Source organism: Nothoprocta perdicaria, unplaced genomic scaffold (assembly GCF_003342845.1).
Source record: "Nothoprocta perdicaria isolate Ctin4 unplaced genomic scaffold, notPer1 scaffold_253, whole genome shotgun sequence".
In the NCBI taxonomy this organism is placed as follows: Eukaryota; Metazoa; Chordata; class Aves; order Tinamiformes; family Tinamidae; genus Nothoprocta; species Nothoprocta perdicaria.
In genome coordinates, this window is record NW_020455481.1 from 320,017 (window position 1) to 428,293 (window position 108,277).

A 108,277-nucleotide genomic window follows, 5' to 3' on the forward strand; every position below is an offset into this window, starting at 1 on the left:
GCCTTCCACCGTGCACACGGCACAGCGCGCGCGGGAAACGGCTCGGGGCCGCTCCGCGTTGCGCCGTTTCCCTCCTTCCCCGCTTCCTGAACGCGCCGGCGCCGCCGGGCAGCGACACGAAACCCGGAGCCGTCCCTCCGAGCGTGACGTTCTGCAAAACACGCCTGCGTTCCGCCCTCCCCGGCACCGCGGAGGGGGAAACGCGGCGCGTTCCGCGATCGCCTCCTCTGCGCGCACGAGCAGGGAGCGTTTTCCTTTTTTTTTTTTTTTTTTTTTTTTTTTAAATTTTCCTTTTCTCCCTCTTTTCCCCACGCAGCGCAGTTTTAGCGCGCTGCGCAAACGCCCCGCGTGGCTGCCGCTGCTTCCCAGGGCCGCGTGTCGGCTTCGCCGTTCCCATCGTCGCAGCCGTTTTCCCGACGGGAAGCGCTGCGGGGCAGGGACGGGAGGAACGGGCGGCGCCCGGGACCTGCGGCGCCRGTCACCGTCCCGTGCGCTAAAGGACAAAATAGTGGGGATGAGTAATTCCAAAAAACAAAATCCAGATTCCGGCCTGGCGGTGACCGCTCGGATCTGATTGAGATGGAGACTGAGGGAATCTCCAGGGTCCTTGCCCAAAGTGACCCGTTGTTTGCGCGGCCGCACGGGAAGCTGCGTGATTCCCCCCGCTGCATTTAATTTTAATTCAGCGTTTTTCCCCAACCTGGGGAACTCTGCCAGCAGCTCCTGCGATCCCTGGCAGCACCGAGGTGCAAAGGTGCTCGCTGCTGAACAAGAAGGATTTGCTCTCATCCACAGCACCGCTTAAAAACACGTACCTTTAGGGACGCCTATGGTCCCCGAAAGCCGACGGTCTGATGCTCTTTTCCAGTTAAACTCGTGCCTTTTCTGGATGGGGTCTTAATTGCTTTAGTTGGAAAGCAATTCCATATAACCATGTTATAATAATAAAGCTAACCATAGATTTTTTTTTTTAATAAAAAATACATACGTCATGAGTACTGGGAGAAAGGAGATAACAGACAAAAGGACATTTGTTAGCAGAGACCTCGGATGCTGTTGTGCTATTTTTCAGTATTAATGAATAAACAAACACAAATAGGCTGCATGTTGTTAGGTGCAAAGCAGCTGTCAGAAGCAAGCCGGGGCAGCTGTTGCTGCCTCAGGATTTCACTGCAAATTGCTTCTCTCAGCTCCAGTCATTTCAAAATTGGCTTTATTGGCTAAACACATATTTAAAGGATTTTGAAAATTTACTAGGAGTTTGTTCAGGGGRAAAAAAAAAAAAAAAAGTGTTGATTAACTTTCAATTCTAAGTAAGATTTGCCAGGGACTAAAATTCAGGGGCAAGATATCAATGGATCAGTTTTGCAGTGCTCACCTGCAGCAGTTGTCTGTATGCACAACAGCAGGTTAGTTTTTCAAAGGTACAAAAGCTCGCGGGGTTGGATTGTTTAGAGCAAACAGCACAATAAAGAAATGTGATCTTTCTCGACCTTATGTTTTGGGCCAAACGTCAGGTGGCTGCAAATATACAGCAACAGCAAAGCCTGAAGATAACAAAAACAGGTCCTCATGCTGCTGCCAGAGAAAAGTACTCAGTGGAGCATCCAGGTTCTGTGGATCAGCAAGGCAGGTTCCCTGAACTCATTCACTCCTATGAACAAGGCAGCCCATTTATCATTCGTTGTAAATTAGAAAGCCCTGATGGTTTAATAGACACTGGTAACCTTGAATATTTCTTAATCAATATTTAGAATTCTTTAATGCAAACATAATTCCCTTAAATTCTTAAGGGCTGCTCAAATTCTTTAGTGAAACAGATTAATTTCTATTATTGTTCAAAAATCTTTAGTGCAGCTTCCCACAAGTGCYCCTCATTTCTTCACAACTCTATAACTTTCATGCCTATTAAAGCCAATAAGGCTCTTCTATGAGGATTTATATTAAGGCGATTTGAAGATGCCATTAAGAAGATCAGCCTCTCTGCCTGCCAGGCTCTTTCCTGTCAAGGGAGTTATCCCCTCTTATCCTGTAATTTGAGGAAATTCTGAAAACAGAGACCAAATAATCGCAAACCTAAAGGATACAGCCCTCCTGGACCGGGTGCCCAGTCTTTCCCAGCCACACAGGAATAAATCTGAGATTTTCCAGTGGCAGTTTCAGAGTAAGCTCTGGGTAAGAGGAAGTCGTGATCAGCTTTGGATGGTGTTGGGTAGACCTCGGCTCAGGAATGGCTCACGTGGGAGGCAGCAGGACCCCATCCCTTGGGACACCTGGCAGGAGGGCCTTCCTGCAGGGCTAAATGCCCCACACCTGCACCAGAAGCAGCTCCACGCGCCAGGCACGGGCAACCTGCCGCACTGCGTGTCCAGGCTGAAGTTGTCACCCACCAGAGGCCCCTCGCTGGGGATCCTGGACGTCAGCGTCACCTCTTTCCAACTTCAGGACTGGGAGACGGGACAAAGGTCAATAAGGCCCAATTTAAGTGGGGCACGAGCTGCAGAATAAGATGATCCTAACACAGCGATGGCCCTAGGAAAGGCTGAAGGCTCAAATCTCAGTGGTAAGCTGCCAATGATGCATGTGGTACTKACAAGTCAGCTGGTGTGGAAGAGGAGCTGCACGCAGCCTTAGCTGAGCGGGGATGGAGGCAGGTGGGAGCAGATGGACTCTGGAGGAAATTGGCAGTACCAGGAATCTCCACATCTCCAGCTTTGATCAGGCAGCCAAGGGAAAGAAAAGTGGGAATCTGCCACTGAGATCTGGAGGGAGGAGCTGGAGACAGTAATCCTCACAGGGCAAGAGGGAATGGAGTTGGCTAACAAAGCCACCACATTACATAGATAACTTGGGGTAGCTTAATTGGATTGAGTCTGCTAATTGGGCTTTGCCTAATTTGCCTGATTTGCAATAAATCAGGCAAATTTGACATTCAGCTTCCTCAAAAAAAAAAAAAGAAAAAAAAAAAAGCAGCAGCAAATTGGGGGCAGACAAAGGAAAAGGGCACATAGGGAAAAATCAGCACCTGAGGAGCAGTTACTGAGGAGGTTGTGGGATCCATCTTCCCTGTTGTGAGAGCTAAATGAGGGTAAGGAAAGGTGAAAGATTTTCTGGAGGAGAATYGCTCACAAAACCACGCAGAGAGCAAAGAGAAGCAGCCAGGGGAGCCTCGGGTCGATTTAGAGCAGATGCTGATCACAGAGAACGCCGAAGGCGACCTGGGTGCCGTGGAGGATGTTCATAGTCAGGAATGAGCTCTGCAGGAGGGAACGACAGAGCCTTGTACASACCCAACGGGCACACATCCGACCTTAGTGACTCCCTGCCTGCTCCTATTGCAGGTTGTGGCACACCAAGGAGCCAAGGGAGGCCAGCGGTGCCTCCAGCGCCCAGGCAGGGCCGGTGGGCAGCACGAGGCCTGCAACCTCCAGCCACAGGCTGGTCTGAGAGCTGCCGGGCTCCGCAGGCAAGTTCCTCTGCCTTTACCGACCTCACAGCGTAGGGATGACCTGGGAAGCTACCACCAGCACAGGAGTGATGCAACAGAATAAGGTCCTGCAAAGCCGGAGGGCATAGTCTGTAACTTCATGAAGATGCACAAAGGCTCCCAAAAGGAAGAAGGCTTATAGTTCATGAAGTAGGAGCGTGTAGAACATCCAGACCCGAATAAATGTCTTTAGAGAGTGGATGGGGCCTCTCTCTTCCACCACTGGCCTGGATTGGAGTGATTGGCTCACCTGGGAGGTGTTAACGCTGATGTGGTACTAAATATACTCCAGCTGGGAGTAAGCCAGCCCAAACGTGTAGAGCCAGCTTAGCAGGAGGACCCCAGAATTTGTAGGGTTTGGGGCATGCCTGGCCTAGACTTGTGGGGGRTGATTGGGAAATGTAGAAGGCCGCTGACTGTGTAGGGTTTTCCCTTGCACAGCGGGGCTCCCCAAGGGAGCTCYTACCCCTTTCCAGGGGCTCCAGGGAGAACGGAACGAGAGCAGGGCCTCTGCAGGGCCCTGGGCAGGCATTGCCCTTCGGTCATGGCGCTAAACAAAATCGTTGCTATTTACAGAGGRGTGAGCTGGCTGCTCAGGAGCACTTCAAAACCTGCCCTTTCTAAAASCAGCTAGCGGTGTGGTTTCCGAGATGCTATTCTGGACACGCTGCCAAAACAAATCTCTATCCATAGCTGAGCTGAACTGACTGACTGTTCTTGTCAGGACAGCTACTCCTAGTAGTGGCTAAACTAGTTCTAACTTMAGGCTTCAAAAGCCAAAGCCATATTTACTGGGTGGTTTTCATTATATGAAGGATGGAGGTTGGACTGTGGGATAGCCACGGAGGTTGCACTACTGGGTACCTACAGAAGTGACCTCTTGAGTTGGTCCCTCTTTGCCCTGGAAGCCACAATTGAGTWTGTACATGAAGATCTGAATTGCTCCAAAACAGAGGTCCAACGCTTCCATTGGGACACACAAAACAGGTGGGAACAGAGACTCGATCCCAACCCTTACACACATGGATGCTTTGGTGTCCAGCTAGCAGAGAGCCTGCGCGCTGCAAAGGCCAGAGGGACAACTTCACAGGGACTGGCTCCAAAGCGGTTCCCTGACATAGTTCACTTTCCTTGATAAGMAGATTGGAGCAAAGACTGTCACCTGTCTGTGTGAAATACGTACAAGCTCTTCTTCCTTGAATACATACAATCTTCTTCCTTGCCATAACATTGACTGCAGCCGGCCTCGGCATCTTAGTTACGCTCCTCAGAGGAAATTAGGCCAAGGCACTGAAGTGCTATTAGCAGTGTTGAAGCTCAGCTCASGTGGATGGGGCAGGATGACAGTTCCTTTAGAGCTCAAAACCATCCATCYATCTCGAGGAGCATGGACGTTCCCTTTCCTCCTGGTTCTCTGTGTTGGTGCTGGACACCTCTGTTACCTGTATTCCGGGGTCAGTCATTAACCTACTGCAGGAAAACTGTTCCTCTGCAGGAGAGGAGTGAACCCACCCCACAGTAACATTGCTGCTGGATAATCAGAAAAAAATCAGGAATCTAGCCAAGAACATAGTATGTATTCCACAAAATGATCTTACAACAAAATACCTTACGAAGCATTCCTCAAGTGAATTACACATCTCATCCATGTAACTGTCAGGAGGGCTACAGAAATGTGCACAGCTTCTAAAGCAAAAACCTCTGCTCCRCATCCAGCAAGAAAACCTGATCCCTTATCAGGAAGCCGCCCCTGGTGCAGAGGCTTCCCCTTGCTTTAAGGTTGGGAGGTGTCTCCAACCAGCGTTGCCACATGGCCAAAGCCGGTAGGGACTAGCCTTGGAAGAAGGAATAGAGCAGTACTCGTGCACCCTGGTGCAGAGCTCTGCTGCACAGCAAGCTAAGCACATTCCAGCTATTCTCCGCTCGGGACCTGGAGACTGCTTTGACTTGCTGAAAAACACCTGATCTAGATTGTATCAGATATTCAACTATAGCTTAGTAAGAACAGCGTAAAGCTCGCCAGCTCTTACATCCCACATAATTTACTGGGGCAGAATGCTTAGGATGTGACGGAAGGTGAATGTGATAGAGCAAAACTAACTGATAACTATTACCTGGCATTGCTTCTGGGTTGCATAACGTCCCTGCGAGTGGCCTGCTCAGCACAGACTCCTGTAGCTGGCTGTAGTGCCAGGGCCCAGTGCTGGACAGGGCAGGACTCAGGCCAAAAAGCAGCGTTTGGATCAGCTTCCAACAGTAAAACAAGACAGAAAGTGAAATTCTTTGTTTTGCTATGGGGTTTGATAATATTTTTGGCTCTGGTCTGCTTGTAAGATGGTAAACCATTTTACTCAGTAGGATGTTTGTGGCTGTGGATTACTTTAGGGCAAGTAACTTAACCTGAGGTCATGCAATGTGATGAATTCTTAGACCGTTCAGAGCAGATCATCCTAAACATACCTATTCTCACCTTTAACTTTTCCAAACTCCTTATGAGTGATCTGTATGCAACTATACGGAGTATATAGGTTCATATTTACCTACTGCACAAATCCTGCAGACCATCCAAAAGAGCAGAAATGGCCTCTTAAATAAGTATTTTATCAGTACTGCAGAGGCTGATGCTGCTGGGCTGGAGACTCCAGTGCTGTGCGTGGGTAAATGTTCGAAGTCAATGACATGAAGCTGAATCAAGCTGGGAGGCCCATAGCAGAAGCCCAAAACAAAGAGCTCGCAACTTAGGAGCTGCCATTCTCTCATCTCCCACGTGGTAGCTGGTACCTCAAAGCAGCACCTTCCTCCCCAGCAATGTACGTGACCACCATTTAAAGGAAAGAAACTGTACTTTTAATACTAAGTATTTGGGCACGGGCCTTTCGGCTAAGAACAATTCTGGACTGTGCTACTGATTGTCCTTGTGACAGATAGCGTCATGCTGTGGAGAGCAGGAGGAAAACAACAGGATAAGAGGAAAACGGGAGTTCCTGGCTCGAGAACCCCTTCTTCCTACGCCCCCAAGGCAGTCRGCTCCGTTGTGAAACGATGCCAGCTCTGCTGCAGGCTCTGATGTCAAGAGAGGGGTGTGGAGCGCTCTGACTTTGGGGGCAGACTAATCTTCAGAGCCAAGACCTCACATCTGCTCACTGGGGGCTGAGCTGGTTGCTTTCTCGGCTGCAGTGGCACCCCCAGATTCCCACAAACTCCTTCTCCGCCTTCGGCTTCCTCCCTGGCCCCGCTGAGGTCTGGGCTCCGGCGCCTCTCCCGCCCGCGGGCCTCCCTCGCTCCTTGAGGCCTTTGCCGGCGGGGCCTTCGGCAGCTCCAGCGCTTGCTGGTTCCCTGTGCCATGGCCAGCRACGCGCCTGGTCCAAGAGCTCCTTCCCCGGCTCTTCTGAGCTGCCGGGCCTCCGGGAACCTGCCGGATCAAGTCATCTTGTCTCTGGTACTGAAACTGATCCCGCGGGGGAGGATTCCCTGTTGGGAAGCTGCAGCTGGCATGCTCTCCTGTCAGCGGTGCRCTGCTGCTGTCACCATCTTCTGACCTTCCTTTCCGGAGCCCAGAGCGGGCAGGAGTCCTCTCCCTAGATTTCCTACAGCTCTTGTGCTGCCTCTGCAYGGCTTTAAACCCACAAGCCCAGCATTTTGCTTCTGAGCCTCTGGTCTGGAGGGATCTCTCCGGGATTTATTGAGCATCTGGCATTCTATCAGAGCTGGGAAGATGTTCTACTGTAGCCACCGGGTGGGGACCTGTTTCTCCAGGACCTGGTGCCGGGCAGCTGCCATGATACTCGTGAAGAAAAGCTGGGGCCTTCCAGTACCACTGGATCTCCTACACCCATTGGCAACACTGGGTTGTCCCTCAAGGCTCCCACATCTCCGGTGTTCCCTTCTGGGGGTGCTGAAGACAACCCCCCCCACCCGAATACGAGGTGGCAGGGCCATTTACTGGGTGGGAACGGTTTTGTTTCAGCTGGACGGAACAGCTCAGCGGCAGCGCTAGCCGGCAGCTCCTCCGCAGAGCCGCGTGCTGGGGCAGCCTGGAGGCCCCAGCCCCACGGCCATGGGGCAGGTGGGGCCCGCGCTCGGTGGCTGCCTTGACCGGACTCTGCTCTCTCTCCCACAGCCCTCACCCGCTGCCCCTCGCCGGAGACACGYGCCAGCTCCTGCTGACGGGAGCTGAAACGGGCCGCACTGCGTCAGGCAGCGCTGGAGGAGCAACAGGAGCAGCAGGAGGACGTGAATTCCTTGTGCTTTGGTGATTCCTTCCGTTTTAACAGACTCCTTCACCTGCTGCTTCTTTGCAGACCAGAGGAGCCTTTCTGCTCCCATCTCTTACTTTCCATTTTGACCCTGCACTATCTTTCTATGGGTTTCATTTTGCATCCTCAAGGATTATTTGGTCACCCCRCTTCTTTCACTGCCCTTCCTTGGTGCAGCAGCTCTGCTTGGATCCCTTCGTCCTGAGGGATAGCTGTGGGGATCAGGCAAGGTGGCACCATGCGCAAAAGCAAGATAGTTTAACGCAAGCAGGCTCTTTGGGAGGTGTGCAAGGGCCAGCACTTATTTCTGCTCAGAGTTGAGTTCTGGTAAAGAGCAGAAAGGTTGATTTATTTAGGTTAGTTAYAGATATTTAAAGATAACTTTGAGCATAAGTCAGATCTGAGTTTGGCGCTATTCATGCTGAGCAGATGCTGAAAACTGCAAATGTAAGAACCCAAGAAGAGTAAGGCAACATAGTTAATGTGCAGCTTTGTTTTCGTGAGCCATGCTTACCTGCACAGATTTACATAAGAGCAAAACAACCTCTATCCATTTCCCCATGATTTCCACTTCAGGAATGGGGGACTGTTCAATTCAGCAAGGCTAAAGTATACATTTGGCTTTAAATAGTCATGTAATTCCACAGAAATCTTCATTTAGTTATCTTAGGCTCACTTTTAAAGGYTTTCCTGACTCCAGTTAGGGTACTCGGAAGCTGGAGTGAGTCCTTTCATGCCAGACTTACATTGCCACAACTTGAGAAGAATTAAATCAGGCCTATTSTGTAACCTCCTTATCAGGTGTATGGAGCAACCGAGAAGCCTCACTTGCTTGTTTTGCCCCAAGGGTTCATTTTGTGCTTATACAAACCGTGCTTGGTTTCTGATATAAAAGTGAAGACACAGAAGCTGCGTGTCCTTATTTTGGGCTCAGCCTTGCTATCAGCTTCACATTTTGTCCCTTCGTTTTACGTTACGGCCAGTCTCCTCTCAGACACACATGGCGTGTTTAGCCAGAGGTTTGAGAACAAAYACCGCCTCTGTCTCATCACAACTTTAATCTCTTGCTTTCGTGTGTTTTGCCTTTCTATTTCCTTGCTGTTTGTGCTAAGAACAGGATGGTCTTGGAAAGCCCCCTGAGATTGGCGCTCAGCGCAGAGGTAAGCAGAGCACACGAGGAAGGTGCTCACACAGCGCCGGTCCCTGCCAGCTGGTCGTCCTTGTGCACTTCATGCACTTTGGTTGGGACACACTTCTGTTAGTCCCCAGTTCAGTGCTTTCGTAAGGAAAGCRTGGCATTCGCTTGGTTTGCAGCCATCTGCTTCTGCACAAGCCAAACACTGTTTCATAACAGTCTTTCTGTAACTCGGGGACTGGTTATTCCACTAAATAATGTTTTAATAAGCGCTATTTACATTTTTCGGGGTAGCCAGAGGCGTTTTGGTTTTAATTAGCTGAGTAAGAGAGCCATGAGTGGTTATAGAGACACAAACAGAACTGCCACCACCATCTCCCAGCTCCTTACCCRTGGCTCCTGTGCCAGCAGAGCTAAAACAAGGAGAAAAACAGGACAAGCCCTTGAAGGCAAATATTTTTGAAAGGAGGGAGAATAGCTGAAGACGCTACAGCCTGTGTGCTGCACGGAGCCCTCGGCGTTTTCTGCCTTTCCCTTCCCTTGCTTACGCCAGYGGCGGGAAGTCTCCTCAGGCCTGGGAGGCGGGAGGGGAGCAGGAGCTCTCCTGCCATGGCCCTCGAGCAGCATCCGGGAAGGTCAGCGTCGCTCCTCGGATGGAAACGGCCCTGCCCAGAACGGCTTCCAAGAGCTGCAGCCTCCGTCCTTCCCCTCTCAGCACTGCAGCTTCCTTCTCCTTCCCTTCCTAACCCCTAATCTCACCACAGAGTCGCTCAGCCCCCTCCGGCCSAGGAAGGGGGTGCGGGCCCGGCGGGATTCATCGCCTTCCTCCTGCAGCGAGCGATAAAGCAGAACACGTTCACCCCCCTACCCGGAGCCCCTACTCCAGCAGCCCCTACCCTCCACGTGCCCCTCGCCAGACGTTGCATCTTGCCACCGCTCTTAGAGGCYGCCAGTCTGCAGCTGAAGAGATGAACCGAGCGCTCTCCGCTATCTCCGTTGGGACAAGCCCTTCACGGAGATAAGCACAGCACATAAGAGGGAGAGATGACAAACCGTGCTAGAGATGCTGAAGTCACCCAGAAGCAAACTCCTGTGCATAAGGGTAGGGCTGGCTTGAAAAACCCCGGGAGCTGCAAGCAGCAGGAATCACTGCGCTATTTTCCCACTCCTGAGCTGCTCCTTTTCAGTGCACAGACTAATGGATTAGTAGACTACAGGGCTTACGAATGTCTTTCTAAACTCTCCAATTTTAGGAGATTCCACTGACCTCAGCCAGGATATGAGCACCATGGTAGACCAAGCTGCATTTGCACCTCCTTGGACACGTGAAATGAAGGTAGGACAGTTCGTGGCTCTGCTAACCTTGCTTATTCCTCGCTTCTCCACATTATGCCAGTTAAATAGACATGACTAAGCCTGGAACAGATATCCTCTTTCTTATTCATCAGAGCTACCCACACGACTCATGTCTAGCACAAAATTCATGCTGACATCTGAATTCTGCCGTAATAAAGTCCATTCAGAGGATGAATTAAATAGCGCCTCTGGTCTGAAAGTTTTTCCTCAGTTCTTCTGTGTTCCCATTACCACGAATGGAAACCTTTTCCACAGCTTTCAGAACATGAAAGCTGCGTAGAGCCACAGGGTGGTGTTTCCACAAGCTCCCTGACAGCAGCTTTTCTAAAAGTTGTTCTTATATAGGGAGGAAAAAATGTCCTGTGCACCACACCCACTCTCTGCCATCATCGACTATTTATACAGTCAGGAGCCACAAACCGTCTGCAAGAGGGTTAAACCTCGGGCAAGGCAAGGCTGATTCCCAGCTGCTCCTGTTACACAGGGAGACACAGAGAACATCACCTGCATCTCATCAGGGAATGACAGCTCAAAAGCCACACACATGCAGAGCAGGTRAGGTTAATTCGGGTGAGCAGATGAAATAGCTGCATCACTGTGGGAGTTCACAGGCATCTCAAGCACAGCCTGTGCTTGTKTCATGTATGAAGTTGCAGCTTGCGTCTGCAGTGGCCAAGCATGGGTTTCTATGCATTTTTGTAAAGCTTAATCTCACTGCAGATAGGAACCGTGATCACCGTGTTGTAGCCTTGGGTGAAGCCTGTTCTCCTGCGCGAGCAATCGGAAAGCTCTCCAACCACGTACAGCTAGGCCCACTTGCACATGCCCACACACCACAAATCAACAGGTCTGGGAGGCGCCTTCCAGCTGGCASTAGCCACAGGCGAGACCTCAGGGTACTTACGTCACGGCAGCACTGGAAGCTGCTCTCGGCCACACATCGSTGGATGAGCCCTGGATGAGCCCTTGCTGATCTGAGAGCTGAGCTGCCTAGAGTGGTGAGCACACAGCAGCCAAAATGAAGCGCTCTCCCGCCGACACYCACGCTCTAGCTCGGCCTGTCCAGCTGCAAAAGGGGGCATCGTGTGAGCAAGTTGCTTAAAAGGCCCCACAGAAGTCAGAGAGACCTAGGAACTGAATCCACGTTTTCTATCTGGTGCCTCTGTAAGAGGAGTAGAGCACTTATCTTCATATTTAAATTGTTAATATATTGCAGAAAAAAATACCACTAASTCAGCCTTACATTTCACTGCCTGTAAGCTCTTTATTTTTCTGATGTGCAAAGAGGAGGCTGATGCATCGCTCAGCTCCGTGGCTTTGAAGAAATCTATCTGGTACGGGCGCAGGATGCTGAGGGGGGCGTTCATAAAGACGAATGCGGCTTCGCCTCCTCGAGCTGCCTCTGCTGGACGTCCCCACCATAATTAAAAGCAGCCAAGTTGGGTTTCTCTTCTCAAGAGCTGCTGAGGCAGCCCATCTTCTCCCTCTGCACTGCMGCGGCCACGTAGGAAAGATGACTTTCCTAGGCCGACACCAGCCTTTAAGGTGACCTCTCTTTGGGAGCAGGAGAAGGGGAGGCCTGCAGGGCACCAGCCCCCACATCTGGCTGCTGCTGAAGGAGAAGTTGGGGTTATTTTTGCCTAGGCCGGTGTCACGGGGCCGTGGGAGCGGGCGGGAGGCTGGCGCTGGATGCGGCGCCARCGTTGGGTTGTCTCTGGCATTGGCCATGCCTGCCCTTCAGCACGGGGGACAACTGGTGCTCTGCGATCAGCCTCGGCCCTCCAGCTCCCTGCAAASCAAGTCTGCTGCACGGGCCTGCCCAATGCGCTTGGCAATGGAGCTTCGCTGTTCACTCACCTTGTTTGGTTGTTTACTATTTCCCCTCGAGCTGGACTTGAACCCTTGAGGCGTGGGGTATGGGCCATGATTCACTCATTTTAACTCACTGTTCTTGTCAGATCTAAGAGTAATGGATCACACAGGGACTCATGTAGGACTAAGGGGTCTGTGTGAAGGAGAGGGCAATTACTTCTACACAGAGACAGAACTAGAAGCTGCAGGGAAGCTCCCCGGCTGCACGACAGGAGCCGCGCTGYTGGAGCTGCTGGGGTGACAGAGGGTGAAAGAGGGGCTCACCAGCGCACAGTTTATTCCAGCAAGTTCACCTGAAGCGTGGCAAGCAGCCAGCCCCACAGCCAGCCCTTGCGCCCCTTCCCTGTGCATGTTTTCTTAAACTGCTGCTCCGTGTGCGGCGCTGAAGGCACTGGTGTGTTCCCAGGCTGCACGTGGATTGAAGGGGAAGTCGCTCGTACTTCCTCACCTGGACAAGTTTAGTCCTGCTCTGCTTTCTTACTGTCTTCAGGAAGCCAGTCGGACTCCACTAGGTCTAGYTGAGATACTTAAGCCTAGTACAGTTAGTAAGAAAATGAAGCAGAGTCACTCTTGCCTTGGAAATGGGTCAGCCGTGAGCTCCACAGCTTTTATTCACCTTTCCGGGAGCAGCAGCGTGCTGCTGCCCTGCTGGCACACGTGTGCCAGCCCCACGGACGTGAGGTTTCCCACAAAGGCCCAGGCTCTCAGACTCTCGGTCCTCCTGGGAGACTCTTCTCCTTTTCAAAGCCAAGAATCCAAAGGAATGACTCCCTCCCACAGGCTGCAGACACACAATGCKCGACTTTCAGAAATTCTCATGTTTTTGTCAATTTGAGCAAAGCCAGAGCCGGGGCAGGCAGGGCGGGGGGGATTTCTGAAGACGCCGTCCAGCTCATAAAACCCCAGTTCCCAAGCGTGACTGTTTCACCACCAASCTCTTGCATTTCTGGGGCTGCTGGCACCCATCCACCCCTCCGCACCAACCTCCCTTACCACATTACAGCACACGTCCCAGCACGTCCCTTTTGCTGCCACTGACCTGGCCATGGCCACGGCACTCGCTGTGCCCCACTGCAGCCCAGCTCTCCCCCTAACCTTGCAGGGGAGCTGTGGGGCAAGCGCGGGCTCCCGCTGGGCTCTGGGGCTGGCGACTCGGCCCCCGCGGCCGCCGTTCTGCAAGAGAGGGCGACACAAACCCCTATTCTCACAGGTTTTATTTGTAAAGGACAGAGCATGAAAAGCTGGTATTTCAATGTACTCCCAAACCTGGAAAACGAAAAACAAAACAAAACAAAAAAGTCAGTTTGTGACAGTTTGTGATATGTACGTTAAAGTGCTTGATTTACCAATGCTTTTACTGATGTCGTCGCCTTGAAAATAATCCAGTTCTCATTCAGTTAGTAACAATGTAAAGACAAAATATACTCAATGGAGACACTGAGGGTCATTTGGAGCTCTGCAGGGCATGGCCATACATTTCAAGTACGGTGTTCCCCCTTCAGATGCACGCCGTCGTCCGATGGAAAGAAGGGATTTCCTCAAACATGCCTTTGCACAACTAGTTTAAAAAAGATACCTTTGGCCAAGGATATCTACTTACACATGCCAGCTCAAAACAAACATGAGAAGAGTCTTCACTAAACGATACAATTTCATTATTTGCAGAGAATTATAAATACAGGTTTTGTACACAGTGAGGCAGCTGCTTCTCTGACACTTCCACGTTGTGTTGAACAACAGGACGAGGCAAACTCAGACACCTGCAAACAGACACTGGGTCGGAAACTTGGTGAGAGCAGAGAGCTTTGGTCTTCTCCAAGATTCCCTTTCTTAACCAAAGGAGGYCCTTCTAACTCTGAAGCAAAAACCTTTGTCAGCTCAGATGAATCCTGATGGCTTTCTCACCACTCTAGCAGATAGAATGACTTCTGTAAACCTCATAGAAAAAAAAAATGCATGAAAGAATAAAAATTCACTACAAAAACCATACTCCCAAGGTTGTCAAATAACGAGTCTTCTAMAAATGAGAGGCACTCAACAGTGCCCCTTTCAACACTCCTTTAGGGTGCTTTATTGCCTACAAGGAAATATCAGGCATACGTCGTCTTTATTGAATCCCTAACATGACGTGAGACGTGGCAAAAACAAACAAGTCAGCCCCTGCTAGAGAAGCTGATGTGAGGTTGTGTTCAAGTTAAGTGCTAAAGGTTCCATATAATCCTGTTTGGAATGAACAAAGTCCCTTTTTTGACGTTTCAAATTTTTGACTCGGGTTTTGACTTACTCCTTTGAGATACTCTGCGAGATGATTGCCTTCTGTGGGTATGGTTTCTTCATCTGCACCTGACCTTCCGAGATGCCCGCGTTTTGACGCCATCCTGCTTGCCCTTGCTCCGTGTCCTGTCTGCTGAACGCTATGGATGTCTAAGTCACACATTTATTCTGAGGGGAAGGGAAGCGTGGGGCGGCGCGGGCACTTGTCCCTTCCAGCAACATCCCCCTCTGCCCTTCCAGGGACATYGGGCCACGCTATCTCCTGCTAGCCAGCAACAGGCTCCGAAACTGTGAGGCCAAAACGAGTGTCTTGTTCGAGTGTCTCGAACTCTACAGCCAAAGGGCTGCAGGACCACGGGCACATGAGAGCACTAACCCTAATTCCAGCCCTCTCGCCCTTGCCCTGGCTCTTGTCCCTCTTTCCAGTGTGTGCACAGCATGCAGTGAACCAGTGCCAAGCACTCCAAAGCTTTTTGCTCCCTGCTGCCGTCGGGAGCAAGCGCGAGGCTGTGAGCCTAGGGGTAAGCACCAGGCCAGGGCTTTGCCAGCCACAGCTGGAGGTTACAGCACTGAGGTGTCCCCTTCGGCTGAAGAACTGGCCAAGATCAAGGGGAATGAACATGTGAAAAGCAAAAAAAAAAAAAAAAAACCAACCACCTATCCAAACCAACCTCTGGTGGCTGCATGGCAGCCACAAGCTGATTATAAAGGAATCTGCTCGTTGTTTTTAGTGCACAGGATTTCACCACTTCCCAGTTTTGCCTTAAGACCCGAATCTATACAGATGTACTTATTTCTGACACATTAACAGGAAAGACTGCAGAAAAGGAACTTCAGACTACCAAAAGCGGAATTTTTTCCCCCCTGCTTTTACCTCGTTCTTGTTTTGTAGCTGGAAGAAGAAGAGAAAAAAAAAAAAAAAAAAAAAGAGTAGTAGTGAAAGCCCCTACACTTGCTAGGAACACTTATGCTGCAGGATAGAGGAAGACTCGTAACCTGCCAGCATTTCGAAACGGGCTGGGACAGTTCAGTAGCACAGCAACATCGGCGTGTGTGGCTCCACAGCAGTGATTCTGCTCAAGTACAGCAAGAATTTGGTGCATCTCACCAAATTCCTCAACATACATATATATACACACTAAGGAAAAGAAAAAAGTCACCCACGACACCCACTGGCGGTGGGGCGGTTGTGAGGAGGGGTCTTCAGGATGTGCAGGGGGACGAGGGACAAAGCCCGGAGCCCCCCGTTGTTCCCCATCTCCGCAGCTTCAGCAGGAGCTTCCCAGGCAGTTCCAGTGTTGGAGCCTTTCCGCACTTGCCTCCCCTCTGGAGACTGACAGGGGTGACTCGAAGGAGCCCCGGAAGGACAAGGCGACAGGTCTCAGCTTCCGTGCGTGGGACAGACAAACGAACAACAACAAAATGAACCCGGAGGGAGAGCACGAACAGCAGGGAACCGGGCAGGCGCCTGCAACGCTCCCAAGAGCGAGACGAGCACGACACCTGGGAAAAGCCCTGCGGAGGCTGCGCCGGGCTTGGGCATCAGTTGGCTTCCTCCTTGCAGGCAAGCAGCGGCATCGCTTCCGGCCTCGCTCCTTCCTCCCCGGGCTGTGAGCTACTCATATCCAGGACGAGAACATTCAGCTTAAGAAAACGTTCTTGGAGCAATATAATTTCTTAGAGAAGATAGCGTATTTACACACATCTAACACATGAAAATACTCTATTTTTATACTAAATTTCTGTTCCAAATAAACTACAATACTGCCCTGTCGCTCGTGGCGGCCCCGGAGGACAGTCCCGCTGCGGCGCCCCGGGGCCGAGCGCCGGCGCCGCCGCGTCCCAGTCCCGGCTGTCGGCGAGGCCAAGTCCTGGGCAGAGCCCGGCTAAACATCCACCCCCTTGATGAGCGAGCCCTCGAGGACGACGTTGAAGTCCTGCAAGGTGTGCAGGACGCGGAGCAGGGAGTTGACGGCCAGGCGGTCCCGGAGCAGGGCGCTCTCCTCGTACATGCGCGTGATGGGCGGGCACTCGGCCAGCAGCGGGATCCACTGGGGCAGCAAGTGGTCCCTGCAAGAGCCACGCGCTGCATTAAGCCCAGCCCCAGGCCTCCTCCAGCCACGGCTCCTGCCTAAACACATAAGGGACTCCTCTCTGCAAGCGTTGGTGCCAAAAATCAACAAGTAAACACGTAAAAGAACCTKCTTGGGTAATCCTGGCTCTTAATTTTGTTAGGGAATATGATAGAAATAGCTGRCTGTGCGGCAGGATTGAAGATGGAAACGTATCAACAGCAACAACAACAAAAGGACAGATATCTCAGAGAATTCAGTAAAAGGGAAAACAAAAGCCAGGAGAGAAAAAAAAAATAAAAAAGCAGGAAAAAGTGTTTTCCAGCTGGGTTTCAGCAGACAAGTTAAAATCAGTGCCTGTTTCAAGGTATACCACCTTCTCCCAAATACAAGCACCCCTCTCTCACCCAGCATTTGTTTCAAGACAGAAAGTACTAAGAAAGGAAGAGTCACCTAATATAGTTTGGTCAAAATGGTTAATGTTTTTCAGCGCTCCATTTTCCTATGCAAAATGAGGATTTAGAAACGCACCAGCTCTTTTGGAGRAGCTCTGCATTCCCAAAGCCCGCACTTCCAAGGGACAATTTCAAGACAGATTTCATACCTACAACTCCCAGGCTATAAGTTATAAAAAGTCAGGAGCATTTTTAGCCACTGAGCATGTATTATCACTGCTTCTTTGCTGCAATTTTCTGGCTGCTACTCAAACTAAATAGGAGCTGGATAACTGACAGGTATAAAATATCTTAAAAGAGAAAAATAAAGGTTTATAATAAAGGTGTCAAGTGTTCTTCTAGTCTAATGCAAGAGGACACAGATAATGAAGAAGAGTTAGTTACCTAGTTCCCAGGCAAACCAGGATTTGGAATTTGCCGTCCTTCCCAATGTTCCTCGGAGCTGTATTGATGGCAGTCACGTAATGACAGAAGGATTTGCACGAAGATCTCTGAAGCAAAAGGCCCTCCTCGTGGTCTCCAATCTGGTCACTGGTTTCAAAATAAGCAACAGCTTTTTCTGGGGTACGAAACAAAACAAGAATCCAGTGAGTAAAATGTGCCTTTGAGAAGCAGCTTTATTGCAGCTCAGAACTGCACAAGGGAGCCCTTAGAAAGCTGGCCTGCCAAGAGCTGCTGCACAGTTTTCACACAGTTTCCTCATTCTAAAAATAACAGGTAGCTGGAAAACTCCACCTCTGTTGCCCAGCAGTGGTCAGCAGACGGGCTGACGTGCAGCAGGGCTGTGGAACATCCACCAGCCACACAAGAGCATCTGTCACTGGTTTCATTGTAAGTGATACCATCAGCTGTGACTTTTTTCTTTTTTTCTCAATGAGAACTTACCCTCGGGCTAAGAATCTCAACTTGTGAGCATGTTTTAAGAGAATATGTAGGTTTTACATTACCACAACACAGGCCTATAGATAATTATCACCAGAAGGCCAGTGCAGTGATGAGAACAGTTCTCCCAAACAACTCCAAATCTAAGCCAGCCACTCCCGGCCCTTTCCCAACTCCCCTTCACATCAGTAGCTATCCTGCCCCAGCCTCCTGCCCTTCTTTCTGGACTGAAGAGCAGCTGTTTGAGCACTCGTGTTTCAGTGAAATGTCTAGAATTTGCAGAAGTTTAAGAACACAGATCCACATTCATCCTTTACGGAGAGTTTATCATTTCTCATCTTCCTTGATGGTCCTTGAAGCACCACAAGTTCTGCAGGAACTTAAGGAAACACTTCTTGACAGTGAGGGTGACAGAGCCCTGGAACAGGCTCCCCAGAGAGGTTGTGGAGTCTCCTTCTCTGGAGATCTTCAAAATCTGCTTGGATGCAGCCCTGTGCCACATGTTCCAGGTGACCCTGTGTGTGCARGGGGGTTGGACTAGATGACCTCTGGAGGTCCCTTCCAACCTTAAGCATTCTGTGCTTCTATGATTCTATRATTCCTTCTTGTTTCTCRTTTTAAGCAACCTGGAGCAACTGCTGGGCAGAAGCAGACGTGTAGCCTTGCTGATATAGACCTGAGGTCTGCACACGAGTAGTCATTTTGCCCTCATCTTTCTTCTCCTTTTGCCCTCCAACCATGCAAGCGCTCACCTATGAAATCCCAGAGGAAGACGTTCTTATGAAAAATGCGTGATGATTTGAAGCCGTGGTGGAAGACCTGCTCCAGCGCCGCAACGAGGCCGTTCTCTCCGCACAGCAGGATGGTGAGGCTCCCYCTCTGCGGGAAAGGGAGAGGCTGTGAGCACCACCCGTCCCGCTCCCGTGCCAGAAGCTTCAGCTATAGAGGTTAACGTGCTCTACAGGTGCTTCAATCCCAGTTCTGTCTCTAATAACATTTACATCCACAGTAGATATGGAGCAGGTAGTGGCAAGCAGGAAGTACCTCTTTCTCTGGCTTGTGAAAATGTTTCACGATGTTGTTCACAGCTTCTCCGATTCCCTCCTGGATCTGCCCCGCGTTAGGCTCTGTAAAACAACGGACAGCACCATAGTGGGAGACACCAACTTCATTGAAAAAATATCCATCGAATTGTCACGATGACGTAGCTTGAACTGCAGGGAATGTTCAGTGTCTTCAGCACAGGGAAGACTTCCAGGATTCATTTTTCACGAGTAAACCCGAGCCTTAACTATGAGCAAATGATGASCAATCTGGGCAGAGTCAAGTAAATTACCCCACTTAAAAATGCACGCCCCAAGGACCTGCCTTTATTAATATTTTATGCCAGTTGCTCGTATCCCGCCCTCCCCAGGGCTCACGGCAGCCCCCTTGCTGAGAGACGTGGGCTGCAAGGTTTCAGCCCCGTCACGCGACTCACTTCCATGGGACACGGGCCAGAGAGCCGCACATCTGGGAATGTGGCTGGAGCCCACACGGTTCTACGGAGCCACAAGAGCCATAAGCCTCGTGCTCCACGAGGGAGGGGTTATTCCCTGCCAGCTGGTGGGACTCAGAGGGGCAAGGCGCACGATCCCGGAGCAGGACAGGCGCAGGAGCAAGCGCATCCCTCCCGTGGAGCCCGCTCCCGCCCAGGCCTCGGGAGCTCTCCCGCGGGCGGCGGGGGCTCCGTCTCCGTCCCCAGGGCCCGTCCCGGGAGGCGAGGCCGGCACTCACTGCTGCTGCGGGCGGCCAGCGAGGTGATGCTGAGCCTGCGCGCCGCCGTGGGTGACCTCTGCTGCGGCGGCGTGCGGCACGGCCGGCCCAGCTCCTCGTCGCACGCCGACGGCACCAGCTCCCCGATGAGCAGGCGCTCCAGGCTGCCGTCGTCCACCCCTTTCCCCAGCCAGCGGCCGCACGGAAACCTGCCGGGACGGCCAGCACAGGCCTCAGCTCAGGGACAAGGCGCGCTGGGCAGCCCCCAGCCCTGCCGAGGCGCAGGGAAACGGCCCCACGCTCCTCAATAGCGCCGAGAAGCTCAACTGAGCTGGCAGCGCTCGCCTCAACGGAGCTAGCAAGGCAAAGCCACAAAATACTACGTTCACCTGCATCCTGAGGGAAAAAGAGCTATGTGTAAGGTTAAAAAAGCTCTTCACGGTGAGGGTGCCAGAGCCCTGGAACAGGTTGCCCAGAGAGGCTGTGGAGTCTCCCTCTTTGGAGAGCTTTAAAACCCGCTTGGATGCCGCCCTGTGCCCTGTGCTCTGGGTGACCCTGCGTGAACAGCGGGGTTGGACTGGMTGAGCTCTGAAGTCCCTTCCAACTTTAAGCTTTCTGTGATTCTATGATTCTAAAGCTTGCTTCAAAGCACTGGACACAAAAACATGTTACACATGAGCGTAATTTAGGTTTCTGTTAGTGCTTCTTTGCCTTTTTTTTTTTTTTTTTTTNTTTTTTTTTTTTTTTTTTTTAATCTAAATTCCTGTACAGTTGTTAGTTAGGCATGCAAGAGCTTGCATTTACTGGTTCCATTAAAACAGAAAACCCCAAAGATTTTCCCCCAAACTATCATTCCAGCTATTGGGGTTTAAAGAGTTCCTTTACGCACGATTGCAGCACATTGTTTTAAAATCTAGGGATTTATCACTGGACAGAGCCACAGGAATCACTTCAGCAGTAGCCACGCAGCCTCTCTTATCTCAGTGAGAGCGATATGAAGAAAATCTGATGTTCAAGTCACATCTAATATTTAYGAGACCCTTCAGCTTCAACCAGGGCTTCTGAAATGAGAGATGTGGGGTGCAATAACCCAAGCCCCCCTTTTGAGCACTGCGACCAGCTCCCCTTTTCCATGGGAGCTCTGCCCATCGAGGAGCAAGACAAAGGATTTCTCAGGAACCGCTAGCGACGCCAGAGCCGGCAAGGCGGAAGGGGAAGGAAACTTGCTGCCTACCTGTACGTGTGGCCCGTTATTTCGTTTCTGACCATGACACAGTCGACCAGCCACTTGGCTAAGAGCCCTGAGTTGTCGTGGCCGATCTGAACCGTCGTCAGCTTTCCTAAATTCTGGCACTGGAATGAAGAAGGGCTTTTACTCCATTGTGGAAGCGACAGACCGCTCCTCCCTCCACAACRTGCACCCAGTTGGCCTCTACTGCGTGCTCCTGTTCAGGTTCTTTTGATTTACACAGTGGGCATTTTCAATCAAATAAACAGAGCTTAAAAATCAAATAAACAAAGCTTAAAAAAGGGTGGGGGGGGAGAGGGGAGGAGAAAACAGCATAATTTCTGTTTTGAGGTCAGACAGGAGAAAAGTACCTTGTGATAAGGTTAAAACCTCGYGAAGAGAAGATATTCTTTGTTGTGAGAACTCACCCTGAATAATTCTGTGCTAAYTGCAAGTTTCTGAGCTAAGGTAATTAAAAAAAAAGTGTGCTTCTCTAGAAGAAATCAGTCTTCAGCACAAGCAGCTCCCCAGAACAGCATCCCTGATASCGACCTTCGCTAGGGGGAATCACTCCCCACTGTAAAGTGGTCTCTAGATCCCTTATTATGTGCTCTGGGTGTCCCTGCTGGAGCAGGGGGATTGGACTAGATGGTCTCTAGAGGTCCCTTCCAACCTCAACCATTCTGTGATTCCTGGTCACTTTGCCTGTTGGTGGGCAAGACCAAAATCACCAATATGACAAGCTGAAGATCTCCATGAGATGGATGCAAGGAAAACACAGGACTCTGGATTCCAGTGCACTAGGTAATTGTAGGTGGGGCTGGCAGTTACATCTATTAACATCACCTAAATGCTTCCCTTACAAGACCTTGGTTTTCGTTGCTTCTAACACTGGCAATCAAGCAGTTCAAGCTGACTTTTTCCACAGTGGATGGCTACACAGGTCTGTATTCTGGGAAAAAATCATCCAAAAAAGTATTCCAGAATAGCATTGCCACAGTCCTTAGAAATGCTTGTTATTTTGCCTTTTAGAAGTCTTGAGACCTTCTTCCAAAATAYTGATATCTGAAGAGTGGGCAGCTTTTGAGCAGGAAAATACCCTGCCTGCCCAAATCCAGCAATATTTGGTTGATGCTTCGGATCACTTCTGCTCAGTAGATACAACCTTAATTTCAGTAGCAAATATGGCTAAGTAACCTCTCCTTACCAGGGCTTGAGCCAAGCTGCAACGCAGGGGTGGGAGTGCAGGAGGGAGTCCAAGGCAAAGGGAAAAACACTTCAGCAAACAGGGAAGAAAGGGTGCTGGGGATGGGAGCTCTATGGTTTGTCCCTGGGGCTGGAAAGCTGCTGGGTTCGGGAGTTGGGAGGACATGAGCAACCCCTCAGGAGAGCTGCAGGAGACCTGCTCTGTGCTCCCAGGAGTTGTTKTCTGCCACGGGAGGAGCAGGCAGCCCGATTTATTTCAGATGTTCTGCAACCTGGAAAACCTGGACAGAATGTGCTTTGTGTTTTTAACATGCTAAGCCTTCACCAAATACATATTTAGTTGGAAGCATGTCCAATATTGGAAGTAAAAGGGAACGAAAGCGCACTCACCTCAAATGTCATTTCCAGGTGGTTTTTAGGAATCTGCATTATGCCTGTGTCTCCCAGCTCTCCCGAGACACAAATCCAGGGGTTCGACGTGGTTATCGCATTGCTGAGCTTTTTGATGGGGATTATCACGGACCGATAGGGGATCACTAGGAGGAGACAGAGGACAGACAGGAAAGTCTCGCCCGCTTCCTTGCGGCGAGCACGGCTCGCGGGGCYGACGCGCTCGTCGGACAGCGCGAGGGAGCCGCAGGAGCAGCCTCCAAGCAGCTGCCCCTTAAATCTGGCTCATCAGGAGACGGCGGCTCCTGTGGCTCTTCCCAGAGCCCCTCATGGACCCAAGGGGGTTTGGAGGCGGCCGAGGCCGTGCTGGGGCAGCGGGCACGGCGCGCCGGCCCCGGTGCCGCAAGGTGGTGCTGCGCGGCCGCCAGCGCTCGCCCTGCTGCTTCCTTCCCCCTGCCGAGGGAATTAAAAACGTGCCTGCATTAAASGGGGATAAATCCCATGTGCGTCAAGCCCCCGCGGTGCGCTGAGCGCGGCACACGCAGAGAGGGGAACTGGGAATATYGGGAATACGAGCAAGGCTGGGAAAGGCACAGGCAGGCGCCAAATCTGAGGTGTCTCTGCTAGCAACCCCCCCTCTCCCCTTCTTTTTCGGTGGATTTTTTAAACCTCTATCATTTACATCTGCTTGAGTCARCAGTTTGGATTTGACTGCATGGTACTGTAGCATCAGACTGGTTTTCCTTATGTTTAAAAAAGCTGAAAAGCTGCTTTTGGAGAAAATAAGCTTTTTTTTTTCTTTTCTTTTTTTTTCTTTTTTAACTGCACTATATGATGACACTGCACTCAGGAAAAAAAAAATCCCAAAGCTCCAAGCACTTGTCCTGCAGGGGAAAGCTGCCAAGCCAAGCACGATGCCCCAGAGAAACAAGGTAATCAAGGATGAATAAATCTCCTTGCACTGCGCTAATTCTGAGGGTATTTTTTATTTTTTGAGTGGAGAAAAATATAGAATGAGTGAYGTAGAATAAAGTAGAATGATTCTGAACTTAATTTCACTCTAAATGGATTAGAAAAATAAAAACTAAAGTCAACCCCCAAAATAGGTCATCTCATGGGTCCTGCCTTCTCAGTGGTGTCCAGTGTTGGAGGGACAACAGATTTGTGTCCAGGATTTGATGCCACCCCTCCTCTCGTTCCTACAGGAAAGGGGGACAGAGGGAAACCTCGTGGCCATTTAATGAGAGCAAAGAAGTGAAAAACATCCAGGGCAGCACCTTGTATTTCATTCCCCAAGACTTCCCTCTCCCCTCAGCTTGCCGAGAGCTTGGGAAGTGCATTTGCATTTAACCAGAGAGCCACTTCAGGATGCACGGACTTCTCTCAGAGGAAGAGAGCAAAGAGGAGCACCTCAGCAAGAAAGACTCGGAGTGCCACAGTGCACTCTGAGACCGCTGCCTGGTGCCCAACGCTCCGAGACAGCCTCGGCTTCCGGCTGCTCTCCCGGAGCAACAGCAAGTGCCGGCGATCCCGGTGGCTCTGACAGAGGCTTCCAGGCAGCTTCCAGCCCAGCCGGCCAGAGGGCTATCCACAGTATCCACACACCCGCCCCACACCTCAGCAGGACCTAGGTTTTTGTTCCAGGGGAGCGAAACGGGCTCTGCCACTCACTGATGGTGGTGAAGACGCTCGTGAAGCAGAAGTAGTCGACGGCGTTGAGCGAGAGCAGGTGATACAGGAACTGCTCCCGCTCCTCCTCGCAGCGCAGGAACGCGTAGCGCTTGTAAAGTTTCCTGGTGGAGGCAAACACATCGTGGTCTCACTGAAAAGCCCCCCGCCTCTGGGGCACGTCTGGGATGGCTCCGGAGGATGGGGATCCCTCCGTCAGCGCCGCGCTCGGCCAAGGGCCGGGCTGAGCCCTGAGCCCGGGTCACACCACAGGGACCAGAGTTCACCCCTTTAAAACACTGGGTTTGTTTATGTTGAATCAAAGCAGAGTGGCCTCAAAGCACACACTCGTGCTGCCCACAGTGGCAGATCAGAGCCAAGGCACAGCATCCCCAYTTAAGCCCATTCCCGCTTTCCCCTTATCAGGGGGGAACCCACCATGGAAGCAGCCTGCCTAACACCCTAAACCTTCCTGCTGCTCCACCCTCCAGCGCGGAGCACTAAACAGAAGGCATCAGAGCCCTGGAAGCACCAAACCGTGCCAGGCCCCATCCTGCTGCTCCTTCGGCTCCGGGACACCACCAGGGTGCCCGGGACGTCCTCCAGCAGCCCGCCGAGTCCTGGCCAGCCTCTGGAGTGATCCTCCACACAGCTCCTCACAGAGCCGGCTCCGCCACAAGCTGCATGCCTTAGCTCAGGCATTTTCTTCAAAGGGAACTTGTTTCTCCTACAGGGATTGAGGGGATGATCATCTCTGCTAGGGAACACCCTCACCAGCACTTGCATGGGCAGAGCCCAGTGAGCCTGAAGTGCCTGGGTCRCTTGCACTTACAAAAGGAGGAAAAAGCAGGAAAGCTGCTGGGAGGCCTCTGAGCCTGCAGTGCTCCTGGGGCAGCCTAAGGCAGGGCTGCTGGGGCCATGGGGCATTTCAGCACGTTGCTGGCACAAGGCACAAGGATGGAAGGGCTGTGAAGTGACCTGGAGGTGAGAGCGAAGCTCTGAGCACCAGGGCAGACTTACTTGGCGAGCCCCTGGTTGGAAAGCAGCTGCTTCAGGTGCTGGGACAAAAGCTTCTTCTCCAGGGAAAGCCGGATCCAGGCTCGGGCTCGCCCCACGTCTGTCTTGATCTCACTCATGTTCTGAACGTGCCTGAAATGAGGGGAAATAACAAGCTAATAACAAGCTTCTGGAGAAGCTCATCCCAAAGGGAAAACTCTTATGGAAACCGTGCTGTGCAGGAGGAAGCCTCGAGTGCAACCTGATAGCGGGGAGGTCCCCGAGCAGCCGCAGGGCCCTGCCTGGATGAGGTGGCCTGGGGACACGGTGCCCGGGGGGATGGCCCCACAGACACTCTCTGTACTGCTAAAACAGCCCCTGCCAGATGAGGTCCTGTGACACCCCTCGAGGTGCCCAGATAGTCAGGCACGTCCCACACGGACGAGCACCTTAAGAGTTGCTCCAAACCCCACTGTATCCCCCGAAGATGAGCCTAGATGTAAGAGGGATTAGAAACCCACTGGCTCTAACAGACCCCTCAACGGCAGCAACAATGGGATATCGCAGGGAAAGAGGATCATTAGATAAAACAAGTGACARGCAGGCTCCAGAAACTGTATTACCTTGGTCCCAACCGTCCTACATCAGACACATCTGGGAGTCTAAACAAAGTCCTTCCAGCAGAACAACTTCAGACTGCCTTAAGGTACCAGCTTATTTATTTATTAAATAAATAGCCAGAAAAGCGAGCAATAGTTTCCAGCAGGGGAAAGAAAGGGCAGCAAATGTCTTAATTTTCCCTCAGTTTGCATGTTAAGCACACAGGCACTTAGGCAGATGAGCACTAAACCTTTGCACAGGCCTACAGCCTCATCAGCTGAGCCTGAACCCATCCTTGTTGCCATCAACTTCCACCTCCTCCACCTTCCTTCAGGCCCTCGGTGCACTGCAGAGCCTTAGGAAATCCGGCCATGTTTACTCCGCAGAGAATCCAACCAAGCCATGCTGTGACTGATGCTTTTCACGTTGACTAGCACACTCTCACTGTCTCGTGCCTTCCCCCATCTGCCTGTGGCAGCCAAGCTCGTGCTTTGTGCTATATTTAGATCCTGCATTATTTGGGAWAAAGACTCTCGTGTGTTTACAGGAGCTTCTAACGTAGCAGGACCACGGCCTCACAGGCTACSACTTGGTGCTCTCCTGAGACACGGGTTAGCTCTGACCAAGCGAGGTGGGGACCAGGGCCTCTCAGCAGCCCCCAGCTCTGTTCCCTGCCCTGGGGCACCTACCCCAATCCTCCAAAGGGTGCTTTGAGCCTCGGCAAGGCCGCCGAGACGCCCGTGCCGCGCTGCTCTGCCCTGTTGGCAGACCCCTGCGGCGCCACCGGAGCTGGTGCAAACTGGGTGCAAATCCCTGGGTGCAAACAAACAACCCACAGGAGCAGCGGTAGCGGCTGCCATGACCAAACCCCAGGCTCCTGGGGAAAAAGCTTCTGAAAAGAAACGAAACTTCCTTCCTCTTTCGAGGGCACGCGGGCGGTGGAACGGTTGCGGGGCTGTTCCTCAGCGAGCTGCAAGGCGGGCAGCACGATCATGGGCACGCAGGGCACATCCACATCCTTGGACACGCAGGGCACGTCCTCAGGCACACAGAACACGTCCCTGGGCACAGAGGGAGCATCCTTGGGCACGTGGGACGCGTCCATCWGTGGGCACACGGGACACGTCCATCCGTGGGCACACAGGCTGCCTCCCTGCCCTTCCCGAGTGCGTTCGGCTGCGGCCCGGCACCCATCCCTGGCTGCCCAGAGAGGCTGTGGAGTCTCCTTCTCTAAAACCTGCTTGGATGCAGCCCTGTGCCMCGTGCTCTGGGTGACCCTGCGTGAGCAGGGGCGTTGGACTAGATGACCTCTGAGGTCCCTTCCAACCTTAAGCATTCTRTGATTCTATGATCCCTGCTCCTGGCTCGGGAAAGCACTTTGCAGAGCAGCTCCCCTTGCATCCAGAGCACCACCCCCAGCGAGCGGGGAGCCTCGGCGGGCTCCAGATCGGAGCTCCTGGAGAAGCAGGACGTGCCCCTYGCTCAGCATCCTGCCCCTCACTCAGCTGCGTCTCGCTGAGGCTCCTTCAAGGCTTTGAGACGGGGAGATCAAAGCACAGGATCCCCGCCCCCCAGTGCTCAGCTTAAATTACATCCAGCATAAAAGGCAAGCGCCTGTGCTATTTTCCTGTGAGCAGACTCAAACACAGAGGGACTCCAGCCTCCTTTCATGCACGCTCTGTACGTCTGCTGTACTTGTTTCTGCTTCAAGCCATATTTACATAAAGTGGGCACTGGGGGAAAATAAGGCTCTGCAACTATGCAGCTTAACAAAAATGCTTTAAAAAACCCAGTAATCAGTCTTGCTGTCAGCACAGGCAGCTTAGCAGAACATTCAGGACCTCAAATTTATTTCCCTCTCAGTCGCGAGAGACAGAGCAGCTCTATTTTTAAGCMGGGACCCAAGTGCAAGTCCTGCACGGTCCCCACCGTGCAGCAAACTCCTCTCGTCCGAGCACCAAACAGCAATTTCCACGCAAGCCCCTGTGTTGGGACCAGCTTTTAATGCCACTARTAACAGAGCAAAACCTGCTCCCCCTGTGAGGCTCAAGCCTGGCCTGTGGGGAGGCTGCCCTTTGCCAAGAGCAGCTGCAGAGCAGGCTGCCCCGCTCAGCGCCGCCGCATCCCAGGCGCTGCTCCCGGTTTGGCGTGGGAAGCAGAGGCCACGCAGCATCACACGCGGCACAGGCCCACGGCACAGCCAGGGCACCGCTGGGATGCAGCCGGCCTTTTAAGCTGTCTGGAGAAGCTCGTGTGAGCCGCCGAAGGCAGGCAGTGCCCGCGGCAGCGCCGGGCCCCTCGGCTGCTGGTGCTGCAATCCCAGCAATTCACCCTCTGCCCAGCCCTCCAGCGCCAGCAGCATCCCTGGGTGCAAGCAAACGCCCAGCAGCAACGTCCCTGTGTGTGCAAACAAACATCCAGCAGCGCTCCTTCCAAGCAGGGTACTGTGAGATTGAGTAGGTCCAGCTCAACTCACCGCCTGCCCGGGGTTTGATGTGACCCCACACGCTCGCATGGAGCCGCAAGCACACGAGATGCTGCAGAGTGGSCGCTCTGCCTCTGTGCAGACACGTGCTCCGACTGGCCTCTGGACACTGTATTTATTCCTCACCACGCTGAATATATTGTCCTTCCTACGCTGTCCTCCCTTGTGCCTCATTTTAGCCCGGCAGGACAGGACACATCATGTTCCTCAAAAACAGAGTGCGAGATGCTTAAACCACATTACAGGAAGCAAATCAGCTAGGCACAACAGATGGGAAGAAGAGCCATTTTCTCTCAGGAAAGCCTGACCAATCTGTGTGCTCTTGCACCTGAAGGGAAATTGCTCATTGCACACRCGGTGAAATGGCAGCACCAGGGTTATGGATGCCTGGGAATGTCTYGGGACCGTCTCGGCTGTGCCCTGCTCTGGGTTGCAAGAGCGAAGCGCCCTTACGAGGCCGTGCCCTCACACGCTGCAGCAGCAGCAGCGTTTCACAGGGAGGCTGCGCCGCGTCGCTCCTTCCCGCGGCGCCGGCAAGCCGAGTGCCGAGAGGGACGGGAATGCCCGCGAGGACATGGTGCGGAGCCATCACCAGCCCTCTGCCCCTCCTGCCAGGCACGTTTCCAAACTCCGCCACGGGAAACGCTCTCCCAAGCCAGGCTGAGGCTCCTGCACGGCGGCTCCCACACTTCACAATTCAACTTTCAATTCCCTGAGCTGCTAGACCTGTGAGAGCAGAGAGGCCAGTGAGCACTGGCTTTGGAAAGTATCCAAAGTCTCTATCCAACTGAAGGAAAATCAGTGTCCTACTGCCCCAAAGGCCAGGCATCTCCAGAGCCCGGAGATGACCACTGAATCTCACTCCTTGGCCACGGAGGTTTTCCCTGTCAGCTCATCAGCCGCGAAGCCCGCTGAGGGCAGAGGTTGCCAGCTGCCCACCCACAGCCCACAGCCACTGCTGTACACGGTAAGTATAAAATACAGGAAAAACAACTCACTCCAACCCACAAATGGCTTTCTTGCTCTATTTTCCAAGGGTTTATTTACAGCTATAAATTTGCACAGCTGTTACTATTTCGCACAGAATACTAACTGAAAAGAATATTGCTCAGACGTTGCTGGCAGATTTTTACGCCCTCTGCTTTGCCCATTATCTATTCTTGTTTGCTCAAACCAAAGCAAACAAAAAGCAAGAAACTCAGAGGGTACCAAGTAATTCGACACATCTGCAAAAGCATTATCTGTAGAAGTTAGCAGCATCACCAGAAGAAACTCTCTGGGATAAACAAAAACAGAACCAAGTGCATTTTTCCTCATCTTTTAGCTAAARCAAATCAAGTAATTACATGAGCAATTTTGTAAAACAAAAAGGTAACACTCTGTAGATTTGATTGCAACACTGAGGATGTCTTAATTTTGCTTTGTAAATCCAAAGCCCATGAGGATCTTTAACTTACAAATTAAAACAAAAAAATAATGGAATCAAATTATGTACCTCATATCTTGTATCAGGGAAACCCTCAAGGTAGGCAGAGTAATTCCTGTATCAGACTTTCTTCTTTCTGTTCCAACAGCAACTGTATTGGAGAAAATATATGAAGTTAATATGGAATTACACTTAWGGTCTGCAAGGCATTTTTTACATAATGGCTAAAATCTTAAGCCACTGAGAACCTCAATGTTTCTGTGCCTTCCCATTAACAATGTCCTAACAGAAACAGAGACATGGACAGTGATTATTTCCTCCTTAATCCAACACTGAAACTGGAGATTCAAAAGCTTCCTTTTTATATGTGCAATACATTAAACATATATATATACACACACATACTTAGATATATATAGACATCTAGACATACAGTGAAGCATTTTATCAAATCTCACATTCTTACCAAAAATACTGCTGAGAAGGGCATGATAAACTTAAAGAAGCTATAGCAGCATACATTAGATGCTAAGAATGTCGAGCATTTCTGTCCTTTGGTACTGGGATCAAAGTACTTTGTGGTGACACATTTCGCTCTCAGGAATTTGTGCCTGCCAGTCAGGTTGCTTAGTGCATTACCCACTGAAGCTTATTAAAGGGCTTTTAATAAGTGCGACTAGTTTATTCATAGACGTGCTTTTTTAGGACTGATCATACATGTTCCCCTAAGTCGGATTGGAAGGATTTTGAAGAAAGATGAACGTTGACATTCGGCCCTCTTCCAAATGGCTGTTTTCCTATAGCCAGACAGTGAAGATCACGATGGGCCCACTGGTGCACTGAACATATATTTCATATTTAAACTTTCTTATTCCTTTTTTTTTTTTTTTTTTTTTTTTGTGAATGCCTAATCCAAAAGGCGCTCTGTAAGTAAATAACTAGTGCTATTGGGATTCAGTATCATTAAGGAGCAGCACCTGTCTGGATGTGCTGCTGCTTGGAGGAGACACCGTCCTTGGAAGATAACCTGCTAAGTTCAGAGACTTCGCCTGCCCTGTTCAGCAGGCAGGGAGATCTCAAGGTCATCAGAAAACTGACCTCTCTCAACACCAGGGAGGTAATTTAGTGACTGTAAAAGCCCAAACAAAAGCAAAACTGAGAGCTAGGACCTGTGGATAGAGATTAGCCACAGAACTTCTGTACTGTCCACCAGGAGAGTTATTGAAGATGGATTTATTCACACAGGTTTTCTCAGACAAAGTGCCAGACTTAAACCACCCTAGATAATATATACAGAGTCACTGCTTCTCACACCTCGCTTAATGCTTAGTATAAGTTAAAAGGGAATAAAGGGAGTGAACTGACAGCAAGTGATTTTCCAGACAGGGAGAAGCACATTTACCTGTCTCCAACAATGTCCACACAACTTCACAGGGATTATGAAAGGTCTCAAATGTTAAATGGGACATTAGTAAACAAACACATGGGAAGTCCTGCATGGATTTTATGTGGCTGCACTGCTCCTACCAGACCCAAGTTCATGTACTGCAATGGGATCCCACACAGAGGGAATTGCCAAGTACGCACCTGGGGACTCTGCACTATGCTCCTGCTTCTCTTCTCTCTCCTGGTATTGAAGTAAATGGGACCACAAAGCCGATTTCCCCTGAAAATCAAACATGTACGTAGTAAGTAGGTTTAAATAAATCAGGAAAAGGAAACCCCAAAGAACAAAGCAAGACAACAGGAAGGACTGGCATTTCTGTGGGCCATAAGTTGGATGATGAGAGTTACTCCTTTCCTTTTGGGCCAGGAGACCTACAGAAGAAGGGAGACAACCCCACTGCGCTTGCAGTCATGCTGCTTGCCTTGTTTCATTTACTTCTCTCTCCATGTCTCCTCTCTGCAGGTTGAAAGAAAAGAAACCAAGAACCTATTTGACTACACTTTGCGGTGCCTCTCCAAAAAACTCACATGATATGAACCAGGTTCTCTGAGCCAAGAGATACCTCTCATTTTATATGGTAATTACTCCACTAAGTAGCAGCTTAAGGGGTATAAATGGCATTCAGTATTTGCTGAAGAGTATGTATATACCCCTTTCCAGTTACCAACCTGCTTGACCTGCAGACCGTGGCTCCAGATTCTTTCTAGCAGATCACACAGACTTGCAATTAATGTATTTTCCTCCAGACCTGTGATGTTGGCTTCTCCGTGTCCGAGCTCCACTGCTTCGTGGCCCATCTTCTCTACCAACATGCGTTTAGTCTAAAAAAATCCCAAAAGGTTTCTAAGGGTGTCATACCCCTAAGAGYAGAACTTATATAATAAATTTATTTGTACAGGCCTAGGGAAGGTGATCTCTAATGGTTATTATGATTRTCTCTATGGTGAAAAAAATCTGGAGAAAAAAATCTTCATACAGAGACTGTATATTAAAAATAATAATAATTTTAAAGTTTGTATTAATACTCCATAATATCCTATTCCCACACCTTTATCTGTTACTAATTTATATCAAAGACAGAATACTGAGCTAAATGCACTTTTAGTCTCTCTCATGCTTAGGTTACAGCTATTAAAGAATTTCACCAGCTGCAACTGTTCCAAAGACCAGAAACACAAAAATTATGTTTYGTGACTACCAAACTGCTTGAACAGTAAGAACATCGATATTTTACTTGCTCTGCATTAACCACTGCACAACTGTTGCAAATGCTGAATGCTTCCTTTTGGACAGAGAGCTCTGAGCCCAAAATGTTTACATTACACTTAAATATGGACAATTAAAGGAAATCCTCTCCAAGATGTCTGATCATGCTGATTCTCCTTCCTGTCCTTTTTATTCTTTCCATCAACCTTGACTGCATAAACAGAAGAGTAACAGCATATATTCTTATATTCTKTAATTTTCTAGCAGCTGGAAGTCAGATCACAAAGCAGGATCTACACTAGTGCTGGATACCAAAAGACCAAGGGTGCTCCAGCTGTGAAGGAATTTTGGGATGCAGTCTGCAGCAGCTATTAAATCAAGTTCAAATCAGTTCAAATCAAGCAAAGAGAGAGCACTCAGAGGGGTGGGGAGGAAGGTACCTTCATGCGACATTCCTTCAGTAGCCCTTCCACAAATTTGCAGTTGGTCTGTGCAATAACAGCTGGAGAGAGGTCCGAGAGCTTGGGCTGCCTTAGATTTTTTCCTAAACTTCTCGCCTCCTGCATGTATTTCTAAAAATAAAGAGAATTATTTTAGATACTGCAAGTCACAGAGATTCTCCTCATCCTAATCCTAGGCAAGCAAATGMTAGCAAAAAAAAAAAGAGCTACTGTTAATCCTGGAACAACATCGTGATTTGCCTGACTATTAAGTGTCAGGGAAGTGGTGTATTCTTTTGTGACAGCAGAAAAGTAAGATATTTTCCTGTGTGGTACCAAAATTGCTCACGTTAGCTAGTGAACTGAGCTATTAACCACTAGCACAAAGTTAGCCAAAAGAAGGGCATAAAAGTGGCACACCTCCATTCAGCATAAAAGTTAAAACACCAATTAAAGTGTCTTTCCATTATAATTTGATTTTCACTAGCAAATAAATAAATAAAGCAATTTGCCTAATTGTTGGCCAGACTATACATGAGCGGAAATATCCTTTTTAAAGAAATTAGAAAAAGCAGAACTACACCTAGTGGAAGAGGAAGATTTCATGTGTTACCTTTCAATGGAACTTCACCTGGATGGTTTAGGCAGGAAAAAAAGGACTTGTCTTTATCTCAACTCGTAATTCAAGAGAAGCTTGTTTCAAACAAAACTGATACGTGATATGTTCATGTTTTTACTGTGAGATGGTGATTGAGAAGTGTGGATAAAAATGAGTAGGATGAAAAGTTAGAAATCAAGAATAAAATGCAAACACACTGAAGCTAACTGCAATTATTCACTTTTTTTTTTTGGGTAATGGGGGTGTAGAGATGTTCAGACTCATCTGGCTTTTTTGGTCTCAAAATCTGGACAAGAGCAACTTAATATCAGTTCAACAAGTCGGACAGGAACGTAAGATCATGACACGGAAAAGTGTGTTGAGCTAGTTAGTAAGTGCTCAGTGAAGTAATTACCATGTCGTTGATACTGTAAGGATTAAAAATAGTCCAAGTGCTACTGTATACAGAAATAAAATTCAAAGCTGATGAAAGCGTGGGGTTCAATAAGTAACCTTGCAAGTGACTTTCATCTAACTTAGTGCACAGGGTAGCATTAAAAGCAGTGAGAAAGTTATACTAAGGACAACTAATTAGGAAATCTAGAGTTTCTTCTTAAAAGGAAGCTATGAAGAAAATGCAAAGTGCGGTTATAGTCTGAAGAGTGCAAAAAACAACTGATAAATTGACTTTATTCATTGTATGCCTTGCTATTATATGAAAAAGAATTTAGTTTAGAAGTTCAAMAGAAGAATGATTGCGGTGTGGGAAAACCAGCTGGATACTATCTGTCCGTTCATCGGTGTCTGGAGACAGAAAGCTGGGCTTTCGGGATTCAGTGTTCCCGGCAGCATGGGCAGCCACCAAGATGGGGAAAAAGGAGACAAAACCAAATTGTTGTCTGCCAGAACGCCCCATTCTGCTGGGGACACCCGAGAGCCCCTCTCCCAGTACTTTTCCGATTATAACCACACTTGGATCTCTTCAGGGACGTACTCGCACAYTCCAAGAGGGGACACGAGAGGCTGGGGACGAGCCCAAGGCAGCGCCTCCTCCCGCTAGCAACACACCAAAGCAGCTCTCGACGAGAAAAACCAGGACATACCAGGCAGCACTCAGAGAAGGATTTTTTGGGAGGCCGCGCAGGAGCGGGTGGCCCCTGGTCCCACTCCCAGAAGGCCATTGAGTTCTGGCGAAGCAAAAGCTCCTCCGATGGCTAAGAGGGCGCCCGAATAGTCGGGAAGAAAAGAGGAGACAAAGCAAGAGAAGCATGCAGATGATCCACAGCCCGAAGGGAGAACGTCAAAACACCCGGCAAGGCACCGGAATGGCTCTGCTGCAGCAGGCACGGGGCAAAGCTCATGACGCGCTTGCGATGCCACGTTAGCCAAAGCAACGATGGACACTGGCAAAGGCTGTCCGGGTGCCAAACGCTGCCTGAGGCTGGGATTCAGACAGGCCGTCGGGTTCTCTCGAGATGAAAAGGGTGACACTGGGCAGAATTACTCAAATCACAGAATTCTGTGATTCTGGGAACAAGAGTCAGCACGAATATTGTGCTTCTGCTAGGGACGTACCAAAGAAGCACATGGATATGAATGGAAAAACATGGTGGAAAACGTTTAATGAAGGACAAAGGACTGAAAAAATAGGAAAGAAATTCATGTATGTGACTGACACTTATGGGATGTGTGAGAGTCTGGAGCTTTAGCCATAAAATGGCCATAAACTCTCAGCCTTTCAAATAGGCTTAGCTAAGCCAGGAAGGTCCCAAAGAAAAACCCTCAAGTAAAGGAGGGCGTCCTGCCTCACTTGCCCTCGCTCAGACACGTGAGCGACTTTCCGGCGCCCTTCACCCCGGCCAGCAGTGCCTCACGTTTATGGCGGTTTGTCCGCCCGTGTGAGGGCGCCTGCCGCTGCCACCTACCTCGCGCAGGTCGTTGTCCAGCGCGATGTGCTCCGAGTGCTGCCGCAGGCGGTCCTTCCTGCGCTGCGCCGTGGYGCTGCGGCTGGCCCAGCGGCTGCGGAGACAGCGGGAGAGGAGGATGCGTGAGGGGAGCAGCAGGCGACGGGCAGCGYGGCGGGCGGCGGCAGCAGAGGATGCCGCAGAGCACGCGCCATGGCCGCCACGGGCCGGCGGCACCCGTGCAGGCCGGCGGCCCCGCTCCCTCGGGATGGCCAGCTCCCTCGGGATGGCCAGCTCCCTTGGAAGGCCAGCTCCCTCGGAAGGCCGGCTCCCTCTGAAGGCTGGCTCCCTCGGAATGGCCGGCTCCCTTGGAACGGCCGGCTCCCTTGGAAGGCCGGCTCCCTCAGAAGGGCAGGCTTGCTCAGAAGGCCGCTCCCTCTGAAGGCCAGCTCCCTTGGGATGGCCAACTCCCTCAGAAGGCCGGCTCCCTCGGGAAGGCCGGCTCCCTCAGAAGGCAGCTCCCTCGGAAGGCCGGCTCCTTTGGGAAGGCCAGCTCCCTCGGGAAGGCCGGCTCCCTCGGGAAGGCCGGCTCCCTCGAGATGGCCGGCTCCCTCGGGATGGCTGGCTCCCTCGGGATGGCCGGCTCCCTCACAAGGCCGCTCCCTCGGGAAGGCCGGCTCCCTCAGGAAGGCCGTGTAGAAGGGACCACAGGCTGCCCAGGGCCCCAGGGGGGAGCCCTGCGGTCACCTCCATCAGGCTGCATGCACTGCAGATCCCGCTGGAAGGCCTTCCCTTCCTACCATCCTGCTCCTGGATGGGCGACCTCAGCTGCGCTGCTGGGGACATCGTTGTGTTTGCTTGGGCAGCCATTGCTTTACTTGCCGCGTTTGCCAAAACCAGTATCCGTATCAATGGACAAACGGTGACGATGCATCTCGAGTATCAACTCGAAACATTTCTCCTCTTTTCCGTGAGGTTTTCTTGGCACTTCTCTAGTTGGAAATTACCCCTGAGAACCCCGCCACTGGGATAGTAAGCACTACAGTATAGGTAACCCTATGCTTAACASACATAAACAAATACTAAGATTCCTGGGATTAATCATCTTGCTGATCTTCAGCTCACCTCTTTTTTTTCCTCCTCATTAGGTTTCTAAATAGCACAGGGAAAAAAAATGCCTTTTTGCTACATCTTCATTTATGTCCACTTCAATTTTAYTCATCTTAAGCTGCTACCTAAAAATAACCACACTGGAAACATGAAACAGAGCAACCTAATGCTCCCAAGTGTCCAAGCTCCTTAATGTCACAGAAGCACAAAACACAGCACAATGCAGCTGCCTCCAAAAACATATAGTCACAAGTTATTGTTCTTTGACAATATCATAAAATTCTGTCAAATTCTTGAAACCAAAAAGTCCAAATAGTGCAGAGAACAATTTTTTTTTAATAGAAGCTGAAAAAAAAATGTGTGAAGCAACCCATAAAGCCTTAAAATCAAGCATCCGAATGCCCTATATCTTCAAAGTGATGATATTCTGGCTGTGTTTATAAGCAAGTTTTTAAATAACATGATAAATAAATAAAACTAAGTGTATGACCTTTAGCTGCTTCTTTAAATCACTCTTGCCTCTTTCCTGCACTCCCAAGTTAAAAGACAATCACGGTTCACCTCTTTGCCATCCCCTATGAAACTAAATTTTCCTTCCTTTTATAAGCAATGCAAATCTCAAGTCTCTTGGCAGCTAAATGAAAGACAAATAGGTGCAAAAATGTGTACCTTTTTTGAGGAACACATTGCCAACACAAGCATCTTTTGCAGTTTGCAGCTCATCAGAAGTACTTAAAATACACAGCCTGTGACTTCAGCCCCTCAGCACATTTTCTCGAAAACAACAGCTAATGCCCAAAGAGGTGGTGAAAAAGTTATATTTTAATAATCTCGACTAGTAGAAATATAGCAGAGAAAATTACCCCCTCAGAGAGCRCTAACAGAGGGTAGCAGAAGTAAAAATAACTTGAGCTACCTGTCTCCAAGTTTATTGCAAGTGATAATGCCTGTACAACACATTAGCAGAATACTAACACTACACTGGAAATTATTTTTTTTATTTTAAAATTAATGGTTTTATATGATTTTATTGTTTTCCTTACAAAAACAATAATTTTAATTTCCATTTTTTTTCCTCCTCCATACTGTTATTATAGGGTCTGAATTCTAGGCCAAGGTTGACACTTTTCCACCTGCCTTTCTGCAGTTATTAGAAGATTTAAGGAATTGCTGCTGGCTTGCTTTGAGGGGATGCATCTCCCTGAGGGCAGAATACAGCCCTCCAAATGAACACCCGTGACGCACCATCGCTAGAATGTCCCAGTTATTAATCAAGACTATCTGAACACTTTGGGCATACAAAAGTGAATTATAGGCTGTTTATGGAAGGGAATATATATATATGTATATATATATATATATATAAAGAGGAAAAGCTAGCTGTTGGTTATTTGGAGCAGTTCCCCACGAAGCGAAGCTGGCTGAAGTGCTAGCAGCACAGGCGGGATTAAGCAGCTAAACATTTTTTAAACTTTTTATTTTCTAGTCCACATTAAACTTTCCTTTAGGAAAGTCAGGATAACGTCAGGATAAAGGTCACAATAACCACTCCCTCTCCCCTCATCAGCAGAGAAAAGATTTTAAATTTCTCATTCATCTCCTTTTGATCACCCTGAATGACTCGGAGAGCGTTTATTGCCAGTCTTAAATGCAGGAGCTAAAGCTCCATGGTCCARGAAGAAATGAGGTCTGACTGGAGCAGACACAGGGGTAAAGGGCAGGATACCAACTGCAGCACCCAGCACAGGGTGCTAGAGAACCTGAGACAYACGTTTAGAAGACAACTTCATCAGTGTGTTAAAGAATTCAGAGCCCAAGTTACCTGGGCTCAACCGTTCCTACTTCAGAAACCATTTTTAAGTACATATTATCAAATTCAAGAATAAAATTTGACTGAAAGGGAGTGTATTTGGACAGAAACAGTTAATTTCCTCATTGCACCTGCCAGTGGTTTACCATATTACATTTATGTTCAGTAAACCCTAGCTTCAGATTTCATATTCAAAAAATAGGTGAGCTTCTACTGTTTGCAAACTTTAAATAATATCAGTGTTTTGTGAGGATGGCTCATCACTGACTCATTTATGACTCATTCATATGCAAAACAGAGTTGTTCTTATATAGGATGTGAAAGCACAGTTGCTTGGCTTGACTGCCAAAAAGAAATGTTYTATTAAAGACAAGTAGCCTTAAAACAGTACCCAATGATGGGGGAATTTTTGGAAAAAAAAAAAAAAAAAACCAAACACATATGTTATAGAATCACAGAATGCTTAAGGTTGGAAGGGACCTCTAGAGCTCATCCAGTCCAACCCCCCTGCACACTCAGGGTCACCCACAGCACGGGGCACAGGGCTGCATCCAAGCGGGTTTGGAAGATCTCCAGAGAAGGAGACTGCACAACCTCTCTTGGCAATATAATACGAAAGGCAATATAATAAGAATTTGCAATATAATATGAAGACAATATGCCTTTCTTGGCATATAACATGAATTACATGAATAAMATGAGACATACAGATCATTTCCCAAAGGAACAGATATTTAAGTTTTGCTGAAGCCAGATTTAGTTCTATCATGGTATTTAGCAAAAGGTTCCTCTTTACATTATATACACCATAGCTGATATTTTCTTTAAAAAACAAACAGAGAAGAAGATTAGCCATGCTCCCGTTACTGACTAAGCAAACAGCAGCTCCACCTAAAAGAGAGAGCCCCAGAACAGCRGGTGTATAAACCGTGGGCACTTCTGGTTTGGCAGGCACCGAGCACCCACACAAGTCAGTGAGGCCCAGACCACGAGCAGGGCACAAAAATGAACCCATTATGGGCTTCCTAACAGCACCTCTTTGCAAATACTTCTACTGACCCAGTGCTGGGGCCACCAGAACATAGCACAGGATCAAACACCTGTGCAAGAGGCAGATGATACTTCTGCAGGGGGAAGAAATCCTTTAGGGTAGGAATCCCGCGCAGGAAGGCTGCTCGAGAGGGCTCTGTGCCACCACTGCGGCCACCACGGGGCACGCGGCCAGCTGCACCCTGCACCTGGGAGCCAGAGCGCAAGCGAAAGGACTCGGAAAAGAGAAGTGGCCAGGGCGGGAGGAGGAAGCGCTTGGGTCAGGAAAGGAAGCCTGGAGGAGAGCACAGCCTAGATAGAGAAGGTGGAGGGAGAAGGGAGGGAAAACAGAGCTAAATACAGAGAAGGGGAAAGAGAGAGAGAAAAAGGTAATTTAAGCTACCTAGTAAATGTGGAATAAAGCAAAGCCTTCCCCGAAAAGAAAAAAAACTGAAGCAATCAATGAAAGAAATGTCAATTCAGTTGTTCTCTGTAGGCATTCACGACAAACTGCCAAAATGCTAATATATTCCCAGGCTTGATGTGCAATCAGTGCTTTCCTCTACAGCATTTAATCTCATTTATCAAGCTTCTTAGTACAAATTGAGTTACAAGGTAATCAATTAGATTCAAAACGCAGCTTGTTTAGCTGTTCTAATTTTGCCCTGCAAGCATCTTCACCCCACTGCACAACTAGCCCATSAACCCCACGCACGGTGCTCATGGCGCGCTGCTTTCGGCCACTYGGGTGCCTCCCCTCAATCACCCCAAGCGGAGCCCGTTTGCAAATCCCAGGTCTGCAAATCCCACGTTGGGCTTTCAAGAGCCTGGCAGGAAAGGCCTGTGGGGAAGGGAGGGAGGAACACTGGGAGGTCACACCGTGGGGATGTTGTTTGGAAAAGGTGGCGGGACTTGGGAAACTGCTGCGCTATCCCAGACGGATGGAAAAAATGCCTGAGTGAATGGCAGCAGGGCTCCTGTGGAAGCGGCTGTTTTATGAGGTTGGAATAAGCCRGATGGGCCATTTCTGGAGCTGGAGGAGCCTGCACATTCACAAGGTTTTCCTTGGCAGGTAGAAGAGCCATCATCCTCGAGCCTCTGACTTACCACTGGAGGTGAGTGCAGGGCACCACTGCCCGGCACGGAAGAATTTGGGAGGGTTTTGGTTGCTCTTTTCTMTTTTCAGACTGAAAAGCCCAACTGAAACTTTATCCAGAAGAGCAAAAGTACCAGCAATTGCAGGATTGAGGATGCTGGAGGCCACAGCCAGCCTGTGGGCTCCTCCAGTGCCCGCTAATGGGTCACTCCAGCAGCCCTTCTCCCTTCGACCGCAGCGAGGCACCGCACGGACATGCAGGGGCCAAGCTCCACGCAAGCTCCCTGCCCAAGAGCTTCCCTCCCGCCCCCTGCAAYGCCTCTGCATCCCTTTTTGGATCTTGTCCTAAACTCTGGAGACCCTTTCTGGGCTGGGAATTGGCCATCTGCTATTTAGTATTAATGTAGCTATAGCTAAATGAGCACATGTCCATATGCACATCACTTATGCATTCCCGTATTCCAAGTTTGCTGYGTAACCAGGAGCTCCTAAAATAATTACAGAAATATCTGTATAGTTGCCATCTTCTCCCTAAGTTTAGGTCTATCTATGTATGCTGCACATCGGGTCCTTCCATGGCCTGGCATGATCAAAAAGATGATTCAGGAAACTGCATATCTGGGAGCCTACTCTCCAGTTCCAGGGGTCTTTTCGGGGTTTGGGTTGGTTTGTTTTAATTTGCCTTTGTTCCCATTCCCCTTCCTTCTTCCTCCAATAAAGCTAAGTCTAAAGTTAGCTTCAGAAATGTTTTCGCAAGCTGAACACGTCAACGTTTTCCGACCACCATGGGATGCGGTAGAGAAAAGCCCAAAGGACACCAGGCRTGCACTTGCTGCCCCAATGAGCAGGCTGAAACAGGAGCAGGTTTTTAGGAAGCTCCTGACCCACACGTGACCAAGCAGATGAGCATTCAGTCAGCAACTGCACTGCTCACTAAGACAGGAGAGGTCCAGGCCCTGCTTTGGCCAGGCTCCAAAAGGAGGTCTTGGGCCTATCACCTGCACAACACACTGCAGTGTTCTTCCTAGAAACGAGACCAACATTTGCTGCTAGACATGGGCAGATGGAGGTGATCCAGCCCATCAACCCTTCCCCTGCCCCCCAAACTGAATTTCTGCCTGTTACAGTCCTGTAAGTCACACAGTTCCCCCAAATCACAGCCTGGGCTTGGAACTAAGCACAACTAACAAGTTGGTGTGCTCTTYGCAGCTCATTCCTGACCTAGATATTCAAGGTATACATATTACACCCTAGGAGCTCCAGTGTTCTGCCTAGATACAGGAAGGCAACAGCAGATTAGAGCTGTGAGCTCTGCATACAGATTTGCTTGGTTTATTCCTCCTGAAAAGTAAGCCGTAAAAATCTGGTTGCTGTCCTGCAAAGACAGGTTATCATTAAAACAGCTTTGAACTGCATCACAGCCAAAATTCACAGGAGCAAGAGCATGATTTTATTTTTTCTCCTGAAAAATTTAGGATGAAATTTGCTCTAGATAAGTTGAAGTTTGCAAAAAAAAAAAAAAAAAAAGAAGAAAGAAAGAAAATCAGAGTAATCTATTAAACTATCTTAATACCCTTTCTGTTAACCTCACAAATTCATGTGAGGCTGCTGTGAACGCAGCTGCTCTCTTCCCTCTGCTCTCTTCTCCTGACTTCATATGCAAAGGCTCAGTCCTGTCTGCTAGTACAATGTTTAGCTGAGAAGCATATCCTGAGAAATTCAAATTAATGGAAGGCTGTAGGTCAATTGATTTTGTGGTCAAAAAAATTATGCTGTTATTTGCAGAGAGCATGAAAAGGCTATCTATTTTATACCGTGGGTGTAAATTCAGCAGAATTACATGCCTTAAATGAAAAAGAGTCTTCTGAGCTGCTCATATAAAATGCTGGGACGCAAAAGGATGTAAACAGATGGTCTTGAGATTTCCCAATTGCAAACCTTTCTGGCAATATAAAACTGGAGGAATTCCAGACATTTGTCACATTGACATCACTTTGCGGTAAGTAATGGGATTTTGGCTTTCACAAATTGAAACATGCTGCAATCTGAAGACCACAACTATCTAAATCAAAATTAGTACTCGAGGAGTTAAAGCCACATTTCAGAATAGTTCCCCATCTAAAAGCAGCAGCTCAAAGGCACAGAGACATCTRTATTGAATATAATGTCTATTCCCACATCCACCAAGATTTTGTAATGTAGCCAAAACATGCAAGTAGGCAGGCATGCTCATACTGCCAATGACACTGTGAAACTCCAACTCACCATGAGAAAAAGGGGTAGACTGCTAAACACAGCCCCCCAAAGCCAAAAAAAAAAAAAAAAAMCMMAAWTCTCAATTTCCCCAAAATTCTCAAGAAATCAACCTCCCAATTCTCTTACCTGGGCTTGAAGGTGACATTCAGTACTTACATTCTAATGTACATTAGTTGCTACAGATTCCCATTTTGGATTAGGTAAGCACTAATGCAACAATATGCTTGATTTCACAGCTATAGGTATGCCTACAATCATAGCAAGGCACACTAAGGGCCTTATTAGGTTCCAAAAAGCAGCCCAAATACAAAACCACATATTTCAACCAAGCTTATTGAGTTATTCTTCTAGGTTATTCTACTTTGGAAATTGAAAGCACATTACAAAAATCTTTTGGGCCATGTAATAACAGCTAAAAAAACCCCACAAAGGAACAGAGCAAACATTAACTTCATTCTACAGAATAATTGCATCAACATGAGGATTTTCTTCAAAATCTGGATTTTCGCTTGAGTTTCCAAATTATTCTATTCAGTGGCTAATAAGAAATTCACTGTACATTTGTTATGGCAATGGCAAAACTTAAAATATGCATGAGAAGACACAGTACTCGCCACTTAAAATGAACAGAAATTATTACTGAACAATCCTCTCAAAACCAAAGCTAACAATTTCTAGCATCAGCCAAACTACGCCCAAAACTTCAAAGTCACAGCTRTAACAAGGAAGAAATGGAAAGAGTTGTGGCCTAATTAGACTGTTCAGAAAACATTAAAAAACAGGATTGTTGTCCATTGATGTGACTTTTGCATAAGAAAAGCTTACTTTCAAGTCTAGAAAACAAAAAGCTGCGCTTACTTGTTGTTCGTGGGTCCAGTCGCCAAGACATCTGATTGCAACTTGGGGAAAAAGCCTTGCTCGTATTTCCCCTGGCCAATCTTCATATCAAGGAGGTGGGGGTGGATGGCCGTGTGATCAATCTTCATCAGCCGCTGCTCGATGGACTGGGCTGCARGGCACATCCACGGGCAGAGAACAGCATTAGGGAGCTACCTGCAGGCGTGCTACAACAACCAACACACTCRCCCTCTGATCCCTGGACACTAACGAGTTAAATATTTGCTGTTGTGCCTGAAATGTGTCACTCACAAATGTGAGGAAACATCTGCAGCGTTATTTCGGTTTTAGTTTCTTTACTGAACGCAGTTAGTACTGGAACAAACAAGTTAGCAGTTCAACAGGCAGGTATTCAGGGGAGCTTAATGGTGACAAGATGCACTGCCAAAGGACAACCTTTTTTTCTTCTTTTTTGACAAGACAGATACTTTTAAAGAGCTGTGCAGCCCTGTCCTGCAATTATGTGGGAGGCTTAAAGGCACTTCCTGCAGAACTGAGACTTCTTGCAACAGGAGCAACTCTCTGTGAGGGCTGAACATCTCATTTTGCCYGAGATGCTTTTCTGTGGACAGATGGGCAGGCAGCCAAACCTTAATTCTCCAAACGTCACAACTATCAGATCCTCCCCCTGCAAGCAGGTACATTATCACTGGCCATCACGTGCTGAAGAGAAATCCTTCTTGGAAAGGCCTTCAAAACTGACAGGCAACCATGGGTACCTTGCCTAAAAGGCAAGAGGGGTGCTGGACACCAACAGAAGCTGGGACATCTTAAGGACAGGGACAGAGAGGGGCCTCCTGGAAACCTCCACTCCAACGAGATTAATAGAGTTTAGTGATTTACTTCAGTGATGTGAAGATTTCACCTGAAATCTCTAGCAGACTGAAACCAGATCTGCCAGCCTCCTAACACCAAGGCAGATACACTGCGAACAAGAGTGGAAAGGAGGTGTATGATGGAATCAGCATTTAATTAACATGTTGATTATTCCTTTTTTGATAGACCATCCATTAACAGACAGGCTCATTCTTTCAGCCTATCACGGGCAGCCAATTAATATGCAAAATGTAGAAGCAAAATTCATTTTCCATTTGTTAAGAACTACAGAGAGCCCGTGACCTATTTTATAAATCTGTGATGAGAAAGAAACTGTCAAAATCTCCATATATTATCATCAGAAACTCCGAAGCTTTGTAGTGCTTCCTTTTGGAGGAAGCTAAAAAGGCCTGGGCAGCATGGGGAGACGTGAGGGGCTTGAAGGGCTCCCAAAATAGCAGGTTCAACAAACAAGTGCTGGATTGGTGCTCGGTTCAGGCCCGTGTGACTGGGAAACATGAAGGGAAACAGGCATTACTGTCAGCTTGCTGCTTCTCACAATACAGCATGTGAGGTTCTGGTGCCACAATGTCTACTGAAACTAGGCGGTGCATAGACAGGCGACCTGCAAATCAGAMTTGTTTTAATAGACAAAAATTAACCTGCTGCAAGATTTTTTCCACGTTGCTGCTGCATTTGTAACAATAAAACGTTCTGAAGGGATGAAAAAAAAAAAAAAMMCCAAAACCCAAAGGAAACGTGTTTGCCTCAATTCATTAATATGTGCCCAAATGTGACCAAGAGTATAATTCCACTGTACTGTTTGGAAACAAAATAAACAATTTCATGATAAGAAACGCAGCCATCATTTGAAAATGTTCCCTGTGGCTATACTGAAAATTCCAAATCTTGATATAGTACCACATCAGCACATRCCAGACAGTACATTAAGTTTCTATTGCTGAAGTTACTAAAGATGTCGTACAGGATTATGCCCCTGGCAGCCCCCTCTGCTCTGGTCAAATAGAGTGGGTCAAAAGAAGTTCACAGGAAGGGAAAAACAAGGTCTGTGAAGGAGACCCAGGGACTCAGCTCCTCGGTGTGGTGCTGGAGCAACAGCTAGAGCGCAGGAATTGCATTCCTTCCCATCGCACTGACAGCAGGAGTTGTGTGAAATGGGAAAGTGCAAGGCTCAGTGTGCGGCTCCATGGTTTGGTTTCACAGAACCACAGAACGGCTGAGGTTGGAAGGGACCTCTAGGGATCATCTAGTCCAGCCCCCTGCTCCAGCAGGGACACCCAGAGCACGGGGCACCGGGCAGCATCCTGGCAGGTTTGGAAGACCTCCAAGGAAGGAGACTCCAATTCATAAATTCATATGGTGTGGGCTACAATTAAAATTCATAAACCACATGGTGTGGGCTACAAAACTTCTTTTTTCTTTTTTCTTTCCTCTGCTGAACATCCAGTTTGTGTAATTGCAAAAGTTAAATGTGAATTGAGACCAGATTACAASTGGACAAAACTAAAAGTCAAGAAGTATTTTTACTATTGAGTCACCTCAATATTAAAAGAAGTTTAAGGGAAGGTGATAATTCTTCTTTGAGACTTCTTTGAAGTCTTTTAAACTCTATTTGGGGAATCAGTAGTTATTCATGATAACAAGCAACATAATCTGACCTTAAAACAAGAGTGTAATTTTTTTCCAGACATGAATTATTGATCTCACTGAAGAAACTGTGACCTGGGTTGTGCAAGATGTCAAGCTACACAACCATTTTGTTCTTCGAACACTTTGCCTTCATTTGGTTTGTTTTTATTAAAGGCATCAACCCAGGAGAGTTGATAAAAAAGGTAAAGGTTTCCCTCTATTTTTAGCACTGAAAAGAATAGTGACATTTTACTTAGGGAAAATAAGGACACTGCTAAGTACTTATGAGGCAACTCTATGATCTTGCTCGCTGCAACTCTCAAATGACCGAAAAACTATATTTCTKTGTAGCTGACATTGTACTTTTGAATATTTTATTAGTCCAGCTGAACATACCTGCTTCTTTCAAAGTGGTGCATTTCTGGTAGTTGGATGTCCGCAGTGCAGGGGCCCTCACATTATATAGCCTTATTTTCTCGATTCGAGAGTCAAACACTCGCAGAAAAGGGTCCTTCTCTTCCCACTGAGAGATTATTTTATTATCTATGAAGGTTGCAAACATCTGTGTTTCAATGAAGTGAGAGAGGAATGGGAGGTAAGGCTCAGGTTGGTCCGAAAGGAAGGAAGCCTGAAACACAGAAGAATTCATTAGTGGCAGACATCCTCTTCACTTCAGTCTAAAAGCCTTCCTATGGGAGAAAACAGATGCAACAGCCACTGGCAAAGTTTGGAGAAGGCTTCCCCACAACAACAGAAGTCCTTGTGGGGAGAGCAGGACCTCATGGATCATCCCTTCAGTCATGGTGGTGGAAGTAAGTGGTTAGAGAAGGACTCYGTGATCACTACGGCAAAGAGAACATGGATATATGGAAGCAGGATATACCCATCCAYCACCACCACCACTACCACCCCATGTGTATCTTGTTGGAACCTCTGGTCTCCTGGACCTTGGTTGGGACTGGATCATCTATAAAGATAACAGAGGGTACAACGCTCTTGTGCTACTGCTCATTTTTAAGAAGGGCAGTTAATCATGAAATTCTAATTAAAAAAAAAATGGTGCCCGAATCTATCTGAACTTTGAAAACACTACCCTTAGGAATCCACGGTCTTGTAGAAGTGCTAGGAGAGACTGTATAGGCAATCTCTTTTTCTCAAATGCAACAGTGTTCAACGCCTGACTATAATCAAATAAAAAAGCCGCGGCAGCATTATTTGATCAAAAACCATCAGAAATCAATATTTAGCCTGCTCCTTAATGCTTTTTCCTTGCATATTCTCCTTTGAGCAGGTTTTGCATCTAAAAAATGTGCGGGTCAGGAGCACTATTACTCTGAGAAGCCACTGAGAAAAAATAATTGTCCAGGCTTCAGAACATTTCTGTTTCCTTTTGTGGGTCTACAGACTATTCATTCCCCCACTTCTAATCTCAGTTTGCATATTACTCTTCTGTGCACACTATAATACAGCCATAGAAGTCAGCTTCTCATGTAACAAAGTGGCTGCCCTCTAAGAAGCAATGCTGCACATTAATGAAATGCTAAGCTCTATTGTGAGATTAGGAAATGAGAAATGTAAAAAATTGGTTTTATTTTTTGTCTTATGTCTGAATCTCTCCCATCAGGGAAGAGAGAAAAGAAAACCCTTTCTCTTTCTACCTCTTCCCCAAAGCTACAGGTAAAGCCCCGTGTCAGTGGCTCAGCAGTGTGTGTCTACCCAGTTCATGCTGGTCGGGATGGCTCTGACCATTTCATTCAGTGGGTGTATTCCAGTTTACTTTGGCAGAAGGATCTGCTCCTGCACAGTGAGAATGGACAAACCTGTCTGAGAGGTAGATGAGGAATGGAGAATTAAAGTCTACCTACACAACAGCTACACGATACAATTATTCTCTCCCCATCGGCCTCGAAAACCCCTTCAGATGGAGGAAAAAAATAAGCAACTGAAATAAAACAGACATAGCTATTTTTACTTTGTCAAAGTTTTGCATTTGTTCCCTGTTTGTCAGCCAGGACTCCATGTCGGGTGCAGCTTGGATGACAAAAGCCTCGTAGTCTGCAAACATTTGCGTGAAGCGGTTGGCGAAGACCTCCCGGAGCTGCACGTTGAGTTTGTAGTCCCTCAGCTCCAGCTCCTCACACTGCAGCTTCACGTCCCGGTCCTTGTCCACCAGGGCAGGGGTGATGGTCATTTTTTCCACCGCRACGCCCGTTCTCTTGGCCAGAGCTTGGAGGCGGGCGATGGTTTCGTTGCCTTTCAGCAACTCGTACATGTTGAGCGCGTTGCTGGGGATGTTCCCGTTCTTCTTGTCGTTCACCAAGTCATTGAGAACCAAGTTCTTGAGCCTGGTGGCACTTTCGCTGCAGTGCAGGTTACCTTCCGGGGGGATCCCAAACTGCAGGAGAACCTCGGAGATCTCCTGGATGAATTCCAGTTTGTTGGGGAACTGGGGAAATTCTTCCGGCAGTTCTATGAAATGGTTATCAATATCCACAAAGCACAAGTTTGCCTGAAATATATAKAAAAAAAAAAACCACTTTCACATACTACTTCATGCTGCAGAGACTGGATATTCCCTGCTGGAACAGCTACAGGTGCACCTGCAAGCGGGATGGCGCAGCACTGCTTGGCAGCCCATGCAAACACTCTCTGTGTGTTTCACTGCATCCAAAGGCTGTTTATTTTACCAGGAACCAGCTTGGCTGCAGGGAGCCTCTGTAGCAGAGCTACCATGGAATGCAATGATCAGGGAGGAAGATGATGCTACTGGGAGCAAAGCCAAAGGAAAAAAAAAAAAAAAAAAAAGGAAAAAAAAGTCCCATGCACATCCTCTAGGACCATGTCTGAGTATAGTTTGGCCACTGGAGGCCAAATCTTATTTTCCTCTCTCCACCCTCCTTCCAAGAAGGCTGCTACACTTTGAGATTCCTTGGCCTGACATTTAAACAGAGTGCTCCTAGACAGCTTTTCTACACGTGGAAATAGATTGCAGTCATAACACTAAACCCAAACRGAGGCATGAATCTGGCAGAGAAGATATTTTTACTTCAAACGTGTCCACGGGGGCAGGCGAGGAGCTTGTACATATATATTAATTACATTGCAAATGCACCCTCAGGATCTTCTGAACTGCAGCTTGTATCTGAAGCTCACAGGCTGGGAGCTCTGTGCTGAACAAACCCCCCAATGAGGCCCCATCCCTAAACAAGGGGCTGGGCTCTGAAGGGTTTAAGCTGGCCTAAAGCCGCGGGGCAGCGGGGCTTTGCTGGGCTGCCCTTGCTGCTGCTCCCACCCCTCGAAGGGCTGCACTGCCCTTCGCTCCAGGCAGCAGCCATGGAAAGGCCCGACCTCCTTCTTTGAAGAGGCCGACTTTCCATAAGGGAATTCATTCCCGTGTGGTTGCAAGATTTTGGACATTTCAGGACATGGCTGACCTTAATTACATTTCAGAGATCCTTTAGAGGTTATTAGGATTCATCTGACAAAGCAGAAGTGTCCCTTGAGCTCCTTTTTTAATAATAAATTTGAAGCATACAAACAAAACCATYCATTTGTACAAAACAATTTGCTTAACATATTAAAGAGTCATGGTACGCCCTGGTGCTGCTGTTTAGCTCAGGGACCATCGTCTTATCTATCAATATTTAATTCCAAAGGCTTCTTAATTTCAGTTCTGCATATCATTTACAAAATTTGAARAAGGAGATTTCGATGCAGAAAACCCTCAGGGAATTGCTCTCACTTCTCTCTCCAAAAACATCCGATGATTAAAGTTAATGCAAAATGATTAGTACCCTTAAGACAGCACTATGGGCAGTTGTCAGAGTTTTTATCTCTGACATACAAACGGTTTATGTCTAGATCAAGGGCTTGAAAGGCCCCCCTGGCCTGAACCACAAAGCAAAGCTGCGCAGAGCCGTGCTTCATCGCTGCTTGTGTGCTAAAGGATTTTCTATTTTTTATTGTCTGTAGGAATGTGCTAATCTAGATCTTCCCTGCTCAACTCCCCTTCTTGCCCTCTCACACAGCACTGCGATCTGCAGTTTTCGTAAASGCTGGGTTGGTATTTTTCTACCCATTTTTTAAACATTGTAACAGCTTCTTCTTCCACTATTGCTCCTCTCCCACTGGGGATATTTAATTTGTTATTCCAGCAAAAAACCATCACATTAGAATTTTAATTTAAGGAAAATGACAGCTTAATCTACTAAGTAAAAGCATATGACTAATAACTTTAAAAAAAYACTCGGTAATTATGTAAGATTAGCATAGTTACTGAAAAGCATAGCTAGATAGCAATTCCATTTCAAAGCCATTACGAATTTTGCATGATCGGGGCACTGCACCCGAGCGCCAAGACTCGACTGGCTCTGCAACATCCCACCTGGGCTAAGGATCTAAGGGATGTAAACCAGATCTCCACTGGAAAAGAAGATATCCTTGCCCTCTGTGTGGATTCCTGCACTGCCTCGTAGGAACTGACGCAGGAACTGCCTTCCCTGCCTGGCTCCGGGTGGATCGCCCGCTCCCAAGGTTGGGAAGCGGCCTTGGCAYGGAGCCTGGCGTGGCAGCGCTGCAGTCGCTCGATGTTACGGTGCTACCAACAGTCACTCCTGGGGTTTCCATGGATTTGAAGATGCAAGCCACCTTAAAGTGTCCAACGTGCTCAAGAAAGGGCAGTTTTGGTAGGAATGCAACTCGAGCTTTCCTAAAGCCAGGCTTACTGGCCTCRTGATACACTCAGGGGCAGTGAGGAGAACATGGGGTCATCCATGGGTTTGTAGGGATGAACCCGCCGGCGAGGCAGGGACAGGCTCCAAATCAAACCCTCTTGCGAAAATACCTGAACTCCGGCTTTCCCAAAGACCGTTCCCAAATGAAATATCCTTTAGTCCTCTCCTAGGGTTGTGACGCCAAGGAAGAATAACAAAACGCACTGAAGTGTGTGATGGAAAGAAAGCAGAGCAGCATTTAATGACCCAGGAGGAAGCATTTAGCAGTCAATCAAATTAGCAGCACTCACTAAATCCAGGAACACACCCAGGAATGCTGCAGGGACTCGCTCCCTCCCTCCGTCCCGCTGGGAAACACCATAGTCCAGAGCTTCAAGCAGATTTACCCGTGGCAGGGAAGCTTGGTAACAGGGGACATGGCACTTTCCAGCAGGGATTCAGGTAAATACTAGCAACCCTGGTGCTTTGGAGCAGAAGGAGCACGGGCTGAGCCCCACGGGCAGSACCTACCTCCTGGGGGAGCTCCAGCTTGGAGCGGTCCGTCCCCTCCTTGGACTGCAGGCCCATCAGGTAGGGAACGGGGGCGTCCAAGAAGTGCAGCAGAGACGCGGGCAGGATGGGCACGTACACGTGCTGCCACTGGAAGGGGAACAGGAGCGTGGTGATGCCTTCCGCCACCGTCATGAGCCGCTGGTAATCTGCAGAGAGAGGAGAGGCRCTGAGAGGAGCGGCTCCCTGGGCTGCAGGCCGCAGAGCCGCCTCGGAAGGGCACGTGTGCCAAAGCAGGCAGGGTTCCCAACACAGGGTGAGACCTACAGAGGCCTACAGAGGGGAACAGGGGCCTGCGGCGTTGTGCAGCGCACCGGAACGCACTACCCGCCCAATGAAGCTGCCCAACTTGAACATTCCCATCTTGGCTACTCGCATCCTGTCACTAAATTCATTTATTGAAAGGACACCAAAACCCCCCTCCATAYTACAGATAACACTAACAATAATCTGATTCTATACAAAGCATGTATTTCTTTACAAGGGAAAAAGGAGGAGAAAGGAAGAAACTTTCCTCCTTGCTCCTACGTGTCTACCTCTACCTTCCACTCACTACTRCTTCTAAGGCTGAGTGCTGTTTCTTCAAGAGAGACATCTTGCCTGCATGTTAGCAGAAGCTTCTAGTCACTAAGTGCACARAAGCACCTTTATTTAAACAAAAACATAAGAAAAAAAATCAGTTTTCATAAAAATATCGTGGACAGCATGCCTATATCACAGTATTTTCTCAAGTTTGTATTTGGTCCATTTACTGCTTTATAAAGCTTCTCACTCAAGTAAATGCATTGTCCATTTTCCTTTAAATTAAAATTTACTTAGGTAAAAGTACATTTTTTTTTCTGCTTTGTCTCCAGCAGAGGCGAAGGAGGAGTTTGGAGCTGAACAAGAGCAAAGTTCAGACACAAAGCTCAGACACCGAGCTGTCACGATGTAAACCTCCAGCAGGCACCACCCGACCCCACTGCCTGATTTTTAATATAAACAAAGCAATCCATACTTAAGAGCAAAGTAAAAACCACACGTTGCCATTAAAGACATGGTCATCCCGATGGCAAATCTCAGCTTGCAGGCCATGCATCACCAGCAGTTGCTGGGTCCTGCAAGCTGTTAACRAACCTGAAACCAGGCATTTGCTTCTGCTCCATATGATAAACAGCCTGTGTATCACAACAAGCGATGTGCCTAAGGTTCCTAAGGACACCAAAGGACTTTCTAGCTGCTGATTCTACACCCAAGACTGGTAATTTCTGGGTCTCTCCCCACGAAATGACACACAATTATACACATCCCTCGGTCCGGCTTGGTGAGGATAATGTATACAAAGTCGGCGTTCAATACCCRCTCGTGACACGCGGCAGTCCTGGGATTTAGCATGTTGGGTGATCGTTCCACAATTATGTGAGTTCCAGAAACAAAATAAATGTATAAAATACAGCAAGGATGTGTTAGTAAGTGCAAGGCAAGGTTTACAAAGTCTATTTGGATCTCATGGTCATGTGAAATGCCACATCTTTGCCAAAAGGCTGCAAAGGTCTTTTTCATCAAGGCATTCCACACTGGAAGTGCGAGCTCTTTTTCTTTTTTTGGGTGCTATTGATAAGAGTTAACATGTTYGCAAGCTTAAGTTTTATCATCAGCTTAGTGGGAGGAAAATAATTAAAAATGACCATATTATTAAGCTAATTGTTACCACATAGGAACACTAATGATGAGTACTTACTAATGACTACTAATAATTAATTACCAAGGAACACTTACTAATGATTACCAATGATGATAAAAAAACAATCACTTCCTTTTCTTTTGGTGAAGGGAGGGAAGTCCYCCAGAAAAGCAACACCTGGAAATGGTTCCTTTGATATTTCTTTAACCAAGTAATAAATCSTATTTCCTTTGTGTTTCGTTTCAAGCTTGTACGAGGTTGGACATTTCCTCTTCTTAAATTTCCCTTAAGGAAAAAAGTCCTTCTTAATGGACAGATTCTTGTACTCATGAGCATTTGAGGGAAGCCTACGTGGTTAATGAAGACAACACGGACAGAAGAGATGAATCTATTTTCACCAAGACAGAGAAACGAATAAGAGTGAGGAAATAGAAAAAGCGAAGAAAAAAAAAGGAGGAAAAGAATGAAAGGGGACACAAACCCCAGTGTATGCACAGACAGCGTGCGGTAGTGTCAAGGTGGARAACTTCCCAATCGGTCCCACAGGGACAAAGGGAGGAAAACAATTAAAAACGACCATGTTATTAGGCTAGCTGTTACCAGGTGGGAACACTTAGGGGGAAACCATCTCCTCTCGCTCCAGCCTTTGGGGCTAGAACCGCTGGCTAGAGAGTATTCACTGGTTTAGGAAGTGTGTTTGGAGAAAGACTTCCTGGCTGGGCAGAGCACACGAGCATCCCCCTTCCTGTGCGCCTACCTGGCGGCAGGAAAGAGCTGGGAAAGGCAGGAAAAGCACAGCCACCCTCGGGATATTGTGCAGGAAAAGTCCCGCACAGGGATCAATGGCTCAGCGTGCAGCACGAGGCCCCAAATGGAAAGCCCTTGGTGACTGCTACACTAGCAGGAATGACTGTTTGGGGCTGGAAATGGAAGGGATTAGCATTTGAACCCCAACTCCCTATAAATGCTTTTCCGAACGGACAGTACTTGGCAAATATTTAGTGCTGATGTCGCTTTGCTGTAATACAGTAACAGCCAGGATGATGTTACAGCAGGTMCTGTGCACACAGAAATGCTGCTCTGCCAAGCAGCTTGCAGTCCAAACACGTAAGACCAAGACCATATTAATAATAACGATAATAACCTCGCCTTTCATTTTACAGATTGCAAACAGAAGCGCCAAGGGGTTACGTAATTCACGAAACCCAAAGGAAAAATTGCTTTTCTTCTTACACAGAGAAGTCTGATATCTCCAAATCCTTCCCACACCACAGTAAACAAATCAAGATCTTTTGAGAAGAGAAAGAAAATATTCATGTTACCATGGTCCATGACAGCCAACACCTGCCTAGTTCAAGTGCAACTCCCCCCAAAATGTTCAAATATTTACTCAAATGAACATACGATCTATGCCACAGTCAAATAGAAGTTTCATCTGGAAACAGAAGTTCCACCTGGGACCTCCTCAGTTGTCCAACTACAGGGTTTTCTGAGTACACTGCACGTGTAGAAATGTGAGCCCACAATCACTCATTCCAACAGGAAACTTGGATTTTGCTGCAGCCAGGACAGTGAATGTGACACCATTTCAACATGCTGGTCTTTCTGATTAAGGATCAACTTGGCAGTTTTCCATCTGTTCCAGCTGTGTTGTACCGCACAGCAGGTGTCTGARCCTGGATCTTCCAAGCACAGTAAGACGCTTGAAAAACAGGCCCCGTTTCCTCTTTCTTTCCCTTTTAAAATACTGTTTTATAAGCAATTTGCAAGTACTTGTAAGTACTTGAAAAGATGGAGTCACCCAGGCACCACTTAATTTTCCCCCTTGATTTTGAACACGTATAAGTGATAGCAGCAACTTAGTACAAGCCCGTGCTCAAAGACGTGTCCTGGAAGATGATGCTTGGAGCACGCACACAGATAGTGCCTCGAAATAACAGTTTAAAGTAGGAACAAACAAAATCAATGAGCCCTAATAAATAAGAGCTCCAGGAAACACCTCAATCATCATTAAAACATTCTTGTGACTGGAAGCCTTTCCATATGCTACACTGTGAGACAAARTATCACAGAGATATATACGTTGAGCACTGCTCAACAGCTACTTTCTCTACCAAGATATGGATTTGTTAAGCTAGGCATATTGGGAAAACTGGAAAAYAAAAATGTGCATTTTGCTTTGTACTCAGAGCATGATTAAAAGGGTGCATGGGCAGCCCAGCAATGAGGAGCCCCATCTCGTTACACCCTAACTCTAACCGCTGCACCCTGCGCACCAGATGCGCGCTCTGAAATGGACTTCCAAGACAGGAATTCTGTAGGAAAGCAAAGTTTGAAAAATCAGGTATCAGTAGATCCACAGGAGCAACACACGTGTCTCTTAGAGGCTTTGAAAGGCCGTGGAAATCTCCCAGGGGTTTTTGTATCTGCTTTGGATCCGGGCAGGTGGGTGACGGTCAGCCGGCCGGGGCTGTTCCAAGGAAACMTGCCTTTGCTCCAGGACATTTTCCTCCCGGTGGGAATCCCCTCAATCCAGCACTGCTGTTTCGGGCGGCTGGGGGCCGCACACGGCCGTGGATGGAGAGGRGACGCAGCACACGCACTGCCAGATAAAAGCAGCACATAAACGCAGACGAGCGACGTGTGCGAGTCTGAACACACGTATTTGCTTTAAAGCTAAGGGCACGATCAAGACAAGCGTGCGCCTAATTGCTGAACTAGCAATTAGCTTCTCCAGCCGTGGGGCAGCTCTGCCCCGGGGCCAGGACGTGCCAGCCACTTCGTGCCGTTTCCCCCCTCTTTGGCACATGCTTAATGGCAAAAAAATAAATCACTTCCACTTGTGCGGATTTCCATTGATATGGTTTATCCGTGTCACAACCTGCCACCAGCGGTTCAGCGTGAATTAATTTATGAGCAAGAGCCACCCTAAGACCAAATCCACAGGAAAACCCGGATGAGCTGCTGTTACTGACAGGGTTTAAGTGTCTGTGAGATGGGCAAAGGTCTGGGAGAAGCTCACGGACAGGACGAGGTGCAGGGCATGATGAAGAGCCCGGGCACCTTCCCCATCCCCTGCCCTGTCCTCGGGCAGCGGCCCCTGGCACTCTGCACCCAGCAGGGCCATGGGGAGGGCACAGCCTCCCTCCTCGCTGTGAGCCAGGCACCAGGCAGCTCCTGCTCCTGCCCTTATTCCAGGAACAAAGGAAGGGAGAGGGAACGAGAGGAGGGAAGGAAGGAGAGGAGGGAAAGAGAGAGAGGAGGAAAGAGAGAGAGAGAAAAAAAGAGAAAAAAAGAGAGAAACAGAGAGAGAAAAAAGAGAAAAGAGAGAAAGAGAAAAAAGAGAAAACGGAGAGAAAAAAGAGAAAGAAAAAAGAGGGAGAAGAGAGCAAAGGGAGAGAGAGGAAAAGCAAACAAGCCCCACAACACCACATTTCCTTCCTGAAATAAATGCAACATTATCCGGCAGTGACTTTGTTTGGGACCACTTTTGATTACCTTGGCATTTGCCACGCTTGGAAATGCAAAGGCTTAGCTTAGCTTGCCTTCGTCCTGCTCTCAAAAGATAGAGAGGTTTTTAYAATGGAAAAAAAAAYCCTAATGTACAGTAAAAAGAAGAGGCGAGGTGATGGAGCGTGTGCCTGTGGCATTACCAAAGCACTGCCAACCTCCTGCTCCTCAGCACTGAGAAAAGCAGGAGCTTCCAATTGCTTTAAAAAGCTTCATTTTCCAGGCCATATTGACTTATCTAACAAAATAAACATTAAAAAGAAAACTTTGCGTTTTCACTTCTGTTGTTGAAGCCAAGATGATATTGGGTTCTTCAATTACTCTATCCAATTCCCTGTCTCTTTCCAGGAGCAAGTGCTGCAGTCTCCTGTGGCCCTGGCACCAGTGGGSCTTCAAACACTAGTGTCTGTCACCGCATACCACCATGCTGTCCCCAAAAGACTTTTTTTTTGTAGCTTTTGTAGCTTTTTTTTTCTGTAGCTTTTTTTTCTGCAATATTTYCTAATACATTTTTATAACTACGTGTTTGGATTGCAGCTACTTAAATAATGAGCAGTGCAGAATATAGATTTTCTACATAGCTGTTTGGTGTAAAAATGCTCCAGTGGGCAAACACAGCACGTATATATTTTGTTGGAAAAAAGAAAAAAAATCAAAGTACAAAATGCCCACAAACCTCCCACGACAAGACAATAAGTCAGATCTTCCATCTACCAACTTTTTCTAGGCCAAAGCTATATATTTATGCAGAGCCATTGCTATTATAATTCCTACGATTAAAGAAAATGCCAAGAATATTCCAAGCTCTGAGGCGCAATTACTCGAGCCCTTTGAAAAGCGGCTTCGGAAACGCTCCACRTTTTAATGAGCAGGAAGAGCCGAGGCTGTAAGGAGTTTATCTCCGGCTCACCCACACTCTCATGTTTAAATCCCTGGCAAGGCCGACGTACAGGATGGATAGAGGAGGCTTCCGCAGGGCCCGCAGTTTCATTCCTCTCCCTCCGGCAGGCGGGAGCGTTTTTGCTCCGGATCCTTGGGGGATAACGTAGCGGCTACGGCGCCACATTATTAACTTGGGACCCTGTGGAAGGCCGGACCCTCACGGGGTCATTACATCCCTCCAGCCGCCTGGGAAACCTGTGCTCTCCATAAACAGAAAGCTCTTGGAGAAGTATGAATCCCTAGGGATTGAGCAAACCACAACGAAAGCACAGCAGCGGCGCTGGCGTGTAACAGACGGCTCGCGCGGCCGTCTGGTCCACTGGTAACACGGACCATTTCCGCGATTTTCAGAGGTCCCATGTCAAAATTCGGCCCGGTTTAAGTTAAAAGTTGAAGCTAAAAGTGCTCTCAGGAAGCTGTGACCTCAAGTCATGACCAATAACCTAAAGAAATCCCGGTTTGGGCATGGTTTCCTTTATCACCTCTGTGACAGCAGCCTGTGACACCTACCACCCAAACCCGCTTTGACCTTCTCCACGTTGTCTCCAAWGAAAGTTAATGCTTATTTCCTGAGTCCTGTCATTCCAAGGGCCAGCACAGATCCCTGATAGCTGCCAAGCTACCCTCTCCTTACTTCCCAAGTTTGCCCACGTGTTGCCACAGCGCGTTTTCCCATTCCCGAGCAACCCAGCTGCTTCCTGTCTTGGCTCTCAAACTCTTTGGTCGCAGCAGCTTTTGCACTAGGAGGACACAATTATCTCCCCTGGCAGCTCCCAAATTGTGGTTTCCGAAGCCACAGCAAGAGCTCGGCAGCAGGAGACTCTGCTTTAGGATTTCAGCCGCAAGCTTGAGCCAAACTGAGGACTAAGGTACTCGCCTGCAGCCCAAAAAGATTGGGAACTGAGTAACTTGAAGAAGAAAAATAAATGAAGCTCATCCTTCTCTTGCATCAACCTCCTCCACCCCACGCGTGACTGTCACAGCTGCTAAGTGAAATCACAGCCCACTCCGACACCTCCATTGCCCCCGTGGTGGATGGGGTGAAAAAAACACAAAACGGTGAAAAAAAGCGTGGCAACTACTGAGGTTGGCTGCAGCAGCAGCGACGGAAACAGCAGGACCAAGGGGTCCTGCACCGCAGGCAATTTTGGCAAACTTGAATGAAAAGCTTCCCTCCAAATGGGCGAGAACGGCAAGAAAAGGTCATTATTCCCCCCCTGCAACACACACAGGTTATTAGCAGCTCTCCGCCGGACGCTGCCCAGGGAGCTGGAGCAGGCCCTGGCACAGGGCGCTCATTGCCAGAGGGGCGATCCCAGCGTTTCGGCGAGCGCTGTTGGCCTCAGACTGGCCCCTGTGGATCCAGGGCCATCTCCAGTCTCTGCTCGAGTCCCGAAGGTCTCAGCAAGGGCGGGCTGTGGGCGGAAAAGTCACAGCTCATTCACCCTCTTCCCGCCGGGAAGGGAAGGACAGGCAAATCCGCAGGATCGATCTCATCCATTACTCTGCAGTGAGAGATAGTCAAGCCAAAAACTTCCATACAGCTCTTAGCTGGAAAAAAATCCGGAATTAAGAAAATCCCCCTGATGGACACGATCAGAGCTCCAAGAGATTTCAGCGGTATCCAGCTAGTTACAAACCGAGTGGGAAAAGAGCTGATTTGTTCTCTCTTTCCGGCATCACAAAAATGACATTTAAAAGAAGGGCACAATTAAGCAAGCACTCGGCTATCAGGACATGCTAATAATCAAGCTTTGCACTTGACCTCCATTCTGCAGTTTTCACCCTTGGGAAGCAGCATTAAATGCGATTTACATAATAACAGTATTTCCCCCATACATCTAAATGCATGTTTTGCCTCATGCTCCATCAAGATGCAGCCAAATTAGACAGGGAGGTAAAAGTCAGGTCAAGGATGTCTCTAGATTCTTCAATAGAAGGAAAAGAAAAAAAACAYAGAACAGATTTTTGAGGATGGAAGAAGCTAATTCTCACTGTCACATTTTCTTTTTTTTTTTAATAAACAATGAAAATGAAAACAATTAATCTCTTATATTACAGCCAATAATTAGAAAAAAATCATTAATTTAAGTAACTTGTGGTAGCACTTTGAAAGTGGAATCAAAATTATTTAGTGCATGCTTTGTACTGCTTTCAAGGCCTTTTATAAAAGTGATGCGTATCAAGGTTGCCCTCTATTTGTATAGGGTATCAGTAAAGAATAATCCAACAAGCAGGACTTGCCTCCTAATGCTACCTGCTCACGCCAAACACCTCCAGTCATCACGGCATCACAGAACGGTTGAGGYTGGAAGGGACCTCTAGGGATCATCTAGTCCAACCCCCTGCTCCAGCAGGGACACCCAGAGCACGGGGCACAGGGCGGCATCCAGGCGGGTTTGGAAGATCTCCGGAGAAGGAGACTCCACAAGCTCCCTGGGCAGCCTGTGCCAGGGCTCTGGCACCCTCRCAGGGAAGAGGTTCTTCCTCAAGAAGTCCTTCCCCGCAAGTCTGCCACCGAGGGCAGGGTGGGAAGGACTGGTAGGCATGGGGAGGCGCCTGGCTGGCACCGCTGCTCCTGCCGGACCCCAGCACCAGAGGCAGCAAAATCCAGAAAGAGGCAAGCGCGGGCACACACCCCCMCACACACCCCCACACAGACCCCCGCAGCAGCGGTGGGAAGCCCCAGGAAAACCAGCAGCAGGATTTCTGCCCACTCTCCCAACGGAGGGCAGAGCAGGCCTGTCATTTCCAGCGCTTGCAGGGCAGTCCCCGCGGCGCGGAGAGCCCGGCGGAGCGCGGCCCCGGCTCCGAGCCGCGGCGCCTGCAGGCGGGCAGGGCTCCCTCCACCTCCACCTCCCTCCGCACTTCTCCACTTTTATCTGCTGGTTTCACCACGACACCCGCTCACTGATCTCCCTTTTCGGAAGACAGGCGCAGGCCCTCGCTGTCAAGCCCGAGGTGAATTCACCATCCACACTCGTTTTAAGCGACTCCCCATCACCTCCTCGCTCTCCACCTCGAGCTGTCTGATGTCTGAGGCGTTGCTTGAACCAGACCTCTTGAGAAGCTGCATCTCCTGTTTTGTTTATTAAAACACACACAATTCCTGGCTTTTTATCCTCCCAGTTAGTTTTATGGAAGCTCCCTCCTTTTTTTTTTACCCAGGGCTTGCTTTAGTAACTTCGAGGTCAGCATCACAGAAGATGTTTCGGAACCCCCATAATCAGGCCAGGGTCGTGGGGCTCTGAGGAAGCCCCCAACGCCCGGGCAATCCCCGGGATGTCCCCCCAAACCCTCAGCCTGGCCTGCCCGGGCCCTCGGGTGCCTGGGGTTGCAGCTCCTCGCTCCCAAACACCACGAGGGCCAGACTAGCAATCATCGACATGAGAGAGAGAGAGTCATATATAGCCAGGCTAAACCTCAGAGCATGCCCAGCACAAACGCCGGATTCCCCAAACTTTGGGAATTTGTATTATAGAAAAACACTCAAGTTTTAGTCCTTCTCAAGCTGGACTAAAGAGGGACTGGACTAAACTGCCCTCAGTTCCAGCACAGCACTGAAAACTCTGGCCTTCAAGCTGTAATAAACAGTCATTGCTTTAAGCTAAATTCATGCCAGCAGACAGGAGAAAGAAATTCTCCCTAAAATTCAAAATGCTGCTGAAAGAGGCAAAAGAAAGTAGAATGTTTTCTGCAAGATGCATTACTTCATGCTGGTTATTTCTTGCAGAAGATAGGATTAGTTCCCTGCTGTCTTGCAGCATGATCAAGGGCAATGTAAGGATGATAATTAAGGGAATTCTATTGCTGGCTGTCACAAGTGATAAACACGATGCATAATTAAACAAGTGGCACCTAGACTGCCTGGCGGGAACAATTATTGTTTTCGTTAGGACAGGCTCATTTCTCTCCCATTTTTTCCATTACGTTATTGCATTTCCCAGGCCCACAGAGGGAAACCAGGAGCTCTGCGGAAGCTCCCACCGGGACGGGAAGCGCGAGCGGCGCCGCTGGGCCCACCTTGGGAGTACAGCAGGATCTGCATCTCCAGGAGGACGCACGTGAAAACCTGCACGAGGTTCTCCAAGCCCAGCAGCTCGAAGACCTCCCGCAGCGGGTAGTCAGACAGCGGCAGCTCGTTGGGACCCGGCCTCTGGCAAACGATGGGCTCGTAAACGCCGTAGAACTTGAGCGACCTGCCCGGCGGCGGCAGGGGCACCTCGTACAGGATGTTGTGGATGTAGCTCTCCAGCGGCAGCGGCGGCGGCTGCTGCGACGTCACGGCCTTGTAGAGCTGCACCAGGAACTTCTTGCAKGCCTGCATGAAGGGCAGCGGCGTGATGAGGCAGATGCATTTGGACACGTAGAGCACGTCCCTGCTGATGTCGTAGGAGTTGTAGCGCTGCAGCTTGGCGAGGGACGTGGCGTCGCCCTCGTCGCCGCTGCTGGCCAGCGAGTCCATGCTGCACGAGGACGAGGCGCAGACGCTGCCCTGCTGCTCGGCGTTGTGCATCTGGTAGAGCGTCTGCATGGCCGTGCAGATCTGCTTGCTCGTGACCTCCTCGTAGAAGGTGAGCACGAAGCCGTAGGTGCGGGAGCCGTCCTCGCGCGTGATGAGGAAGGAGTGGAGCTGCGGCTCCCTGCTGTCCGCCTGCGTCCGGAACGACAGCCCTTTGGGCATGCACAGCTGGGGGAAGAGCAGGAGAGAGGAAATCAGCCCAGCCACGGCTCCATCGCCACCGTTTTTATCTACCGACACGTTCGATCCCGCTGCAACAGCAAGTTATTTAACAGTGTCAATCACAGTTCCCCCCACAAATAAACCCAGCCTGGAACCAGTGCTACTTAAAAGAAAAGAGAGTCATGCAAGGAAATAAGTCCCTGTGATCTCACCTTCGTTGCTTTGTAGAATTGCTTTCAGTACCAGATYGGCTCTGCTTCATTTACTTAAGCATCAGACAAAAATATTCCCCTTCTTTCCTCAGCAGCACATACTGTGCTCGCTGTACTCTAAACACAATGTGTCAAGGGAGCATCTTAGAGCATCGACTTCAATTACGTGCAGTTCTTGAAATGATTGCTCAATCATCCCCAATTTTCATAAAAGAAAATAAAACAACTGACAAGCACTACTACTTTACTTTCTTAAGTGTTATAAAATAGCTTAGATCAGCAAGCAGAAGACCAGAATCCATGTACGCTTAGTTTTTGATTCACCAGTCAGCAAAATATTTTGCAGCAATTCTATGACATTGAAGCATTTCTTTGAAACATACCCCTAGGGATAATGTGAGGCATTTTTCCAGACATTCCTCAGGAATTCTATCAGCTGTCTAATACAAAATAAATAACAAGCAGCAAAATATGTTTGGATATGTGTCAGCATGAAACTCGTCACGTTCTGACTGAATCAGTACGTCCATAATCCAAGCATTAAGGCACCCAACTGCAGCAAAGCGAAGGAAGGGAGAAAAAGAAAGGGAAAAAAATAACGAGTGGGAGATCTGAGTGTTCCTGCTACTCCAAAAGGTAAGCACTGGGACACCACTTTGTGATGTTACCATCAGAGTTTCGTAAAATTATTTTCTCATTTATTTAAGCATCATACAAAAATGCTGACCTTTTACGGGCCAGACTCTACATAAATATATGGCCCATACTTTACAGCATACTTCCAGGCTGTAGGTATTTATGTAGGCTGGCTCTTACCTGCTGTTCCCAAAGTTGGTGGCCAGGGTGGGAAGTGACCCGTAGCTACTAGGATTTAACTCAATTGACAGGCTTTGCTGACATAAGCCATGAAATTGTAGCTTGAGCCATTTTTGAACAGCAGCCACATTTTCACTCTAAAGGTTTATAGCTTTTTATTATTGAGGCATTAACAGCAATGCCATGGTTAGGGCTGTGTTGAAATTGTCCAACAAAGCAGAAATAGAAAATCCTTGTTTCACACTTCATTCAAATTTGTCCTGCACAACGAGTGTCTCTCCACCTCATTTTTTGGCAGAATTATTAAATAAAAGTTTATTTCTAGAACGCGAGCTTTCGATAGTGCCTTATTAAATCCAATCAGTTTGAAATCATAGGTCTTAATGGCAACTCTTATCTGCCAGAGATGATATTTTCTTTGTTTTACAGACAAACACCTGCATAAGTTCTATGCACTGGAWTAACCAAGAGCAGAGAGGCATGAAGGAAATTCAGACCAAGACAGTTTCAGAAGGCTGTTAGACACATCTCCTCCAAGCCTCAAAACCCATTCCCTCCTCCTTTGGATAGTCACTGCACACACATCCACAGGAGTGCACATCTCCTAGCTTCCAGCCACAGCCTAGTGGCTGCCGAATTCCAGCATTTTCAGTTCCTGCCAAGCCTGGCAAAGAGATTGCTCTTCTTGGACCTAGAGCAGGTCAGAGGAAAGGCAGGGACTCCACACAGAGACTGAATGCTCATTTCCAAGCAAAGCAGAAAGCTTCCGACTTGCAGCAGACTTAATGCACAACATCTTCCATCGTAGTGTCTGGACCATCCATCACTTTGCACCAGGCCCACGATCAACAGGGGTTGGTCAAAGGCTAAGCAGCTGCACGAGGTGAGACGAGGAGATGCAGCCTGCTCAGTATCCTCTTCCTAGAGGTGAGGAGCAGATGTCCCCTGGCTCTGCGCAGCAGCAGGGCCACCACCGCTTTCAGACGTTCCTCAACCCAAGGTCCCCTCTGGATCACAGCATCACTGGGTTCCCCTGCTTTCCATTAGATCCTCTACTTCCCCTTTCAATCCACATGTATTTTTCATGTTCAAAACATGCTGCACCAGTGAATTCCACATCTAAATTGTGCCTGGGATGAGTGGCTGGAGAGAGATACCTCAGCCCTTAGCAAGACCTGCTTTTCCAAAATTACAGTGGGTATCCCTTAATTCTTTTATTTGGATACATAATTTTTTTCTGCCTCAGTCTCCAGAAGTGTCTGCAAATACTTATATGGCTTCTGTGGGACTAAAATAGGAGTTATTTCTTAAAACTTTTGCTTTCCTCTGTAATGAGGACTTTGGATTGGTAAATCATGAGACTGCCACAGAATGGCTGCAGGAAGCAGCACATGACACTAGGCTGGGATAATCACRGAAAGCAGTGGGGAAAAAATAACTATTTCCCTATAAAATAGAACTCTATACTACTTTGAAAAGGATATAAAACCTGACTGGTGGGCAGAGTGATTTCTCAGGATTTCAGGGGTATTTTTTTTTAAGTGACAGAATGGCTTCAAAAGGCAAATGGAATTCCTTAGACATCTAGCAAAGGCAGGATTCTCACAAATTAACCTTCCAGGATTTATGCATTTTCTTCTCTGAGGAAAATTACTTCTGGAAAACTCCCACAAAACACACAGGCAGCACTAATACAGTAAGGAGAGATCAGAAAGGCTAAAAATTGCCTTCGGGGAGTCTGTGGCTATTCTGTGGGAGGTGGGTATTACTCTAAATGATGCTTTGGATCAAAACAATAAGAAGAATTTTCCAAGAGATAATTTAAAAGCCTGTTAAGCACAGCTGCTGTTAGCAAATATCTTTTTCCCAGACACTACAAATGAAATATGTGCTCTTCAGCGCTACGATTTCATCTGAATGCAGTTCAGCCCAATTATTTCCTCTTAACAGGGCCTCCTGCTGGTTTTCAGTATTCCATTTTTGCACGGTAATACCCTCACACTTCATGAATGTGAGTCGTTTTCAACAGCAACATGAGGCTCAGCTAAAGCTTTGGCCGCTCGCTGCCGTAACCCTCCTTTGCTCTTCCTCCTCTCAGCACCACCGCTGCAGGACAGCAAACAAACCACTGGAGCAGGAGCTGGGGCAGGAGCAGCCTGCCCAGCTGGGTTAWTCCCACCTTAGCTGGGTCTTCAAGCATCCCGTGACTCCTTCGTGCCAGTGGTACATCCCAGGAGACACRGAGACCTGCTCCGTCTCCCTCCGTGGGCATTTGGACGCAGGCAGAGCAACATCTCCAACCACCAGCAAGCAGAGGGACCAGCACCAGCCTTGGGGCACCTCTGCCTTTCTAAGCGTGACAGCAACACCACAGCTGGAGAATTACCTGAAATTAATATTTCTTCTAATGCTCAGTCTAGTTCTGTTTTGAAATAGCTAATATTGAATCCCCTTCTCCTCCAATGCGGCAAGATGCAACTAAACTAGGGACAGAGGATTCCCTAATTGTCCCATTTTGAGTTAGATTCAACACACAGTTTCAAGAACAGCTGGCGTCGATAATACTGCTTTATTATTATTATCTACTTACTTTTCAAGCATAATGACAGATACAGAACAGCATAATATAAAACAGAGCATTTTCTGTCCTGGGAAGCTTATCTCAGGTGACACTAATTGGCTGTTCTTGTCAGCATATGCTCTTAACAATGTGATTTTTTGGAAAAACCCTTCAACATCAGCTGTTTCAGAAAATACACAGTGAATCCTCGGACTTTTAATTCTCCCTGCACATATACAGCACTCTAAAAACTTTGTTTTTACTTACTGCCCTGTTCACCAGACTTTAGCCTAACGAAGAAGCTCATCTCAAACTGTGCTGACAGCGAGAGATGTACAGAAAACACACAAATTGGTGCAGAAAGGCTATTAAAAATTAGTGTCCCACAAAACCTAGAGTTTAGGCAAGCTGTCGCTTTTSAGCAAAGATCCTCCCCTCCTCTCCYTGTAGCACAACAACTTTGGTCCTTAGAAACTTCTCAAGGATATTAGTCTCTCCAAGCTTCCCCAGCAAAGCTCCTTCCAACCTGCTGCAATGTGCGCCAGGCAATGGYTCCTCCTTCTCGCCCAGCCCCTGGGACTCATCTCATTACACGCTAGATTTAATTAAGAGTTAATGAGAGACGTATCTGTCAGCACCTCAGCTTTGCTCTGCCCACAAATATTTCCACATATTTACCACGACTGTGCCTCCRTGGCATTGCAGCTGGCACGCTTAGCACATGCATTTAGTCCCAACGGGATGACACCACCCAGGAAGCGCACGGGAGCAGAGGGTGCCGGGAATGAGCCCGGCCACAGGATTCCCCACCTACCATGTTGACGGCATCCTGATCGAAGGGRTTCCACTCGATGTTCTGCGGGTAATGAGCCAAAACCTTGGACTTGAACGTCCTTCTCAAGGGGCTCTGGTCAAAGTTCTCCCCTGCAAAAAGAAAAGGGTGAAAAAAAGGAGAAAAGGTGATGCTGAAGCAACACAAGGYGGCTGCTCTGCAAACTTCTGCCTCACCAGCGAGCGGCCATGCGACATCCCAAGGGCCTTGGGGCTCCCAACCCATGAGGGCTTCCAAGGGAGAAACGCCAACATGCTCATTCTGTCAAATCCTGCCCTCCTTCCCACAGAAATCCTACCACAGGGCAACACAGCTTCTAATACAGTGTTCACTGCAAGGACACTTTTAGGTAAGAAAAAAATTAATGCCTGAGTTTATGGGAAAAGACTCTGGAGTCATCTGAATCTCTGTGGGTTTTTCCCTCCCTACATGGTGAATACCTAGTGAGAGCTTTACTTCAACTCTGAAAGTCTGGGCAAAGCCTGAAAGCAAGAAATGGTCTGATGGTCATAAAAGGTGGGAGCATSTCACAGCTATTGCAAATTATTCAAGGCTTCGCTATAAATGTTTTTTATATCCCAAGTCCTGCATTAAACATGTATTTCTGCTGTGGCCAATTTCAAGGAGGGAATTCTGCCATGCCCAGAAAGGGCAGAGAAGACTGAAATAAGACTTGAAGCAGAAAGGCATCTAGTTAATCAGCACACAAATAGTGTATCTCAAGCTGGTATTATTAAACAGAGTTTCCACCACTGGAAAGTCTACAGCAGGCAATGTAGTCATCAAAATAAGAAAGTCTTAAAATCCATCAAATACACTACCATATACTACACTTTTTTTCCCAGCATTGATTCTTGATCAAGGTATTAGTTTACTGATTTCTGACTTCCTACTTCAAAGACCACAAGTGGGCACTGAACCATCATCTCCTGCTCTGTTCCTTCCTCACCTAGGGGGCAAGAACRGGATGAAAACCTTATGTCCAAATTGGCAAGTATTTCCACCAAAACGTACTTGGCCCTCTGAGGCTGGCTTTGAGAMTCCCCAATGTTACTTAGATACGTAAAGAAAAAAAAAATAGAAGCTATGAATTAGAATTTCATCTCTTTTCTTTAAAACAGAACTATTTCTCTTTATACCAGAAAATGGAACCAAGATTCCAGCATTTTTTTTTCTTCATGGGAGGTTATCTTGGATTAAACAAACAAACAGAAAACCCACCAACTATTTGGCAAGTTCTAAAAGCAACCCAACGTTCCTGCAAGAAAATTAAAAACTACGGGTTTGCTAATGTCACTCTGCCCTGCTCTGAAGGCCAAGTGGACAGTGGAAATGTGATCTGTACTCGCTGGGCTCGTGTCGCAAGCTCCCAGATGATGTTGCAAAACCAGGAGCTCGGGAGTTACCCGAGGCTTTCGGAGGCCATGGCCACGTGTGCTACCTGCCCTTTGCTCCTCGAGCAGCACCGTGCACACAATCATTTGACTCACTGCAAGTTAATATACATTTTTATATAAATATATAAATACAGGAAAGCTATGAGTCGGCATTCATCTAAGGAAATGAAAAGCTGCTTTTTAAAGCAGCACTGCTCCGTCCTTGCTTTGTAGAACTGAGGTCTGCAGCCTACCGAGTTGAACCTAARGTGAAAAAGGAAAGCACAGTTGTAATGCACAAGTCCTGGCAAAGCTTCAGGAACCATTTGCTACATGAGATACTGCTAAAGTTCCTCAATACGGGGATATTTTTTTCTTTTTCAGATTGGGGGAGGAAAGGACGGACGTGTGCCAGAATAATAAACACACAGAAACTCTTTAAACCGCCCGCAGTGCAGGGAGCAGTGCCAGCTTCACCACAGGTGGATCCTCTTCCCCACTTCTGAGAAAAAGCAGGTGTCCCCCCTGGCCCGGCTCCCAGGGCCAATGCCATAAAATCCATGTGAGGAACAGGGGGAGGAACAAGGCAAAGGTCGGGGATTTCTTGCACCGACCTCTCTATCAGGGCCAATCAGACAGGCAGCCACCTAAGATTTTTGCTGCCTTATTTTCTTGTCTAGCAGTATGCATGCTTTGTATAATTGCGGTGGGTATTTGGGAGAGGTAAGAAAGGGAAAGCAAATAAGCTTCTTACAGGGATATTTTGTTCCTGAGAGGAAAAAGATCCAAGGCGATGCAATGCTACAAGCATATCTTGCGGGGCAGGAACAAATGTTCAAACGTGAGGAGCTGGGGCAGGGGATTCAAGCTGCTTCTGCTCAAGGCAACCCCGAGCATTTGCATCACAGAAATGACAACACAAGCACTGGAGATAGCAGCTAAACTGGCATCTCGTGATTTAGTGGATTAGCTCAGCACATTTCTCCACTTGGACAAGAGTTGTCACTGGCTTCCATGGCAGTCAGGAGCACAAGGGGAAGGTCCCTAACGTGCTCAATTACTAAGCTGGCTGAAGTTCACAAAAACAGACTATTACTCTGTTTGAGAACACGGCAGTAGAAAAACCCTCATTTTTTGTCTATAAGTTTTTGTTGTATCAAGTTCTACAAGACAAAAATCTGAACAAGCAAAGCCAGCAGAAACGCTCTCTCTGGGTAGGCACGTACACCTACTTGGCAGCATTCTTAACTCTTATCATTAAACAGCAATTACTGTGCTCGCATAATCAAGTAAATAGGCATGATGTTATTTCTTAATTGGATCTTCAACCCTCTTCAAATACCTTTACTTTAGAACTGTGAATTAGCAAGAATGCAGATACTCGATGGCGTGTGCCTGGTTACTTCTCCTGCAACTTCAAAGAGTATCTAGAGGGCTTCCTTAGCTTGGATTGRATTGGGCAAGTGGAAAAAATATATATTAATATATACATGGACCTCAATGCTTCCTGTCTGMCTGCCATAGGAAGTGAGAGCTGTGACACTCCTTCCATCCAGCAGAACCACTAAACTGTAACTTCATTTTTGAAAATCTATCAGTAACTGAGAAGCTTCCTACTACTGCAGTGTTGAGGGCTGCACATGACATTTCTTTGTGGCTGCCAGAGCTGTCCTTGTCCCAGCAGGTCTGCTTTACTGGCAGCAATGGTGTGCAGAGGTGCTCAGCCGAGAGGCTCCATCCGACACTCAGTGGCTGCTGCTACCTGCCCACAGCTGCCCCCGAGCACCATGTCCCCAGACCAGCTCGTCTCCAAGGCCTGCAAAGCAGCTCGCAGCTAAGAGACATGAATATGGGGCTGCAGCACCCATGGACSCAGTGGGGTTTGTGGATCAGTCCCGCACGGCTTCGTTATAGCAAGCAGGAGGCCCTCTTATCTTATAACCCCACCAGATACAGCTGTATCTTCCACTTCTGTGTCCAAATTAGACTTCATGCTACATGTCACCTGGGATATTTGATTTTTTTTCTCCTTTTTGGACTGTCCTCAACTCCTTTTCTCTAATAATTACCAACCTGACAGACAAAACTTCTAGCATAATCTTCAACAATTGGAAAAAAAATGGTGTATTTGTCAATAAACCATGTTAATCGGGTGTTAACCCTGAAACTTGGTGTTTCAATCAGCCTTTGGACACGATTAATAATTTGTATGCTAATACAAATATCTGTACAGTCATACRGATGTCAGAGATACCTAAAAAGCACAGTTTGTGAAAGAAAGGTGGCTTTAAGAAATCTGACTTTTCCAAAGCCAGCAGCAAGTGTCCTAACAAAGTGACAACATGGGGGAGTTCATATGAACCAGGTAAGTAAGTGGTACAAACGACTTACCTTGGCAGAGTCTCTGCAGGATTTGCATTATTCTTTTTTTTAATACAGAATATGGAGGGGGGGGAATCAYACTCACACACATAAACACAAAATATGATTTTCCCAACAAAGAATCACAGGACAAAAGAGGAGAACCAAGAAACCACACCGGAGTTAATCAGTCAGTCATCAGTTTGAAAGGAGAGAGCACTGCACCCCACACACCGCGCCACTCTGGCAAGCCAGGCACCAAGGTGAACTTCATACTGTTTCTTAGCTGATTTGGGCCACTTCTTTGAAAGTTCACCCCGATGCCTGGCTTGCCACACGTAACAGGGGGCAACCTGCGCGTCAGGGTGACACGTCACCATTTAGGCAAACTCCTGGAAAGCGCCACAAGTGCCATGGGACGAGATCYCGGGCACGTGCCGCCCAGACCCCGCTGACATGCAGCTGTGTGGCAGCCCCACAGCAAAGCAAAACCTTCTTGGCAAACACGAGCAACGGCATCAGCAGCCTCGACACTCGTGGCCATGAGTGACAAGTCACGTTGACTAGATGATCTCCAGAGGTCCCTTCCAACCTTAAGGCTTCCAGGACTCTATGATTTCGCCCGCATTTTAGGCACACAGTGGATTTGGATGGAAATTGGATTGGATTTGGATGGAAGCTACTCCATACTTTTAAGCACTTGCCTTGCTGAACGGCAAGGCAGAATTAGCAAAGCACATTAAAAATGAAGCAAGTATCAAATGTGAATTGAACCCATGTTCTAAAATATTAATGGTCTGATAACAGCACTATTAATATAGTCAGTAACATCATATCTGATGCATGACACCCATTCACGTAAACAGCATAACTCATAGGATAAGCTGCCACTCAGAAGTAAATTAAAAGTTTCATTTTGAATAAATTTCTTTAACTTTCAAGATATTTAAAAAACTTAAGCAACTATTTTTAAAAATAGAGCGTCATATTCAAATTTTGTTTCAACTGGAGACTACGTCCTATGCACTGATACTTTTAAGCTACTCGCATCTTCCCCTAAAGGCACTCAATYTAGAGAGCGATTTAATTCCTATTTTGAACCAAATGTTGAAATAATGGATGGCAGATCAAGCAAAACTATGCTAATTACATTTCAAAGAAGAAAAAAAGGCTCTCAGAACTGGAAAATAAGCATCWTTTTCTATTCTGGGTAAAGGCTAACACTCCTTGGGAAACACAGCTAGTCGTGGCGGCTTTCCTGTGAGCGATCATATTCACAAATTTAGAAATCCTACAGTTTAGGCAGGGATGCTTCAATTATCACTGCTCCAGAGGCGGATGCAAATATGTACTAAATAGGCAAAGGCATCCTTTCCCCACACCCTCTGGTTCAGGGAATGCGAATTATCTGCAGCCCCTTCCAGAGGCCTGGAACGCCGACAGGAATGCTGGTGACCACAAGGATTAAAAATATCTTTTATTCCTTTAGAGGGCCCTACTGGGAACATGAATGTGCACAYAGCACTGTTCATGTCGGTGACAGCCTCTTGGATAGCTATTTTCTAATTAAAAGTGTTCAGGGCGTCCAGCTATGCCGCCCCGCCGCCGACCGCCTCCTTGGCTATCGGCACGACCCTGCCGAGAGCAGCGGCGAGRGGGACAGGACACGGAAGGGAGAAAACGCCATGGGAAGAGCAAATCCAGCGCGTGGCTGGGGAGCAGCTCCGCTCTGCGCCGGCCGGGCCCTCACGCGGCTCCTCGGCGCCTCAGCGGCCCTCATGGCGCCGCAGGCCGCGCCRACGGGCTCCATGAAGGGCCGCGTTTCCTACCGTGCCTTCCAGAGGCCTCAGCGAGGCGTGTGAAGCGGAGGACGGGGACAAAACGGTTCTTTCCAAAATTTTATGTTTGGAGTCCTTTCAGCAGGAAGCTTTTGTCTGTAAGAGTCATTTTTTTTCTTTTTTCCCCCCTTTTAGCGGGGGAGGACTGGGTGCAGAGGCCAGAGCAGGTGGGCAATGTTCAAACCTTCTACCAAAACCAAAACAATTTTGATGGATCAGACTGCCCTATCAATGGATCTATTCTCTCTTGCCTTTTTATTCATATGTATGCAGACCACACTAATGTTATTTGTAGCCAAAACTTAAAACATGCTCCCTTTCGGTCTCGGGAACAGAGTGTGGCTGAGTCTCCAGCAGGAAGGGGTGGAGATGGACCCAAGAGTATCCTCATCTACAGATCTACCTACCTACACCTGGGTGTAATAAGTATCCTCTAAAATAACCCCACACAAGATGCCTTTTGGCCTATTAAGCACATGTAAGATCCAGCATATTACATATTCATCCATATATTCAGCACTATTAGAGACATTTCTTTGGGGAGGGGAARCACATCGGCCAAGAGAGCTCCAGGAAGAAGAGTAAAATTTACCAGATATTGATTTAAGTTAAAGAATGAAAAGGTGCAGTTTTCAAATCTGACCCATAATTTGATTCAAGGGAAACTGGAGATCAGAAAAGAGGGAGACACAGAGGATTTGGTGATTAGTTTTGTCCTCAGCGCCCCTGTTTACCTGCGGCTTTGTCTGCAGCATCTGAGCTCTTGCCATGGAGATCTGCTTCTAGCCATTTGTACAAGACTACACAACATAACAAGAGATAAAAAAAAAAAAAAGAAAAAAAAAAAGAAAGCAAGTATGAACAAAGTGAAAAACACACAAATGTACTGCAGGAGGGAAGGAACATGAGACGTACACACTCCCCTTGGAGACATCTCTTCCCCCCACCACCGCTGGCTATGGGTAAATTCATGCGATAAACTTCAGTGCCTGTATTAGTATAAAGCTGTTGAAGACACCGACAGACATTGTGGAAATACCTGTCAAAATTAGTAACAAGATTAAATTCTAAGTACTTCATGCAGCCACAGAGTCTCCCTATTGCCAAAGACGGCTTGCTTCATGCTTAAGCCATTCCAGAGCCCATGAAACTCAAGGGAAAAAAAAATGTCAAACTAAACTTGGAGGTTTTCTTTAGTATAATAGTTATCCGTGTTGCTAATGCTTTCAGTACTGTATTGGTTGCCATTTTCAGGAGTTTTTTCAAGTTGCCTAATAGCTACATTCACCACTTGTGTCTCGTGAGAGGGTGTTTCTAGGCAAAGACTCAAAAAGATAAGCTCTATGTTTATAACTTGGATGGGCAGTCTTCCCCTAACAACTACCCCAAGTCCTGAAAAGAAAAAAAAAGTGTTTTCAAAGACACCATAACACAGATTAAACACAAAAATCTTGAGGTTAAATTTATTTTACAAACCTGAAACATATACTAAGGCTGTAATGTCACAGACCTCTCTGGTCATTCAGTTTCTAGGTATAAATTCACAGCAGGTTTCTACTACTACCCTTGTATCTCAGCTGTTCTAATCAAGGCATCTGGGAACTCCGTCAAGCCCATAATTTCTGGAAAAGCAGCCCACTCCACAGAAGACACAGAAAAATACTTGCAATAAAGGTTTTTAAATTATAATTCGTGCTTTGGGAGAATAATTTTCCTGCTCCTTTGGGGAGACATCTGAAAAGAACTCGCATTAACTCTACAGCACGATGGGTTTCTGCTCCAGGTGTCAGCCCATTCTCTTCCATCTTTCGAGTTGTCTGAATTTTAAAGTTGCATAAATATTAATGCGCAGGGAACAAAACAAGCCCTTGCCTACAGCTGCTGCGGGAACAGATTGCYGGGGCGTTTGTTTGGGCTCTCAGAAAAGGCTGATCTAACTCCCGACACAGAGCCGCGTCCCGGTTTCGGCYGCAGTCAGGATTCCCAACCCTCCTGCTCGCAAGCCAAATCTGGTGAGCGAGCACCAAACCACCACAGCACCTTTGCCTGCCTCTCTGGCACACCCCTACCATGGCTTGCCCCCAAAATCACTTCCAGAACTGCTATTTAAAGGGAATTAGGGCCCAAGGGCAGCACTTCTGCAGGAGGAGCAAGCAGTGAGCAGCAGAGATTTAACAGCCTGGGACAGCACAGGTGCCAGGGCAGGCTCTTTGCTCTGCCACCCCCTCCAGGATTTTGGCTGCAAATACCGACCACGGGGCTAAGGAGCCGCAGAAGGGGTGGAAATCCCTGCACATGAAGCCAAAGGCCGGGTGCTCATTAACAACCAAGTGCGGAGCTATGAAGAGCCTGTCCAATCTAGTCCCTGATATATGGACCCTGTAGGGAAACGTAATAGCTGTTGCCACAAAATAACTGAACTAAAAACAAAAACAAAAAAACCCTTAATATTTCAAGAGTCTTTTTAGAAAGGAGATTTGGTTGTCTGAGAGTCACAGCATAAGATCAAATAAACAAAAAGGAAAAAAGAAGCCACACACAAGCAACTTCGCCATCATCCCTTCCTTCTGACCTTGATTAAAATACCAACTATCTGCCCACTGGGTAACATTATCCAGTACCAGCTCTGTTAGCTTCTTAAAATAGCAGCTCCCAGACGCCGACAGATCCACAAAGACATCCCTCTCCATGAGAAAACAGGCATGAGGGGCACAGGCCGCTTGGCACAAAACTGCCCTGCAATCTGGTCACTCCCGTATTCAAAGAAATAGCAACAGCTCAAGGCATGCTTTTTGGGGAAAGAAGGGGGATAAGAAGGGGGGATGTTATTACAAAGGTAGAGAGGGTCATCACTCATGCACTTCGACATCTGACTCAAAGGCTTGAACTGATAAGCAGAAAATTGTGATACAGATGTAAGACTGAAATTATACTTATTATACAGGGAATACAAGGAAGAAAGTTGCCATCTGTTTTTCAGGTCTTTGTTTTCCTCTAGAAATGAAGAGGCATGGAATTTATCCATGACTTTCCCATTGCCTGGCTRGTTTTCCAAGCATACACTCCTGATCCATTGCTTGCATTTTATAGAGAGCATGACCCCAAGATCTGTGGTCTGCCCTGTACGAAGTAAGGGCAATGCTCATTTCCATACGTATACTTCTATACTCTGCCCTGGTGTTCAGTTTGGGTACTTGTATAGAATAAATAAGAATTTGCACCAATCAAGAAAACAATCTGAGCAGCAATTTGAGCAACACAGTTGAAGTTAATTTAAGTTTCMTTGTTTTGAAATTGCCTGTTAACTTTTTGGTTAGAGAACTTACATAGCAAGTGCATGACTGTATGCAACCCTATGAAAGCAAAGGGTTTCAAGTCCACCAAAATCCACCAAACCCACCAAAAATGTGTCCTGAGGTCTGAAAACGTAGCCCCTCTATGTCCCTTTTAACTCATACACACATTGATCTAAGCAGGGACAAGCTAAAACTTGAGACTCCTCCCCAGCTCCTAAGCCTAAATGTCCAGGTTAAACCTGGCTGTGAGCAGAGCTACTGAAGCGAGTCCTAGGGAGGTTGTAGGTGCCCATTCAGCACCTGAAACTCATACACAGTTGAGTCCTGTGACTCTAAAGACATAATGACATTCTCAGATTGGTTGTGAGAACACACAGAGCAGTTATATACATGTATACACACACACACACATATATATATACACAGATACATGGAAAAATATAAAACTTTATTATAATTATAGAAATCTTAAGACAAATTTTGTCCTCTATTCCTCCAAGGCACAGGTATCAAGAGTTGTCTTAATGAAGCAGACTCTACAGTTGATATTTTTGGAGATGAGAACCAGGGAAAAAAAAAAAAAGAAAGAAAAAAGAAACATCTTGTCATCCTAAAATCCYCATGCCATTGCTGGTTGGGTTTGTGCACCAGAATGTGGGAAGAAAAGGGGAACTTTCCAGTAAATTTTGCTCTGGGGCTTTTTTAGTACAAGAAAAACATTTTTTTTTTTTTAAGCTACAGTATGTTCAGATATCTTTTAMGTTGGGTGGTATTCAGAGGGATTTTTTAAGCCACTTCACCCCACACGTCACATACTGGTATTTGACGCTCCCCTCGCTCCTCAGGAGGGCGATTCCAGGCGGTTGTCCCTTGGGGCTAAGAGCAGCCCCCCCAAAGCTGTGCGGCTACAACAGCAGGGCGAGAACCACCGCACGGCTCACACCTTCTGCTGCCGGATTTAAGCGCGCCTGGCAAGCCAGTGCAAGAAAAGCAAGCAGCTTAATTTGCCCTGGATCTTTTTCAGTGCTAATCAACGCTGACAGAAGCAGAGCACAGAGATGCCCATCTGACYGCTCAAGTAGTCAGGCTGGCCTGGGTTTGGGTTTTGCTTTTGGGGGGGATTTTACTTGTACCTGTCTCGCACAAGCTTGAGCTCTTCACACTCTTGGAGTCGCACTGAGCAATTCCGATTTCCATTTTAAAGGGAGCCCCTGCTTTCTGATGCCCTTTGTGTCCCCGATCAAAGAGCTGCCCCTTGATGTGCTCAGCTACAAAAGGGAGCCAAATGACTTTTTTGTTTTCATCTGGCCCTTCGAACCCATCTGCAAAATGCTCTGCTTTACATGCATTCGCACTCACCAGATACACGCACTGTGGTGGTGAGAGGGAAGCTTTCCCCAGAAAAAAAAAATGGAAAAAAAMCATTTTTTYCCACATGGCAAAMCCCCCAGGCCACCCGTGGCAGCGATGGCTCCTCCACGGTCCTTGCAGAGCCCTTTGGACCCCAGATCCCACCCGCTGGGCGGCACAGACAGCTAYAGAGAGGACAAATGTAGAACCAACTTTGCACTGCACCGGGTTACGGTTTTTCATGTCCCGTGTACTGGTCAAAACCGCTCGCATTAAGAAACTGCTTGAAGCTGAGGTTGATGCTGGTGAATTTGCACCAGGGGCCACTGACCAACTACGAGAGCGCAGCAACGGTGCCTAAGACCCATGAGAAACATTCTCCATGCCTTAAGGAAACCAGGACCAGATGCAGCCTTTCGAGCTGCAGCAGAGCTCCACGTCCCTCCAGCAAAGCAAAAGCCATTTATGCTCTGTAACTGCTGACTGTTTGGTGGCCAGAGGCCAAACCTAGTGCAAATACAGGAGGCTTAAGGCAGGCTCGAGCCACCATACCACAACACAGTGCCAGGATTCAAGCCCAAAGGCAGGGGCCCAYGCTGCTGCTTTCATTTCTGCAGCCAAACTGGGCTTCAGATGGAMAGCTCTGCGCACAACAACATTTCTACCATGCCTCTAATTTAGCTCACAGCCCTACAAAGGATACCCCCAAAGCAGCTCCTCTGGCTTCCCTTGGTGCCCCGGGGAGAATTAGGTGCCAAAGCTGCTTTGTGAAGCAGCTGGATCTTCGTTGGGAACTGTATATTTTGCCTGTTATTTTAGCACTTGTAGGGATGGCAGCAGCACAAATGGAGTTCTAAGCAGCAGCCCTGAAACTGCATGTCATTTAAGCAAAGGTTTCCTCTTTACCACCAATCTTTCAGTGCCCGCATCCCAGGTTGACCGGCACGCTAAAATACACGGGTACAAGGTATGTAATTGCTGCTCTCATTTGTAAACAAGTGTGAGTTGTCACCCACTACAGAGAGGCTAATTCGAAAGCAAAGCGTCTCTAACAGCCCTTCTGGCCACGGCACAAACACCTCACGCAAAAGTAATGGCAGTTACAATATTTTCACACGTCTCTCGCATAGAGGGGAATTTTGCAGAATTCACTGGAATCCCTCATACAACGGAGCAAGCCCGGTGCTGTGCCGCTCTGGAGAGCCGCTCCGGAGAGCCGCTCCAGCACAAATTAAAAGCTAAATATTTCATAGCGAGGAGATCAAGGCTGGATTAGCCAGGCTGCACCGCAGCTGAGCACGCCGCAGAGCCCAAGGTCCCCGGTGCTTCCCGTCCCACCGAACTGCCCAGGCAGCACCAGGGATGCTCCGAAAACTCCAGCGATTCCTACCCGCGCCGCAGTGGCGTCTCTTGGGATCCCCGTGTCCCCTGGGATTCCCGCTCCAAACGCCTTCCCCCTTCGGGCTTTCACAGGCTAGTGGTTATTCAGCACCCATCACACCGATGCACCAGGAAAGTCCTTGGAGGACACCCCCCATGCAAAGCTCACAGGCTTGGGTACACTGCATTAAATATTTATCTTAAGGAAACAAATTCCTTTTTTTTTTTTTTTTTTTTTTTTTGATACTTACGTAGGAATTAGCAAACACCCAAACTATTCATGCTTGTGACAGCAAATAATGCAAATCCTGGCAATTACCCAGCTGTGAGCCAGCTTACCAATAAGTCAAGCTAAACATAGCTGAGCACCAGTATTCCTGGGTATTTACATATAATAAAGCTGTCAGTTTTACTACTTCACTGAAAGAATGCCTTCCTGAAAAAAGACTGTAAGGTGACGACTGGTGTTAGATTACTGTGGACTGCAATGAATATTTCAAAGGCTTCACACACAGATGCAGCAGCAGTCCAACAGGGCTAGGCTCAAAGCCTGCACAGAAATAGGCAGTACATGTGGGGAACAGAAACCCCTCCTTTAAAAAAGGGGCACATTTGTGCACCAGACTAAAGGGATCTGAGCACTTACATAGCTCTTAGAGTGACAAATTCAAGGGTCACGACAGAATTACAAAAATATTCGTCCTTCCAACTCAGCTTACTTTTTGACAAGACTAACTAAGCTCCAAAAAGCTCTTCTGCCTCTGAAAAAAAAAAAAGGCAGCTTGTTAATGGAGGACCCCGGCCTGGGCTCTGATTTCAGCAGGGCTTATTCTGTTTCCAAACCACTACGACAGCCTGAATTTGATTTATGGTAATGCACAGGGAGCTTCAAATCCGCATTTTGTGCCACCAGCAGATCGATTCATGGGCAGCCTGAGCAACCAGTGATTTTACGTAAGCTAMAGCCCTAACAGGGCTGCAGCTCTGCCGCCAGGTAACCCCTCCCCAGGGATTAGGGAGCATCCCGGTGCCATGTGCTGCTCAGCTCCGAGCTGGCCGTGCCGGGGGTTGTTATCCCGGCGGAAAAACCACATCTGCCCACTCTCCCACGCCCTCGTGGAGCAGGTGGGAGCTGGACTTGGTTTCATCCCGGCTGGCAACACCTTCAGCTTGGCAGCGGAGGTGGAGGATGCCCTTGGGAAAAAAAAATCCTAAGAAATCCTACTGCAGTCCCACGTCAGCTTCGCACAGGTCCCACTGCTTCCTCCCTGCCTGAAAAGACGGCGGGTTTCCCGCCGTGGGCTGGGATGGAGCTGGAGCAGCCCATGGCCTGCAGCAGAGCGTGTGGGTCAGAGCTGCTTGCCCTGCCACGCTTACCCCAGAGCACTCCCCGGCGCTGCCCGGGCTCCCTCCCTGCTGCAGATCTGCACCTCCTCAGGCAAAGGATAAAATTGCTCCATGTCCCTGAGCCGTCAGGGCACGTCTAAGAATTCATTCAATCAACACTGTCTAAAATCACTCAGGCTTCCCGAGCCTCTTCCGCTTTTGCTTTGAAAACACCTATAATCACAACCGTGTGTCAACCTGTAGAAGCAAAAGCTCCTATTTCAATACATGTCCTGTCCTGACAGGAAGCCACTTCTCCCATTTCCTCCATCCTCCTTTTACCTAATATTTTGGAAATCACGTTCTTCAGAAGAAGATCATACCCTAGGCAGTCCTAGGTCAGAAACAAGTGCCTTCCAGGCACGAAACAACACAAAGCTGCTGCTAAGACACCCAGCAGTGACTGAGCACTACGGAGCCTTCTAAAAATAACCCACACCTGTAATTCGCAGAGGAAAAAAATAAGAGGGAGGAAATTGCACAAATTCCTCTCCAGCTTTAACCTCAAGGGCTACCAAGGAAGCCTTGCAATGAGTTATTTCCAGCACTGTACAACTTCAAGCAAGCACACGTGGCCTCAGCCCCACACCTCTCAGGTTTTATCCATTTACTGCTGATCAACGATGATTCAGGAACCACAAGGTCCTCTCCTCACCTCTCCTTATTCTCATACCCACATCAAGCCGCTCATTTTGCCAGCTCAGGTGCTTCTAATGGAGAGCTGCACTAGTGACCTCTCCCAGATGAAGGATGGCGCCCAGCGCAGGGCTACSAGGATGATCAGGGGCCTGGAACATCTGCCCTRTGAGCAAAGGCTGAGGGAGCTGGGCCTGTTCAGCCTGGAGAAGAGGAGGCTGAGGGGGGACCTGATCAGCGTGTATAAATACCTCAAGGGAGGCAGTGAGGAGGAGGGGGCGGCCTCTTTTCAGTGGTGGACAGCGATAGGACTAGAGGAAATGGCTTCAAACTGAAGCACCAAAAGTTCCACAGGAAGTTAAGGGAAAAATTCCTTGACAGTGAAGGTGACAGAGCCCTGGAACAGGCTGCCCAGAGAGGCTGTGGAGTCTCCTTCTCTGGAGATCTTCCAAACCCGCTTGGACGCAGCCCTGTGCTCTGGGTGACCCTGCGTGAGCAGGGGGGTTGGACTAGATGASCTCTGAGGTCCCTTCCAACCTCAACCATTCTATGACTCTATAATTCTATGATATCTGAGGGTGCAATGGGAGGGCCAAGAACAGGGAGTAGAACATGTTTTTCACACCCTGGCTGGGTTAGTTTCCTGATCCAGTTCTCCCTGCCTTGACACAGGAGGTAGCCATGCATGCAGGCCAGTCCCACTCCCCCTGGACTATACTGGGAGGCAGCTCTGGGAGATCCCTATTCTCCCTCGCAACAAAGGGATCTCCAGGCAGGACTTCACGCAGACAGCCTCAAGAGGACTCGTGGTTTATCGTCATGATTTATCCAGCACTTTCTTCACAGATTTAACTCTASGAGATAAACATGCCTTTCTAGCATACACAGGCAACCTCCTGCTCTCTTAAAAGTGCTGCTTCTCGTTTCTTCCTCACAACTTCAAAAGGTCACTGAATGCAAAAAAAAAAAAAGAAAAAAAAAAAGAAAAAAAGCCCCTTTGATGATCATGACATTTGGAGTTTTGCACAAAGCAAAGAGTGAAAAACAGAAAACCCGCAAACCCAAGCAGGGATTTACCAAGCACGAGACGTGCCAGCTCCCAGGCGGCATTAGAAACCGAGACACCCGTGAACGGAGGCAGGAGAGGAAGCCTGGCCATCGCCTCCCCGCAAACAGCACAMGGAAGGGGTGCAACCTCAGACCGCAGCACTAGAAGTCACCGGCACGTCCAACCTCTCCCACATTTGTCAGGGCAGGAGATCTGTCCAAACACACTGGCAAGACAGACCGGCCGCTCGCTCCAAGGTGCTGGTTTGTCACCAGCGAGCAGGAGGGACACGGCTCCAGCGCCCGCTTAGCTGCCATCTGYGCTCCCACAGGAAGGGGCCGCCAACTTGTCCCAAGTCCCAAACTGGAGAGCGCCAGGACTGGCCCAGGGCGGAAAGGGCAGGAGCTGCCGCCTCAGGGCGAGCACAGGGCAGCCTCTGGCCATCAGCAGAGCCGGCCACTGCGCATGGCAGGGCATGGGGGGCAGATCCCAGCATCCCAGGGCAACTCCATCCGAATAACTTGTTTTTGAATATCTGTGGACCAAAAGAGAGGCTCTGAAAACTTACTTAGAATTTGTTTAGTCTTCAAGACTTAGAAAAGAGATTTGTTGGGGAGAGAGGGAGSTTCAGATTATAACAAGTTTCTCTTCTTCCCTCAAAGACTGCCATTTCCCATCACTTCTGTCGGAGGGGAAACGTGAAACACTCTGAGCTCGAATGCGGCTAAGAGCTAGGCTAGGAGCTGACTAGGAAATAAAGACAGAGTGAGGCCGGGAGGAGGCACGTGGGCACTGGGGAGCACCAGCCAGCTCTGCCCTCGTTGCCCCAACCGTGACCAGCCACCTGGCAGAGAAAGCTGAGAGATGAGAGCTCGAGAGGTTCCTACTTCCCACCTACTCACAGCTGGGACCCAGTATCTCAGCAAGCGCCCAAGGGACCCTACCACGTGCTCCTGTGAAAGGCTGGTGGTGCTTTCTGAGTGCTTAGTTCTTCAAAACGTGAGCCCTTCAGCTTTTACACTTGGTGAAGAGTATCTTCCATGCCACTTGACCTCCCTTTGGGAAAGCTGTGCTTCAGAGAGCTCAGTTGGCAGCGGGCGCTGCTGTGTCAGATGYCACCCCAGGGGCCACCACGGCCAGCTCAGTCTTTAAACAAGCCTTGGTAACACAGCATTACCTCTCGTGCACACACACATGCCCAAAAGAAACCCAGGGCATGGAAGGGGAGGGCTGTGCAATTCATGGGTTTCTTCTCCAAGACCTGCAGGATTTTCCTTCGGACAACAGCGCTCAGCAGACGGCTCCGCTCCTGGCTCTCCAAACCCTTATCCGAGACAGGTTTGCTGCTGATGATTTTTCCCTAAGAAGGAGGATTGCTTAAGTTGTGTCATAACTAATTGGGGCACCTCAGGCCAGAAGGCCAGACCTGCTCTCTCTAAATGAGCTTCTCCACCCTTGACAACACCAGGAACATTTGGCAGGGCCAAGGTTCAGAAGTTCACACATGTTCAGCTTTGCACTTGAAAACACTTTYGACATAAGTATAATGCCATGGAGTTACCTAGTGGTTTAAGAGGGCTGGAAGGCAGCTACAGCACAGCTGTGCCCACTTTGGGCACTATATGAACATACCAGTTTCATGCAATAATTAGTCACAGCCAGGAGGCTGACTAACACTGATCTACCCCAAAGGTAGACAGAGCCCGAAGAGATTTTGAGGTAAGTTGTAGAATTTTAGGCACAGCATTAGCAAAAGTCTGCACCTGTGAGCGTCTAGATATGCTCAAAGGGAACTACGCAGAGTGAGCAAGGTGCAGGGTATCAGCATAACAAAGTCTGAAAGGACCTCGGCAAATCATCCGGTCCAAGCTCCCTGGAAAAGCAGGGGTGACTTCAAAGTAAAGTCGTGGTGCTCAGGACTGAGAGCAACAGAAACCACTTTCAGAAGGAAGAACTGCACTGACAATTCAATAACTATTAAGAGGTGGAGAGTCGAGTAAGACTTTGACATTTCAAGACCTCCAGAATAAAAGCAGAAGTTAGGATCTTTCTTATTTAAWGCTTTAAATACAAAACAGAATGCACTCATGCACCCGCAATGTAAATACCAGGCAAGAAAACAAAGTCTTTAAGCAACTCAAACTGCAAAGCACCCGTTTCAGAGCCTCGTTATTCTTACTAGTTTTACCAGCCTTACTAACAAAACTCTTATTGTACAGCACGCAAGAGCAAGCATCATCTTCCGACCAGAGACCACACACTGCACTTATGCCCCCTTCCTAGCTTCTCCGGGAGAATAAAGCAGAGCATGCTTAGAGGCACCACCTGGATGTCCTGGATATAACCATACAGGTTACAGATTCAAGGATTTTGCACCTTCCCTCACTTACGTACTTAGGATCACATAGAGCAAATCACGCCAGTTTCATAGTGGGCCACTTACTAAGAAGCTCCTCTTTTGCAGTGGTTAGCGGCTTTCACAACAAAAAGACCCGTTAAAAAAAACAACCTAGAAATACTCCATGCAGCTTCCGTGCCTTTTCTTGCACTGCTGCATCCCGGGCAGTCCTTAGGCTAATCCCTCCCGAGCAGCCTTGTTGCTCCGGCCTTGCTGCAGGGCAGCTTTGCGGCGCCCTCCTGACACGGGTTTAATGGTGATTAGGAACGGCGCGCTCCGGGAGCAGGCTGCCTGCCAGGCAAGGGCCGGGCACGCCGGGGCCGCGTGCCGGCCAGACGGCAGCTGCCCTCGCTGCAGCTCGAGCCGCCGCGTGAGGCTGTTTCCTTGTTTTCCGAGATGAGGCTAAATGAGCCCAGCAGGAGACAGAAGGCCGGGGCAAATCCTACAAGGCGGCTCCGCCAGCCTGCTCCGAAGGTGACAGACACGGCTCCACCGGGAGGTATTGCTTACACTGAAGCGAGGGGCAGGGTGAGCATCARCCTTGGGCAAAGTGCACCCACCCCAGGTACATAACTCCAAAAGGGGGTGAAATGCCCTCGTTTTTCAGAGTGACAGGCARGCCACAGGTGACTCTGGGCATCATTATCCCCTTCCCTCCCTCTCCCTCCAGCTCCAGAGCAGAGAGGCCTGCAGCCGTGGGTCTCTCAAAGCAGTGGCAGACTCTCTTCCCACCACTTCTTTTTCCTCCAACTCTGAAAGATGCCAGAAGAGCAGAATCGATCGGTATTTATCCAGCTAAATTGAGCTTTATACTGCTGCTCAGTATCGTAACACAGAAGCATGTTAYGAAGCACCCAGGCATGTCCAGCTCGCTGCCCCAGGAAAACCCCCAGGCTGCTCAGAGTCCCATGGGTGCATACACAGGGAGGGCCAGAATTCATCAGGAAAAGCAGCCAGAGTGACAGCACGCTGTTAAGTCCACAAAACTCTATAATTAGGATGTGCCAAGATCGAGAGAGCAGTGTAAGCAAAAGCTCGTTTAGATGCTGCTGCTTTTGGACTAGAGCTGGGGAAAGAGGGAAAGGAAGAACAAGGACGTGTTGAGAAAGATTCATTCAGAAAAAGAAGAAAAGCAAYCAAGTGATTTTTCAACAAAGTGCTCATCTTCCTCATACACCTATCCTGCTTTGGCTGTGCTTTCCGTGTATTGTACTACATGCAGCTTCAAAAGGTGCCCAAACAGCAAAGAGTTAAGGCTACGCTTATTGTGCGTGCTCAGCTACCACACAAGTGTAGTATGGAGAAAACCTTCTGTCATCACTTAAATACCTCCCTTCCCTGCCCTCCCTCCGTCAGTATAGCCAGTATCTCCTGCATGTGAAGAGCAAGACAACTTCAGAGATGCTTCCAAGGGCATCAATAAAGCTATCGATGTTTCTAAAATAACATGTCCTTATCAGTATGCTGTCAATAATACTTATATATTTGCATCAGCTACGATGTTTGCTTTTAAAAACACAGAAGGTATCCTCTTTAGAAGGCTTACAGCTTAGGAGTGATCCACGGAGTGGGTCTGAACCATCATGTCAGCTCTCAGAATGATGCAAAGATGGCTTGATGGGAACTGCAGCATCATCGCACTCCTTGGGGCACCACATGCAGAGTCAACACTTGCATGTGAATTGCTTTCACAGACTTATCTTTAACAAAGCCGGTATTGTTCATGCTCTCACTAAATAAATTTATGGTATTATATGGCACAGTCCTCCAGCTGTTGRAAAAAAAAGCATTAAAGTCATATCYAGAAGTGTATTCAGGCTCCATAAGATTTTTCTTGTATGTATATATGAAATCTGTAAGTATATTCTGGCAGTTGCAGAATTTGGAAGGCCTTGATCGGGGTTTGTGGACTCATGGCATAATTCCTCCTTTAGTCTGAAAACTCTTCAAGAACCTCCAGCTCTGCAGGATGCTCCTTCCCATTCCAGGCCCAGCCCAAGCTCCTGCTCAAGCTCAAGCTGAGTTTGAGCATCACTTGGCCTAGTTTTTAAGGCTCCTCACAGCTTGATGCAGCAAGTGAGCACAGCACCCTCACACAACGCAGTTACAGCTGCTTCCCAAAAGAATACCTAGCGTCAGCTTTAACATAGCTCAAAGGTAAAATCCTTCTTTCCAGGGATGAAGCATCTGTGCTCAACTGCATTTCTGTACTCGGAGTAGGGTAGAGAGTGGGTTTCAACTGCCCCTTCTTTTCACATGGGTATAGGATGGGGTTTGGACAACAGGAGCACCTTGACAGAAGAGGCAACCTTTATCCATTTGAACAAATAAAGTGCTCATTTCGAGGATTTTGGCAGCTGTCTTAACAATAAACATTCCATATAAACAATAATAAATATTCCAAATATGCAGCTACCTACAGAGCGAGAAGGCAAGTCATCCTTTGCAAGGCAGAGGCTACCAGCTGCTAAGCTCACCACCCAAACAAGGAACTTGCACGGAAATACTTTCAAAATAACAAGTGTCAGGGAACTGTTTCCTGGCTACTCTTAGGCTTAAGTCTTTCCCAGTCTGAAAAATGGAAGATATTGATACTTCTGACTCCCATTCACAGCACCTAGATGGTGAACCAAGGAACCCTGCATTTCACGCCATCGCTGAAGGTTTGGGCACCTCGACCCTGAATAAACTGGCCTCAGGTCCCAACTAAAGCAGCTTTCTCTCCCAACAGCTATTGCATTCAGTCGCTTTCACCAAATCCAGACAGGAAAGGCAGTCCCACTGAGGAGGGTAAGAAACAGAAAACATGGTTATGAGGCAGCTCCGGACACAGCAGCAGGGGGAACACAAACTGAGCGTGAGCAGCTCCATGCACCAACAAGACAGATCTGTAACTAATTTTAGGTGCAGAATTTATTTATGCAGTCAATAGCACTTGTGAAGTCTCCAGTTTCACGTCCAAGACCTATTTTGTTCTAAGATAACCATATCAAAGACAGATTTTARGCATATTAAGGTGAACAGCAAAAAGCCTTGCTTCTGGAACAATAGTATCACTTTCCTAATAGCAGCAGAGCAGGAAGACAGACCGACTCCTTTAGTCATCCATAGCCATCAACAATAGCTCGGGGAATTTACTGTGACCGTTACCTGCTGCACCACTGTGGGAAATCCACCCACCCTCCTAAAGCACCACGACAGAAGATGCTCGGCAGGAATCTCAGCTGTGACGCTGGACAAGCAGCACGTTTGTTGTTCATCACCCCTTGGAGAACAGGAGCAAAAGGAGTTTCTGTTWATCACCTGGCTAAGGCCTTCCCTGTGACTAGGTTGCACGAGTTGCCTTCAAATCCATGTCACCCCAAGTGACTTCAAATCCAGTCACCCCAAGTGACTGACTTCCATCATTGCAGGGCTCAAGTGAAGCCTCAAAACGTGCTGCATATGTTGACCACAGCTAGGTTGCTGGGCAGGGTGCATTTCTAACCCTCCTCGGTGCTTTACCGCGGCACCGCTCAAGTGGGCCACGTGCAAGGCAATACAGCTAGAACAGCTCAGAGGAGGCAATGGATCCCTACAGTCACAACCCATAGCTAGGAGTAACTCAGAGGAAGAAACAGATTCCTACAGTCACAGCCTGTAGCTAGGAACAGATCAGGAAGGAAGGGCTCCCTACAGTCGCTATCCATAGCCAGGAACAGCTCAGAGGGAACGTCTCCCTGTAGTCACGGCCCGTGGCACGGCCGCTCTCCCTCCGTCCCGGCCAAGCACTGCCCACTGCCCACCTCGGCGCGCCGCGTTCCCCGCCGCCCGGCAGCTCGTGCACAGCGCACGCGGCTCCAGCCACACAGAGCAGCTCACGCTACACGAGGAATGGCCCCATCGCCGTGGCCTCCCCYTTGGGGCAAGCTTAGAACTGATCCTTTCAATCTGCTAAACATGGGCACGCTCCAACATCCAGGAAGTGCTAAAATCCACGTTGTTCTGCCTTAACGTGGCCTCAGGTGTTATTTGTCCAGATGCTCCACTACCACCGTGGCGCTTTCCGAAGGCGGATTAGAGGCTGCTGTCATCGCGACGCGGCTCGGGCCCGTTTCAGCCAGSACGACGCTCTTGGACGTTCATCACGCACCAAGAACCAAGAGGTCGACGGCCACACGAGGGGCACTCGGCTCCTGCCTGCCTCGCTTTCCAGGGAGAACCTCCAGCGCTAGGAGAGCACGGGCCAGCCAGAACAGGGCAGAGGAAAGGGGGGAGCCTCGAGAGCACGAGGGGCCACCTCAGCCTCCCCCGCCGTCAGAAGGGTGCGSAGAGCAGCGATGCTGCCAAATCCCCCCGGCTGTGAGGAAAAGCTTGTGCTCATTCCCACCCCGGGGGAAACCAACCAATCCAATGGCACCCAGGGCAAGGCCGCGGGATGCCGTTAGTGCCGGCGCTCAGGGAGCTGCTGGGCGTTTGCTTCCTGTTGGCACAGGCTCCTCACAGGGTTGGTGAACACTCCAGCCATCACTCGTGCCGCCTGCCGGGGACGCGCACGTCGGGCTTGCACGCAGGTCGCCCCCAACTAGCTGTGAGAGCCGCACGCGGAAAGACGCCCGGGATTGAACCTCTGGTAGAGGAAGAGGGAAAAAAACATCCACTTGTAATCAAAACAAAAAGCTGTTTCCAGGGGATTCCTCTCCCTCTTCTGCTAACGCTCCTTCTAGTCGCGGCAGCCGCGAATACTCAGAATAGAGGCTTCCACTTCAGCAGAAAATAGCACAAGGAAAACGTGAAAGAATAAGCTGGAAAGGGTGAAGCTGCAGTAGGGGCAGCAGCCGCCACCCGGGTGGCTTCGGCGCCCTCCGGCCTTGTGTGCAGCAGGTTTTCTTCCAGTGTAGCCATAAAAACAGCCGTGAGGAGCCTCATCCCAAGGCCCTCACTGCAGCTGGTGGGTTAAGTTACAAGACTGTGGTGGGCTTGAGGAGTAAACACACTCAAACAGCTCAGAGGAAAAGAAGAAAAAGCTCAGTCTGAGACAGACATCTGTGGAGTAAACAGGCACAGYGCCCTGCAGATAGCCTGGCAAGGGCAAGCCTGATAACTTGCCACCCTAAAACAAACCAGCCCAACTGATAGAGGTTACCAAAAAACAGCCCTGATACCAGGTTAGATAGCAAATCTGGAAGCGCTTAGCATGTTGTGTCACTAAGAGCTGGATCCACGTGTTTGAGTTTGCTGGCGTTTGGTTTGACCAAGCAGCCAAAAGCCCGYGGGCCTAGTGAGAGCCCTCAGCAACGCGGCAGCTTTGCGACCACAGCCACGCCGACAACACGGCCAAGGAGCCTCACCACGGGCTAGCATCCCCTTTGGCGTCATTAGAAGCACAGGCCGCCTGTCCATCCTGAAAGCAACGTCATCCCGGGAACAAGGGAGGGAACGCGCGCGGGTTTGGTGCACCAAGGCCTCGCTCGCGCTGGGGCGGCGCGCGGCCCCAAGGCGCCTCACCAGAGCRCCGAGGGAGCAGGACACCACGGGCAGCTTCAGCGACCACCAGCGAGCAGTTGYTCTGGGGAAGGGCAGTTCTGGGCTCCTCTCCTTCACTTCTCACCCCCGTCACAGCTCTGCGGGCTATGGCTGGGGAAGATGAGGGAGCACAGGAATACTGTACTCCCCGTGGAGCCCTAGGAGCACTTGGCACCGTTCTAGCAAGGATCAGGCACATCCCACATGTTTCCCTCAAAGCTTTAATCRCTGTGATTCCACTGGTTCACTTTTCTGGCCCCATTTATCTGTGGTTTTAGGCGACTTCGGCATCACTTCAAAAGAAGAACTGATCTTTTCCATCTCCTACATTCTTACTGCTTTGAACACCTACATAACTTCCTACTTCATTTTCCTTGCTAACAGTTCTGTGAAAGGATCTCCCACTTTTCTGGTTGCAGTGTTTCACACTCATTTTGACTGATAAGTTTCATGATTATTGCAAAGCCCTGTCCTTGTTTTATTTACAGATGGTAAATGATGCTACGTTTGGGTTTGCATATTAAATTTTCATGTTAAACATCTGTGAGTTAATTGCAATATTCAAGTCTCCACAAGCTCCAATGGATTGCATGCTAGGCTAGTGATGCTTCATAGGGGGGTTCAATCTTTCTTGTGTTGAAACAAAGGCAAATAAAGCAAAACAAAAGGCAAAATAAAAAGAAAAACACCAGTACAGTGYGGAGGATATGGGGAAAAGCAAGCAAGTCCAAGGAAGTACTTGCTTGAAACAGTTTAGTGAAGCTGTTGCTGAATTCATGGGCGAAAGAAGTTCTAAATTTCAGGATGGCAGAAATTTTTCTTTTAATGAAGAAAAGACTTTAATGTGCTCTGATTCTTTTGACAAAAACAAACAACCCCCCCTCCAACTTTCTAGCATTTGAAAAACCTAATTTCCAAGGCAAAGTGGTTGCACACAGAAGAAAAGGAGAGCGTCTGCCTGGCCCTACGGAATCGATCATTTACGGCAAGGCAGCCGCTGTGCCGAGGGAAGCCYGCGCCTCAAAGCCCGGGGCTCTGCACAGCCTGGGAATATTCCTCTCCATAGAGATTAAATACATATCTATATAGATATGTACGTAACACCTGAAACGGATCAGCTTATAAAWCCAGCTGTAGGGACTACCTGTTTCACAGAGCCTGTTAAACGGCCCCAGACAAGACCCATAAGGGGAGAGTGACCCAGGGAGACCCCTCATCTGACAGGGGGTCCCAGTGGGTTGCAGCCCCACGTTGCAACACAAAACACCCAACCAGTCCTCAAACAGGGACCCTGTATACAAAACACGGGGACACAGGGACTTGCTCACGCCTGTGCCGAGCCTCCCAACYGGGTTACAGGATCCGCTACTCTCTCGGGCTCCGTAGCTTTCCCTGGGTCAGAGATTTACGGGCCCCATGAAGCGGGCAGCAGGGAGCAACTGTTCGTTACTTCCCGGGCAGGTCGTTTTATGGGTACGAGCTCCGTGACTCCAACCCGGGCCGTTCCTGTAGCTGGCACTGTTACTGCCCGACTTCACTGGCTGACGCCTTCCTCCCGGCTCCTGGTAAGCGCAGGGCGGCGAGATCCCGTCTGCATCTGGATTTCAGCGTAATCACTCCTGCCTAACTCACGCGCTGAACACGAAGCTACAATATTTTACATTAGATAACACAGCCATGCTCGTTTTAATTAAATTTCTCCATGCATTTTTTATACCAAGATTTTAGGTTCAGCATTAATATTTCAGTGTGCTACATTAACCAGCGAACTGCAAAAGTGCCTACAGTTTGGGGGAGAGGGGGAGGCTGCGTGATGTCGAGTCCAGAACAAGAATATTTTGTGCTGTATCTGAGTGTTTACACAGCCCATCAAAGCCTTCCCCCCCGCCCCCTTTTCACRAAAAGCAGGTACAGAAATTCTCCCRCACACCCCAGAGCAGTGGCCGTGTCCTGTCCTACGAGGACACGCTGCTCCAGACAACCCACTGAAGCTGCTGGCAGCCTTGCAATAACACTGAGGTTACTTGCAGTATTTGCAAACACAAAGGTTTGTCCTTATAAACAAAYGCTATTATAGGACCTTGGATCACAATCTACATGATCACATCAGGAAGCGATAYCACCTCAACACAAAGGGATTTCAATCCCATTGGGAAGGCAGTGAGATAAATGAGTGGTCCAGGAGAAGTGGCTAAGCAGGCGCCCCAGTCCYACCCACACCACCCACTGGGCAACCATCCTTAGGGCCATCAGCAGCTTAAAATAGCCTGACCTGAAGTGTGATGTAAACTCCTCGTGGAAGACAAGGTTTCCTTGTCACTGTTCTCCTCCAGGAAGGCTGCTGGTGGCTCTCCCAGCTGTTTTCTGTAAGCGAGCCCAAGCCTAACCAGCTCTCTGTGGACTAGAGCAGCGCTCTGCAGACGTGTGGTGAGCACACGTGCCACTAAGCTCATCTTACCACAGAACGTGGCCTCCAAAGCAGGGCTGAGACTCTCCGTTGAGAAAAACAAAACAAAACCAGCTGCATGATAAGTGAACTGGACGAGATAATAAGAGAGAAAGACACCGATGGCATCATTTGCAAATGAATGAAATCCATACTGATGAGTCCATTACTCTGCTTTAACTGTTTGTGCTRAACAGCAGCTCCGTTCTGATTAATGCAGTGATTACACTGAGTTTCGGCCTGCATTTTATCTTCCTCATCCTCTTTGCTTGGCACAAGGGCCRCGGTTTGCCGGGCGCGAGCAGCCCCATGCCAGGAGGCCCTTGGGGACAGGTCATGCCAAGGGCACCACTCCGGCAGTTCCTTCGGCACCTTCCCGCACGGGAGGGATTCCTGATGCCACGTGATGGAGCATTCCGTATGTTTTTCAAAGATGACAATTTCACCTACGCTGGCGCAGTCTTCAGAAAGTCGGTCTGAGAGCGCCAAGGAACCGAACCAAAGAGCTGCGTCATCCTCTCCTCCACTTCGAAAAATACCTTTGCTCCCAGCAAGCCAGAAAACGCCCCTCAGGCAGCCCAGAGCATCAACGCCACCTGTAAAGCAAGGTTCAAGSCTGCAGTGCTCATGGCAATGCAGTGATGGGACAAATTCCATCCAGTAAGCAACTGAATAGTGTTACATAGGTGCCACCTGCATTATTTGACAAGCTGGGGATCTTCATGCAAAGAATAATGCTGGATACACAAGTGATAACTGAAAAAAGAAACTCCTTTGGATATTGGAAGATGATGAAGAGTCAGTGAGTCATTGTCCCTATCTCTATGGCCATATAGATTACATGGCATATAGGGTCCAGCAGAAGCAGGCATGTGCAGGCATGGACACGCACTCACACACATACACGTAGTTCCTAGTATTTCAGTATAGAAATCAACTTTTCCCAAGAGCAACCATCAAGATTTACTCATTGGAGTTATTTTATTAAAAACTGCCCATGAATCATATGCCATGGCAAAGCCACTACCAGCTATTAGACACGATGGAAAGAATCAGACCAGCACAGGAGCTGCCACACGTGAGTTACTGGGYGAGGAGAAGGTCTTTGAAGGCATTAAGTTGGCCCTGCAGCACTYGAGGCCGGTATCGCCCTGCAGCCCGGAACAGCATTTACAGCTCAAGCTGCTTAGCCAGCACGTGGGACTGCCCAAGTGAGACAACCTACGTTTTCCTTCAGCTTAGCCCTGCAGTACAACGCAGGGCAGCAACCACCGCTGGTCATCTTACCTTGGCTAGCTATGTTTCAAACAGGAAACTCTACATTCCTTGCAGACATAGCAAGGTAAGAGCCTGAGGGAAGGCGAGAAAAATAATAATTAAGTAATGATAAAATTAAATAATAAATAATAATAAATGAGAAATGATAAATAATAAAGTTATTTCATTTACCTTATGGGACATGCTCTGTTCTAAATACTGTGAACAAAGATGTGCCTACAGAAGTGAGGGCCCTCCCTCTTTTGCATAACCTTGCCAAATTATCAGGTCTTTTATTCTTTCTGCCTATTTCTTAGGCTGCAGACTTTCTGTTTTAAGGAATTTCAATTTCATTTTTCCAAACAGCACTCTCTGCTCCAGTTTTGCAGTGCGCTTTTTAACCTCAAGCTCTATATCTSGACCTTTTTAAGGTGGAACAACAAACAGAAACAAACTCTGARGACACCCTTTAGTGAGAAAGAGACTTGTGTGCATTGCCTCCTATTCTTCATATTTCAAATACTATTCATGGCACCTTACCAGTCATTTCTTCTGAGTCCAACAGAAGCACACACACAATCTCTTTTAATCCAGGACAGGAATCTCACACCCCATACAGGCACACCCATGCCCACAGATATGCCAGATATTCCCATCACTCTTCACACGCTTGTATTAAATTCCTCCTTTACATCAGCACATGTGACTAATCAGTATTTCGKATAGCACAAACTGAAAATCCCAAATCTAAGATTGGGAGCAAAGCAGGGAGGGAGGAGAGAGCTTGCCTGTCTCCACAAGGAACCCAGGTAACCCATCCTACCCCATTGCTTGAGATTTGGCTTATCTCTCAGAGACATCTTGAACACATTCAAATATACCTAAATATCTGGAGATACCTGCCTTCTTACCTTAAAAAAAAAAAGAAAAGAAAAAGAAAAAGAAAACTTGCAAGAACTGGCATTAGCCCTGCACAAAAGCAACACGCATTTTACAAGGTCATTAAAACAACCTTCCTGCTCAGGCTTGAGTCAGCGCCCTCAAACTTCCTTCTCCACCTCAATTTATCTTCCTTCAATTGAAACCACTGTTACAGCAGATTAAGTTTATCAACTTTATCAAGCAAAAGCAGCAGCTCCTACATCCACAGCTCCAAATGAGCTCAAGTGGAAGCCAATCGTCTGCACCGAGCTCCTCCCTTTCCCCATTAAAACAACAACTGGTCTTGTAGGATATTAGATCCCCCGTCATCCTGCTTGGGATGCTGAAACCATGAAGTACTAAAAAAAAATAAATAATAATAATAAAAAAATCCTACAGCACATGTAGATAACGGCAGCTTTTCATAGCTACAGCTTTCAATGTCCTGTGCAAATGCTTTTTGTTTGTTCATTTTTTCCTTCAGTAGGCTGCAGGACAGGAGGAAGGTAAAGAGGTAAAGCTCCTCAGGACCTACAGTCAAGAGCAGACAGGATGCAATTTCAGGATTTCAAATCCCCAGTTCACTTATCCTTGCAGACACAATTAACTTCCTATGAGTCAGGATACAAAAACTCTCGGCTTCGTTTCACAGCTCCTAAGTAATCTCAGTTTTCCTTCTCCATAAGGATACTCCAATCCMATCCATGAGCATTCAGAAGGATGCAGCACCCAGCTGGACGCAGCAGGAYGAGGGCACCAAGCGCCAACACAAACCACAACAAGAAACAAAATCCCTGCAGCAGCAGCCCGTGCTGCCCGGGGTAAACAGCTTGGCAGTGTGTTGGACACATGCCCAGGTGTCCCAAACGGACTCGGAAGGAAGCGACCCACTCCCAGCACGGGYCAGGAAGGCATCTGAGCACCAGTTCTCCGGCTTCCACCGCATTAGCTCAGCACTTCACCTCTCCGCAGCCTTGAATGCTGCTGACTGGCAAAGGCAGGAGCTCGTCCCAATTAGTTACAGCAGAGAAATCCTACCGTGACAATGGCAAAGGTCCTTTGGAAAAGCCACCTGAACTGGCCACTCTTTACGGGAATGATTTCTTCCCCTCCCCTCTTTTTTGTCCTTATTATTCTTAGTTACTTTAACTTCCTTTTTTTTTTTTTTTTATTATTATTATTATTGTTTCCCAAAGCTGCATGACAAGCAAAGGCCACACTGAAAAAAAAAAAAAAAAAAGAAAAGAAAGATACAGGAGATCATACAGCTACTACCACCACCAAGATCAATGGCACTCCTAAACACGAGGATATATCTCTCTCTCTATATATATATCTCTATACACACAGAGATATAGATAGATATAGATTAAATATATACACACATATACACAGCCAAAAGCCCAGAGACCATAAAGGGACAAAAATAGCATCTTGGCTTTTTAAATGCAACTCTGTCTTAAAATACATCAATAAAACAATCGCCATGTACTTGATGCATCATCATTGACTGCTGCATCTCATTCTGAAGCGCTTTCTTAACAAAGCTCTTCAGTTTAAGATTAAAGCTGAATGAAGACACTTGTGTGGAGCTTGCTATGTCACAACATAATTCACTGGAAAAGAAAAAGCAATTCTTATCTCTGATACTTAAAAGAGAAACTGCCCAAACCAGGTGGACTTGGCAGTTATCTGTTTCCTCAAGAATATTTCCATGACCCGCATGCAGGTGACTTGAGGGTTATATATCCAAAGACAACAAAAAACACATCATCTGCCCTAAAATGCCTTGGCAGGGCCTGGCTAGATAACCACAATAAGATACTGAAACTCCACACGCTGGCTACGTAAACTRGCTACCAGCCACATCAGCGCATGTGGTACATGATCAGATGGGCCTTATAGGAGCCCTGGTCTTTAGGAGCTGGGTACTCTGCCATTTGTGCCATTCCCATCGCCCGGGAATGCCAGTCCCCTGGGACTTACTTGTGTATACGGAGCATTTGCAGGCAAGTTGCATCCCTCAGATCTTGCAGATTTTGGCTCCCTCAGAGGCATGATACAGATTTGCACTGAAAATAACCTTTCCTTGTCACAGGTGTTTCACACCCCGCTCCAAAACACATGTCCCTGACACTGCCAAGAAGGGCAGAGGCTCCTTCATGTTCTCAAGGCAGAGCCTGAAATATCCTGTTCTCGGGGAAGGATCACAGAGGCTGGAAACAGGAAAGGACTGTCCTTAGAGCCACGAGAGCCCTCCAGCTCCCGCCGGTGCTCGGGGGCCGCTCTGTAGAAACCACTATCAGACTTTTGGGCAGGTTTTGGTAAAGAGGCTCCAGCGCTGCCTTCGGGGGAGCAGGGCGCGAGCCGAGAGAGAGCGCAACGCAAGGCACGGCCCAAAACACCACGCGGGATGGCGGTGCGAGCAGGAGCCCCGCTGGCGAGGCGTGACTGGAGGCGGCCGAGGCGCTGCCAACGGGCCGCTCCGGCAGTGCCCGCCGGCCACACCAGCGCTTCCCGTGCCGACTGCCCCTTTCTGGCGTTCCCGAGGCAGCCGGTAGCGGGGGCCCAGCCTCTCCGTCAGCKCACGCTCAGCCGAGGGGCCTGCTCGGCTCCTGGCGGGGCCTCCTCCGCTCCGGCGCGCTGAGCCGGGCCCGTCGCGCACCMGGCCGCGTGGCTAGGCTGGCCCTTTCCAGGGAGCCTAAAAAGCACCGCAGGGAAGAAAAACTTTCCCTCTGCACAAAACAGGCAGCGTAACAACATTTGGCTTTGTTGCTAAAAGTGCATAAGACAAAGCCTCGGTGTAAATGGAAAAAGTGCCAAACGACTGCTGAATGCTGCTTCTTTCCTAATCCATCCCTTAAACGTGTGTGTATTAAGATGCGCGCGTGTGACCTGGGAGCAATCTGCCACTCTGCTTCAGAGAGCTTGGCATGTAAGAACAGAGCAATTTAGGGGTGAACACAAGCACTTGAGCAGACAGCAGCCCCTCACTAATGAGATTTGGATGCCCAGCTTGCGAGGGGGCAGGGGGGAAGGGGAGGAGGAGACCTGCTATTAATAAACTGTGCTTAGTTTTGAAATTAAAAGCTCAAATACAAAGGCTCAGCAGCTCTCAAATGAAACCCAACTTTTTTTTCTGCATGCAAACTGCATCACTTCCCCACAAAGAAACAGCCTTGCTTCGAGAAGCAGATGGCAGCCTGCAAGACCTACAAATCCTTTGTGCGGAGTAGCCAACGCGGCCCGACTGCCCATCAAAGTCAAGCACCACATTGGGAAGCACTGACCCCAACAAATCCATTATGTTCCTTTCTACCGCAACGCTAGACCCAGCAAAACGCACCGCGCTCGAGAGGAAAGGGCCAGAGATTTCCAGTCCCTTTCGCCCACACGAGCGAGGACCCGGGTGCCCAACGAACCATGGGGGCTGCCCATGGGGCCAGGCTGTCCTCAGGAGGCCGGATGGCGCTTGGGAGTGTCCATGTGGTGGCTTGGAATTCAGTGGGCTCCRTCACCCCAACACCCGGTGCAGCAGGAACCGCCTGTGACGCTGCCGCGGGCAGGCACCGCCGGCAAGGGCGGCATCTGCCGCACRGAAAGGCTCTAAGCGACACTGGGTCAGGCTTAGGGACGGACCAGCCGCTTTCGTCTTGCATATTTAACGACAAAATAAAAGCAAAAAAGGCTCTGGTCTCAGAGGAGGAGCACCCTGGCTGCGTTTTTCACACTCGTACAAAACCTGTCGCCCGCCTCCCTTCCCTTGGGCATACGGCGATCTCTCAAGGACACGGCAGCAGCGACGCTGAAATTCAAAGCGCTGAGATCAAACGCACGAAGGCGACGCTCATTATGGCTGCGTTGGGCCACCCATCCAACGGCCCAACTTATCATCTAAGGCAGCACAACAGCCACGTTGATCACAGCCACGGTGTATCACTTGGAAGACACCCAAAAGAGCACAAGTCAGCTTGTCTAGGAAGGCAGCTAAAGAGCACAACGTAGATTTACCATAACACAGCGCCAGGTTTCGTTGCATGGTTTTCTCCTTGCCATCTGTTTACTTGCAGCGCATCCTTGTTTGTACCAGAGGACCTGAAATAATGATGTGCCTGACTTGGAGGCTACACGGACAAGAGCGCGTTGAGTTTTTACGATGGCGAGTCTGGCAGAAGGCCGGTGGGCAAAGAAGGCAGATCCTCCCGGGGCACCAGACTGGCAACTTACATAAAGCTGCCCTTTCTCTTCCAAAACTTCCAGTTCCTACTCATATTCTTTCCATACGAAGAAAGAGCTCCCCGTTAAGATTGGGCACAAGTAGAAGCAACTTGCCGCGTTCTTCCTAAACTTGCACTGTGGAGACCCACGTCATCGCCACCRTGACATTGTATTCAAGCCTGCTGGCAGCATTCCTCTGCGTCTGCATTTCCTTCTATAAATATTTAACATACAAGAGCCGTCCACGTTACCCGCCTTGCCCCAAGTGTTTTGACAGCCATGCTCCTSCCGTGCCAGGGATGCTCTATTCAACACCGCAGGCACGAGGGTTTGGGCTCAGTTTTGAACAATGTGGTGAAGCAGGTGACCTCCCACAAAATAAATCAGATAATATGTTTTTAAGGAATAGAGTTTAAATAGATTAAGACAGTTCACAGTAAGCCCCCGCAAGAAAGGAAAAGCAGAATTTAGGTCCAGAAGGAGGGAGTAAGTTAAAAATAAGCTTCTAGCTGAATTGGAGGACATTCAGCAAGGAAAATGAAAGACGACCAGCCCAGCAAAAGCTAAGCAGCCTCCTCAAACGGTTTCTGTAAAGGTTGAGTGATTTCTGGTCCTTGGGGACCAGGCGTGATTGCCAACGTGCAGAGATCTCTGCCTGCTTCCACGGAATGGTCAATTGGATCCGTTCCAGAGGAGGGAGGCTCTCCTTCCAGTGCTACCAGTGACCACGGGGCCATGGTCCACAGCACTTCTCCCCTAACGTATAGGCTTCATCTGGGACAGGGATGCCATGGGAAGACTAGGGCAGCACTAAACGCCGTAGAGCGTTTTCACAGCTGTGGCAATGGGACACCAGCACAGCAACCCGAGTCCTCTCAGGGGTCCAGAAGTCCACAAAAACAGACTGTATTTTTTCTTTCTAACGAAAGTCAGTCACACAACCTAGCTCAAGCAGGGCCATCGTGCAGCATTAAGAGCCGCTGGGCTCCTGGGCACCCTCACCGTCCCCGCTCAGCCGCGCAGCGCCCAGCGAGCAAAGGCTTGGGGGCACCGCGAGTGACTGCCACCAAAACAGCAACCAAAAACCAAAACCAGGAAAACATTCTGAGTCACATGTAGTTTTCAGACCTTAACCGCTAACACGTGGGGGATACGTGGGACACTCCGCTGTGCCCGTCACTCCAAACAGCTCCTCTGCAGCTCAAGGAAAGAGGGGATCGGTGCCTTTGCTTCCCGCTGCCGGGCGAAGTCTCCTCAGGGACATCTGCTCACGCCGGCTCCTGCCCGAARCGGGAAGGCAGAACCCACCGCTGAGTCCCCGCTCACAGCCAGGCCACCGGCACCAGGGGCTCGGCCCCTTCTCCCTGCCACCCGGACAAGGCTCCCAAGCTCTGGATGCTCTCGCTTGGGAAGCTCAGGCCACAGGGGCTACAGGGCCTTTGTCACTGCTGCTTCCTCCAAAAGCCAACCCCAGCGTATCCGAGCAATCCAGCGGCTGCAGGACTCCTTCCCTTCCACCTCACAAGCCTGTGGGCAGCTCCAAGAAGAAAGAGAACAGCAAGAAGCCAACTACAGAAGCTATGAGAAGCTATTAACCACATCATCTACTGCTGTTAATAGTAAGCCACCCCCCACACACAGCRTGCACACAGCTCTTCTGGTCACCACATTACAGCCTCAGCCATCCCACTGCAGCACCCAGCTGCAGATGTTCATATTTACACCAGAAAAAGAATTATTACTTAATAKCATTCCTTAGGGTGGGATTCTTCAGTCCTTAGTCACTCCTCAGTTTAAGACTACTTAAGACCATACATACTTACTTGAATTTAGGGAACCAAATGGCATTTGCTACCACCCTCACCAAAGCCAGAAGAGGTCACCGTACCTGCAGACGCAAAGAGAAGCCTATCACGAGTACCATCATCTTGGGGAAAGGCTAGACACGCGATCTGTCTGTGCTGCGTGSCTGCTATCCTCATTTCCAGAGATAAACGCTCTTCCCTAATAGATTCCTAACAGCAGTCATTAGAGACCGAGGCTGACAACCTGCAGAGAGGTGCACGGCAGGCACTTGGGTACCACTCTGCCCAGCCYTGACATTCGTGAAGTGTTTACAGAGCAAAACGTGCAGCAGAGCTCACGTACATGCTCAGCATCCAAGATCTTCATAAGCACTGAATCGTGCCCAGCAAATCCATCTTCATCTATTAGATACAATTCTATTTATTTAATACACACAGTGTGAGGGTTCTGCCCCAAATASTTTATTTGGCACAACTGTAGACTGATAACACTAGAAGAAACCAAACGCCAAGGCACACATCCAGATCACAGAAAGGTGCCTTCCTAGAAATGGAAGCAGCTTCCCAGCTCCTGCACACAAGTCAGTACCACAGGTGAGACCAAGTCTACATTAATAGAACTGTTTAAGCACAAAATTGACGTTGGTTTTAATTTCATGTCAATGTACTGCATGGCATAAAGCAAAGAAGAATGCTAACTAGGAATACAGATGGAAAAGAAGACACACTATCATATGAATAAACAACTTATCAGCAAATCCCTTCCCTCCCTCAGCAATACAAAGCCAAATATTTACTCAATTATATATCGCATTCTTTGCTCACATACTTCATCGTTCAAATTTTAAAAGCAAACAAATAAAAGCTCTTGTCTTTCTCCAGAAAGTCTCTTGTGGGGAGCAGGAGGTTTTGACACCATCCCATCCCATCCAATCCAAGCCACCTCAGCAGCCACGTGGAGAAGGGCCAGGAGAGGTGGGGGCTTGGCTTGACCTGCGGCTGCATTGCTCCTCCGTTGGCATTGGGAAATAGCTCCACATGGAAATCGGTGGGAATTTATATACATACTAACAAATGCAAATGTATACAAACGGCTGCAGCCATCCASGAAAGGCAGCAGCCGCTACGCACCGTGACAGTTCAGCTTTGCTTTAATCCCACCATTGTTAACGCAGAATGGGGTTGGGGATTAAGCCCCCCTCGCTCTTCCCCGTCCTCGCCTTTACCATGACAAGGGAAAACCAAGGACGGGGCGGAGGGAGGATTTGAAAATCCTCCGTGCTGCCCAGCCTGCCGTGCACGTAGCTTCAAAGGACAGCATAGCTCTATTTCATACACAGGTTATTAACAAAAAACCCTACAACACACACAAAACATGGCAAATCTTGTGGGTTTTTTTGCTTTCTACCTCCCGAAGTTATTGCAATTTGATGAACAGAGCTGTAACGCAAAGCCAAGCTGATGCTCTAAGGGAAAGAAGTTCATTCTCTGAGGGTGACATATGTAAACATTGAATCTGATCACAAAACAAGAATGATGACATTTTCATATGAGTTTTTGAAGGTTGTCCTCTAGCCAGAGGATAAAATTCACTAAATTTATTTTACAGCTCCACCAAAAGTAAGCAGCCCCTCTCCCCAGCAGTATATTCTGCTAACAGCTAATTTTTGCACCATTCCACAACGCAGGTCACTGAGCTCCAACCAAGCCCTTCAGCCCATTCCACACAGTACATTTTAGCAAGGAAATATTCCTTCCGTTTCGTTCTTTAGGTACCTCGTTGTGAAGTCAATTTGGGGGGATTCGACAGGAGGGGAGTGTTCTGCAGCCAAGGGGATAACACAGAAGCTCACAGCAAGCTCACTGAGATGACCACCACCTCACCCTAACCGAGTGGTTTGGTACACGGGGCGAAGAGGAGGAGACAAACGCCCTCCCMTCAAGCACAGCTTCACGTTTCCAACCGTTATGATGTCCCAAAGAGAACGGTTTCCATTTAACGTGCAACTATCAGAACGCTGAGCGGGACCATCACTCACTCCAAGCAAGGGGCGCAAGAGGAGTCGCTCATGTTTTCATCCTGATCATATCACTAAAGCTTCTTCCATGCATCCCAGTATCTGCCACACCAGGAATTTGTCACACATTAGTCATCTCCCTAGGGCCTTTTATTGTGATGACCCATCACCATGATGGCCCATCGCCATTTCTGCCCTAATCACTTTCAAGGTTATCCATGTGGCTGATGTGGCCAAAGCACCACAGCTGAAGSCCGACTGTTTTTAATTTTTTCCCCTAGTGTTAGTTCTCCTTCCGTAAGGATTTTTTCTAATTTCTGGTCAAGAGGTAGATAAAATGAACTTCAAATTCTATTTTCCTCCACACCCACAAGCTCTCTGGAAAGATGAAGGAGGAAAAACAAACTAAAATAGTTCTTCCCCATACACATGARACAAGGCTGAACAAGTAATTTGCAGTCTTCTCCCCACGTATGCCAAGGGCTGAACTTGAATGGCCGAGCGCCACTGCTAGAGCTTGTTAAGCCAGAGCACTAGGCGGACCTAAGCACAAGGGCAGTTTATTCCCTTTTCCCAGGCCCTTCTCACTCACTGCAGAACTGCAGGGAGCAGCGGGCTCCGCGGGCTTTGCAACCCGTGCGTTGGCCAGTGCGTTGCACAGACTGGCCACCACTAACAAGTGCTTGCTTAGTCCATGACAGGCAGGGGGGAGCAGGGCAGGAGAGGCACCGCAGCTCCTCAGCAGGCACCTCAACCCCTTTTCCAGCACAGGCACGTGCAGGCACGTCCTCTGCGAGCTCTGTACTCACMTCTGGGAGCACTGGGCACCGAGGCTCCGTGGTTGCTGGCAGAGGACAGGGCTCCTCCTTCGCCCAGCTCAGCTGGGCAGAGCGTCGGTGCGGCGCCGCGCTCGGCCCCGTCCGCGCGCTCAGGCTGCGTGAGCAGAGCAGCCTCCTCGGGGCCCATCCSGCACCCCGGAGCTGCACCCAGGCAGCAGGCAGGGCGGCTGTGTCCCTGCTGGCCACAGACACCTCCGCCCTCAGTGCGGGTTCAGAACAATCCCTCCAAATTCCCCTCTGGACCCTTGTCTGAGCGGGTCTGATCACAGCAAGCAAACATGTTTTCAGGGTGTTTGTCCTGCATGTTTTGCTTCTTGATGCCCTTCTGCGCTCTCGCATCCCTCAGCYTCCAGGCCGTTCGCTCCCAGCCCTGGAGCAGGATCCCGTGCACACGAGCGCTGCCGGCACCGGGTGACCACGAGCGGGTCCGGAGCGAGCCCGTTCGGAGCTCGCACCCGTCGCCCGCGAGGGCTTTCGGGACCACGGCTCCCTCCAGGCGTGGTCACCACGTGGGAGCCAAAACAGCAGCTGAACTGGCCAGAAGCGTGTGAAACCTGCTCTGGTTTAGCCTTGCTGATGCAGAGGTAGCGATACACACAATGACACTTCATCAGCTCCAGCAAGGCCTTATTCTCCGAGGAATACCACACACAAGCGTGGATGAAGGCAAACACATAACGGACGAGTCGCATCGGGGCAGGAGGAGCCTCTGAATCCAGGATCTCCGACACACACAGAGGTCGGGAAGGAAAGGGCTATAATTAAAGCTTACTAATGCCCCAGCCATTAGCAATTGCACGAGCAATCCGTTACCCGGCTAAACRGAGAGTCGTCCCTTATTAAAAGGTCCTGCAGCTGGATATTTTATTTGTCAATAATATTGACAGCTCTAAATAAAGAGCACTTTGTTTCCTTCGGCTGCAGCAGCTTTCCTCTACAGAAGCAGGAGTCTTTAACGTATAATTCTGAGGACTATAAAAATCAATGCATGGTATTACACTGAAATTCTCTTTTCCCTTGTAATAAATATGTGTGTTTGTACACACGTTTAATAATAAGCTATTACAGCAGTTGTACAGCTTTAAACATGATGGCATGGGCAGGAAAGCAGGAACATTTTCCCTATTTCAGGAGCGAATCAAGGTCACACAGGAGTAGGAATTGTCTCCATATTCTCTTGGACTAGAGCAGCAAYGTTTTACTCGGATCAAAGTCAAAAGATTTGCTTTCACACTTAAAAATTAAGCTGGATCAATATTTTGTACCAGAAAGTTTTCAGAATGTATTTCTGATATTTCCTTGTATACTGATATTACGGGGAAAAAAAAWGAAAAAAAAAAAAAAGTTATTTCAGCTAACCAGACACTCCATTCAATCTCTCACTGATGAAATCTCCTCTTCTAGCCATTAATCCTGGAGACTTAGTGTTGCATATGAGCATCTCCTCTTAGACATGGGGACAGAAATATTCATCCAGATGCCACACAGTGAACAAGCATCACAGGGAACCTACTACAGCTCCCTCCAAGGTGCAAGCTCAGCTTTGCCAAGCYGTAGAGCACCAGCCACCTTCCCCTCTGCCCTTCCCACTCCCATCTGTACCTGGATYACTTAACCAGGACAAATGGTTCGTGTCACTTTGGACTCCACTTCAGAGACCAAAAGGCAAAACGTCAGAGCCTGCTTTTCATAGGAGACAATCCAGTAAGTTATGGATATGAACTGCAACTATTTAGTCATTCCCAGGTCAAGGGAAATGTATTAGTGTATTCCCAGTAAAGGAGGGAAAAACAGAAGGCAAGTTGTGTCAAGTTATGTATACAAKAAGTTGCATTGCTGTAATGGGGTTTCCCCCCCCCCCTTCAGCACAAATCCCAGCACTATGGTGCAATTTGGCACGAAGCAYGTTAGCAGCAGCCACAGCTCTCCACGGAGCGAGACGGGGACCAGCAGGTGCCAGGGGAACACGCGCGACAACTGAGAAACGGTTTGGCTTTGCAAAGAAGAAAGAGCCCACCAGAGAGGGGCACGGCCAGGCAGACTGCCTGGCTTTCAGCACTGCTGTGAACAGCAGCAGTGTTTCCTCGATAGGGGAAAATGAGCCACCAGTACCTGTTTATTTATAGGGGGACGGCGAGAGGCAGGAGCAGTGTTGGTTTCGAGCACTTGCAGCCACTGCTTGCCAGGAGAACGGCAGGTCTTAGAGAAGTAGCTTTGCAACTAAGCTGATGGTGTCTATCTTCACACAGCAGCCCAAACTGGACAGCACAGAGTACGTTCTTACAGGAGACCGAATAACCAGAACCCCTCCTCATTATGAGCACCATATTAGGAAAGCTTTGCACAGAGAGAGGGGCTAACGCAACTCCAGCAATGCCCACGTTTCAGAGCACAGAGGACACCCTCCAACACAGCCCTTCAGGCCCAAGCTCCAGCACTGACWTGGAGCATCCGCACGCGGATCAACCCTCCCTCTCCGGCCACTGTCCCCTATGCAGGGCTGCTGCTTCCACGTGTGACCAAACCCCTGCCTGCAATTCTCTCCCYGCTTTCCTCCAGGGCACCGACTTACTTTTGCTATTAAATTAAGTCTAGTTTTCTCTTCGACTCCTTCTTACACGCTCTGGATTTTTCCCAACCGTACTTTGAGTCTGTAGCAAGATACTGCAGAATTTAATATGTTAACAAAGGAAAATGGAAAAGTAACTACAGTCAGATAAATCTGGTGCCTTTCACACACAGCGTCACAAAATATGTAATAAAACCAATTTAATGAAATATTAGGGCCTTTTGTTCAAGGCAGTGTTAAACATTTGCTGTAATGAGCTCAGTTAAGCCCTTGCAATCCTCAGGTTGACAGCCTTGAAATGGCATTAGTGTTCACCTGAAAGTAGGCATGAAGATAGAAATTAATCGAGATGTATCCTCAGCCATCCCTTAACAGGAGAGACGAGCTTCTTTTGCCCTGTTTCAGTGGTGTTCACCAAGGCATAGAAGCCAATACCGAAATTTCCATGCTTTTCAAGATGCATTTCACACTAAGTACCCTATTTTTTCTCTGAGTTTTTCAAATCCTGTAAGTGCTCAGTAAAACTTAAATATTCTTCCTTTCCTGCCATCAGTCTGGAGAAAGGASACTTCTTCTTCCACCTCTGACCCAGAGCTCACTGGCAGCACCACAGGTATTACAGCATGACGTTATAATCCACGCAGCACTTAGCTGCTATCAAGTTGAGCATTAGGTAATACACAATTTTTAGTTCCCTGTGTAATAAAAAAWAGGAAAAATCTATACTAGCAAAACGCACACAAGCATAGGTTAAGTGGAGCACCTGCATGGTGGAACATTCTCCTCTCCCACCTTTATTTTACGCCCTCGGCATCTGCAGGCACAGGAAGCACCAAGCGCGCTGCTCTTCCCTCAAGGCAGCTCCAGACCTTGCAGAACTCCAGAAGCCCAAGCCCTGCGAGGTGCCCTCAGCGGGCCCCAAGAGGCTCCAGCTGGAGACACAAGAGCCCACGAGGTTTTCCTAGTCACAGCGGGGTGGCCAGGGCAGGAGACCTGCCCTCCTCTTCTCCCCAACCCACGCACTCCTCACTCAGTCCCAGCTCCCTTCAGTTTATTYAAACCCCATGCAAGCAAGGTCAACCCCGTGCAGGGGATGCTGAGACCCCCATGTTCAGAGTTAAGCAGGTTCTTAATTACTTTTTGCTAAATTAGGCTGCTCTATGTGGCAGCTTAAGCCATGGCAACATTTCATCTGATGCCATGACTCAACATGCAAGTGCACGCAACCACCTCTTCAAACACAGCGCTGGGAAGGTGCTAGGAGAGCTGCGCAGTTCAGAMCTGGAAGAGGAAGACCCTTTCTCTCTCAAAAGCATCTGAAAGCATTTTTAGAAATAAATAGCCTTAATTTGTGGGTTTCCTGTGACACAACAGCCCTTGCATTGCCCCTTAAGCATCTTTCCCCCTACCTATTCCAGCTATAAATTCAATTCTGGTAGCTCAGTTTTTGAAACCAGCAACACCCACCTTGCAATGAGATCTCAAGAGTGCCATCTACAGCGGCATTAATACTCCCCAAGCTCCAGCAGAGGGGTRTTCTCCATTACCTATCCAGAACCAGGGTTAAGCTTTCCACGGCCACACCATATTTGCGACTCACAGCACTGTTTTCCTCTAACGTTTCCAGCTGCTGATAGCAGAAAGACCTTGTCACGAGTCCCTAAAAATACAACACTGCTCAGTGGAAGTCCCATCATATTTCTGTTCCTCCAGTTCTTCCTGTGATACCCCAGTGATCCCGTATTTACATCTTCAACAGTTTTGGCATGCTGAAACCTTACTGCTGGACCTCACCTAGCTTAAGCCAACAACAAAGCCAGTTCTATTTTTGATTTCCTATCAAGGAAAAAAAAAATCCAAAGCGAAGCCCCAGTTATTTTAGAAGCAACTGCTTTTGGCAAATGCTCTTTGAAAGGATTCATATTTGCACTCAGTGCCGTGCATGGGAACATCCTCAATGTGTCAAAAGAGCTTTCTCTTGGTGAAAAGYGTTTCATTTTGAAGAGAGACTCCCTTCAGCTTTTAAGTCTGATTAAGGTTGCTGGAAAGTACTGAGCTGATCCTGGTAAGAGAGATGAGGCTTCGTGCAGAGCCAGTGGGTTATACCAAGACACTGCTTTTGGTCTCTCCTTGATCAAGGCACTTCCAGAGCACCCCAACTTATCGTGATGGAGAAGAGAAGCCAGCAAGGGCAAATTTCAAAAGAAGGCAGCCRCCAGCGAAGGCACCTTCGCTTCAAAACTGGTTTATTTGCAGAGAGGGGAGCTGGGGATGACTCAGTTTGAGCGGCTGCAGCCGCGCTGGGTCCTGCTGTGCGGCTCACAAGCCCCGCACGCCACCGGCCGTGACACAGCGCGCGGGCCAGGGCGCCGCCAGCGGAACAGCGCAGCCACAGCGCGAAACCCACGGCCACTAACACCGGGGAGAAGCCCGAGCTTAGAGCACCCTCGGCTAACGCCTCGAAACGGAGGTGACCAACCCAGCGCTCCCCAAGGAGGAGGCTGAGGCGCCCCACTAGGGCGACGCTCCTTGTGCCCGCGGGCAGACCTGCAGCGCGGAGCCGGCGGGCACAGCTCTGCTCGTCCACCGATGCCTGTCACCGTGTCCCCTCTTAGGTAAGGGGGACGAGAGGCTTCCCGCGGGTGCAGGGCCCTTGCCRGGCATCCCCCGGAGCCGGGTCCGCGGTGACGGCCGCATCCCGGCATCGGCACCGACGCCAGGGCTCTGGCGCGCTCCGGCTCGCGCCTCCCGTCGTGCGCTTCGCCTTTGCGCGACTACATCACGCCGCGCTTAGGGTCAGTTGTGTCGTGTGTGTTAAAAAAGGAGGAAAAAAAARRAAAAARAAGAATGCCTTAAGCCTTTGCTTTCAGATAAACACGCGTGACATTTGGGGAAGGACACGGACTTCTCAAGCGGCTCGAATCCAACCATGAGCCCTCCCCCAAACCCCAGCATTTTGGGAAGCCAGAGAGCATCTCCAAGCCCCTATGGTAACAATTCGGGAGGAGAACACTGGGGAAATTCAAATTAAAATAAAAAAAAAGAAAAGTGTGGGGGGGGTGCTGAGGGGGAAGGTGCTGGAAGAGCATTTCTGAGCAGCCATAGGACGTGCAAGAAAGGAAAAAAAAAAAAAGACGCAATTGGAGCTGCGGTCCCGTTAATCGCCGCGGCTCTCCCGGGCGCTCCCGGCGCACACAAAGCCGGGCCGCGGCGGGCGCGGGGCAGCGCGGCGGGGGCCGCGGACATGTTGGGGCGCGGGGGCCGCGGACATGTTGGGGCGCGGGGGCCGCGGACATGTTGGGGCGCGGGGGCGGCCGCGGGCGGCGC

General features: G+C 48.6%; 1 protein-coding gene and 1 long non-coding RNA gene across 2 annotated transcripts; both read right to left on the reverse strand.

Moving 5' to 3' along the window:
• Positions 1-3,207: 3,207 nt before the first annotated feature.
• On the reverse strand, positions 3,208-3,708 carry LOC112948147. Its single transcript, XR_003249551.1, has 2 exons — positions 3,491-3,708; positions 3,208-3,257 (listed from the first exon to the last, which is right to left on the reverse strand). It is a non-coding gene; the product is annotated as an uncharacterized LOC112948147 (long non-coding RNA).
• Positions 3,709-15,302: 11,594 nt separating this feature from the next.
• DENND5B (DENN domain containing 5B) lies at positions 15,303-102,508 on the reverse strand. Its single transcript, XM_026040348.1, has 22 exons — positions 102,352-102,508; positions 72,613-72,678; positions 66,286-66,395; positions 61,223-61,889; positions 51,046-51,233; positions 47,775-48,311; positions 46,199-46,430; positions 43,298-43,448; positions 35,160-35,253; positions 32,637-32,768; positions 31,659-31,811; positions 31,131-31,209; positions 29,613-29,694; positions 25,057-25,185; positions 24,040-24,161; positions 22,369-22,514; positions 20,779-20,897; positions 19,566-19,753; positions 18,834-18,916; positions 18,542-18,668; positions 17,292-17,466; positions 15,303-16,450 (listed from the first exon to the last, which is right to left on the reverse strand). Exons 1-22 carry the CDS (start codon positions 102,506-102,508, stop codon positions 16,267-16,269), a joined length of 3,921 nt encoding a protein of 1,306 aa, XP_025896133.1. The 3' UTR covers positions 15,303-16,266.
• Positions 102,509-108,277: the final 5,769 nt, after the last annotated feature.